Consider the following 121,896-nt stretch of genomic DNA (forward strand, 5'->3'; position numbering starts at 1 on the left):
GGACTGAAATCACAGAAGAAGTGGTCCATTATATTTGGTCCACAGAAGACTAACCGTGACATCATAGCAGCTGGCAATGAAATGGATAACCAACCTGCAATCCAAGATGCTGCTGCAAGCTTCCCACAGGTGGACCTGCACATGAGATTGGTATATCTCAAAGGAAAGCAAATAGCCAAGAAACGATCATAAGCCATTATAGCTAATAAAAAATGTTGTGTGGCTCCAAGAGAGAAGAGAAAATAAAATTGGGAAATACACCCAATGGAGGAGATTGTTTTATTTCCGGTTCCTAAATCTTTAAGCATCCTGGGAACAGTGACAGTAGTATACCACATTTCTAAGAAAGAAAAGTTTCCAATGAAGAAGTACATGGGTTTGTGAAGTGATCTCTGAAATGTCACTAAGGTGATGACAAGAAGGTTGGACATCAGAGTCATGGAGTAGATAATTAGGAACAATATAAATAAAAATAGCTGAGTTTGCTTGCTAAGGGAGAAACCCAGGAGAATAAAATGTGTTACAGAGCTGTGGTTAGTACTCATTTTGTCCACCAGGCATTTTAATGCTAAAGTCCTGAAAGGGCATAAAAATATTAAATAAATAACTTCTGAGCTTGAACAAATTGTAAAATTTGTGAATTGATGCATGCCATAATACAGTGTTTTTTTGCATGAAAGATTGAATAAGATGCTAGATACAGGGTGGCCAACGAAAAAGTAGTCCGCCTCCAGCGATAGTATGACAAGATAAACGAGCAAGTGGATTTTTTATTTTTATTTTTAATTACCCACAAGTCACAAAAGATGATGAAAGTGGTCCCTGTTCACGTATATGCATCTTTGGGCTGATGGGCTGATACTGCTTGCAGCTCTTTAACAGTGATGTTGCAGAAGATAAAATGTCCTGCTTTTTCCAACAAGATGGGGCATGAACTGTTTATGGTCACCACATTCCCCAGACTTGTCCATATGCGATTTGTTATCTGTGGGGAAATTTAAAACAGAAAGCGTCCGCTAACAATCCACATCCCCTGGATGAACTAAGGAAAATATCACAAACACTATCCGCGCCATCACTGTTGAAGAGCTGCAAGCAGTATCACCCAACATAATTAGATGTGCCCAAAGATGCATAGATGTGAACGGGGACCACTTTCAGCATCTTTTGTGACTTGTGGGTAATTAAAAACAATACAATCTACTTGCTCGTTCATCTTGTCATACTATCACTAGAGACGGGCTACTTTTTCGTGGGCCACCCTGTATTTGTTACAAGACAACATTTTCCTCAAATGCTACATTTAGAGTTAAAGAGTTTTTTTGGAAGTTAAATATTGATGACCTAACTGATCGATGATCAGTGGGGAGCTCACTCCTAGTACTCTCTAACCTCCTCTGCTCTGAATGGCAGCTGTAGAATCCCACTAGGAGACCACTACAGTTATCACTTAAAGCAGAGGGGAGAGGCGGTAAAGCAGCTCAATGCAAAAAGCACTTTAAAGTGAAGCATCGTCTCCAGGGCACTTCCAGGAGCAGAACCTGGTAAAATAAAACATCATAACAACAATATTCATAATAAAGCTTCATGAAAGGTATGTTTGGCCTCCTCTCCCCAGCCCCTACCTAGTGCTGTCAACAGTTTTCCATGGTCAACACTGCCAACAGACTCCCTTTAAAGGGAATCCCATAATATCACAATACACTGAACCCTAAAAAACCCACATGCCTTATTGGAACTGTTACTTAGGATTAATTCCGATAGGAATCTTTGATACTTTATAGTTGTGTCACACGATTTGATTAACATTTGTGAAGTTTAAAGCTGACTATAAGGCCTCATGCACACGGACGTTTTTTTTGTGGTCCGCAAAAACGGTTTCCGTTGTTCCGTGATCCGTTTTTTTCATCCGTGGGTCTTCCTTGATTTTTGGAGGATCCACGGACATGAAAAGTGAAAAAAAAAAACTAAGTCAAGTTTGCATTGAAAATGATAGGAAAAACGGACACGGATCACGGATGCGGATGACTATCTTGTGTGCATCCGTGATTTTTCACGGACCCATTGACTTGAATGGGTCCGTGAACCGTTGTCCGTGAAAAAAATAGGACAGGTCATATTTTTTTCACGGACTGGAAAAACGGACCATGGACGCGGAAGCCAAACGGTGCTTTTTCCAATTTTTTTAAAGTCAATGGGTCCGCGAAAAAAAATGGAAAACAGAACAACGGCCGTGTGCATGAGGCCTAAGACGGATATATTTTCTATGGCCATTAAGATGCAATAAATATTTTTCCATACATAGGTAATGTGTGAACAATATAACAGTGATCTCTGCCGAGCCATTTATATAGTTAAAAGTGTGCATATCTCCTCATACATTCATAATAAATGAACACCTTTATAATTAACATAGTACAAGTTAGGGCAAAGCAGACCTAGTCAAAATGCCAACCCCACCTTTGTTAGATAATATAATACTGATAACCAAGAGAAATGTACTCTTCTACTGGATACATCATTCAGTACCCCAAAAACATATCTAGCAATATCAGCTTGTGAAACATATGCATCTAGAACAACTATACGATGGAAAACATGGAGCAAGTTTTAAAAAAAGTGGAAGCACTTAATCCCTACTGCTCACAAGCAAAGAAGGCTCAGTTAATGACACCTCAAACTCTTAATAACTTAATATTTGTAAGAGTGACTTAGGGACACCTTGGCTAGTTTAAAAATTATGTAAGCCTTCAATGATAATGTCATAATTCTTTCTGGACATGAAGGGAGACTGCAAGGGGACAATAAACATTTACATGTATTACATTTGTGCAAAAATTGTTCTTTATTTTAGTTTTCGCTTTTTAATGGAGAAAAAAAATGTAACTGAAAAGGATATTATTAAAAACAGTTATAGTTCAGCACAACTGCTCAGTAAAAAATGTTTATCACCTACATCTATTTGGAAAGTTTTCAGACCCTTTCACTTTTTTTCACATTCTGTTCTGTTGTGACCTTGTGCTAAATTAAATAAAAACAAAACAAGTTTTTCACATAACTTAATATGCACTTAATAGCCCAATGAGAAAATGAAAACAGAATTTTACAGTTTTTCCCCCCCAAATTTATTAAAAAGCAAAGACTAAAATTTTGCATGGGCATAAGTATTCAGACACTTTGATATGATACTTCATCTTTAAGATGTTTCTACAACTTAAGTGGAGTCCACCTGTGGTAAATTCATTTGATTGGACATGATTTGTAAAGACACAGCCCTGTGAATATAAGGTCTTACAGCTGACAATGCATATCAGGGCAAAAAACAAGCCCCGAGGAGCTCAGAGACAGGATTGTATGGAGGTACATATCTGGGGAGGGGTATAAAACATTTCTGCTTCACTTAAACTGTCCAAGAACACAGTGCCTGCAACATGGAGACCTCACTTGGAGTATTGTGCGCAGTACTGGAGGCCATATCTCCAGAAGGATATAGATACTCTAGAGAGAGTTCAGAGAAGAGCTACTAAACTAGTACATGGATTGCAGGATAAAACTTACCAGGAAAGGTTAAAGGACCTTAATATGTATAGCTTGGAAGAAAGAAGAGACAGAGGGGATATGATAGAAACTTTTAAATACATAAAGGGAATCAACTCGGTAAAGGAGGAGAGCATATTTAAAAGAAGAAAAACTACCACAAGAGGACACAGTTTTAAATTAGAGGGGCAAAGGTTTAAAAGTAATATAAGGAAGTATTACTTTACTGAGAGAGTAGTGGATGCATGGAATAGCCTTCCTGCAGAAGTGGTAGCTGCAAATACAGTGAAGGAGTTTAAGCATGCATGGGATAGGCATAAGGCTATCCTTCATATAAGATAGGGCCAGGGACTATTCATAGGATTCAGATATATTGGGCAGACTAGATGGGCCAAATGGTTCTTATCTGCCGACACATTCTATGTTTCCATGTTTCTATAACAAAATGTCAAAAAAGTGAAAGGGTCTGAAAACTTTCAAGGTGCATTGATGGTATATCACCTACACTCACCTAAAGAATTATTAGGAACACCATACTAATACAGTGTTGGACCCCCTTTTGCCTTCAGAACTGCCTTAATTCTACGTGGCATTGATTCAACAAGGTGCTGATAGCATTCTTTAGAAATGTTGGCCCATATTGATAGGATAGCATCTTGCAGTTGATGGAGATTTGAGGGATGCACATCCAGGGCACAAAGCTCCCGTTCCACCACATCCCAAAGATGCTCTATTGGGTTGAGATCTGGTGACTGTGGGGGCCATTTTAGTACAGTGAACTCATTGTCATGTTCAAGAAACCAATTTGAAATGTTTCGAGCTTTGTGACATGGTGCATTATCCTGCTGGAAGTAGCCATCAGAGGATGGGTACATGGTGGTCATGAAGGGATGGACATGGTCAGAAACAATGCTTAGGTAGCCTGTGGCATTTAAACGATGCCCAATTGGCACTAAGGGGCCTAAAGTGTGCCCAGAAAACATCCCCCACACCATTACACCACCACCACCAGCCTGCACAGTGGTAACAAGGCATGATGGATACATGTTCTCATTCTGTTTACGCCAAATTCGGACTCTACCATTTGAATGTCTCAACAGAAATCAAGACTCATCAGACCAGGCAACATTTTTCCAGTCTTCAACAGTCCAATTTTGGTGAGCTTGTGCAAATTGTAGCCTCTTTTTCCTATTTGTAGTGGAGATGAGTGGTACCCGGTGGGGTCTTCTGCTGTTGTAGCCCATCCGCCTCAAGGTTGTGCGTGTTGTGGCTTCACAAATGCTTTGCTGCATACCTCGGTTGTAACGAGTGGTTATTTCAGTCAACGTTGCTCTTCTATCAGCTTGAATCAGTCGGCCCATTCTCCTCTGACCTCTAGCATCCACAAGGCATTTTTGCCCACAGGACTGCCGCATACTGGATGTTTTTCCCTTTTCACACCATTCTTTGTAAACCCTAGAAATGGTTGTGCGTGAAAATCCCAGTAACTGAGCAGATTGTGAAATACTCAGACCGGCCCGTCTGGCACCAACAACCATGCCACGCTCAAAATTGCTTAAATCACCTTTCTTTCCCATTCTGACATTCAGTTTGGAGTTCAGGAGATTGTCTTGACCAGGACCACCCCCCTAAATGCATTGAAGCAACTGCCATGTGATTGGTTGACTAGATAATTGCATTAATGAGAAATAGAACAGGTGTTCCTAATAATTCTTTAGGTGAGTGTATGTACTGTATGTTGATATAATCGTGTATGAAATCTGCAGAACTGAAAGATCTGGCAAACTTGTAGTGATAAACCAAAAAGTTATATTGAAGTTGTAATTACTTGACCAGCTTTGTTATTTTCTATTAAAGTAGTTTCTAAAGTATTTTGGGAACCACAGAACTAACTGGACCAAGAAATTGCTAGTGAAGGTGGTGCTGGAGGTAACATAGTAACATAGTACATAAGGCCGAAAAAAGACATTTGTCCATCCAGTTCGGCCTGTCATCCTGCAAGTTGATCCAGAGGAAGGCAATAAAAAAACCTGTGAGGTAGAAGCCAATTTTCCCCACTTTAGGGGAATAAAAAATTCCTTCCCGACTCCAAACAGGCAATCAGAATAACTCCCTGGATCAACGACCCCTCTCTAGTAGCTATAGCCTGTAATATTATTACGCTCCAGAAACACATCCAGGCCCCTCTTGAATTCCTTTATTGTACTCACCATCACCACCTCCTCAGGCAGAGAGTTCCATAGTCTCACTGCTCTTACCGTAAAAAATCCTTTTCTATGTTTGTGTACAACCCTTCTTTCCTCCAGACGCAGAGGATGTCCCCTCGTCACAGTCACAGTCCTGGGGATAAATAGATGATGGGATAGATCTCTGTACTGACCCCTGATATATTTATACATATTAATTAGATCTCCCCTCAGTCGTCTTTTTTCTAAAGTGAATAACCTAATTTTGATAATCTTTCAGGGTACTGTAGTTGCCCCATTCCAGTTATTACTTTAGTTGCCCTCCTCTGGACTGGTGTTTAAACATGTCTTCCAGATAAAATATACGGGGTACAAAAGCATTAAATATATATGTGAGTGAAAGCAGGAATATAGAAGGATCTTTGAAAAAGCTCTAAACAGCCAGTCTCATTCATGATAAAACATGGAGTGTACTTTGAACAAAATTTGCAAAATGAATAATACAAGTAACTATAAGAAACTTTGTAATATACCTTATTAGAGGAAAGGGTCTCTTTCTCCACTACTTTTCCTCCCACTTCCTGAACTGGGTATCAACCTGCAATTCACAACTAAAAACTGTCTTGAGATGACTAGAGAGACAGACTGTTAACTAAATGGGGTAATGGAGGCCATGTAGAGAAACCATTGGGTTCCCTGATAATTGCAAAATTAAAAGTTTTTATTAGTATCTCTATGTATCCTGAATTTAACAAAAAACAGAATTGCCCAGGTCCCTCTCACCAATGTTTTTTTTGCTATTATGCCTGAATGATTCTATAATCCGGATTTATTTTGGGACTTCTATCTTAAAACAGCAATGCATATCAGAGCCAGGAAACATAGAATAATATTGGGTAAGAATTGTTGAGGTAAGAATATTGGGTAAGAATTGTTGAGAAACATTTTCTATAATCTACTTTGGGTGATAAGATGCACTAAATATCCCTCCATAAGTGGCTATTTTGTGTCCATCATAATAGTAATCTCTGTCAAGCTCTTTAAACAGTTGATGAGCGGCATAGACAAAATTTGTACACGCGATATTTCGCAAGTTTTTGCATAATAATCCAATAAATTTGCGAATGCTAGAATTCGTGATCTCCAGTCATTATTCTCGCAATTGCGCAAATCGGCACTAATGATGCACATATTTTTTGCGCAATACATGCAACTTTACATTTTATCAGGTCTGAGTAGATATTACTGATCGGTGCACTAAGTATTGTTGTGACATCACAGCACTATGTCTGTAGCTGCTAGGGAGGTTCTTATATAGTAAAGGGGTAGGAAACTTTCCTATTGGTTACTAGGGATGTTGCTAAGCTCTGACAAAGATATTGCAGCCTTCTCATTGGCCCACAAGCAAGAAGGGAGGTAACTGATGAAAAAAAAAACTAGAATATTCACGATTCCGAATATATAGCACTATATTCTACATCTTCGCAAATTCTCGAAGTGTCGATATTCGCAACAAAATTCACAATTAGAATATTCGCGATCAACACTCTTAGTAACGCCTCATACATGAATAATATCTGACCACTGTGGTGATGTATACAGTATAAGGGCTCACGCACATGAATGTATTATATTTCTCTTCCGTTTTTGCGCACTATATGCGGAACCATTCACTTCAATGGATCCGCAAAATACAGAAGGTATTCAGTGTGCATTCCGTTTCCGTATTTCCATTCCGCAGAAAAATAGAACCTGTCCTATTTATTGTCCGCAAATCACGTTCCGTGGCTCCATTCAAGTCAATGGCTCTGCAAAAAAAACGGAATGCATATGGAATGCAATCGTATGTCATCTGTTTTTGTGGAACCATCTGTTCTACATTTTATGCCCAGCCCACTTTTGCCATGTGCTTAGTATTTACGAATATTGGCTGAGCACATTTGCAGGAAAGTCCCTGAGGCCTAGATATGCTGCGGACCAAATCTTTCATGATGGATGTAGAGAGGTTTCATTTGTGTGATACAAGAAAGAGCCCAAATCTGGGACACCTGCAGTGAGGGCTACCATGATTGGGTAGCCAAGGAGCGTGCATGGGAGGAGGTTGCAAAAAGCACCGTGACCTAGGCAAGACCACCCATGCTGGGGGACACCCAGGTAGATTTAAACTAATTGCAAAGATGTACCTCCTCCTCGGTACTTGTTTTGACAGTTAACTCATAAAAATGCGTAATAGGTATGAAGTCTATGTTTTGTCTTCTACACTTTACACATTTTTGCGCTATGTTGAAGCATAGATGTAATTTCGCCAGTAAAGGCCCCAGTAATGCATGAGTTAGCAAAAACTACTGTGCCATACTAGTATTAGATAACAATAAATAATACAATTTTTATGGAAAGATGTACATTATACTTTTTTTTTTTTTTATGTGGTGTGTTAACAGTACACAAAGTCAAGACAAGATGGCAGTCCTGCCGTGACCAATATACAGGGAGTGCAGAATTATTAGGCAAATGAGTATTTTGACCACATCATCCTTTTTATGCATGTTGTCTTACTCCAAGCTGTATAGGCTCGAAAGCCTACTACCAATTAAGCATATTAGGTGATGTGCATCTCTGTAATGAGAAGGAGTGTGGTCTAATGACATCAACACCCTATATTAGGTGTGCATAATTATTAGGCAACTTCCTTTCCTTTGGCAAAATGGGTCAAAAGAAGGACTTGACAGGCTCAGAAAAGTCAAAAATAGTGAGATATCTTGCAGAGGGATGCAGCACTCTTAAAATTGCAAAGCTTCTGAAGCGTGATCATCGAACAATCAAGCGTTTCATTCAAAATAGTCAACAGGATCGCAAGAAGCGTGTGGAAAAACCAAGGCGCAAAATAACTGCCCATGAACTGAGAAAAGTCAAGCGTGCAGCTGCCAAGATGCCACTTGCCACCAGTTTGGCCATATTTCAGAGCTGCAAACTCACTGGAGTGCCCAAAAGCACAAGGTGTGCAATACTCAGAGACATGGCCAAGGTAAGAAAGGCTGAAAGACGACCACCACTGAACAAGACACACAAGCTGAAACGTCAAGACTGGGCCAAGAAATATCTCAAGACTGATTTTTCTAAGGTTTTATGGACTGATGAAATGAGAGTGAGTCTTGATGGGCCAGATGGATGGGCCCGTGGCTGGATTGGTAAAGGGCAGAGAGCTCCAGTCCGACTCAGACGCCAGCAAGGTGGAGGTGGAGTACTGGTTTGGGCTGGTATCATCAAAGATGAGCTTGTGGGGCCTTTTCGGGTTGAGGATGGAGTCAAGCTCAACTCCCAGTCATACTGCCAGTTTCTGGAAGACACCTTCTTCAAGCAGTGGTACAGGAAGAAGTCTGCATCCTTCAAGAAAAACATGATTTTCATGCAGGACAATGCTCCATCACACGCGTCCAAGTACTCCACAGCGTGGCTGGCAAGAAAGGGTATAAAAGAAGAAAATCTAATGACATGGCCTCCTTGTTCACCTGATCTGAACCCCATTGAGAACCTGTGGTCCATCATCAAATGTGAGATTTACAAGGAGGGAAAACAGTACACCTCTCTGAACAGTGTCTGGGAGGCTGTGGTTGCTGCTGCACGCAATGTTGATGGTGAACAGATCAAAACACTGACAGAATCCATGGATGGCAGGCTTTTGAGTGTCCTTGCAAAGAAAGGTGGCTATATTGGTCACTGATTTGTTTTTGTTTTGTTTTTGAATGTCAGAAATGTATATTTGTGAATGTTGAGATGTTATATTGGTTTCACTGGTAAAAATAAATAATTGAAATGGGTATATATTTGTTTTTTGTTAAGTTGCCTAATAATTATGCACAGTAATAGTCACCTGCACACACAGATATCCCCCTAAAATAGCTAAAACTAAAAACAAACTAAAAACTACTTCCAAAAATATTCAGCTTTGATATTAATGAGTTTTTTGGGTTCATTGAGAACATGGTTGTTGTTCAATAATAAAATTAATCCTCAAAAATACAACTTGCCTAATAATTCTGCACTCCCTGTATTTGGGGAGTTGGTATTGGCCAAGGGACATAGTGGGGATGGCGGCCTGAAAAAAAAAGCCCTATATGTGTATGCGCCAGCTGCAGTTTTTGTGGCCCATATTGGATTTAAGGCCGTAATTATATGCTACCTGGATTTGTTCTTCCACTGTTTCTTTATTAAGAGATAATGTGTGATGCTTCTAAAATATAATTTATTTAGAAATCCTGTTTCTTTCCATCTCGTTCCGTTCTCAGACCCCATTCACCATGTCCTGTGCTGGTGAGGAGGACTTCAGCACCCAGGAGCTGGCCACTCATCAACCACGCCAGGAGGAATCGTCTGCTGTGGAAGTAGGAGGAGCACCGGCTTCCAGTCCTGACCCACAGCTCAGGCAGTGTCAGCGGAGAAGGGGGGCTAGGCCCAATCCTTTATCTCGCTCAGATACTCGAGCTCTGCTTGATAGTCAGGTGCTCGAGTATTTGAGCGAGAGAAGGAAGGAAGGGAACGAGGAGCGGATGATGAGTGGCCTAGCTCCTCTTATCCAAGACTGGCCCCAAGAAAAAACCCAGCTATTTGTAAATGTAATGACTTCAGTGGCCACAATAATGGATTCCAATCCGGATACCATGGAGCTCATTCGTATTGTGGACAGCATGAAGCAGCGGGTTTATGCAAGGTCTTTAGAGCCTCAACCAGGACCAAGTATGGCCCCAACTCAGACAGGCCAAAACTAGTTTATCACAGCCCCTGGACCGGCAAACTGCTTGGCGCCTGCAATACCCAGGACAAACCTCATTTCCCCCCACAGTACCATGCACCTGGTGATGTGGGTGTGGATCCAGCTCATGAACATGAGTAGTAAGGGGGTATATGTTTTGTCAAACTGCAAAGTGACCGGTACCACGCCCCCTTTTATACAGATACCCCCGCCCCTTTTATATTGCTTGATATTAAATTTATAGTGCTTGATATTAATTTAATATAATAATAGCATTAAAAATCAAACGATGACAAATTGAATTCGTTTTAAAAAGCTTTATTAATTTTCCTTATTTACAACAGTCCCGTAGGGACAGACACGTTTGATTGTAATTACAGCATCGTATACATAAGCGTTTCATGCGTTTTGTTACAAATGAACGCACAATACAGTCATTTTTTCTAAAATCGTTATTGAACATTTTTAACACATTTTCAAAAGACATTCCTTTAGCGAGACATTGTAAGATATAGATACAGTAATGGGCGCAGACCGTACTAACAGCGTTTTGTATTTGTCTGTTTTGATACCTTATAGTCTTAGAATTTTTATATAAAAACTGCATAAAGTCGCCAGGAAATATTTCATTTACAGGTGATAAACAATAACTATCAAAAAAAATAGATACATCATTCGGGTATAATATAATTAAAATCCAATGCTTCCCCCGCTGATACGAATTATCCGTATTTACAATGTATGCCGCGGGCCTGTCGATGATTTTACCCCCCGGTAATAAATCGCACGGAAATACACCTTTAAATATGCGCCTGGCGTTAATATCAGCTTTAATAACACAGGCAATTTCATAATTATTCATGTTTATTGAAAATCATATAATACCTCCCGCAGATTATTTATTTCAATAATATTTTCATGAACTGAATATACAATCATGTTAATTGTGTTCGCAATCAGTTCGGCAAATCAAATTTCAGATCTCAGATTGCCAGTTTTTACTAGAGAGAAATGACCGCCGGGCTCCTGATCCGGCGATAAATCAAACGCGAACAAAGTGAAACCGTTCAAAAACTCGTGCTGATTCACGGATAAAGCGTTGTCGGCCTTGTGTTTCCCCGAAATATGTACTAGGGCCATATATTCACGAACAGCTGATTCGTCTTGGAAGTTAGGTTGAAAAGGTTTTGCCGATATCTGTTGACCATCCAAATATAAGGCTGCATAATTCACATTATAGTGGTTGAAGCACAAAGGATTTCTTTGGTAACTCCCGGAAAATGATTCGTTATCCACAAACGCTAGTATTACTGTTTTTGGTAGGGTTTCCGAGAAAAAGATTCTCGTGGTTAGATATGCGAGTACCGGAGGGTACGCTATACACTTTAAGCGACGCCCGATCGATCGAGTACCTTGCATTAGCTGTTAACAGAGCGCGACTGTGACCGATTCTTACAGCGGGCGATACTTTTTTGACAAACAGGGAAGCGTGCTGTATTTGGACTTTAAAATGGGGCGCCTCGGCCGACATAAGGCAGAAAGTGTCTTTGTTTCTGGTCAATTTTATCTTTAGATCTAAACCGTTCAGTACTAACTTTGGTTGATTAAATATATGGGCGTAAATGGGTCCCATTAATTCCACACTTCTAGAGCGTGCGGAATACTGTGCTCTCTTGCTGAAACCGACATTACGCCCGTCGAGAACCTGGTCATCATGATGTCCCGCTGTGTCTTCATAGAATAAACCGGCTGTAAATTGGGACGCTAAAGTTTGTGAATTATAATTTATTAGGGCCTATAAAGGTTGTCGCTTCTTGAAATCAACGTGTCGCCGAGCGTTATATCCAGTTGATTAAAAAGACTTGCTATAGGGTAGTTAATAAGTGCAACTTCGGGTATGGGTGTGTTCTCAGGACTAGCGATTCTGCAAACGACGTGTAACAATGTGTTATTAAGGTCGTAATAATATTCACCGCTGCCCGTGATACAGAATTCCAAAGGTGCATTGTCAGTGATTGCAGCGATTGGTTGCACCTCTACATAAAGCGATTTTTCAATGCTTGTTTGTGTAGGCGGTATTTGAAAGATGTCCAACTCTGATTTGGCGTACTCGGCGGATGAGTCATGCACGAAAGCCATAGCGTCTGACTAGAAGATGTCACTCGGTGAACGACTTCTTGTTTTCTGGCAGCGACGTCCCTTAGGTTGTGATACTTTATTCATAAAAGTTGGTAAGACAATGGCAGCGCGTTCACGTTTTCTTTTACACGTTTTTTTTACATATTTGTACGACACCAGAGCCCTCCTGACCTTGCGTCGACCTATTTATACGATCCATAAAGGCTGTCGACGCCGTAGTGACAACGCCTTTAGCGATGTTACGGGTGTCTGTTTTCACGGGCGGCTTTACAAGCTCCACGCCTTTCTTAAATAGGGGAACGACACGCCGGAACAGACCCCAAAATAACCCGGTGAGGCCAGAACCATGCATGAATTCTGTACCGTGAAATCCGTCCAAACCATGACTGGCTTGTATTGCTTGTATTAATGCGTATATGCGTCCGGGTCACCGTACACTCTCTGGGACAACATTTTAGTGCGTCGTCACAGCGGGCAGTCTAAAGTTTAATCGCACAATAATTTTTGTTAGCGTCACTGGTGCTGTAAAGATGTCGAACAGGATCCGGCGTAATTGGGATCTTTTAAAAGCATTAGTCAAAACAAATCTGAAGGCCCGAAAATCAATATATTTGATATCGGCTATTGGCGAGATCGCTCTCAATATCCTTAAAGGAAAGATCCCTCTTAAAGAGCGCCAAAAACATATATTGAAAAAATGGCGTAGGGCTATAAAGAAATTAAGCGATAAAAAGTACTCCATTAAAGGAAAGAAGCGCATTGTGAACCAGAGCGGCGGTTTTATAGGTGCTTTGCTCGGCTTTGCAATACCTTTAATCACTAGCCTGATAGCTAATACAGCCGGTGGTTCATAATGCAGTATGCCGAGAAAATGTTCCTGGTTTCCAAAAATGAATTGGATAGGCTTAAAAAACATCCGTAGATGCAATAGATATACGCGAAACCGCCATACGACAATTAGATGATGAGATTAGCAAAATACTACACAGAAATGACCTTTCAGATGATGAAAAAATTAAGAGATACACAGCAGTTTTACAGAGGTACTTAATGCTCAACAAACAGTCCGGTAAAGAAATGTCGACTCTAACCCTAATTACACAGCCGCAAACCGATCAACAACAATTGTCAAATGCCGCCTCAATCAGCACAGATACTAAAGAGATACTTGACAATATTAATACACGTTATAGAAAAAATGCGGAACTATTCTTAAGTAAACTGTACCGCTCAGGTAATAAGCTGTACTGGAACGCTATGGGTGAATTCATTTACAAAGAACAAACTGTACCCGGATCCAACATTATTGACCTGATTCGAACTGCTACCCAGAGTCACGGCTTGCCTAAGATTAACGCCCCGTCAACGGTTATCGGTAATACAAGAACAAGAGAACTTTTCAATAATTTGAAAAAGCGGTCGCTGAGTGAGCCCTTTGACGAGGCTCGAAGCCCTTTTACACCGCCGGTGTTATTAACATCGCCTACTGTGTCGACGCGTGGCTCATTACTACCTAAAAGGAGGCTCCCGCCTTTGTTGCAAGCGGCTTGGTTAACGTTGTAAATTTTCCTACTTTGGCGATTGTATATAAACTTTCTTTGTATTAAAAATCTTATAATGTTTTTATTTGTTTTACATACATTTTTACTTTGCATGTGTATAAAATTTCTTTGTGTATAATGTCGTATAATGTTTTATTTACTATACATAAACTGTTTTAAATAAAATGTTGTCTGTTTTTCTTTTTACAATAAATATAATATCTTGATTATTTAAAATTGTATAAACAGTTAGGTCACGTTGTTGAGTAGACGCTGCTTAAAAACGCTGCTAAAATGACGGCAAATGCCGAAATATTGAGAAAACAGTACTACACGCCAAAAGCTGTCGGCTCTTATGGGGGCGTGGAATGCTTATTCAGAGCAGTCCGGAAATTTGGAATAAGAAAAGACTCTGTAAAAAACTGGTTGAGCAACGATGATACTTACACATTGTACAAACCTGTTAAAAAATAATTTACAACAAACAAGGTTATGGTGTCTGATATAGATGATCAATGGCAGGCAGATCTTGTGTTGATGATGGATTTTTCTAAAGAAAATAATGGTGTAAAATACCTGCTGACGGTCGTTGATATTCTATCTAAATATGCTTGGGTGTCGGGCCTTTCAAATAAGTTTGGCGCTACAGTGTCTTCTGCTTTTGATCAGATATTTAAGTTAAGCGGACGAACCCCCAGAAAGCTCCAGACTGATCGGGGCCGTGAGTTTATAAACAAACCTATGAGAATTCCTGGAGGGGTTTCCGCTCTCAAGAATGAAAAAATGGGAGGTTGACGTGGGGGTTATGTCTAAAGATAAGTGGGAAGATATATTGGAAGGGGTCCCCAAAGTGTCCTTGAGCGAACAGGGCAAACTGTCCCAACGATTTATTATACATAGAGTATACAAAACACTGGTGTCTCTAAAAAAGGTTGGAGTAAGAATCGATGACAAGTGTCCAAAGTGTACGGAAGAGGGTGCGGATTTGTTACATATGCTGTAGTCTTGTCCAGTAATTGGTAATTATTGGGAGGATGTAAGAAATATGATTAATAGCAGAATGACATTGAGAATTCAAAAAGACCCTAAGGTGTGTATATTGGGATATGTGTCTGAGATTGGAGGGACTGAATCGGTCAGGGTAGCTGTGGAGAGGTTGCTTTATGTGGCCAGGAAGCTGGTGGCTATGAGGTGAATCCAGGGAAGTCCGCCTACACTGGATGAGTTTGAACGGAAGGTGCATGACATGATGATACTTGAAAAAGGGGTGTATGTGAAGAGAGGGTGTCCTCAAAAGTTTGATAAAATGTGGAGTGATTGGTTATCTCATACCCATGTGGTTATATAGGCTCGTGAAGGTCAAGACTAGTTGATAGGGAGGGGGGTGTTAGGGTAAGGTGGGGGGGGAGGGGTTTTGGGGGGGTTATGATATTTATAATTCTTTGTTTCAATATTTGTTTTAACATGTGTACACGTTATGTACAGATACTGGATAAAACTGTGTGTTGATATTTTTACGGTTACTGTTGTACTCTGACTCCACATGGTGGATAAAGAAAGAAAAAACAACGTATTGATTTTTGTAATACTCTGTATTTATTGATTCAATAAAAACGATTTGATTTAAAAAATAAACAAACCTATGAAGCGTCTTTGTGAAACCTTTAAAATACATCATTTTTTAACTACAAATGCTGTTAAGGCATCGTTGGTCGAACGTTTTAAATACTACGTTGAAAACTAAAATGTGGCGCTATCTTAGAGAACAAAACACGTACAGGTACATCGACAAGTTACAAGACCTGGTGTATAGTTATAACCGCACATACCACAGAACTATAAGGCCGCGCTGTCGATGTGACAAAAGAGAACTCTTTAGCCGTTTGGAAAAATATCTACGGTTATTACGCTACTATAAAAAAAGTTAAACCGATAATAAATATAGGTGATCACGTCAGAATTGTGCGCTATAAGGGGGCTTTCACAAAGGGGTATGAACAAACCTATATGGACGAGATATTTAAAATTTACGCTGTAAACACTAGGGGCCTCAGACCCCTTTATAAGTTGAAAGACCTGTCCGACGAGTTCATTGAAGGCTCGTTCTACCCGGAGGAAGTCCAAAAAGTAACCCTCGACAAGCTACGGGTTTACAGGATAGAAAAAATACTGAAAAAGTAGAAAGTTCGGGGAAAAACGTTGTGTTTTGTAAAGTGGATAGGATACCCTGACAAGTTTAACTCTTGGGTGCCTGAAAAACAGTTGAGGAGTCTGTAAACTATGGAGGACGGATTGTTTTTTTATCACGGTACCCTGCAACGCATCCGCCAAACTTTATCCTGAAAACAGCATCGCCGATTACACCACTAAGTTAGCAAAAGCGGTCCATCTTCGCGGTCCTTACGAAGTGGCTTTAGTAGAGATTCAGTATCCACCTACGTGGGAAACCTTGGGCCCCGGAGATGGTGTATTCTACATCGCGCAACACGACGAGCCGATCAGCGAGCTTTTTGTTAAATCGTGTTAATAATCCAATATGCACGAGCTCATCAAAGACATTAATAGCAAACTTGAATCTATAAAAATACCTCCCGATCAACTGCGTCTAAGATACGACGATATTGACAGAACCGTTTATGTAATGAATTCACCATTTTACAAGTTCATGCCTTGTGTGAAGTTGGGGAATATTTTGGGGCTGCCAGGGTATTCGCAAGCTCCGTCGCTCAAGAATGTAGACACCGAGCATATCGCTCTCCGCTACAAAGGACCCGGCTTACCTGTTTTAGAACATCATGCTGGTGGTATAAAAGGGATTGCTCTAGTTTCATCAAAATCGAAAAAAAATTAATCCGGATATTAAAGCATCAACTTGTTGGCGATAGTTACGTACAACTTTTAAGAACTGTAGAGTAAGGCGGTAAAAATGGTGAGATAGTCACGCAAAAGTATCTCCGGCCGGACTATATACCTGTTTGTAAACATCATTTTGATACGGTTACAATATCGATACTCACGGATCAGGCTAAACCTGTTAAATTCAAATACGGTAAGACTATTGTGCGATTACACTTTAGACCGCGCGCTGTGACGACGCACTAAAATGTTGTCCCAGAGAGTGTACGGTGACCCGGACGAATATACGCATTATTACATAACGCAAGCCGGTCATGGTTTGGACGGATTTCACGGTACAGAATTCATGCATGGTTCTGGCCTGGCCGGGTTATTTCGGGGTCTGTTCCGGCGTGTTGTTCCCCTATTTAAGAAAGGCATGGAGCTTGTAAAGCCGCACATGAAAACAGCTGCCCGTAACATCGCTAAAGACGTTGTCACTACGGCGTCGACAGCCTTTATGGATCGTATAAATAGGTTGACGCAAGGCCAGGAGGGCTCTGGTGTCGTACAAATATGTAACAAATCGCGTAAAAGAAAACGTGAACGCGCTGCCATTGTCTTACCAACTTTTATGAATAAAGTATCACAACCTAAGAGACGTCGCCGCCAGAAAACAAGAAGTCGTTCACCGAGCGACATCTTCTAGTCAGACGCTATGGCTTTAGTGCATGACGCATCCGCCGAGTACGCCAAATCAGAGTTGGACATCTTTCAAATACTGCCTACACAAACAAGCATTGAAAAATCGCTTTGTGTAGAGGTGCAACCAATCGCCGCAATCACTGACAATGCACCTTTGGAATTCTACATCACAGGCAGCTGTGAATATTATTACGACCTTGAAGGATAACATTTAGACCCTAATTTCAATTTTCTAATAACATGATATTCCAGAATCAGTTACTGTTACTGACTTTCCTCATATTTAATAAGATTCAGCCCTTAACAACCAGTCTGCATAAAACTGCAATTTCACTATTCAGTTAAGATGGCCGCCACTGCCCTCACCCTGAGGCTTATCCCGCCTGCCCTCACTAGCCAGTAACAATAGCCCCCCAAAAGTGTCAGTAACCAGAGCTCTCCCCCCTAAAGGGTTAATCTCCTGCAGCACAAAGGGGTCCTCTTACCACATGTTGCTTTCATTTATACACTGAGCAGATGGCAGATCTCCCTTCCCTGGTCTGCGCTGCATCAACTCTGCATTCTCCAGCTCTGCTGAGGGAGGGAGGGTCTGCCAAGTGCAGTGACAGGGAGAAGTGCACACAGCCCAGGCACTGTTATCAGCTGCTGGGGAGGACCTGGCTTTAATCATTTACTTACAGTCCCTGGCTGTCAGTAATCTGACCTTGCACGCAGCCTGCTTCTGCGTGCTCCGTCCTTCAACAGATAGACAGACCATGCCTAGCAACCCTATTTTAAGCACAGGTAAAAGTAGGAAGTACAGGGAACTAAAATGTGGAATTAAGGGGTAATGGAATACACAGTGAAAAGTTGAAATAGGGCCACCAAGGTGATATTAATCACCACAATCCAATACTCCCAAAAAAAGAATACGACAGTTATACTTTAATAACACATTGTTACACGTCGTTTGCAGAATCGTTAGTCCTGATAACACACCCATAACAGAAGGATCCCGCGTTGCACTTATTAACTACCCTATAGCAAGTCTTTTTAATCAACTGGATATAACGCTCAACGACACGTTGATTTCAAGAAGCGACAACCTTTATACGTATAGAGCGTATATAGAGGCCCTAATAAATTATAATTCACAAACTTTAGCGTCCCAATTTACAGCCGGTTTATTCTATAAAGACACAGCGGGACATCATGATGACCGGGTTCTCGACGGGCGTAATGTCTGTTTCAGCAAGAGAGCACAGTATACCGCGCGTTCTAGAAGTGTGGAATTAATGGGACCCATTTATGCCCATATATTTAATCAACTGAAGTTAATACTGAATGGTTTAGATCTAAAGATAAAATTGACCAGAAACAAAGACACTTTCTGCCTTATGTCGGCCGAGGCGCCCCATTTTAAAGTCCAAATACAGCACGCTTCCCTGTTTGTCAAAAGAGTACAAGTATCGCCCGCTGTAAGAATCGGTCACAGTCGCGCTCTGTTAATAGCTAACGCAAAGTACTCGATCGATCGGGCGTCGCTTAAAGTGTATAGCGTACCCGCCGGTACTCGCATATCTAACCACGAGAATCTTTTTCTCGGAAACCTACCAAAAACAGTAATACTAGCGTTTGTGGATAACGAATCATTTTCCGGGAGTTACCAAAGAAATCCTTTGTGCTTCAACCACTATAATGTGAATTATGCAGCCTTATATTTGGATGGTCAACAGATACCGGCAAAACCTTTTCAACCTAACTTCCAAGACGAATCAGCTGTTCGTGAATATATGGCCCTAGTACATATTTCGGGGAAACACAAGGCCGACAACGCTTTATCCGTGGAGCGGCACGAGTTTTTGAACGGTTTCACTTTGTTCACGTTTGATTTATCGCCGGATCAGGAGCCCGGCGGTCATTTCTCTCTAGTAAAAACTGGCAATCTGAGAGCTGAAATTAGATTTGCCGAACCGATTGCGAACACAATTAACATGATTGAATATTCAGTTCATGAAAATATTATTGAAATAAATAATCTGCGGGAGGTATTATATGATTTTCAATAAACATGAATAATTATGAAATTGCCTGTGTTATTAAAGCTGATATTAACGCCAGGCGCATATTTAAAGGTGTATTTCCGTGCGATTTATTACCGGGAGTGAAATCATCGATAGGCCCGCGGCATACATTGTAAATACGGATAATTCGTATCAGCGGGGGAAGCATTGGATTTTAATTATATTATACCCGAATGATGTATCTATTTTTTTTTTATAGTTATGGTTTATCACCTGCAAATGAAATATTTCCTGGTGACTTTATGCAGTTCTTATATAACAATTCTAAGACTATAAGGTATCAAAACAGACAAATACAAGACGCCGTTAGTACGGTCTGCGGCCATTACTGTATCTATATCTTACAATGTCTCGCTAAAGGAATGTCTTTTGAAAATGTGTTAAAAATGTTCACTAACGATTTTAGAAAAAATTACCGTATTGTGCGTTCATTTGTAACAAAACGCATGAAACACTTATGTATACGATGCTGTAATTACAATCAAACGTGTCTGTCCCTACGGGACTGTTGTAAATAAGGAAAATTAATAAAGCTTTTTAAAACGAATTCAATTTGTCATCGTTTGATTTTTAATGCTATTATTATATTAATATCACACAATATAAATTTAATATCAAGCAATATAAATTTTAATATTAAGCATTATAAATTTTATATCAAGCAATATAAATTTAATATCAAGCACTATAAATTTAATATCAAGCAATATAAAAGGGGAGGGGGTATCTGTATAAAAGGGGGCATGGTACCTGTCACTTTGCAGTTTGACGAAACATATACCCCCTTACTACTAACATGGACCATTTACCCGAGAGCTTTTTGATTTCTTATTTATTTTAATTTATGTAATGGCTGAACATTAAGCCCAAATAATATTTTATTTTTAGTAAATATACTTTAGAAAATCTAATCTTGTGTTGACCTCTTTATTAAATATTGTCAACATCTTGATATATTACAATATTTTTATTGAAAAGTCAATGCTAACATGTGTAAATGCAAACACATAGTGATATTTTATTGGAAAACACATTATTTTCAAAATGTATTGTATGTAGTGAAAAATCTTTATTCAAACATAAATAGATAGGTGACATCTTCATCATTGTGTGAACATCCCAACCAGTAAGCTTCTACACCATCTTAACGTCTCATCCTGTAAAACCTTAGAGAAGACAAGGGCAGATAATGGAAAAATTTATTAAAACATTTAAAATTACACACATATAAACATTTATTAACAGAAATCCAAAATAAATATACTTTTTTTTTTTTAAAGAGGTATTAGAAGGTTTATGTAGTCAAAAAATTAGATACTTTGGCTGGTAACATACTGATCTACATTTTCATTGTACAAAAAGTATTTGGAAAATTTGGTCTAAGTGTTTTGACTACAATACACCCCAGCCTGCAAGCCCACGTCAAGGCTCCTCTTTGTTTTGCGAGTCCCTTACACTATCTACAATAAAAAAAAAATGCTACAATGACCAGAGTCCAGATCACATCATTGTCTGCCAATAACTACGTCTACCACGGTAATGCACCCTCAGGGCTGTTAATGTAATTGGCATAGAGGTCTCGAAATGCGTCCTGCAGATCCAGGCCGTCCATGAGGAGTCTGGTCCAATCCTGTGTATAAAGAAGAGGTACCAGACTCCTGTAAACCAGCATTTAAGGGAGCATCATGAATCCTGACGAAGTTGTGCAGGATCACCATGCTTTAATAACCAGGGTGGCTTTGTCCGACACCATCTGTAAGGGTGACATGAATACTCTCCACTTGTTGGTAAGTATTCCAAACGCACACTCTACATACCGACGGGCTCTAGTCAGCCGATAGTTAAATATACGTCGCCTGTCATCCATATTGCATCTGGGGAAGGGTTGCATGACATGTGGGGCCAAAGCAAAACCTATTACAAATGGAGCCGGTGGACCCGCAGAACCTGGCAGCATTCTGGGCTCTGGGAGGGCTAGTTGGTTGGCTTGAAGTCTCTCACTCAATCTAGAAGTACTGAAAATGCGCACATCTTCAGTGCTCCCATAGGCCCCGATACCAACAATTATAAACTTATATGTAGTGTCAGCTAAAGCCAACAGCACAATTGAAAAGTATTGCTTATAATTGTAGTACTGGGATCCTGAGTGAGGCGGCTTCTTAACACGAATGTGTTTTCCATCCAGTGCCCCCCAAGATGAAAGCCGTCAGCAATTCTGATCCAATCCTCTGCTTTGGGCTCGGGCATCACCGCATCCCAGAGTCGCTGCCAAATCACTTAACATGTTTGACGAACAATCCAAGAACTAGTTGAGACGACTCCCAGCAGGAACTCAATATGCAGAGATGCAAATGAATTACCAGTTGCTTTACCAGTCAATTAATATACAAAATAATATGAACACATTATTTAGATAAACATAGTAATAAATATACATACCTCAGCGTAATGATGAGCAGTTCTTCTGGAGAAATGCAGCACCTCATATTTGTGTCCTGGTAGGTGAGGCCAGAGCAAAGAGACACTAACAAAATGTCAAAACTGCTCACAGCCATATGACAAAACCCATGAAATTTCTCAGGATGCTGTTGCAAATCCATGTACAGCATGTGGAAGTGGCCCTTTCTGCTCCGCTGAGAGACAATTGGGTGAACCCACTGCCTCTTCCTCCTCGGTTCGTTGGTCAGCATAGTTGGCTGCTGTACATCGTGCCGAGAAAGCAGCCAGCACAGGAAAAACTCTTACTTGAAGTTGTCAGCCACGATACAACAGATAGCCAGTCAGAAATCAATGCCAGCAAAACACTGACTTCTAACAAAGCTCTCAATGCTGCAAAAAGCTGAATAAAATGGAGTATGGACAATCACAAGACCAACTTATATTGGGGGTGTGAAAAAGGGGAAGAGTCCAAAGTTTTGACTAGTTCCTGCTTTCGTTTACAATCCACATAAACGGATGACATACGGAAACAATACGGACATGTTTTGCGGAAAAACGAAACGGGAACGGAGTATATAAGGAAACAAAAAAACGGAACAACTGTTAAGCACAATGTTCGTGTCTATGAGGTGTAAGTGCTAGGAGGCGTGTATATCCCACCCAGATACCTCAGCTGGGTGAGATAACTGAAATACAGACTAGCTGCAGTCGTTTCAGCAAAGTGTAGTTTGCAGAGACAGTTTTGTCTAGATGTTGTTCTGGGCTATATTTCATGTGGACTGGGGGATAGGTTTGGTAGTGGGATCTGCACACCCTTCCACTACATGTATTGTCTTTTGACGGAGGTGATCGCAGGTGAGGCCTGCTGCTGTAATCAAGGAGGGATAAAACAACCCTCTGTGTATGACTTGGAGGAGGAAAGGCTGAGGAAGCCTGGGAGGCTCTGTGTGGTCTCAGCCAGGAGGGCTGAGGGGCCACAAGGCTTTATAAAGCCTGAAGTTTGGAGGGCCCAGCGATGCCTATGGAAAGAGGGTCACAAGGTCCGAGTCGGGAGGAATTCTGGACCATCTCCCCCCAACTGTGCTGGTGTGGTCACAGCCTGGAGGCTGCTGGACTGTATATGGCTGAGGAAGCCGGATCTAATCCCGTGTGTGAACGGCACTCTATAGGTGTGGTAGAAACAACACGTGTATTAGGTAGAGCCCAGACAGGCAGGTGTTTATTTTCAATGTTTATGTGTGTGATGGTGCTGAAGTGCCAAAATAAGGCACCTTTTGGACTTGAACCCCGTTGTCAGAGGAGAAGTCTGTGATTGTGACCCCCTTAGAGAGAGTGATTCCTTACACCACTTTAATAATAACTAATATTGCAATAGGCATTGATATTGTTATATGTCAGTGGACTTCATGGTAAAGTACAAAAAAATCTCAAAATAAGGCCTCATGCACACGACCGTTGTGTGCATCCGCAGCCGTTGTTCCGTTTTCCGTTTTTTTTTCGCGGACCCATTGACTTTCAATGGGTCCGTGGAAAAATCGGAAAATGCACTGTTTGGCTTCCGCATCCGTGATCCGTTTTTCCAGTCCGTGAAAAAAATAAGACCTGCCCTATTTTTTTCACGGACAACGGTTCACGGACCCATTCAAGTCAATGGGTCCGTGAAAAATCACGGATGCACACAAGATAGTCATCCGCATCCGTGATCCGTGTCCGTTTTTCCTATCATTTTCAATGCAAACTTGACTTTTTTTCACTTTTCATGTCCGTGGATCCTCCAAAAATCAAGGAAGACCCACGGAAGAAAAAACGGTCACAGATCACGGAACAACGGAAATCCGTTTTGCGGACCGCAAAAAAAAACGGTCGTGTGCATGAGGCCTAACTAATAGAAAATGTTCTGCTGATGAATTTCATAAGTAAGAGGCAATATTGCTGGGCTTTTGTTAATTATCTACAGATAAGAATGGGTTTTAGCTTTGGATCAAGTGATGACTCTGGAATCAAAACAATCAATACTAAAGCTGCTATAGATATTTATAACTAATTTAGTTTGAAATACACTTTGATGTTTATAGAAATTTGTCTAGCATAAGCCTTGAAAAGCTTTGAATTTGGAGATATGATTTGTTTTAGAGAGACTATACAAGTTCTCTTTTTTTCTACAGGTTAATAACTGATATTGTAATAGGCACTGATGTAATATGTCAGTGGACTTCATGCTACAGTACAAAAAAAATCTCAAAAAGACTAATAGAAAATGTTGTGCTGATAAATTTCATAAGTAATAGGCAATATTGCTGGGTTACTTTTACTTATCTATGGATAGGAATGGGTCTTAGCTTTAGATCAAGTGATGAGTCTGGAATCAAAGTAATCAATAGTAAACCTGCTATAGATATAAATAATTTAGTTTGCAATATTTACATGTCTGGAGAAATAGGACTCTAAAAACTTTGAATTTGGAGACATGATTTGTTTTAGAGAGACATATACAATTTCTCTTTTTCTTTTTTTCTCCAGGTTAATAGGTAATGGATCTTCTGAATGCACATTATACTATCATACAGACATAAATTATTGGAAAACTAAAAAATAAACAAAAAAACCCCCCCTAAAACATAGCTATTAAAGCGGGAAAATAAAAATAATAGCTAGATAAAGCTTTAATACCTGGCTTTCTCAGTTGCTACTGGAACAAGATGGCGGTGTACACAGTTTATATTCTTTCTCAGGGTCTGGGGAACCAATTATGACTAATTGATTCTATCCAGGGATAGTAAATTGAACAAAAATAAACTATCCAACAAGTCTTGTATAACATAGAGGGGTTAGAATGAACACACCAGAAATAGATGTATTTGCATTAACCTTTTTCATCATTTCAAGTCTTAAAAGATTATTTTTTTAAAGTTGGAGTTTGGTAGCAGGCATCAAGGTTTCTACAGTGCAATCAAATCCTACACAATTGGTCGGTTGATCATTGGCATGTTAACATGCACCAATGATCAAGAGAATGGATGCTTGTTTTTGATCATGGGCCCTTGTAAAAGAACAGGCAAAAAAAGACAATAGTTAGTCACATTGTATAATTAAAGGGAATCTGTCACCAGTTTTATAGTGTCCTAACTAAGCACAACATAAAATAGTGACAAATTCCCATAGCAAAATGCTGGGTCACTTTCTTTAAAGGAGTTTTCCGAGATTTTCTTACTGATGACTAGAGATGGCCTTGCGGTTTGCCCCGCGTTTGTTTTGTGGTGAACTTTGCGCGTTTGCGATCCGCCGGCGCCATATTCTTTTGCATTGCGCCGAACTTTGACCCATGACACATCCATCAGGTGGGACTGGACAGCCAATTGAGACGTTTCAGCGCATGGACACACCCCCACCCTATCAAAGAACCCGATCTGGCAGCCATTTTACATTCTGTGTTTTGCCAGTGTAGGGAGTGGTTGCTTTGTGGAGCAGGGACAGGCTGTTAGGGACACCAAACACTAGATAATAGGGTCACAAAAGTCCTTTTAAGGACTGGTATAGGTGTGCTATCGATAGGTGTGATATACTGAGGGGTGTGATATACTTATAATATACTTTCTAACATAGAAAGTATATTATAGTGAATTTGTATTATTAGTCTGTTAGTCTGCCCTGGAGGCTGGTTTTAAAGTCAGTATAAAACTGAGTCTGCTTTTACAGCGCCTACCAGTTGCCATTTGGCTCCAGTATATAGTGGGCTCAGCATGCATGTTGGTACTTGCATCCCTGGATCCGATGAAAGCTGTCACGGCACCGGACGGGGTTAAAAGCAGAGTGTGTCTGGCGTGCATGCTGTACCTGCGCTCCCTGGAATTTGTGTGGCTATCATGGCCCATAACAGGTAGGTACTAGTGTTAGGGACCACTCATAGAGGCGACCTTGACGTGGTGAGTGGCTTATTACGCTTTGGCCAAAATGTACACCAATGCCTCATTCAACATCCAGCATAGAGGCAGGGCAGAGTGCTGGTTGCAGAGTGCTATTGCATTTGTGTTTTTGCATTTGTATGTGTATTTCGCCATAGTGATGTGCACCTGCATACAGGGTTGTGCTGACTGAACCCCCCACATTTTTTCTTTGTAGTATATATTGGAGGCGTGGCGATCTCCATGCAGTCATGCACACCTGACCAGTTAGTCTGCCCTGGAGGCTGGTTTTAAAGTCAGTATACGGCCGGGTTCACACGAACGTGTGTGACCCGTGCCTGTGCAGCGGCCCGCAAATAGCGGGCCGTAATGCACGATCGCCGGCCGTAGGTCAGCCGCATCGGATCGCGGACCTATTCACTTTAATGGGTCTGCGATCCAGCCGTTCCGCTAAAAGATAGGACTTGTTCTATCTTTTAGCGGAACGGAAGTACGGGACGTAACCCCACGGAGGCACTCCGTAGTGCTTCCGAGGGGTCCCGTCCCGTGCGGCCGTTCCGCGATTCCGGATTAGCGGACCCATTGAAGTGAATGGGTCCGCATCCGTGATGCGGAATTCACACGGAACTGTGGCCGTGTATTGCGGCCCGCGATTTGCGGGCCGCAATACGGCCACAGATCACACACGTTCGTGTGAACTTAGCCTAAAACTGAGTCTGCTTTTACAGCGCCTACCAGTAGCCATTTGGCTCCAGGAGAAGTATATAGTGGGCTCAGCATGCATGTTGGTACTTGCATCCCTGGATCCGATGAAAGCTGTCACGGCACCGGACGGGGTTAAAAGCAGAGTGTGCCTGGCGTGCATGCTGTACCTGCGCTCCCTGGAATTTGTGTGGCTATCATGGCCCATAACAGGTAGGTACTAGTGTTAGGGACCTCTCATAGAGGCGACCTTGACGTGGTGAGTGGCTTATTACGCTTTGGCCAAAATGTACACCAATGCCTCATTCAACATCCAGCATAGAGGCAGGGCAGAGTGCTGGTTGCAGAGTGCTATTGCATTTGTGTTTTTGCGTTTGTATTTGCAATGAGTGTGATATACCTTTTGCCCCACAAAATACTGATTGAGGGCTGTGATATACCTGTTGCCCCAAATAAACAGGGTGGTGTGATATAACTGTTGTGGCAAAAAAAATAATTGAGGGGTGTGATATGCCTGTTTCCACAAAATACTGATTAGGGGTTTGATATACCTGTTTCCACAAAATACTGATTGAGGGCTGCGATATACCTGCTTCCACAAAATTCCACAAAAGGCACAGGGTCATTTTGAAAATGAGACGCAGAGGAAGAGGCTCAGGGGTGGTAGGGCAGGTGCACCAGGCAGGAGCCTAAGTTGGTAAGTTAGAGAAGGCGCGTGGGATTACTTCAAAGGGCGCACCAGAGTTGGTTGAGTGGCTTACTCACCCTTCCGCTTCTGCACCCTCCTCATCCTCTGTATCTGCCCCCGTCTCACTCTCTGCTGTATGCACCCCCAAATACACCACCACCACCACCATAGCCCCTCCACTCGAGTCAGAGGAATTATTTTTCCATCCATTCCCAGACCTTGCCATTGCGCAGCCATTCTTGACATCGGATGAGGAAGAGGTAGCAACGGCCACCACCTAGCGGTCTGATGACAGTACCCAGATCATCCCAAGGAGGGAGGTCCCCGCTGTTGCTGCCTACTCCGAGACCTCAAATGTTAGTGGTGGTGAAGGTGACGATGATGACGTGTCGATGGATGTCACGTGGATGCCCACAAGAGAGGAAGAGGAGGGGAGTTCAGAGGGAGAGACTGAGTAGCAGAGAGGGAGGAGAAGGAGGAGAAGCAGGCAGAGCTCACAGGGCATAGGAGGCAAAAAGCAGACTGCAAATGTATCTGGAGCGAGCCATCCACAATTCACGGTCACTTCTGGTGCTCTCAAGATATCGGCACATGGCTCCACAGTGTGGGCTTTTTTTAATGTGTCAGCTGCTGACAATAGTATTGCCATCTGCAGCCTGTGCTGTCAACGCATAAGTAGCGGTAAGCCCAACACTAACCTAGGGACAACCGCCTTAAGAAGGCACCTGGCCTCCCATCACCAAGCCCAGTGGGAGCGACGCCGTCAGAAGCCACAAAGTCACACTCCCGGCGCTCCACGTCCTGCCTCTTCTACTTCTCCTCCCATTTCTCCTCCACTCCACCTTCCACCATGCCGTCGTTGCGTTCATCTGGCAGAAGGCAGGCTTCCTTGGCCCAAATGTTCGAGCGTAAAAAGTTGATGACACCGGATAACCCTCTTGCCCAACAGCTTACCGCTGGCTTGTCAGAACTGCTAGCCCACCAACTACTGCCATATAAACTGGTGGACTCGGAGGCCTTTAGAAAATTTGTGGCCATTGGCACACTGCAATGGAAGGTCGCCGGAAGGAAATATTTCTCCCAGAAGGGCATCCCAGAACTATATGGCCACGTTCAGCGGCAATTGAATATATCTCTGGCACACAGTGTCGGTGCCAAGATACATCTGACCACATGGTCTAGCAAACACAGGCAGGGAAGGTACATAACTTTTACTGCCCACTGGGTGAACCCTCTTACGGCCGTCAGGCACATACCCGTGGCTCCCGTGTGGATTTGATGTTACCGCCCTTGATTGCATGCAGGCCTGCCTCTTCTCCTCCTCCACCTCCTCCAAGGCTGACTCCTCCTTTTCCACTGCTACAGCCTCTTAGCCTCTTCCGCTGCGCCCCACAAACTCCCCAGAACCTATTCGACATCCCAGGTGAGACATTGACATGCTGTGCTGTGGCTGTTGTGCCTGGAAGCCAAGAGCCACAACGGTGGTGTGCGACAACGGTGCCAATCTGCTGAGCGCGCTGAAATAGCGCAATATGACACACATGCCGTGCATGGCACACATCCTGAACTTAGTCATGCAGGGATTCGTTGCCAAATACCCCAGGTCCACAACGTCGGATTTGTGACAGCCTGATGCGCTGGAACTCCACCTTGTATATGCTTGATAGGCTGCCCCAGCAGCAACGTGCCGTTAATGACTACCTGTACGAACTCTGCAGCAGGACAGAGTCTGGGAAGCTTGGTTTCTTTTCACTGCGCCAGTGGCTGCTCATGCGCAACGCATGCAGACTTCTGCGACCATTTAATGAGATCACCTAACTGGTCAGTCTCAGCCAGGGCGCCATCAGTGACATCATACCTTACGCCTTCTTTCTGGAGCATGCATTGCGTCGTGTCATTGATCAAGTGTAAAGGTCGCGTACACACACACGGGGGAGAAAAGTGACCACTGCCCTCCACCCTCACCCCTGGCCCTGCCTACTTGCCAAGTCCAAATGACAGGGGACAACTGGACGGCAATCCCTAGCTTGGAATAAGTGCTGGGAGGACAGACCAGACAAACATCAGAACATGAACGGACCGAGTCAATACCAGGAGAGCAACAAAGTACAAATAGAGCAAGCAGAGAATAGTCAGGAGAAGCCGGGGTCATAAATACCAGGAGAGTCGAGAAGTACCAAAGGAGTCAGCAGAGGATCGTCAGGAGGAAGCTGGGGTCAGAATTCCAGGAGAGCAGCAAAGTACACAAGGAGTAGGCAGAGGATCGTCAGGAAATACCAGAAGGTAAGTACGCTAGGTAATGCAAATTCACAGCAGGAACCTAAATAAAAGGCAACCTGTGGCCAGCAGACTGCCTGTTTAAATACTGCGCAACAGGGGTCATGTGACGTGGCCAGCATCATATGACTCAGGGCGACACCGAGTGCCCAGCTTGGTGCTCAGGTTTCATCTGGTTGCTGGGGGGACCGAGGACACCAGCCGGGTCCGTCCCGCCCCCCATTACCTAGGAGACGAGGATGCTGCATGCGTCCTCGCTCCTGTACAGAGGCGGGGCCCGTCTGCGCTGCAGAGCGCATCACCGGCGCCCCGTGACATCAAGCCGTCAAGGAGCAGGAGCTGAAAGATGAGGAAGTCGCAATACTGAAAGAATTCCCAGGGGGGGCTACTCCATCTGAGACAAGTTAGCAGGAGTGTGAAGAGAAGTCAGAGGAGGATGGTGGCTGGGGAGAGGAGGAGGAGGAGGAGCAAGAAGAGCAGGCTTTGAGGGGAGAGGAGACTGAGGACGACATTCTCCTGGGCGATGAGCAGGAGCCAGGGTGCTCTACCGCTTCCAATTTAGTGCAAATGGGGGCCTTCATGCTCCAGTGTTTCAAGAGGGACCCCCGTATAAAACGCATAAAGGGCAAGGACCAGTACTGGGTGGCAACGTACTTAGACCCCCGGTACAAACACAAAATGGAGGACATGTTACCAGCATTACAGACGGCTGTCAGAATGCAGCATTTCCAGGCCTTGCTGCGAGAGATGCTGCATTCTGCTGTTGCGGGTGCTGGCAGAGGGATTTACACCCACAGCGAAACAGGTGTGGGTACCAATCCTACCATGCCTGCAAGAAAAGGGCGGTTTGAAGATGTGTTGGTCACTTAGGATATGAGATTATTCTTGCAGCCAACCCATCGACAGCTGCCCTCCAGATCCAGCCTCAGGGAACGCCTAGACCGTCAAGTGTCCGACTACATCGGGTTAACGGCCGATGTGGACGCTCTGAGAAGTGAGGAACACCTGGACTACTGGGTGTGCAGGCTTGATCTGTGGCCAGAGCTGGCACAATTTGCCATGAAACTCTTGGCTTGCCCCTCGTCGAGTGTCCTGTTCGAAAGGACGTCCAGCGCAGCAGGGGGGGCATCGTGACCAATAAGCGCACTCGCCTAGCTCACGACACTGTGGACTACCTCACATTTCTAAAAATGAGTGAGGCATGGATCTCGGAGGAATTTAACACCTGTGACGACCACGTGTAATTGAATTTCCTCATGCCAGCCCACACATATCCGCCCCCACCCAGAACAAAGAATGGTCCTTGTCTTATGTATATACAGCGGCATAAAAGTGACCGCCTAATGTACCACCAGACACATAATCACTAGTTCTTTTCTGTCAGGTGAATGCCTAATTTTTGGGGCCTGTACTGGCCTACAGTAAAATTGTTATCCACTGACCATTTAATATACGTCCAGCCACATAATCACTTGTTCTTTTCTGTCCAGTAAATGCAAAATTTTAGGGCCTGTACTCCACTGGCCTACAGTAGAATTGTTATCCACTGACCGCCTAACATACCTCCAGCCACATAATCACTTGTTCTTTTCTGTCCAGTAAATGCATAATGTTTTGGGCCTGTACTCCACTGGCCTACAGTAAAATTGTTATCCACTGACCGCCTAACATACTTCCAGCCACATAATCACTTGTTCTTTTCTGTCCAGTGAATGCTTAATATTTAGGGCCTGTACTCAACTGGCCAGCAGTAAAATTGTGATCCACTGACCGTCTAATATACCTCCATCCACATATTCACTTGTTCTTTCTGCTACAGATGGATCTGGATATTGGAGGCTTGGGCAGAGAAGTGGCAGATGAGGTTTAAAACTGACAAATGTAAGGTTATGCACATGGGAAGGAATAATGCAAGTCACCAGTACATGCCAAATCTGGCCACCAGCACCATACATCCAGGATGTGACCAGGGATCTAATAATGTATGGTGCTGGTATCCAGATTTGGCACATAAAACAATAGCGCTTGCATATGAATGAGTGTTCCTGGGACAACATCCCATTGTATCTTATAGACACCACTTTAACCACTTAAGGACCACAGGTTTATACCCCCCTAAAGACCAGGCCCTTTTTTACAAATCGGCACTCCACAACTTTAGCGGTTTATTGCTCGGTCATGCAACTTACCACCCAAATGAATTTTACCTCCTTTTCTTCTCACTAATAGAGCTTTCATTTGGTGGTATTTCATTGCTGCTGACATTTTGACTTTTTTTGTTATTAATCGAAATTTAACGATTTTTTTGCAAAAAAATGACATTTTTCACTTTCAGTTGTAAAATTTTGCAAAAAAAAACGAGATCCATATATAAATTTTTCTCTAAATTTATTGTTCTACATGTCTTTGATAAAAAAAAAATGTTTGGGTAAAAAAAAAATGGTTTGGGTAAAAGTTATAGCGTTTAAAAACTATGGTACAAAAATGTGAATTTCCGCTTTTTGAAGCAGCTCTGACTTTCTGAGCACCTGTCATGTTTCCTGAGGTTCTACAATGGCCAGACAGTACAAACACCCCACAAATGACCCCATTTCGGAAAGTAGACACCCTAAGGTATTCGCTGATGGGCATAGTGAGTTCATAGAACTTTTTATTTTTTGTCACAAGTTAGCGGAAAATGATGATTTTTTTTTTTTTTTCTTACAAAGTCTCATATTCCACTAACTTGTGACAAAAAATATAAAGTTCTATGAACTCACTATGCCCATCACGAAATACCTTGGGGTCTCTTCTTTCCAAAATGGGGTCACTTGTGGGGTAGTTCTACTGCCCTGGCATTCTAGGGGCCCAAATGTGTGGTAAGGAGTTTGAAATCAAATTCTGTAAAAAATGACCAGTGAAATCCGAAAGGTGCTCTTTGGAATATGGGCCCCTTTGCCCACCTAGGCTGCAAAAAAGTGTCACACATCTGGTATCTCTGTATTCAGGAGAAGTTGAGGAATGTGTTTTGGGGTGTCTTTTTACATATACCCATGCTGGGTGAGATAAATATCTTGGTCAAAAGACAACTTTGTATAAAAAAATGGGAAAAGTTGTCATTTGCCAAGATATTTCTCTCACCCAGCATGGGTATATGTAAAATGACACCCCAAAACACATTCCCCAACTTCTCCTGAGTACGGAGATACCAGATGTGTGACACTTTTTTGCAGCCTAGGTGGGCAAAGGGGCCCACATTCCAAAGAGCACCTTTCGGATTTCACTGGTTATTTTTTACAGAATTTGATTTCAAACTCCTTACCACACATTTGGGCCCCTAGAATGCCAGGGCAGTATAACTACCCCACAAGTGACCCCATTTTGGAAAGAAGAGACCCCAAGGTATTCGCTGATGGGCATAGTGAGTTCATGGAAGTTTTTATTTTTTGTCACAAGTTAGTGGAATATGAGACTTTGTATGAAAAAAAATAAAATAAAAAAAAAATCATCATTTTCCACTAACTTGTGACAAAAAATAAAAAATTCTAGGAACTCGCCATGCCCCTCACGGAATACCTTGGGGTGTCTTCTTTCCAAAATGGGGTCACTTGTGGGGTAGTTATACTGCCCTGGCATTTTCAAGGGGCCCTAATGTGTGGTAAGTAGGTAAATGACCTGTGAAATCCGAAAGGTGCTCTTTGGAATATGGGCCCCTTTGCCCACCTAGGCTGCAAAAAAGTGTCACACATCTGGTATCTCCGTACTCAGGAGAAGGTGGGGAATGTGTTTTGGGCTGTCATTTTACATATACCCATGCTGGGTGAGAGAAATATCTTGGCAAAAGACAACTTTTCCCATTTTTTTATACAAAGTTGGCATTTGACCAAGATATTTATCTCACCCAGCATGGGTATATGTAAAAAGACACCCCAAAACACATTCCTCAACTTCTCCTGAATACAGAGATACCAGATGTGTGACACTTTTTTGCAGCCTAGGTGGGCAAAGGGGCCCATATTCCAAAGAGCACCTTTCGGATTTCACTGGTCATTTTTTACAGAATTTGATTTCAAACTCCTTACCACACATTTGGGCCCCTAGAATGCCAGGGCAGTAGAACTACCCCACAAGTGACCCCATTTTGGAAAGAAGAGACCCCAAGGTATTCGCTGATGGGCATAGTGAGTTCATGGAAGTTTTTATTTTTTGTCACAAGTTAGTGGAATATGAGACTTTGTATGAAAAAAAAATAAAAAATAAAAATCATCATTTTCCACTAACTTGTGACAAAAAATAAAAAATTCTAGGAACTCGCCATGCCCCTCACGGAATACCTTGGGGTGTCTTCTTTCCAAAATGGGGTCACTTGTGGGGTAGTTATACTGCCCTGGCATTTTCCAGGGGCCCTAATGTGTGGTAAGTAGGTAAATGACCTGTGAAATCCGAAAGGTGCTCTTTGGAATATGGGCCCCTTTGCCCACCTAGGCTGCAAAAAAGTGTCACACATGTGGTATCTCCGTACTCGGGAGAAGTTGGGGAATGTGTTTTGCGGTGTCATTTTACATATACCCATGCTGGGTGAGAGAAATATCTTGGCAAAAGACAACTTTTCCCATTTTTTTATACAAAGTTGGCATTTGACCAAGATATTTCTCTCACCCAGCATGGGTATATGTAAAATGACACCCCAAAACACATTCCCCAACTTCTCCTGAGTACGGCGATACCAGATGTGTGACACTTTTTTGCAGCCTAGATGCGCAAAGGTGCCCAAATTCCTTTTAGGAGGGCATTTTTAGACATTTGGATACCAGACTTCTTCTCATGCTTTGGGGCCCCTAGAATGCCAGGGCAGTATAAATACCCCACATGTGACCCCATTTTGGAAAGAAGACACCCCAAGGTATTCAATGAGGGGGATGGCGAGTTCATAGAAATTTTGTTTTTTGGCACAAGTTAGCGGAAATTGATATTTTTTATTTTTTTCTCACAAAGTCTCCCTTTCCGCTAACTTGGGACAAAAATTGCAATCTTTCATGGACTCAATATGCCCCTCACGGAATACCTGGGGGTGTCTTCTTTCCGAAATGGGGTCACATGTGGGGTATTTATACTGCCCTGGCATTCTAGGGGCCCTAAAGCGTGAGAAGAAGTCTGGAATATAAATGTCTAAAAAATTTTACGCATTTGGATTCCGTGAGGGGTATGGTGAGTTCATGTGAGATTTTATTTTTTGACACAAGTTAGTGGAATATGAGACTTTGTAAGAAAAAAAAAAAAAAATTCCGCTAACTTGGGCCAAAAAAATGTCTGAATGGAGCCTTACAGAGGGGTGATCAATGACAGGGGGGTGATCAGGGAGTCTATATGGGGTGATCACCCCCCTGTCATTGATCACCCCCCTATAAGGCTCCATTCAGATGTCCGTATGTGTTTTGCGGATCCGATCCATGTATCCGTGGATCCGTAAAAATCATACAGACATCTGAATGCAGCCTGACAGGGGGGGTGATCAATGACAGGGGGGTGATCAGGGAGTCTATATGGGGTGATCACCCCCCCTGGAAGGCTCCAGGGAGACGCCTGTATGTGTTTTGCGGATCCGATCCATCTATCAGTGGATCCGTAAAAATCATGCGGACGTCTGAATAGAGCTTTACAGGGGGGTGATCAATGACAGGGGGGTAATCAATGACAGGGGGGTGATCAGGGAGTCTATATGGGGTGATCACCACAGTCATTGATCATGCCCCTGTAAGGCTCCATTCAGATGTCCGTATGTGTTTTGCGGATCTGATCCATGTATCCGTGGATCCGTAAAAATCATACGGACATCTGAATGCAGCCTGACAGGGGGGGTGATCAATGACAGGGGGGTGATCAGGGAGTCTATATGGGGTGATCACCCCCCCTGGAAGGCTCCAGGGAGACGCCTGTATGTGTTTTGCGGATCCGATCCATCTATCAGTGGATCCGTAAAAATCATGCGGACGTCTGAATGGAGCTTTACAGGGGTGTGATCAATGACAGGGGTGTAATCAATGACAGGGGGTGATCAGGGAGTCTATATGGGGTGATCACCACAGTCATTGATCACGCCCCTGTAAGGCTCCATTCAGACGTCCGTGTGCGTTTTGCGGATCCGATCCATCTATCAGTGGATCCGTAAAAATCATACGGACATCTGAATGCAGCCTGACAGGGGGGGTGATCAATGACAGGGGGGTGATCAGGGAGTCTATATGGGGTGATCACCCCCCCTGGAAGGCTCCAGGGAGACGCCTCTATGTGTTTTGCGGATCCGATCCATCTATCAGTGGATCCGTAAAAATCATGCGGACATCTGAATGGAGCTTTACAGGGGGTTGATCAATGACAGGGGGGTAATCAATGACAGGGGGGTGATCAGGGAGTCTATATGGGGTGATCACCACAGTCATTGATCACGCCCCTGTAAGGCTCCATTCAGACGTCCGTATGCGTTTTGCGGATCCGATCCATCTATCAGTGGATCCGTAAAAATCATGCGGACATCTGAATGGAGCTTTACAGGGGTGTGATCAATGACAGGGGAGTGATCAGGGAGTCTATATGGGGTGATCAGGGGCTAATAAGGGGTTAATAAGTGACGGGGGGGGGGGGGTGTAGTGTAGTGTAGTGGTGCTTGGTGCTACTTTACTGAGCTACCTGTGTCCTCTGGTGGTCGATCCAAACAAAGGGGACCACCAGAGGACCAGGTAGCAGGTATATTAGACGCTGTTATCAAAACAGCGTCTAATATACCTGTTAGGGGTTAAAAAAAACACATCTCCAGCCTGCCAGCGAACGATCGCCGCTGGCAGGCTGGAGATCAACTCTCTTACCTTCCGTTCCTGTGAGCGCGCGCGCCTGTGTGCGCGCGTTCACAGGAAATCTCGGCTCACGCGAGATGACGCCAATCGGCGTTAGTGTGACCTGGGAGCGCCGCAGAAATGACGCCTTTGGGCGTTAGCGTGACGGTAAGTGGTTAAAGGGAAAGACGGAAAAAACTGAACAACAAAATGCAATCGCAGACAAAACTGACTGAAATTGCGTGCGCGTGTGTTGTGGTGGAGGGCGTGATTGCATGTTATTATTACTATGTATTATTCTACACATCAGGGAGTTGCTATGTATTATCCTACACGTCAGGGAGTTGCTATGTATTATTCTACACGTCAGGGAGTTGCTATGTATTATTCTACACGTCAGGGAGTTGCTATGTATTATCCTACACGTCAGGAAGTTGCTATGTATGTATTATCCTACATGTCAGAGAGTTGCTATGTATGTATTATCCTACATGTCAGAGAGCTGCTATGTATGTATTATCCTACATGTCAGAGAGCTGCTATGTATGTATTATCCTACATGTCAGGGAGTTGCTATGTATGTATTATCATACACGTCAGAGAGCTGCTATGTATGTATTATCCTACACGTCAGGGAGTTGCTATGTATGTATTATCCTACATGTCAGAGAGTTGCTATGTACGTATTATTCTACATGTCAGGGAGTTGCTATGTATGTATTATCCTACACGTCAGGGAGTTGCTATGTATTATCCTACACGTCAGGGAGTTGCTATGTATGTATTATCCTACACGTCAGGGAGTTGCTATGTATTATCCTACACGTCAGGGAGTTGCTATGTATTATCCTACACGTCAGGGAGTTGCTATGTATTGTCCTACACGTCAGGGAGTTGCTATGTATTATCCTACACGTCAGGGAGTTGCTATGTATTGTCCTACACGTCAGGGAGTTGCTATGTATTGTCCTACACGTCAGGGAGTTGCTATGTATTATCCTACACGTCAGGGAGTTGCTATGTATTATTCTACACGTCAGGGAGTTGCTATGTATTATTCTACACGTCAGGGAGTTGCTATGTATTATTCTACACGTCAGGGAGTTGCTATGTATTATCCTACACGTCAGGGAGTTGCTATGTATTGTTCTACACGTCAGGGAGTTGCTATGTATTATCCTACACGTCAGGGAGTTGCTATGTATTATCATACACGTCAGGGAGTTGCTATGTATTATCCTACACGTCAGGGAGTTGCTATGTATTATCCTACACGTCAGGGAGTTGCTATGTATTGTCCTACACGTCAGGGAGTTGCTATGTATTATTCTACACGTCAGGGAGTTGCTATGTATTATTCTACACGTCAGGGAGTTGCTATGTATTATTCTACACGTCAGGGAGTTGCTATGTATTATTCTACACGTCAGGGAGTTGCTATGTATTGTCCTACATGTCAGGGAGTTGCTATGTATTATTCTACACGTCAGGGAGTTGCTATGTATTATCCTACACGTCAGGGAGTTGCTATGTATTGTTCTACACGTCAGGGAGTTGCTATGTATTATCCTACACGTCAGGGAGTTGCTATGTATTATCCTACACGTCAGGGAGTTGCTATGTATTGTCCTACACGTCAGGGAGTTGCTATGTATTATCCTACACGTCAGGGAGTTGCAATGTATGTATTATCCTACACGTCAGGGAGTTGCTATGTATGTATTTTTCTACACGTCAGGGAGTTGCTATGTATTGTCCTACACGTCAGGGAGTTGCTATGTATTATTCTACACGTCAGGGAGTTGCTATGTATTATTCTACACGTCAGGGAGTTGCTATGTATTATCCTACACGTCAGGGAGTTGCTATGTATTATCCTACACGTCAGGGAGTTGCTATGTATTGTTCTACACGTCAGGGAGTTGCTATGTATTATTGTACACGTCAGGGAGCTGCTATGTATTATCCTACACGTCAGGGAGTTGCTATGTATTATCCTACACTTCAGGGAGTTGCTATGTATTATCCTACAAGTCAGGGAGTTGCTATGTATTGTCCTACACGTCAGGGAGTTGCTATGTATTATTCTACACGTCAGGGAGTTGCTATGTATTGTCATACACGTCAGGGAGTTGCTATGTATTATCCTACACGTCAGGGAGTTGCTATGTATTATCCTACACGTCAGGGAGTTGCTATGTATTATCCTACACGTCAGGGAGTTGCTATGTATTGTTCTACACGTCAGGGAGTTGCTATGTATTATTGTACACGTCAGGGAGCTGCTATGTATTATCCTACACGTCAGAGAGTTGCTATGTATTATCCTACACGTCAGGGAGTTGCTATGTATTATCCTACACGTCAGGGAGTTGCTATGTATTGTCCTACACGTCAGGGAGTTGCTATGTATTATTCTACACGTCAGGGAGTTGCTATGTATTATTCTACACGTCAGGGAGTTGCTATGTATTATCCTACTAGACGTCAGGGAGTTGCTATGTATTATCCTACACGTCAGGGAGTTGCTATGTATTATCCTACACGTCAGGGAGTTGCTATGTATTATCCTACACGTCAGGGAGTTGCTGTGTATTATCCTACACGTCAGGGAGTTGCTATGTATTATCCTACTAGACGTCAGGGAGTTGCTATGTATTATCCTACACGTCAGGGAGTTGCTATGTGTTATCCTACATGTCAGGGAGTTGCTATGTATTATCCTACACGTCAGGGAGTTGCTATGTATTATCCTACACGTCAGGGAGTTGCTATGTATTATCCTACTAGACGTCAGGGAGTTGCTATGTATTATCCTACACGTCAGGGAGTTGCTATGTATTGTCCTACACGTCAGGGAGTTGCTATGTATTGTCCTACACGTCAGGGAGTTGCTATGTATTATCCTACACGTCAGGGAGTTGCTATGTATTATTCTACACGTCAGGGAGTTGCTATGTATTATTCTACACGTCAGGGAGTTGCTATGTATTGTCCTACACGTCAGGGAGTTGCTATGTATTGTCCTACACGTCAGGCAGTTGCTATGTATTATCCTACACGTCAGGGAGTTGCTATGTATTGTCCTACACGTCAGGGAGTTTCTATGTAATGTCCCACACGTCAGGGAGTTGCTATGTATTGTCCTACACGTCAGGGAGCTGCTATGTATTATCCTACACGTCAGGGAGTTGCTATGTATTATTCTACACGTTAGGGAGTTGCTATGTATTATCCTACACGTCAGGGAGTTGCTATGTATTATCCTACACGTCAGGGAGTTGCTATGTATTATTCTACACGTCAGGGAGTTGCTATGTATTATCCTACACGTCAGGGAGTTGCTATGTATTATCCTACACGTCAGGGAGTTGCTATGTATTATTCTACACGTCAGGGAGTTGCTATGTATTGTCCTACACGTCAGGGAGTTGCTATGTATTGTCCTACACGTCAGGGAGTTGCTATGTATTATCCTACACGTCAGGGAGTTGCTATGTATTATCCTACACGTCAGGGAGTTGCTATGTATTATTCTACACGTCAGGGAGTTGCTATGTTTTATTCTACACGTCAGGGAGTTGCTATGTATTGTCCTACACGTCAGGGAGTTGCTATGTATTGTCCTACACGTCAGGGAGTTGCTATGTATTGTCCTAAACGTCAGGGAGTTGCTATGTATTATCCTACACGTCAGGGAGTTGCTATGTATTATTCTACACGTCAGGGAGTTGCTATGTATTATCCTACACGTCAGGGAGTTGCTATGTATTATTCTACACGTCAGGGAGTTGCTATGTATTATCCTACACGTCAGGGAGTTGCTATGTATTATCCTACACGTCAGGGAGTTGCTATGTATTATTCGACACGTCAGGGAGTTGCTATGTATTGTCCTACACGTCAGGGAGTTTCTATGTATTATCCTACACGTCAGGGAGTTGCTATGTATTATCCTACACGTCAGGGAGTTGCTATGTATTATCCTACACGTCAGGGAGTTGCTATGTATTATTCTACACGTCAGGGAGTTGCTATGTATTGTCCTACACGTCAGGGAGTTGCTATGTATTGTCCTACACGTCAGGGAGTTGCTATGTATTATTCTACACGTCAGGGAGTTGCTATGTATTATTCTACACGTCAGGGAGCTGCTATGTATTATCCTACACGTCAGGGAGTTGCTATGTATTATTCTACACTCAGGGAGTTGCTATGTATTATTCTACACGTCAGGGAGTTGCTATGTATTATCCTACATGTCAGGGAGTTGCTATGTATTATCCTACACGTCAGGGAGTTGCTATGTATTATCCTACACGTCAGGGAGTTGCTATGTATTATCCTACACGTCAGGGAGTTGCTATGTATTATCCTACACATCAGGGAGTTGCTATGTATTATCCTACACGTCAGGGAGTTGCTATGTATTGTCCTAAACGTCAGGGAGTTGCTATGTATTATCCTACATGTCAGGGAGTTGCTATGTATTATCCTACATGTCAGTGAGTTGCTATGTATTATCCTACATGTCAGTGAGTTGCTATGTATTGTCCTACACGTCAGGGAGTTGCTATGTATTATCCTACACATCAGGGAGTTGCTATGTATTATCCTACACGTCAGGGAGTTGCTATGTATTATTCTACACGTCAGGGAGTTGCTATGTATTATCCTACATGTCAGGGAGTTGCTATGTATTATCCTACATGTCAGGGAGTTGCTATGTATTATCCTACATGTCAGGGAGTTGCTATGTATTATCCTACACGTCAGGGAGTTGCTATGTATTGTCCTACACGTCAGGGAGTTGCTATGTATTGTCCTACACGTCAGGGAGTTGCTATGTATTGTCCTACACGTCAGGGAGTTGCTATGTATTATTCTACACGTCAGGGAGTTGCTATGTATTGTCCTACATGTCAGGGAGTTGCTATGTATTATCCTACATGTCAGGGAGTTGCTATGTATTGTCCTACACGTCAGGGAGTTGCTATGTATTATTCTACACGTCAGGGAGTTGCTATGTATTGTCCTACATGTCAGGGAGTTGCTATGTATTATCCTACATGTCAGGGAGTTGCTATGTATTATCCTACACGTCAGGGAGTTGCTATGTATTGTCCTACACGTCAGGGAGTTGCTATGTATTGTCCTACACGTCAGGGAGTTGCTATGTATTGTCCTACACGTCAGGGAGTTGCTATGTATTATTCTACACGTCAGGGAGTTGCTATGTATTGTCCTACATGTCAGGGAGTTGCTATGTATGTATTATCCTACACGTCAGGGAGTTGCTATGTATTGTCCTACACGTCAGGGAGTTGCTATGTATTGTCCTACATGTCAGGGAGTTGCTATGTATTATCCTACATGTCAGTGAGTTGCTATGTATTGTCCTACATGTCAGGGAGTTGCTATGTATTATCCTACATGTCAGTGAGTTGCTATGTATTATCCTACATGTCAGTGAGTTGCTATGTATTATCCTACACGTCAGGGAGTTGCTATGTATTATCCTACACGTCAGTGAGTTGCTATGTATTATCCTACATGTCAGTGAGTTGCTATGTATTATCCTACATGTCAGGGAGTTGCTATGTATTGTCCTACACGTCAGGGAGTTGCTATGTATTATTCTACACGTCAGGGAGTTGCTATGTATTGTCCTACATGTCAGGGAGTTGCTATGTATTATCCTACATGTCAGGGAGTTGCTATGTATGTATTATCCTACACGTCAGGGAGTTGCTATGTATTGTCCTACACGTCAGGGAGTTGCTATGTATTGTCCTACATGTCAGGGAGTTGCTATGTATTATCCTACATGTCAGTGAGTTGCTATGTATTGTCCTACATGTCAGGGAGTTGCTATGTATTATCCTACATGTCAGTGAGTTGCTATGTATTATCCTACATGTCAGTGAGTTGCTATGTATTGTCCTACACGTCAGGGAGTTGCTATGTATTATCCTACACGTCAGGGAGTTGCTATGTATTATCCTACACGTCAGGGAGTTGCTATGTATTGTCCTAAACGTCAGGGAGTTGCTATGTATTGTCCTACATGTCAGGGAGTTGCTATGTATTATTCTACACGTCAGGGAGTTGCTATGTATTGTCCTACACGTCAGGGAGTTGCTATGTATTATTCTACACGTCAGGGAGTTGCTATGTATTATCCTACATGTCAGGGAGTTGCTATGTATTATCCTACATGTCAGGGAGTTGCTATGTATTGTCCTACATGTCAGGGAGTTGCTATGTATTATTCTACACGTCAGGGAGTTGCTATGTATTGTCATACATGTCAGTGAGTTGCTATGTATTATCCTACATGTCAGGGAGTTGCTATGTATTATCCTACATGTCAGTGAGTTGCTATGTATTGTCCTAAACGTCAGGGAGTTGCTACCTTAGTGCATACTTTACAGCAGAAGAAAGGTGCGGTTCACATAACACAGAATATGTGACCTCCGCTCCACAATGTGTGGGCGGCTCGGGATGGGATTGGTTGAGGGGTAGCAGGAAGCAGGAAATAACGAGTGACGAGAACGGCTCCCGGATCAGCGGCCGGTGTACGTTCTGGAGCGCGAGTATCGGAGGCGGCGGTTGTAGGTATTGTCCTGCATGACGGCAGCAGAAGGGACCACCCTGCACTGTGAATTGTGCAGAGACCTCAGGGAAGCTGCGGCCGGAATAGTCCCCCTGCCGCCCTCTAGTGGCTGTGCTGTTTATGGTCATAGGCTGCAGCTACATACAGGGCCCTGTCCTAATCGAGCGCTCGTGGAAAACCATATATATTCCAAAATAATATGCACCATTTTTGTTTTGTGGTAAGAGTTCTTATGTCCTCCGTCATGGCTGCAAGAGTGTAGGACTAACAACCAATGCAGGTCATTCAGTCCCAGTCATATGCTCCACTTGGCATGTTTGGAAAATGTGTTTGCCGATATTTCTGTGACTGTTCCATTCACTTGAATAAGGATTTAAAAAAAGAACTTAATTGAATTGGAAATGATTATTAGTTGCAGAAATACCCTCAGGCCACAAGCACATGGGGGCAGATCTACCAAGCTCGCCTTTAGGCGTAAAATTAGACCGGCGTACCTGTCTCTTGACCAGTATTTCCTAGAAGTCGCACAGCATCTCGTGAATTAGACTGTGTATTGCTATTAGGGCTCATGCACACGATCGTATCTATTTTGTGGTCCGCAAAAAATACGGATGACGTCCGTATGCATTCTGGCCCCTAATAGAACAGTACTATACTTGTCTGTTGTGCGGACAATAATAGGACATGTTCTATTTTTTGCGGAACGGACATATGGACATACAGAATGAATGGTTCCACATGCAGTCCACAAAAAAAAACTTAACGGACACGGAAAGAAAATAAGTTTGTGTGTATGAGCCCTTAGTCTGACCTCTGGTGGTTCCTTTTCAGTTAAAGGGGTTATCCAATCCCTATAATGACCCCAGAATGCCCGGTCACCCGCGTCCCTCCGGATCCCTGAACAGCTGCCACTGCATCTCCCCGTGACCCCGTCACATAGATCAAAACATCCGGTGACGTGGGGAGCAGCCAATACCAGGCCGCAACGGGGACCAGCCTCCCTAGTGTCACCCGCGAGGGACCAGGCATTCTGGTGGTCATTATAGCGATTGGATAACCCCTTTAAGGCTGTATTACACTTACACATTTTTTTTTTAGCCGATAATCGCTAACGAGCGTTCGTATGAACGCTTGTTATCGATCATCTTGTAGCGTAAGGCTAGGTCTACACAACGACATATGTCGCGCGACAATTTTTATAATGATAGTCTATGTTGTCACACTGCGACATGCTGCGACGCGACAGTTGCAAAAAATCCATTTGAGATGGATTTTTCTGCGACAGTCGCAGCATGTTGTACGTCGCAGTGCGACACCATAGACTATCATTATAAAAATTGTCGCGCGACTTTGGTGCGACAAATGTTGCAGTGTAGTTGTGCCCTATCTGTCGCACGACTTATTGTCGTCGTGTAGACCTAGCCTAATACTGCCGTCAATTGCCCGATGAATGAGCAAACACTTGTTCATCGGGCAATTCAACATTTTTAAGCATGCTTAAAATTCAGCGCTTGCAGGCGGCAGATTGTGCTGCCCAATAGTAATCTGTTGCCGGTGTTCCGGAATTTTCTGCTACCCGGAATTTTTTGCTACCCACGTCACTTCCGGTAGTAACGTGGGAGGTGTGTCTCTCACCTCGGCTCCTCATTGGCTCTGCCGGGGGTTTGTCGGCGCAGGCTCGGAGGATTCACCCGTAGCGTGAACGTGCCGAAGGTAGCAGAAAATTCCGGGCCACTGCGCATGCGCGAAGAAGACTGCCCAAGGTAGCAGAAAATTCTGGCTTCGCGCATGCGCAGTGGGCCGGAATTTTCTGCTACCTTCGGCTCCTACTGCGCCTGCGCCGAGCCGTCTTTTTTGAGCCGAAGGTAGCAGAAAATTCCGGTCTACTGCCGAGACCTGTGGCAGCACACTGTATTAGGGGGGCAGTATGTGGCAGCACACTGTATTAGGGGGGCAGTATGTGGCAGCACACTGTATTGGGGAACAGTATGTGGCAGCACACTGTATTGGGGGTGCAGTATGTGGCAGCACACTGTATTGGGGAGCAGTATGTGGCAGAAAAAAAAAAAAATCATCTTTTTCCGCTAACTTGTGACAAAAAATATAAAAATTCTAGGAACTCGCCATGCCCCTCACGGAATACCTTGGGGTGTCTTCTTTCCGAAATGGGGTCACATGTGGGGTATTTATACTGCCCTGGCATTTTAGGGGCCCTAAAGCGTGAGAAGAAGTCTGGAATATAAATATCTTAAAAATTTTACGCATTTGGATTCCGTGAGGGGTATGGTGAGTTCATGTGAGATTTAATTTTTTGACACAAGTTAGTGGAATATGAGACTTTGTAAGAAAAGAAAAAAAATATATAATAATTTCCGCTAACTTGGGCCAAAAAAAATGTCTGAATGGAGCCTTACAGGGGGGTGATCGGGGAGTCTATATGGGGTGATCACCCCCCTGTAAGGCTCCATTCAGACGTCCGTATGTGTTTTGCGGATCCGATCCATGTATCCGTAAAAAACATACGGATGTCTGAATGGAGCCTTACAGGGGGGTGATCAATGACAGGGGGTGATCAGGGAGTCTATATGGGGTGATCACCCCCCTGTCATTGATCACCCCCCTGTAAGGCTCCATTCAGACGTCCGTATGTGTTTTGCGGATCCGATCCATGTATTCGTGGATCCGTAAAAAACATACGGACGTCTGAATGGAGTCTTACCGGGGGGTGATCAGGGAGTCTATCTTGGGTGATCAGGGGTTAATAAGAGGTTAATAAGTGACAGGGGGGGTGTAGTGTAGTGGTGTTTGGTGCTACTTATTACTGAGCTGCCTGTGTCCTCTGGTGGTCGATCCAAGCAAAAGGGACCACCAGAGGACCAGGTAGCAGGTATATCAGACGCTGTTATCAAAAGTGACTGAGCGGTGACATCCCTGACTCCATAGAAAGGTGTAAGAGCGGTGGGTACAACTCCTTCAAAACCCTTCCGTGCGGCTACCTCACAACAGGAAGTGACAAGGATAGCAAAATTTTACAGTTAGCATAAAATAACGGAACAGGTAGCAACAAATTACGGAACACTGTGCACTGACCTGTAAAAATGTGCTACCCTACCCTAGGTGCGCATGCGCTGTAACCCTTTTCTTGTTAACTGGACTCGGCGCGATTTCATACTGCGCCAAGCCGTCTTTTTTCACGCATGCACAGTGGGCCGGAATGTTCTGGTACCTTCGGTTCGCTAAATAACGGCTCGGCGCAGGTGCAGTAGGAGCCGAAGGTAGCAGAAAATTCCGGCCCACTGCACATGTGCTGAAAAAGACGGCTCGGCGCAGGCGCAGTAGCAAAATGCGCTGAGCCGAAGGTAGCATTAAATTCCGGGCCACTGCACATGCGCTATTATCTTGGGGTTGGTCATATCTGTGTGGAGATATAATTTTTTGCGTGACTATGGTGATATAACTCTAATCTTTGCAGGACAGCGGGCACGATACAGTTATGGCACCAAGATGAGGCGAGAGCAAGAAGGAAAAAATCTATGTCTGCTCCCCTAATACTGCTCCCCCAATACAGTGTGCTGCCACATACTGCTCCCCCAATACAGTGTGCTGCCACATACTGCTCCCCCAATACAGTGTGCTGCCACATACTGCTCCCCCAATACAGTGTGCTGCCACATACTGCTCCCCCAATACAGTGTGCTGCCACATACTGCTCCCCCAATACAGTGTGCTGCCACAGGTCTCGGTGCAGGCGCAGTAGGAGCCGAAGGTAGCAGAAAATTCCAGCTTCGCGCATGCGCAGTAGACCGGAATTTTCTGCTACCTTCGGCTCAAAAAAGACGGCTCGGTGCAGACGCAGTAGGAGCCGAAGGTAGCAGAAAATTCCGGCCCACTGGGCATGCGCGAAGCCGGAATTTTCTGCTACCTTGGGCAGTCTTCTTCGCGCATGCGCAGTGGCCCGGAATTTTCTGCTACCTTCGGCACGTTCACGCTACAGGTGAATCCTCCGAGCCTGCGCCGACAAACCCCCGGCAGAGCCAATGAGGAGCCAAGGTGAGAGACACACCTCCCACGTCACTACCGGAAGTGACGTGGGTAGCAAAAAATTCCGGGTAGCAGAAAATTCCAGAACACCGGCAAACCACTACCAGGCATGCTCAACCAGCGGCCCTCCAGCTGTTGTAAAACTACAACTCCCATAATGCCCTGCTGTAGGCTGATAGCTGTAGGCTGTTCGGGCATGCTGGGAGTTGTAGTTTCGTAATAGCTGGAGGGCCGCAGGTTGAGCATGACTGCCCTACTAGACAGTATGGGGACCAGCGATGGTATAGTGATCACTCCTCCACATGCTGCAGAGAAATTCGCTGCATGTAATAGCACCGGTCTCCTCCTCTAGCTAGCAAGCGATTGCCGGGAGAGAACACTTCCCTCCCGACAAACGCTTGCTCATTCGGCCTGTCTAATACAGGCTTTAGACAGGTTCAAATACATGAAGACTGGTGTAATTAGTATGCGCATGAAAATGTGGCGCAAGTGAGCTGAAAACGGACACATGTCTTGATGAAAGTGCAACAAAACTTGGCGCAACTCACCACTCACAAGTGACAAAGAAAGTATGCCAGCCTTGGAGTGGAGTAGAAATGAGACTGGTTTTGCATCTAAGTCAGGCGCAAAAAAGGCGCAAACATAAATAGGTCAGAAAAAAGGCTCAAAAGTTAAGAACCTCGGAATTAGTCTTAAAAGTCAAAATAGGGGCAAAATGGCACAAATGCCTCCAAAACAGGCCCCTTTTCAGTAGTAAATGCAACTACAAAAAATAAGTTTAAAACAGAATTTTTAAACCTAAAAAGAGGCGCACACTATTATAAATGTAGCCCATGGTCCGTAGATTTTCCATGTATTACAGTACCAGCTAAGGTCTCGGGCACACGACCGTAGCCACTATTGCGGTCTGCAAATTGCAGATTTGCAAAACACGGATACTGGCCGTGTGCATTCCGCATTTTGCGGAATAGAAGTTCCAGTCCATAATAGAGCAATCCTATCCTTGTCTGTAACGCACAACAATAAAATGATGGGTTTTCTAATAAAAACCATACCCCATTATAGTTATTGGGGTCCGCTTCCATTATTTATTTATTTTTCTCTTAAAATGGAGCTGAATGGGTGCGGACCCATTAATTTCAATGGGGCCGCAAAAGATGCAGACAGCACACAGCTGTTCGCATCCATAGTTCGTTCCGTGGCCCTGCAAAAATACAGAGTATGCCCTATTCTTATCTGCAATTGCGGACAAGAATAGGCATTTTCTATATAGCGCTGGCCATGTGCACATGGCCGGTATCTGTCTTTTGCGGACTGAAAAACACATACAGTCATGTGAATGTAGCCTAAGGCCTCATGCACACGACCGTTATTTTGGTCCGCATCCGAGCCGTAGTTTTTGCTGCTCGGATGCGGACCCATTCACTTCAATGGGGCCGCAAAAGATGCGGACAGCACTCCGTGTGTTGTCCGCATCCGTTGCTCCGTTCCGTGGTCTTGTCACAATTGAAGGTGCTGCGCGGCCATTAATCATGCAGACTGACTAAATTGTTCACTCTCAGTGGTTTAACAAGAGCCAGCTGAGGCCTCTACAAGCGCATGGTACTCATCCGCAACATGGCTGCATCACAAGCGCAATATGACCGCACCGTGGGTATGGGTGCAACTACACGACGCGGTTGTGAAACGGTCATGATGCAGTTAACAGCAGCATCTCATTTCCCAATATAAGTCAATGGGGAAATCGGTTCCTGAGACAGACCTGGCACTTTCCTATTCTACGTGCGATTTACTGCACGTAAAACATGCCCATCTGCTCGCGGCTGCTGACCACATTGGCTATAGAGTTGATCAACTACTTGCGGCAAATGTTTAACATATTTTTCCACAGGTATCACTGTTAGCAGTTAATCAGAATGCTAAAGAACTACATAACTTCACAACAGGTCAGACAACAGTCCATAAACGATCACGGGCAAAAAACACAACTTAAAGAGGACCTTTCACTTGTATACAAACTAAAAACCATCTATATCAGTGGGCAGAGCGGCGCCCAGGGGTCCCCCTGCACTTACTAGTATGTCTGGGCGCAGCTCCGTTCGCCCGGTATAGGCTCCGGTGTCTGCGCTCACTCTGTTGTACTGGACGGATTTCTTTGTATGAGGTGTGTCCCTTGCTGCAGCGCTGGCCAATCACAGCGCACAGCTCATAGCCTGGCTATGAGCTGTGCGCTGCGATTGGCCAGCGCTGCAGCAAGGGACACGCCTCATACAAAGAAATCACTCCAGTACAACAGAGGGAGCTGCAGACACCGGAGCCTATACCGGGCGAACGGAGCTGCGCCCAGACATACTAGTAAGTGCAGGGGGACCCCTGGGCGCCGCTCTGCCCACTGATATATCATTAGAAAAAGACATTGTGCGACTTTTCTGCGACAAGAAGGCGCAGTGTAACCCTAGCCTTAATGCCTTATTCACACAGTCAGTGTTTGGTCAGTTATTCCCATCAGTGATTTTGAGCCAAAACCAGGTGTGGCTCTAACCACAGAACAGGCGCAGATAAGTGTTGAGCAAACTTGTGTTTTCAAGTTTGGCGTACAAGGTTCGGGTTATCTAAGAATCCCGTTATGGAGCATAACTTACAGTCCGTGGTAGCAGAATGCATAACTGAATTCTTGGATAACCCGAACCTTGTACGCCGAACTTGAAAACACAAGTTCGCTCAACACTAGTGCAGATCTTTCCCTTACACCTTATGTCTGTGGAGGCTCCAATCCTGGTTTTGGCTCACAATCACTGATGGAAATCGCTGACGTGTGAATGAGGCTTACGAAGCAGTTGTTGTGGTTCCTTGTCTAAGGCAGTAGGTAGTTCAGTACCCAACCAGAAAAGCCTTAAACATTAATGAAGAGGATTATAGCTACAATAATTATTTTGCTATAATTTACTATTTTCTGAAAAATGCACTGGGAGGAAGGAAAACATGATCTTTCCTATAATAATCCTAATAGTGTGAAAATTAAATTCCCATCAGAATACAGATCAAGACAACACCTACAACGAGAACGAAGCAGGGAGCTCTGTGGCTGGAGGACCCCAGATTTCCCAGGGTCCGTCCATAACCAAGCGCTGCTCCCCTAGAAGTGAATGGGAAAGCACCGCGCATGCGCGGCCCATGCTCCCATTCATTTCTATAGTGCAGCGCTCGGCTATTTTTGGCGGCCCCATTGAAATTAATAGAGGGCAGCTGTGCATGCGCAGTGCGCCCTCAGTGCATTTCCAGTAGGGATCGACCGATTATCGGTTTGGCCGATATTATCGGCCGATATTGAGGATTTTGAACGTTATCGGCATCTATTTTGCCGATATACCGATAACGTATGGGGAACACAGAACGCGCTGCTCTCAGCGCGTTCTGTGTTCCCTCCGCAGCACAGGGGAGAAGGAAGCAGTGTCTCCTCCCCCTGTGCTGCTGCTGCTGCTGCCGCCGCCAATGACAGAAGAGAACATAAGAGGAGGGGAGGGGCTGTGGCCACTGCGCCACCAATGAAGATAAGCCTTTCATTCATTCATATACAGGAGGCGGGACCTGGCTGCAGAATCACATAGCCGGCTCCCGGCCTCTATGAGCGATAGCTGCGATCCGCGGTAGTTAACTCCTCAGGTGCCGCGGATCGCAGCTACCGCTCATAGAGGTCGGGAGCCGGCTATGTGATTCTGCAGCCAGGTCCCGCCTCCTGTATATGAATGAATGAAAGGCTTATCTTCATTGGTGGCGCAGTGCGCCCCCCCCCAAGCCCCCCAGTATTAATCATTGGTGGCGCAGTGCGCCCCCACCCCAATCCCGGCCAATAGTAAAAACATTGGTGGCGCAGTGCGCCCCCCCCACCCAGTATTACTCATTGGTGGCAGTGGCCACAGGATCCCCTCTCCCCTGCTCCTCCGATCGGAGCCCCAGCTGTGTAAGCCTGGGGCTCCGATCGGTTACCATGGCAGCCAGGACACTATTGAAGCCCTGGCTGCCATGGTAAGCTCCATGCTGCTGTGTGCACAAAGCACAGAGCAGCAGGGACAGTGTGAGCTCCTATTCACCCTGATAGAGATCTATCATGGGAAATAGGACAAGGGTTCTAGTCCCTAATGGGGCTAAAAGTTAGTAAAAAAAAAAAACACAAAAATATTAAGTATAAATGAAAAAGACTTATAAAAAAAAAATACACATTAACAATAAACAAAAAATACACATTAACAATAAACATATTAATTTTCAGCAGATTTGTGTAGGAATTATTTTTTTTTTCTCAAAAATGAAAATTCCCAGAATATCGGTATAAATTATCGGCTATCGGCCTGAAAGTTCACAAATTATCGGTATCGGTATCGGCCCTAAAAAATCAATATCGGTCGATCCCTAATTTCCAGGCTCCGTTCTGATTGTAGGTGCGGGTCCCAGCAGTGGGATCCGCACCTATTAGACAATGGGGGCATATCCTAGCTATATGCCCCCATTGTCTGAGATGGGGAAAACCCCTTTAATATTCGGTGAATATCACTTATCTGAATGAAAGGGGGGTTGTCCGGCTTTATAAGCCCTTTCTAGATTTGTCCAGTACTGCACTGTACCAAAGCTGCAACAGTGAACATGACTCTGTCTGGATATTTCCGCCTTGGGGACCATTGTGGATCGGGCCCCAGTGCTGGAACGGAGTGACTGGAAGCAGATGAGTGTATTTTTTTGGTTTAGGTACAGTGCTGTATTGGCCAAATCTAAAAGGTGTTATAAAGCCGGACAACCCATTTAAAGTGATTTTCCAGGAATTTGAAAGGCCATCATCCGAAGTCTGACCTCAGGGACCACAGAAATGGTTACAGAAAGGGCTGAGCAATCGGTGCTTGGCTATTTCTTTAACTTCTATAGTCTGATAGATTGTTCTGTAGGTTCCAATGGAACGGCTGTGCTCTAGATGTTGGACATTTATGCTGTATCTTTTTGGATATGCCGTAAGTGCTTCAGACTGTAATATCCCTTTAAAGTGAACCTATCACATACGTGCCTGCAGACCTCTATACCCCTGTATGCCCCCCCATACAGAGTGGTGAATTGTGCAGATATATCATTGTGTATAAAATACATGACTACAGCCATATTACAGTAAATAGACATTTTTATGTGATTGTCCACTGATATAACTATAATATTTAAATTTTAGGATACTAGACTAAAGAAATTGCACCATGCCATCTAGTGACTTTCCTCTGGAGAATACTGGCCTGCGAGGGACAAGGCAGATATCGCAGCCTCGACGAAGACTTGCTTTAACCTTGCCTGGTTCTGATCAGTTGAGAACAGCTATTCCTTCTAAGATGGAGTTCAGTGCGCCTACAAATGAGTTGCTGTCCTGGGAAAAAGGGTCCCTTCGTCCTCTGAGGACCACTAATTCTGTTTTAGCCAGCGGTCTTGAGCTGTCCCCTCAATCCCTGTTATCCTCAAGCCTCTCTTCTACCTCTAACTCTATTCTGGATAGTGGCTCTTTTATAACATCTCAGTCATCTCTAGACAATAAATCTTTATCTTCATCATTTTCTGGCCTACTAAGTTCACCGCTGGCTTCTAAATCCTTGCTGACGACGAATAGCTGTCTAACATCTGAGGGTTCTTGTTCTGTCCTTACCTCCAATATTTTGTTGTCCCCTAAATATGCAGTAACCTCTGTTTCGTTCTTGTCTGCTGAGATGGCTGTAAATCTTAATTCTTCTTCTACTCCGCTTGATACCTCAAATATCCCATTGTCCACTAAGCAAACTGACATCACTGTCTCACCCTTACCATCGGATGTGAGCAGGAAACTCAATTCTACTTTGATTCCAAATGTTGAAACATCTAATCTTTCTCTGCATTACTCAAGCAATACTGTGCTACCTACTATGATTTTACAACAGGAGTCCAGTAAGAACATTGAGACCAAGTCCACCAGTCATGGTAGAATTGCTTCAGAACTGCCATCCACTTTGGTAGCTGACCAGACAAAAGAGCTTGAATTGCAAGATGTTACATTTTTACCTGTAACTCTTGAACAAGAGGAAGAATCCAGTGAGATATCCATGTCACCAGCTGAGGTACAGTAAAGCGAATCACCTGGTGATACGTGAGCTAGTTAAAATGTTGAAAAACTTATAGATTGTGTGCTTCCACATCCTAGGCTATGATGGAGAATTGGCCATCACAATCTTCTCAAGCTTCTGAAAGTGAATTCATTACCCAAGAACAAGTAAAACCTATGCAGAAAGAACCTGACGTTATTGATATTGAGAAACCAGACAACCTGCTAAAGCAGAAGAAGGTCAGTCAGATAATTTTGTTTATCATGATATATCTTCATGGAGGTTGGCGCTCTATATTTCTGTTACAGAGCTCCATACTCCGCTTCCCTTCACACACCGTCAGACCCCGCCGATATTGATGACCTGTGCTGAGGCAGACTATCCCTTTAGGGCTCATGCACACAAACATATATTTTTTTCCGTGTCTGTTCCGTCTTTCTTTTTTTCTTGCAAAAAAAAATGAAAATGACTCGGCGCGCAATTCCATTTCCATTTGTCTGCACGGCCATCCTGACTGCTCTTCCTGTCTTGGTTCGACAAGCTAGAACTGCCAGGAAAGGCCTACTCAAGCAACCGCCTGCCTTAGTAGTGACCTGCCTCAGTTAGTGATTGGTTGAACATGCTTTTCCTGGTTTTTCTGATGTGTCAAGCTGGGAGAAGAAATATAGAGCAGCAGAGTGTGAAGGACCGTCAGTTGGAAGCAGCAGCAATTGGTGGAGGCAAATAATGCTTAAAGTAGAAATCCCGCAAGAATTTCTTATTCTCTGACCTGCTAGAAAGTGATGTCATGTGACCAATTCTCTCATCTCCAACTGACACAGGAGGAGAGGAATTCAGTTACTTCTCTATTCATTCCTATGAGACCGACATTGCAGCTCCCATAGGAATACATGGAGAAACTGACTTCCTGTCCACACATAAGATGCTGTGTCAGTTGGAGAGTCTGATTGCCGGTCACACGACACAGCTGAGAAGCAGAAGGGAGGGGATAACTCACAAATACAGACACTGGTCAGAAGATTACATTCACTACAGATTACATCATGTACCTTTTTAACAGGTCAGAGAATAAAATTTGTGGCGGGAGTTCTTCTTTAAAGGGGTTCCCTGCTTTTGCTATATTGCTAAGCTATCCATAGAATAGGTTATCAGTATCCTTTTCAAATGAATTGGACAAAGCCATCCCATTGAAGTGAATGGGACGCAGGAGTTGTAATTATGCTGCATTAGTAATCTGTAGCCTTTCAGTGTTACAGACCTGTAATAATAACGCCAACCTACACTGGCTCCTATAGGTAACCACTGTGTATGCCCAATTAGAATCTCCACACCAAAATTATAAATACACAGCATATGAATGAGCAAATTATTCTTTATTAATTTCTAACCAAACAATAATAAACAAAAAATAAATAAATAAAAATCAGCAGCATATACAAAGAAAAGAGCCACAATACATATCATACAGTTCTGCCCATAATTATCCATACCCCTGGCAAATTTTGACTTAAAGTTACTTTTATTCAACCAGCAAGTAATTTTTTGACAAGTTGGTGAGTGCCTGTTTTTATTTTCTTCTTATTTGTTACATTGGATGAGCAGGTGAATCATCCAAAAACAGAGCACCTTAACCGTATTAGCAGATACGGGTGAGCCACGATATAAATATACTCAATTTAAGAAATGACATAGGTGTCTCCCAAAAGACAATAAAACAATGTACAAGAGGCATTATTGTGGAAAAAAACATTTCTCAGCTTTTATTTACATTTGGGCAAAAAGTGTCCAGTCCAAAATTATTCATACACTTCTCAATAATCCAATAGAAAAGCCTTTATTGACTATTACAGCAATCAAACGCTTCCTATAATTGTAGACCAGCTTTTTGCATGTCTCCACAGGTATTTTTGCCTATTCATCTTTAGCAATGAGCTCCAAATCTTTCAGGTTGGAGTGTCTTCTTGCCATCACCCTGATCTTTAGCTCCCTTCACAGATTCTAAATTGGATTCAAGTGTGGACTCTGGCTGGGCCACTCGAAAACATTAATGTTGTCTGCTAACCATTTCTTCACCACTTTTGCAGTGTGTTTGGGTCATTGTCATGCTGAAATGTCCACTGGTGCCCAAGGCCAAGTTTCTCTGCAGACTGCCTGATGTTGTCGTTGAGAATCCTCATGTATTGCTCTTTTTTCATGGTGCTGTTTACTGTGATTAGGTTCCCTGGTCCATTGGCTGAAAAACACCCCCAAAGTATTAGGTTCCCACCACCATGTTTGACAGTGGGGATGGTGTTCTTTGGGTTGAAAGCTTCTCCTTTTTTATGCCAAATGAAGGAAACATCATTGTGACCAAACAATTCAATTTTTGTTTCATCTGACCATAACACACTTCTTTGTCCAGATGAGCTTTTGCAAAGGCCAAGCAAACTTTTGTGTGCCTCAGGCCTCCATGCACACGACCATTTTTTTGGGGTCCGCAAAAACTGGTTCCGTAGATCCGTGTCCGTTTTTTCTTCCGTGGGTCTTCCTTGATTTTTGGAGAATCCACGGACATGAAGGAAAAAGTCGTTTTGGTGTCCGCCTGGCCGTGCGGAGCCAAACGGATCCGTCCTGACTTATAATGCAAGTCAATGGGGACGGATCTGTTTGACGTTGACACAATATGGTGCAATTGCAAACTGATCCGTCCCCCATTGAGTTTCAATGTAAAGTCAGGAGTCCCTATTATACCATCGGATCGGAGTTTTCTCCAATCCGATGGTATATTTTAACTTGAAGCGTCCCCATCTCCATGGGAACGCCTCTATGTTAAAATATACCATCGGATTTGAGTTATATCGTGAAAACTCAGATCCGACAGTATATTCTAACACAGAGGCGTTCCCATAGTGATGGGGACGCTTCAAGTTAGAATATAATAAGAACTGTGTACATAACTGCCCCCTGCTGCCTGGCAGCACCCGATCTCTTACAGCGGGCTGTGATCCGCACAATTAACCCCTCAGGTGCCGCTGGGGCTACGATCGGTTACCATGGCAACCAGGATGCTACTGCAGTCCTTGCTGCCATGATTACTTAGCAATTTTAGAAGCATTATACTTACCTTTGCTGTCTGTGGCCGGCCGGGCGCTCCTCCTACTGGTAAGTGAAAGGTCTGTGCGGCGCATTGCTTATAGCACAGACCTGTCACTTACCAGTAGGAGGAGCGCCCGGCCGGTCACAGACAGCGCAGGTAAGTATAATGCTTCTAAAATTGCTAAGTAACCATGGCAGCCAGGAGTGCAGTAGCATCCTGGTTGCCATGGTTACCGATCGGAGTCCCAGCGATTAAACTGGGACTCCGATCGGAACTCTCCGCTGCCACCAATGATGGGGGAAGGGGGGGGGGAAATTTTAATTAGGAGGGGGGGGGAGAGGGGAGGCCGCACTGGCCACCAATGAATTTAATACAGGGGAGGGAGGGGGGGTCTGCCCCCTCCTGCCTGGCAGCACCCGATCTCTCACAGGGGGCTATGATACGCACAATTAACCCCTCAGGTGCGGCACCTGAGAGGTTAATTGTGCGGATCACAGCCCCCTGTAAGAGATCGGGTGCTGCCAGGCAGCAGGGGGCAGTCATGTACACAGTTCTTAGTATATTCTAACTTGAAGTGTCCCCATCACTATGGGAACGCCTCTGTGTTAGAATATACTGTCGGATCTGAGTTTTCACAAAGTGAAAACTCTGATTTGAAAAAGCTGCGGATCCGTCTGTGTGAAAGTAGCCTACGGACACGGATGACGGACGCGGATGACAATCTTGTGTGCATCCGTGTTTTTTCACGGACCCATTGACTTGAATGGGTCCGTGAACCGTTGTCCGTCAAAAAAATAGGACAGGTCATATTTTTTTTGACGGACAGGAAACACGGATCACGGACGCGGATGAACAACGGTGCATTTTCCGAGTTTTAAACGGACCCATTGAAAGTCAATGGGTCCGCAGAAAATCACGGAAAACGGAACAACGGACACAGATGCACACAACGGTCGTGTGCATGAGGCCTTATCTGGAGAATTGGAACCCAGCAGTGTGCAGTGTCCGTTGGATTGTCTGCCTTGAGACATTGCCACCAGAAGAGCCCAGATTCAGCAGGATGGCCTTGGTGGGGATCTTTGGATTCTTTTTTACCTCTCTAACTATCCTCCTGGCCAGCACAGGTGTCACTTTTGGCTTCCGACCACGTCCTCTGAGATTTTCCACATTGCGGAACTTCTTGTATTTTTTGCTCAAATGTAAATAAAAGCTGAGAAATGTTTTTTTTCCCACTATAATGCCTCTTGTACATCGTCTTATTATCTTTTGGGAGACACCTATGTCATTTCCCGTCAAAAAATTACTTGCTGGTTGAATAAAAGTAACTAAGTCAAAATTTGCCAGGCGTATGAATAATTATGGGCAGCACTGTATATCGTTAAAAAGAAATCCCAATAATGAACCTGATATTATAGTATAGTTCGCACCCTTAAAAGGGATTAGGAAACAATAATTCATTCCTGCATAGTGCAAGCCCATCTATATACCCATAAATACAATGGGGCAAAAGTGCGAAGTGCAATAAATAACATCTAAAGTTCATCAGGGAAAGAAATTCATACAGACCAATGTGGCTCAGACCCCAAAGCACGTTTCGTAAGCCGCTTTCTCAGGGGATGACTGGACAGTGCGCTCAATGGCTATATATACCCAATCACTTATCACTAAGTTAAAAAAACCTGAGGGGGTATACTAACTAAAAAGCCCATGTGCTCCATTGAAGTTTATGGCGTGTGTTCCACGGTGGAACGCATGACATCACTTCCTTTTGTTGACTAAAGACCTCCCACCTCATGGCTGTTTATTTTATTAATAAAATATCAATCAATAAACTGAGTATAGAATACATGCTGCATATTATTGGAAAGGTAGATCAGAAGAGATGGTTTTATTTCTGTCTATACTCTCAGTATCGGTGGTAGGCGATGTGCTCTCCACATTGGAACGCATCACGTGACCACCGAACTTCCGGTATGCGTTCCACGCTGGAGCGCATCGCAGCTTCACAATATCCAGCCAGACCATACAATCGACTTTCATGTGAGTATTTTATTTTAACCTGTACCTATTTATTCAAGGATATTAAATCTTAACCCCTTAAGGACTTAGGACGTACCGGTACGGCATGGTTCCCGAATCCTTAAGGACCCATGACGTACCGGTACGTCATGGCTTTAATTTGCTATTCCGTCGCCGCGGGGGTTAATCGGAACGGGATTTCGGCTGAAATCATTCAGCCGGCATCCCGTAACAATGCAGGGGGGGGTCATTTGACCCCCCCGTATCGACGATCGCAGAAAACCGCAGGTCAATTCAGACCTGCGGTTTTCTGCGTTTCCGGTCCATTCGGGTGTCCTGTGACCCGATGAACCGGAAAAAGACTGCGATCGGTGGCGTAATTATACACCACCTATCGCAGTCCGAGGATTTGGAGAGGCGGCGCTGGCCCTGGTGCTGAACGCTGCTGTCCAGGGTGCTGATTGGTGCAGGGGAGAGAGGCGCGAGATTCAAACTTCCTGCGCTCCTCTCTCCCCTCCTCTTCCTGTCCAGCACCCTGACCGTGCAGCACCGTCCAGCGTCCAGCTCCTGAGTCCCCCTAATCGTAGTCCATCACCCTCCTGCACCCATCGCCACCCAGGTAGGTTAGGGTCAGTGAGGGAGAGGCACCGTTAGGAAGGGAATGAAGGGAAAAGTTAGGGAAAAAAAAAAAACTTTTACTAAACTTTCTTTTCTTTCTTTCTTTCTGATCCATCTAATCCCCAGACCCCCCCCTGCCACTTGCCCCCCCCCACCACCACCAGCGCCCCCACCCCCCACCCTTCCCCCCACCAGCCCCCACCTCACCACCCCCCCCCCCCCCCCCCCCCCCCCCCCTTACCACCACTTTTTTTTTTATTTTTTTTTTCTGCGTGCGCTGACTGTCCGGCACTTTTCTTTTTTTGCCCGCCTCACCGCCCCACCGCTGATCAGCATTGTACCGCTGATCAGCAACTTTGAACTTTTTGCCCCTTTTTTTTCCTTATTTAGTACGCGAACACCCGTTGCCCCCACACACACGCACATATAATAAAGTTTGCCACACACGCACACATACACGCACACACACCCATGGCCCGCCGGATGTTCTCGGCCGAGGAGGCATACGCCCAGATTGCCTCCGACTCCGAGAGCCCCAGTGAGGATGAGGATGACCCCACGTTCCTTTTGTCATCCGCATCCTCCTCATCATCATCGGATGACGATGAGCCACCAAGGCGGCGGAGACGCCGCCAGGCGGAGCCAGGGGCCCCACATGCTAGGGATCCTGTGGCCCACCCTAGTACGAGCCGCCCTGGGGTTCGTACTGGTTTCCCGGCCCACCAAATAAGTCCACCGGAGCCCCCTGCCGATGAACTTAGCTGGTGTCCCCCAGTGGACTTTGAGCCTGAGATTCCGGATTTTGCTGGCAATCCTGGAATCCAGATTCCCACAGTGGGGTTTACTGAAATTGACTATTTTAGTTTTTTTTTCAGTAACCCACTGGTGAATCTGATGGTGGAGCAGACGAATCTGTATGCCCAACAGTTCGTCGCTCAAAACCCAGGCTCATTTTTGGCTAGACCCGGTGGCTGGACGCCGGTCAGTGCAGCCGAGATGAGGACATTTTGGGGCCTCGTGCTGCATATGGGTCTAGTCCAAAAACCCAGTGTCAGACAATACTGGAGTGGGGACGTCCTATACCAGACCCCACTGTACAGTATGGTTATGACACGTCCCCGGTTTGAGGCCATCCGGAAATGTCTGCATTATTCCGATAATGCAGCATGTCCACCCCGAGGTGATCCTGCCTATGACCGGCTGTATAAGATACGGCCGGTCATCGATCACTTTGGGGCCACATTTCAGCAGGCCTACGTACCTGGAAGGGAGGTCGCGGTTGATGAGTCTCTCGTTGCGTTCAAGGGGAGACTCAGTTTCCGCCAATATATTCCCACAAAGCGGGCGAGGTATGGCGTGAAGCTATACAAAATTTGTGAGAGTACCTCAGGGTACACTTACAAATTTCGTGTGTACGAGGGGCGAGATTCCCGGATTCAACCCCCAGAATGTCCCCCCACTCTGGGTGTTACCGGGAAACTCGTGTGGGACCTTATGTACCCACTGCTGGATAACGGTTACCACTTGTACGTGGACAACTTTTATACCAGCATTCCCTTGTTCAGGTCCCTTGCCGCCAGATCCACGTTCGCTTGTGGGACCGTGCGGAAAAATCAACGCGGCCTCCCTGCCCACCCCCTCCAGGTACCTATCCCCAGGGGTGAGACCCGTGCACTTACCAGTGGAAACCTGTTGCTGGTCAGATATAAGGACAAGAGGGATGTCCTTATGCTGTCCACAATCCACGGTAACAGCACCACCCCAGTCCCTGTGCGAGGTACCGCGGCAACGGTCCTCAAGCCCGATTGTATCGTCGACTACAATCGGTATATGGGAGGAGTTGATCTCTCTGATCAAGTCCTCAAGCCATATAATGCCATGCGCAAAACCCGGGCATGGTACAAAAAAGTTGCGGTCTACTTGGTGCAGGTTGCCATGTACAACTCTTTTGTACTATCCCGAAGCGCTGGCAGCACAGGGACATTTCTCCAATTCTATGAGGCAGTCCTCAAAGACCTGATCTTTTCGGACCGGGAAAGAGCAGGCCGGAGTACCTCGGGAATTGGAGGCGCCCGGATCGTCCCTGGCCAACACTTTCCAGGTGTGGTCCCCCATACTGGAAAGAAGGGACGAACCCAAAAAAGATGCAGAGTGTGTCACAAGAGGGGGATACGGAAGGACACCACTACTCAATGTGACACGTGCCCCGATCATCCGGGCCTCTGCATTATCAATTGCTTCAGGGAGTATCACACTTCCATGGAGTACTAAATTTTTATAATCCCCAACAGTCCACTAGAGAACATAAAAAACTATGGCTCTCAGACTTTGGAGACACGGAAACAATTTTTTTCCCCCAAAAAAATATTAGTTTTAGAGCAGGCATCCTCAAACTGCGGCCCTCCAGATGTTGTAAAACTATAACTCCCAGCATGCCCAGACAACCTACAGCCATCAGCAGGGCATGGTGGGAATTGTAGTTTTACAACATCTGGAGGGCCGCAGTTTTTAGGATGCCTGCTTAGTGTCTCCAAAGTCTGAGAGCCATACATATTGGGCATCGTCGCGTGCGTAAAAGTCGTCGCTATAAAAATAACTTTTGACCAAACGCCTCGGATGAACGGTGTTAAAAATATAAAATAAAAACGGTGCCAAAACACCCATTTTTGGGCAAAATTTCCATTTGAATCCTTTTTGCCGGTAATAAAGCAAGGGTTAACAGCCAAACAAAACTCAATATTTATGGCCCTGATTCTGTAGTTTGCAGAAACACCCCATATGTGGTCGTAAATGGCTATATAGCCGCACGGCATGGCATAGAACGAAGGGAACTCCATACGGTTTCTGGAAGGCAGATTTTGATGGACAGTTTTTTTTTTGACACCATGTTCCATTAGAAGCCCCCCCTGATGTAGCCTAGACTAGAAACTCCAAAAAAGTGACCCCATCTAAGAAACTACACCCCTCAAGGTATTCAAAAGTTACTTTACAAACTATGTTAACCCTTTAGGTGTTCCACAAAACTAAATAGCGAATGTAGAAACAATTTTTAATTTTTTTTTTTGTTACATTGCCTCAAAAAAGCGTAATGAAGAGCAACTAAAAATCATATTTACCCCTAAAATAGTCCCAAAACAACAACCACCTGATCCCGTAGTTTCCTAGATGGGGTCACTTTTATGGAGTTTCTACTCTAGGGGTGCATCAGGGGGCTTGAAAGGGTACATGATGTAAATAAACCAGTCCAGCAAAATCTGCCTTCCAAAAACCATATGACGTTCCCCTTCTTCTATGTCCTGCCGTTTAGCCAAATAGTAGTTTACGACCACATATGGGGTGTTTCTGCAAACTACAGAATCAGGGCAACCCATTTTAAGTTTTGTTTGGCAGTTAACTCTTGTTTTACTCCTGGAATAAATTGATTATATTGGAAAATTTTCCAAAAAATAGAAATTTCTAAATTGTTTCTCCATCTGTCAATAACTCTTGTGGAACACCTAAAGGGTTAACAAAGTTTGTAAACCCAGTTTTGAATACCTTGAGGGGTGTACTTTCTTAGATGGAGTCACTTTTTTGAAATTTCTATTCTAGGGGTGCAACAGGGGGCTTCAAATGGGACATGGTATAAACAAAACCAGTCCTGCAAAATCTGCCTTCCAAAACCCATATGGTGTTCCCCTCCTTCTATGTGCTCCCGTTTGGCCAAACAGTAGTTTACGACCACATATGGGGTGTTTTTGCAAACTACAGAATCAGGGCAACCCATTTTGAGTTTTGTTTGGCAGTTAACCCCTGTTTTACTCCTGGAAAAAATTGATTATATTGGAAAATTTTCCAAAAAATTGAAATTTCTAAATTGTTTCTCCATCTGCCAATAACTCTTGTGGAGCACCTAAAGGGTTAACAAAGTTTGTAAACCCAGTTTTGAATACCTTGAGGGGTGTACTTTCTTAGATGGAGTCACTTTTTTGAAATTTCTATTCTAGGGGTGCAACAGGGGGCTTCAAATGGGACATGGTATAAACAAAACCAGTCCTGCCAAATCTGCCTTCCAAAACCCATATGGTGTTCCCCTCCTTCTATGTGCTCCCGTTTGGCCAAACAGTAGTTTACGACCACATATGGGGTGTTTTTGCAAACTACAGAATCAGGGCAACCCATTTTGAGTTTTGTTTGGCAGTTAACCCCTGTTTTACTCCTGGAAAAAATTGATTATATTGAAAAATTTTCCAAAAAATTGAAATTTCTAAATTGTTTCTCCATCTGCCATTAACTCTTGTGGAAGACCTAAAGGGTTAATAAAGTTTGAAAAAACAGTTTTGAATACCTTGAGGGGTGTAGTTTCTAGAATGGGGTCATTTTTGGGAGGTTTCTATTATCTAAGCCTCACAATATGACTTCAAACCTGAACTGGTCCATAAAAAGTGGGATTTTGAAGATTTCTGAAAATTTCAAAATTTGCTTCTAAACTTCTAAGCCTTGTAACATCCCCAAAAAATAAAATATCATTCCCAAAATGCTGCAAACATGAAGTAGACATATGGGGAATGTAAAGTCATCACAATTTTTGGGGGTATTACTATGTATTACAGAGGTAGAGAAACTGAAACTTTGAAATTTGCTAATTTTTCAAAATTTTCGGTAAAAATTGTATTTTTTTATGCAAAAAAATTAACTTTTTTGACCCAATTTTAGCAGTGTCATGAAGTACAATATGTGACGAAAAAACAATCTCAGAACGGCCTGGGTAAGTCAAAGCGTTTTAAAGTTATGAGCACTTAAAGTGACACTGGTCAGATTTGCAAAAAATGGCCAAGTCCTTAAGGTGAAATAGGGCCGAGTCCTTAAGGGGTTAAAGGGACCTAATTACCTCAGTGCATACAAAAATTATTCAGTATAATACAATTAATGAATCCTAATTAAGTAGTGTAATTCATCCAATCATGATTATAAAAGTAAAAAATAAATGTCAAACCAATCAGTAATTATAATATATATTAAGAAAAGCTCTACCAGCAAACTACTGGAGCCCAGCCTGTCAGTAACCAACTGAAGAAAGAGCAATTATAGTAATAATATAGGCTGTATCACAGTATTTTTGCATATAAATTTATTAATACACTTAATAACACACAAACCAACTTAGTGTCGACATATCAGCATAAATACATTAAATAGGTTTATAAAGTGCGGAGCTCGCGCACAAAACCTAAACAGCTGGAGTACTCCAATCAGTAATTATACCTCAATGCATGATTCATATAGTGTAAATAAATATCAATTGTATCAAACCAATCAATTCATATATAAAAAAAATTACAACCAATTAAATCCACTCTTAATTATGTTAAATACAATAGCCTAAATTTAATAAATAATTCATATAGTGATAAAGTGCTTAGTGCAATGATGGTAAAGAGAAAAGGGGGGGGGGAAGGGGAGGAAGAATGAAAGTGACAAAGTGAAAGTGTGAAGTGCGCTGTGAATTAGTGAAACAGTGAAAGTGTGAAACTGGGAACCCTACCACTTTAATATAATGATAAAATTGAAAAACAGAAATCAAGTCCTAATACAAAAAACCCAATGGGAACGTGCCATATAAATACTTAAAGGGAACCTGTCACCGGGATTTTGTGTATAGAGCTGAGGACATGGGTTGCTAGATGGCCGCTAGCACATCCGCAATACCCAGTCCCCATAGCTCTGTGTGCTTTTATTGTGTAAAAAAACCCGATTTGATACATATGCAAATGAACCTGAGATGAGTCCTTTCCCTGACTCGCCTCATCTCAGGTTAATTTGCATATGTATCAAATCTCGTGATGTCATACCTACATATAAAAGATTACATGGGCAGCTGGTCACGTATATAACACGCCAATCGTATTGCATGATATGGTGTGTATGATTTGGTAAGTCTTATGGCCCGTGCTGCCCATAAATGAAGTCGTTCTCAAGATGTTGGGACAGGCCACATGGACGACATCCCCATTTGGGACCTCTAGAGTCAAACTGTTTGTTAGGGTTCGTACCTATTAAATTAGAATTGATTTAATTGTATTATATTGAATAATTTTAGTTTGCACTGATGTATTTAGGTCTCTTTTAAGATTTAATATCCTTGAATAAATAGGTACAGGTTAAAATAAAATACTCACATGAAAGTCGATTTTATGGTCTGGCTGGATATCATGCTGTATTTAATTGTGAAGCTGCGATGCGCTCCAGCGTGGAACGCATACCGGAAGTTCGGTGGTCACGTGATGCGTTCCAATGTGGAGAGCACATCGCCTACCACCGATACTGAGAGTATAGACAGAAATAAAACCATCTCTTCTGATCTACCTTTCCAATAATATGCAGCATGTATTCTATACTCAGTTTATTGATATGTTATTAATAAAATAAACGGCCATGAGGTGGGAGGTCTTTAGTCAACAAAAGGAAGTGATGTCATGCGTTCCACCGTGGAACACGCGCCATGAACTTCAATGGAGCACATGTGCTTTTTAGTGAGTATATCCCCTCAGGTTTTTTAACTTAGTGATAAGTGATTGGGTATATATAGCCATTGAGCGCACTGTCCAGTCATCCCCTGAGAAAGCGGCTTGCGAAATGTGCTTTGGGGTCTGAGCCACATTGGTCTGTATGAATTTCTTTCCCTGATGAACTTTAGATGTTATTTATTGCACTTAGCACTTTTGCCCCCATTGTATTTATGGATATATAGATGGGCTTGCACTATGCAGGAATGAATTATTGTTTCCTAATCCCTTTTAATATCAGGTTCATTATTGGGATTTCTTTTTACCGATATATGACATGTATTGTGGCTCTTTTTTTTGTATATGCTGCTGCTTTTTTTTTTATTCTTTATTCTGGTTTGGTTAGAAATTAATAAAGAATAATTTAAACATTCATATGCTGTGTATTTATAGTTTTGGTGTGGAGACCTGTAATAATAAAAACCAAAAGTTAGTCAGCACATCCTGTAAAATGAAGTGAATGCCCAGGTATGGATCGCCATGGTTAAAATTATAGAAGCAAACGCAATCTGCAAACATAGATCATATGGACTAATACTACACTGCTCAAAAAAAATAAAGGGAACACTTAAACAACACAATGTAACTCCAAGTCAATCACACTTCTGTGAAATCAAACTGTCCACTTAGGAAGCAACACTGAGTGACAATCAATTTCACATGCTGTTGTGCAAATGGGATAGACAACAGGTGGAAATTATAGGGAATTAGCAAGACACCCCAAATAAAGGAGTGGTTCTGCAGGTGGTGACCACAGACCACTTCTTAGTTCCTATGCTTCCTGGCTGATGTTTTGGTCATTTTTGAATGCTGGCTTTCACTCTAGTGGTAGCATGAGACGGAGTCTACAACCCACACAAGTGGCTCAGGTAGTGCAGCTTATCCAGGATGGCACATCAATGCGAGCTGTGGCAAGAAGGTTTGCTGTGTCTGTCAGCGTAGTGTCCAGAGCATGGAGGCGCTACCAGGAGACAGGCCAGTACATCAGGAGACGTGGAGGAGGCCGTAGGAGGGCAACAACCCAGCAGCAGGACTGCTACCTCCGCCTTTGTGCAAGGAGGAACAGGAGGAGCACTGCCAGATCCCTGCAAAATGACCTCAAGCAAATGTGCATGTGTCTGCTCAAACGGTCAGAAACAGACTCCATGAGGGTGATATGAGGGCCCGACGTCCACAGGTGGGGGTTGTGCTTACAGCCCAACACCGTGCAGGACGTTTGGCATTTGCCAGAGAACACCAAGATATGCAAATTCACCACTGGCGCCCTGTGCTCTTCACAGATGAAAGCAGGTTCACACTGAGCACATGTGACAGACGTGACAGAGTCTTGAGACGCCGTGGAGAACGTTCTGCTGCCTGCATGCAACGTTCTGCTGCCAGCATGACCGGTTTGGCATTGGGTCAGTAATGGTGTGGGGTGGCATTTCTTTGGAGGGCCGCACAGCCCTCCATGTGCTCGCCAGAGGTAGCCTGACCTGACTGCCATTAGGTACCGAGATGAGATCCTCAGACCCCTTGTGAGACCATATGCTGATGCGGTTGGCCCTTGGTTCCTCCTAATGCAAGACAATGCTAGACCTCATGTGGCTGGAGTGTGTCAGCAGTTCCTGCAAGACGAAGGCATTGATGCTATGGACTGGCCCGCCCGTTCCCCAGACCTGAATCCAATTGAGCACATCTGAGACATCATGTCTCGCTCTATCCACCACCGTCACGTTGCACCACAGACTGTCCAGGAGTTGGCAGATGCTTTAGTCCAGGTCTGGGAGGAGATCCCTCAGGAGACCGTCCGCCACCTCATCAGGAGCATGCACAGGCGTTGTAGGGAGGTCATACAGGCACGTGGAGGCCACACACACTACTGAGCCTCATTTTGACTTGTTTTAAGGACATTACATCAAAGTTGGATCAGCCTGTAGTGTGTTTTTCCACTTTAATTTTGAGTGTGACTCCAAATCCAGACCTCCATGGGTTGAAAAATTAGATTTCCATTTTTTTTTTATTTTTGTGTGATTTTGTTGTCAGCACATTCAACTATGTAAAGAACAAAGTATTTCAGAAGAATATTTAATTAATTCAGATCTAGGATGTGTTATTTTTGTGTTCCCTTTATTTTTTTGAGCAGTGTATATTCACCATATAAAAAATGTTTAAGATACTTAGCAAATACATTTTGATCAAAATCATTTGTGCCTGTCCACCACAGCAAAGTCATCTCATTCTGGGACAGAAGGCGCCACATGTATACTATGTCCACCTCTCTTTCTGCAAACAGGCCTCCAATGAATTCAGGAGCTATATATTGCACTAATTAGTTAGGTTAGTTAGGAGTGCACGACCAAGATGGAGGCAGCCACACCTCAAAGTACACATTGCAAAAACAAAAGACAAAGTATTCATTGTAAAATAATAATAATTTTGATGAAAATATACTTGCTAAGTACCTCATTAGTGAGCATAGTATAAGTTCATATATTCCATGTTTGCAGAATGCTGTTGCATTTTGTTTGCTTCCACCTGTACTAATGGGTCAGATTTGAAGGGGTGGTTTAATACCTTTTTACACTTTGTGTGTGATGGGCTATACCATCAAAGCTTCAGAAGGCGTTTACAGTCATCATTTGTATTTTGTTGCATTTTTAGCTATACTTTTATATTTTACAGATGGCTTTAATTTCTGCCGTATGCTGCTCATTGGTGAATTCACCCAAGTTCACAGATTCATCAGACACTACCCGGGCTAATATTATGGATTTGTGTGAAGATATTGCACAGTTTGATCCAGAGTTTATATTGAAGGTGAGAACATTTTGATTAGTTTGTTGTATCGGCTAATATTTACCGATGAAGCATCATGTGGGAAATTAGAGGGAAGTAGTAACGTGTAAGAAATAGGTGATGAGTATGTTTTTTTTTTTTTAGCTCACATGACAATTGTTTGGTCCCTGCAGGTTGCTCTTTATACACGACAGGAGCTCAATATACGTACCACAGCAAATTTCCTACTTGCCCTGTCTGCCCTATTTCCTTCTTGTCGACCACACCTACGTCGGTATCTGTGCTCTTCTGTGCAGCTACCAAGTGACTGGATGGATGTACCGCGGATGTACCAGGTTTGACTTTATACATATGAGCTTGATACTCTGTCTGTCGCACTATCACTTGGTCGCTGGCTCTGGCTCTCTCTGTCTGGACTGTTTAACATCTTAGATATAGATATTTTTTTATTTCCTATACAGAGCTTAGCAGGGAAAGGAGATAAGCTGGCTCCACTGCCTTCTTGCCTTCGTAGAGCATTGACCCTCAAGTTCCAAAAGTTCAGTGAATATCAGCTGGCAAAGTACAATACCCGTAAGCAGCGTGGGAAACATGATTCCCAGAAAAAGAAGGAAAAGAAAACTAGTGTAAGAGTGTTTTATTTATTTTTTGCTTGTACAGTGTTTTGTACTTGTACATGTATATTGCAAAAGCGTATCTTTTTGACATATATTTGGCTAGTAAATGTTAGTCTTTTTTAGCCTGAATTGAAGTGTTGCCGATTGAGCCTGATGTATGTAGTAAAGAATTGAATGGGGGACACTCTATATTTGGCCGCACGTGGATATAGTATTAAAATAGTTTATTATATATCAGCAGGTAAAAATAGATAAGCAATAATATACCATAAATGCAATATAAACAACAATATCAATAAAATATCGAAAAAATGTCAATAGTGGCAGATTGTCTCCCTTTTTGGTATATCTTTAGTAGATACCTAGTATAAACTTTCACATTCGAATTGTGACCCTATAAGCATAAAATCCAAAGAATCGAAAAAAATATTGAAAAAAAATATTGAAAAAATTGAAGTATATCGAAAAATATCTCCTCAGGGTTTGCTGTAATGGTATCTTTACTGTGCAAAGTCCCAATAAACATATAAATCGCAGTGCTTTTGCTATACACAGTTCCAGTATAACATGTAAATCGTAGTAGATGACTGGTAGTATAAGTTATTTCTTACCCCCCCTGGCTGATTGTAATCTTACTCACGGTAGGTGGGTGGATGTCCTGTATATTCGATCCTCTTGTATGAAAATAGACTCGCACATTTAGTGCGGTTTTCACCGCGGTGTCTCGACTATCCGGGTATGTTGTTGCAGGACCTGTGGCGTCCCACGTGGTCTGCGATAACCCTGGTGATCGATCACCTGATTGTCATATGACTCCGATTATAGGCGTATCGTCAATGTCGAATCAAACGTCCGATGTTTCAGCTAAAAATAAGGAGTCTTTTGCTATTTTTCACTCAGATTCTCCTTATAGCTGTATATTCTTTTCTTCTCTCTCTGTATTTTTGACCCTCACTAATCAATACCATACGCGTTTCGGGGTTAGAGATACCCCTTCCTCAGTGGCTCATTGGTATCGAACAGTGAGGGTCAAAAAGACAGAGAGAGAAGAAAAGAATATACAGCTATAAGGAGAATCTGAGTGAAAAATAGCAAAAGACTCCTTATTTTTAGCTGAAACATCGGACGTTTGATTCGACATTGACGATACGCCTATAATCGGAGTCATATGACAATCAGGTGATCGATCACCAGGGTTATCGCAGACCACGTGGGACGCCACAGGTCCTGCAACAACATACCCGGATAGTCGAGACACCGCGGTGAAAACCGCACTAAATGTGCGAGTCTATTTTCGTACAAGAGGGTCGAATATACAGGACATCCACCCACCTACCGTGAGTAAGATTATAATCAGCCAGGAGGGGTAAGAAATAACTTATACTACCAGTCATCTACTACGATTTACATGTTATACTGGAACTGTGTATAGCAAAAGCACTGCGATTTATATGTTTATTGGGACTTTGCACAGTAAAGATACCATTACAGCAAACCCTGAGGAGATATTTTTCGATATACTTAAATTTTTTCAATATTTTTTTCGATTCTTTGGATTTTATGCTTATAGAGTCACGATTCGAATGTGAAAGTTTAATACTAGGTATCTACTAAAGATATACCAAAAAGGGAGACAATATGAAACTATTGACATTTTTTCGATATTTTATTGATATTGTTGTTTGTTTATATTGCTTTTATTGATATTGTTGTATATATTGCATTTATGGTATATTATTTCTTATCTATTTTTACCTGCTGATATATAATAAACTATTTTAATACTATATCCACGTGCGGCCAAATATAGAGTGCCCCCCATTCAATTCTTTACTACATACATCAAACATAGACACCAAATATGGCATGAACAGACCATAAAGTTTAAATGACTGAACACACACTTATTTGGCCGTCAGTCTGTCCTCCATATTCAACCATAGACTGCTCCACCTTATTTATTTAGTGTGAGAAGGAAATAAACTACTACTAGAGCCTCCTGGTGGAGGCCTAGATCCTGAAAGGACAAAAGATTGGTCATGGTGAAAACTAGATTTTTGTACTTGCCGTAAAATCTGTTTCTCTTCCGTTCATTGGGGGACACAGGCTTGACCATGGTAACAGCTATACCCATGGTCAAGCCTGTGTCCCCCAATGATACCAATGAGAAATCCAACTTGCCCAGTGCTTCCTTCCCCTGACACCCATCCTCCATTTTGAGGAACAGTGGGGACCCTGACAAGTCGGACTCTAATGATATATTAAATGGCTTCTAATTGCATAAAAATGCCTTTATTGAGCAAAACTGCTGTATATGAAAGAATAATAATTTTGCATACATACATTTATGAGCACTTTTCTCTGTATTTATTTTTTTATTTTAGAATTTTAGCGCATTGAAGTGTGGCAGAAATATGCGAAAACTGGAAGGTTTATGTAAACTTCTAGATAAGCAGGTGAGTTCCTCCACCACGGAGAGATTTTAGCAGGTTGACTACACATGAGGTTGTGATATTGTTATAAAATATCTTCTCACAGGTTGAACCTGCTTCTGCTAGTGCTGGAAAGAAAACGAAAGACAAGTTCTCTATGAAGAGTCTGATTCAGAGACTACATATTTCTAAGCCAGTGAATCATGTCATGAGTCTGCTTGGATGCAGGTCCATATGTCTCCCTATGTCCTTTTTTCAGATCTTTTCACTTTTCTACTTTCTCTGTCCTTATTTGTATATTTTGTGCAGCTTGGACCATGATCCTTAACTGATCCTATTTTTACGGTTTATCATACAGATATCCAAAAGACCTGAACGCCTTCTCCCGCAGTGGTCTTGAAGGTCCTTGGCAGTCCCATCTATCAGGCCAGAGAATGAAATTAAAGCAGCCTGAAACATGGGAAAGGGAGTTGAGTCAGAAAGGGAACACAGGCCCAGTATGGGAGGGCTTGCTTGGTGAGTGTCAACAAGTATGAGGTCCTCCTATGATCACAAATTGTCATTGCACCAAAAATATTGGCTTTTTTTTTTTTTTTGTGTTTCTCAGACAATCGTAAAGTACCCTTCATGGCATTATTAAGGAATCTGAGGAATATGATCAGAGCAGGTATCGGTGAAAAGCATCATAGGGAAGTAACTGCATATTTGTCCAACCAGGTATGACCTGTTTGTAACAGAAGCTTGCTTGATGTGTCAGTGATTGTCATTGTTTGACATGCACTTTTTATTTTTGTAGAATGCGGTCATCAAAAGCCGTCTTTTCCCATTTCGCTTTCTCTCTGCTTACAAAGTCATTCATGACCTAGAGTGTCAGCTAAGTAGGGCAGGTGAGTTGTCTTTGAAATATGCAGATTGTAATATAAATAATCTTAGGGTGCCTTCACATGTGGCGGATTGTTTTGCCAATCAATTCTATTTATTTGTATGAGGCTTGCAGGAATCCAATACCACCAAAAAATCCCATTCACATAAGGGCTCTTTCACACTTGCGTTATTGTCTTCCGGCATAGAGTTCCGTCGTCGGGACTCTATGCCGGAAGAATACTGATCAGGATTATCCTAATGCATTCTGAATGGAGAGTAATCCGTTCAGGATGCATCAGGATGTCTTCAGTTCCGGTACGGAACGTTTTTTGGCCGGAGAAAATACCGCAGCATGCTGCGCTTTTTGCTCCGGCCAAAAATCCTGAAGACTTGCCGCAAGGCCGGATCCGGGATCAATGCCCATTGAAAGGCATTGATCCGGATCCGGCCTTAAGCTAAACGTCGTTTCGGCGCATTGCCGGACCCGACGTTTAGCTTTTTCTGAATAGTTACCATGGCTGCCGGGACGCTAAAGTCCTGACAGCCATGGTAAGTGTAGCGGGGAGCAGGGGAGCAGCATACTTACCGTCCGTGCGGCTCCCCGGGCGCTCCAGAGTGACGTCAGGGCGCCCCAAGCGCATGGATCACGTGATCACATGGATCACGTCATCCATGCGCATGGGGCGCTCTGACGTCATTCTGGAGCGCCCGGGGAGCCGCACGGACTGTAAGTATACCGCTCCCCCGCTCCCCGCTCCTACTATGGCAACCAGGACTTTAATAGCGTCCTGGGTGCCATAGTAACACTGAAAGCATTTGGAAGACGGTTCCGTCTTCAAATGCTTTCAGTACACTTGCGTTGTTACGGATCCGGCAGGCACCTCCGGCAACGGAAGTGCATGCCGGATCCCAACAACGCAAGTGTGAAAGAGGCCTTAGTGAAACTGATTGTGACGCGTATGAAGGCAACCTAAGGCTACCGGCACAGGGGTGCGGGCTTCTAAACAGAATTTCATGTGCATTTCTCTGGACCAAATCCGCACCAAAACATGCATGGGTTACTTGCGAATTTTGATGCGGTTTTCTTTGCAAAGGGTGAAATCTGCAGAAACAATTGACATGCTGCAGATTTCAAAATCCACACACAAAAAAATTATAAAAAGTGCCCGTGCCCTGCAAAATGTACAGGTATCCTAAAGAGTACCTGCCCTGTCTCCCAACACAAAGATGGCACAGCACTCCACTCCATATTACTTCTATCAGACAATCCCACACTCTTTGGGTCTATTCACATGTCCGTAAGTGTTCTGTGAGTCCGCAAAACACGGACACTGGCAATGTGCGTTCCGCAATTTGCGGACCGCAGATCATCGGCACTATAATAGAAAATGCCTAATCTTGTCCACAATTGCGGACAAGAATAGGACATGTTCTATTTTTTTGGTGGAAACGGAAGCACGGATGTGGAAGTGCGGATCCGCAAATGCGGATGCGGACAGCACATTCCGGCCCCATTGAAAATGAATGGGTCTGCACCCGTTCCGCAAAATTGCGGAATGGATGCGGACCCATTTTGCAGACGTGTGAATGGACCCTTTAGCTGATTTTCAAGATATGTTTCTATTTATAAGGAATCCAATTATATTACAAGTGATGTTTCAGTCATATAGACCTTTATCAAATGTAGCTTGCCTGGGCAATACTGCAGGAATCGTGCAGGGAGATGCAGCTGCTAGTGAATTTCGCCCAACATGGTTATTTTAGTAAATACTTGTATTCTTGATGAAATAACTAAAGAACTCTGTAAGCCCCCTCCCCAGACATGTATAACTAAATTGATAACAGGGTGTTACAATTCCCTTTGTCAAAAGGGTGTCTCATGTTGTTAGACCAAAGCTGACCCATTGCATTGACAATAGGGGCATGGTAAAGCACAGAAAAGGTGCTCCACATTTTTATTTTATGGTGATAACTAAGTATTGACTAAAACAGACATGTCAGGTGAGCTGATAGATGGTCTTCAACAATCTGTTCACAGCAACGACAATATAAATAATAGTATGCATTACTCTAAAAAAGTTATATATAATGTATTAATTTATTGCCACTAAACACTCAAGTGGCTGTATGAAAGGCTCCAATCTTGCCTGTGGATTGTGTCTGGCTTTGCAGCTCAACCCCATTCAAGTAAATGAGCTGCAATACCAGACACAGCCACTAGACAAGAGTGGCGCTGTTTCTGAGGGAAGAAAGCGGATCCTTTTTTCTAATCTCGCACAACCACTTTACGTGCAATTGTTAAATATAAGCTAAACCTAAATGATATTCCACACAGATAGAACAAGGTGCACACTGTATTGTAACAAGGTAATATCTACGCTTTTTCATCTCCTTCTTGTACAGAGGAGCCATTCCCCACCAATAGTGACCTCCTCCAACGAATCTTTCGCAGAGAAAAGAAGAATATTCCACAGCTATCTCGCAAGCGTTTCTCTCGATCTGAACTGAGAGCATGTTTGGCTTTTCCAGTTATCCATCGCCTTCTTAAAAGAGAGAAAGAAGCCCTTAGGAAAGCCAGGTAAGGACTTTACGCCAGAAGACTAGAGCTGAGAAATGGAATGGCTTTCTATTGATCACTTTTCTTTTATCTATCTTAAGGACGATAAAATTTACTGAAGGTGTTGTGGTGAGGTATAAGAAATCACTGGAGCAGGCCATTCAGATATCGGCACGTCACAATATCCCACCGATACCTGGACGTACAGTGATACTCATGTGTGTGGAGTCCTCAATGTATGCATCGTGCCATGGAGCCAAAGAGCTAGCTGTTAGAAGTTATGACCCCTCTGAGAGAAGAGAACCACCCTCAGTGAGTAATATCACCACAAACTGATGTAATTACTATTGATGACCTCTCCTCTGGATAGGTATTCAATATCAAACCGGTGGGGATCCAAATCCCAGGGCCCCAGCTGATCAGCTGTTAAAAGAGGCTGGGCGCTCCATGTCACGTGGCCCAGTTGCAGCTTAGCCTCATTCAAGTCAATGGGGTTGAGCTGCAATACTAAGCACAGCCACTATACCATGTAGGGCGCTGTGCTTGGAAATCTCCTGGGAGCCTGCAGCACTCGCCATAGCTCCTTGAGAACAAAAGGATTGAGCATGTAGAAATCCAACATGCCTAACCCTTTTCGCATCCAAGGTCTGCTCTCAGAGGACCTATCTGGTTTTTTTTTTTAGTAAATTCTTGTATATCCTGGATCATTATTATTTTTTAGAACACATTCCTGTGTTATTCCTCCTGGAAATCCATTAAAAAGACATAATTTTTCTTGTCAATAAAGTGTTGCAGCACAGTCAATCAGTGTTTGCATTGAAGAGTATCAATGTGTAGGGACGCAACCCCATAAAGGTTGTAGGTGTCTATTTAGGGTCCATTCACATGTCTGTATGTGTTTTGCGAATCCGTATAACATGGACACCGCCAATGTGTGTTCCGCATTTTGCGGACCGCACATCGCCGGCACTCTCATAGAAAATGCCTTTTATTGTCCACAATTGCGGACAAGAATAGGACATGTTCTATTTTTTTGCGGATCCGCAAATGCGGATGCGGACAGCACATTCCGGCCCAATTGAAGATGAATGGGTCCGAACCTGTTCCGCAAAATTGCGGAACAGATGCGGACCAATTTTGCAGACGTGTGAATGGACCCTTAGTCATATGTTGCCAAGAGCAATACTTGAGGAATGGCACAACACAGAGTTTTTTAAAGGGGTTTTTCTGTGGAAAGCATGTATTTCCTATCCATGGTATAAGTGATAAATGTTGGATAGTTATCAGTCTGACTGCTAGGATGCCCAATGATCCCGAGAGCAGAGGGTCCGCTGCTTTGTTCGATTCAGTTCTAAAATTGTTAATATATGAGATATACAAGTGCTTTTTAAAACCTTCATGCTTGGGAAGCTGACAGCTCTTCATTAAGCCCATATGTAGCACATATTAGGATGATTTCCATTGTTGTGTGCAGTATTACAGCATTGAACGTCACCGTCAGAATATGTCCCCTGCCCTCACGTAGGTATGACAGGCCACTCTTCTTTCTCAATTACCTCTGGCCACTGCATTGAGGCAGGAGGAGCTCAGGGCCATCCTAAGATGAATATTTCAGAAAGTAACTTTATTAGGGTACTTTCACACTAGCGTTAGAGAAATCCGGCCGGCAGTTCCGTTGCCGGAACTGCCTGCCGGATCCGGAAATCTGTGTGCAAACGGATATCATTTGTTTCCGGATCCGGATGCGGATCCGTCTGACAAATGCATTGAAATACCGGATCAGTCTCCCTGGTGTTATCTGGAAAAAACGGATCTGGTATTTTATTTTTATTTTTTTACTTTTTTAAAGGTCTGCCCATGCGCGGACTGGGAAACCGGATCAGTTTTTCCAGAACACTTGGTACCGGATCCGGCATTAATACCTTTCAATGGAAATTGTGTTCCGGAATTGTGGCCGGAGAAAATACAGCAGCATGCTGCAGTATTTTCTCCGGCCAAATACCGTAAAAGTGACTGAACTGAAGACATCCTGATGCATACTGAACGGATTGCTCTCCATTCAGAATGCATTAGGCATTTTGTTTCTAGTATTGAGCCCCTAGGACGGAACTCAATACCGGAAAACTTTAATGCAAGTGTGAAAGTACCTTTAGCTAAAAATGTTGACATAACTTTGTCAGTATTTAGTGTGTCCTGATGCTACACATCTAACTGGACAAATGGTAGGCCCTACTATCGTGCACACTGTATCAGTACCATCATGGGACAATGTTTGCACATTTACAGTGTGTGCTAGAATATGTAATGTGTGATACTTGACTCCGTATGTTTGATCTTACAGACATATAGGCTTCTTTAAGTGTATTCTCCTCTTCCTAGCTCATAGATGTGGGTTTACTGTTGAGCCTGATGGTGAAGAACACAGCAGAAAACGTTCAGCTTATCCTGTACAATCAAAACCACTATGCCAAGGTTGACCACTCTTCAAGTCCCCTCCTGGAACGTGTGAGCGAGGTTAAGCAGCAAGCTGAGGTAAAACAAGACTGAGATTTAAACGTGTAGGATGTAAAGCCATGTCTTTAGTACTTTAGCAATGTATAGATCATCTTGTGTGAAATAAGCTAGAAGGTGGTTTTGGTCACCACGTACTTATTTCAGTAACACAAATACTGAAAACATGTACGGTAATAAAAGTATTAGAATTCCAGAGACTATATAACCTACAGAACTGTATATTCCCTCTAATCAATCCTCTAACTGTTTATCAGACTGCGCAGCTTTGTTTGTAGTCTGTAACCATGGAAACACCGGTCTGCATGGGTTCTGTATGGATATTATTAATCGTCTCTATTTGCAGCATTTGTTTTTTTGTTTTGTTTTTTAGATGTATTGGAGCAATACAAAATTGTTTGAAAAAGTGAACATAACTTTTAGATTTAAAGAGGTTTTTACGGAAACTACATATCCCCTGTCCACAGGATGAGGGAAAAGTGTCTGGAGGGTGTCCAACTGCTGGGACTCCCACCGATTTCCCCACTTGAATAAAGCGGTGGTCATGCATGTCTGCTGCTGCTCCATTCATCTTTATGGGACTCCTGAAGATACTGGAGTATGGTGCTCAGCTATCTCTGACAGTCCCTGGAGATGCTGCAAAATCACAGCAACTCACAGTAAACTGCTGAGGTTTTGGCGGTTCCCTCACGATATGCATTTTTTTTTCAGAGGATGTTTCTAGTTAGTTCTGTAAATTTAAAATGTTTCTTTGCTCTGGACATTTAGGGCATTGTATAACACGGGTTGTTTGCAAGTTTGTGGCTTTCAGAAATTGACGTTTGGAAGCCAAAAGTTGCAAAAACTGAGACTTTTCCCTGGCCACAGCAGCCTGGCATATTTACTATAATTAATGGCAGAAAACTGTCATACATTTTAGGTCAAATCTATTCCAACTCCAAACTGGTATATTTCAAAGTCTGATCTGTGATGGGGAGAGAGCTGCAGCAGAAAAGACGCTCCTCCTGAGCTGCCAGCAGAAAAGACGCTCCCCCTGAGCTGCCAGCAGAAAAGACGCTCCCCCTGAGCTGCCAGCAGAAAAGACGCTCCCCCTGAGCTGCCAGCAGAAAAGACGCTCCCCCTGAGCTGCCAGCAGAAAAGACGCTCTCCCTGAGCTGCCAGCAGAAAAGACGCTCCCCCTGAGCTGCCAGCAGAAAAGACGCTCCCCCTGAGCTGCCAGCAGAAAAGACGCTCCCCCTGAGCTGCCAGCAGAAAAGACGCTCCCCCTGAGCTGCCAGCAGAAAAGACGCTCCCCCTGAGCTGCCAGCAGAAAAGACGCTCCCCCTGAGCTGCCAGCAGAAAAGACGCTCCCCCTGAGCTGCCAGCAGAAAAGACGCTCCCCCTGAGCTGCCAGCTTGAAATGAATCTTGGCAGAGTAATTGAAGCAATGAATGTGGAGATATCTGGATCCATGTGAAGTATAGCGCTGGTTCTAGCTTTCTTAGAAAGAGATTGTCATGTACTATATGATGTCTGGTTTTCATAGTCATGGGATAACCCTTTAAGTGGCTCTTTAAGTCGCCTTTTCCTGGCATTTCTGGTGAGTTTAGCCAGGACCAGGAAGTTGAGAACAGCAGGAATGGATCAGCATGAGAATGGCAGTGGTGGGGGATGGGTAAGGGATGAGTATGGTTTATGTTTTTATTTTAATTTTTATTTTTTAAAGGAATTATCCCATAATTATTGTTAAAAATGTAAATCGAACATCATATAGTACATGACAATCTCTTTCTAACAAAGCTAGAACCAGCCCTGTACCGAACAGGGGTCCAGAGATCTCCCCATCCATTGCTCTACTAGATTTATATCAAGCTGGCAGCTCAAGGGGAGTGTCTTTTCTGCTGCAGCTCAGGGGGCGTGTCCATGCTCTTCCTATCACTGGTCAGGAGGCAGTTGGAGGATGATACTGAGCATGTGCGACCACCTTAGTGAGCAGGACAAGGAAATAAGAAAAAGAACAAACTTCAGGTGGCACTATACAGATATATTTTATTGAATAACTTAGTGGCTATACAATTTTTTTTTTATTACATACAATTACAAAAGTATTTAGATCCAGGTGCTGGTTTGAAAACTGTATAATATTTTTTTGTGGGACAACCCATTTTAAATATATTTTTTCCCCTGGAAAACCCCTTTTAAACAACATGATGTTAAAAGCTGGACATTCAAGATTGCCATTAACACTACTTAAAACAAATGGTCCCTGAGCTGAGGGTTTTGGGACTGGCAATGTTTGCGCAGCATGTGTAATGAACACTAAATGTTCAGAGAATAGAGCCCCTTTTCATTTCTGCTACCACTCTTCTGATACTCTGTTATTTTAGAAAGGATAAAATAATTTTACTCTATCACTATATACTGGATATGATCACTGATGATGCATGCCCACATTGTTGAAGTCTGTTGGAAAATTTTCCATCTCTGGGCTAATCGTGGTATAATTTCCTTTAAGAAAATGCAAAATCATACAGTCCTGCCCTGTGAAGAAAGAAACCCCTTGGCAGAATACCTCTCAGAACTCCTTATGGAACGCACTAAGGTAAGTTGCTAGTCTTAAACTGGCTGTACACATTAGACGTGTATATACAGTAGGCTGTACCTACCGATTTTGGGGGGTTAGGCCGACCATCTAGAGTATATGGTGGCCAGCTGATGTCCGGAGAGATAAGAATCAGGCATGTTGGATTTATTTGCCCTATCCTTTTATTCGCGGGCGAGATAAGCTTTCTGGCAGCAGATTTGTCGTCTCTTCCCGGTTTATTACATATGCATGCTTAGCCGAGCATACATATACATGGGATCAGGAGAGAGTGTTGTCGGATGAACGAGTGTTTGGCCGACAGCTATCTCTTGTATGGCCAGCTTAACAAACTTCTGTATGATTAAAGCTGCCATATTAGATATAGCGCTGGGAAGTATTGTTTTATATTTCTAGAAGCACATTATATTACTATGACGTGTTCCTTTAAACAGGTAGATACTCTACTAGTTTTTGGAGAGAGTCCACTAAATGAAGAATTTAGGACTGTGCTGAAGCATTATCGACGAGTAGTGAATGCCGACTGTCTCTGTGTGACTGTGCTGCCTAATGGATTCCAAAGGTACATTTACTTATTCTCTTACCACTGTATTTTTCTTTTTATATGATTTTATTTTGAGTATCATAGGAATTTGTATAGAATTTATGCACTCAAATTCCAATATGGATAATATGTAACCTATCACATTCCAGTATATACAAGTTTGGATAAAGGCGGCAAATAACTAATAACATTGCCGACAATACCAGATATATGAATAAAGAACACGAATGAGACGTTATAATATAAAATATAATATTATATATTACAACATATAATATTCACGAGAGTATACTAAATTCAGTGTTTAAGGGGTTGTCCAAGATAATAGACTCTCTATTGAGCTTGTCTCCTGCAGTGTGGAGAAACAGCATGCTATGTGAGTGCTTCTCTCTACTCATTCTGGTGATTGGTGGTGGTCTCCGCACTCGGACCCCCACCAATCAAAACCGTTGAGATGTCATTGACAGTTGTTGTGTGTTTTTTTATTTTTTATAAAGAGGACCTGTCATCGCTCCTGACCTGCCTGTTTTAATGGCTTCATGCATCCCCCATGTAATAACAATTCTGGAGCATCTGTTCTTATGTCTGTATGTTGTACCATTCCTTTATTATTTCTACTAGAAGTTATGAATGAATTGCTAGCAGTCTGCAGTAAGGGTACAGAGGGGAGGTAACCAGTTGGGCATGTGTCCCTGCACAGTCTTAGGCTGAATTCACACGTCCGTGGAACACAGTCCGTGAGATACCGGACTGGCATCCTGTTTAGTGCAGGAGCGCACGGCGTCATTGTTTGCTATGACACCGTGCGCTTTGTGCAGCCGCTGCTGTACAGTAATACATTCGTATAGAATAGATCATATGAGTGTATTACTGTAAAGCAGCGGCTGCACAAAGCGCACAGTGTCATAGCAAACAATGATGCCCAGCGCTCCTGCACTAAACAGGATGCCAGTCCGGTATCTTACGAACCATGTTCCACGGACGTGTGAATCCAGCCTTAACATGACCGCACTGATTGGATAGAGTCAGTCTGTGCACCCCCTCCCCCCCAACTGGTAACACCCCTCTGTACCCTTACTGAGGGCTCATAGCAATTCATTCATAACTTCTAGTAGGAATAATAAAGGAATGGTACAACATATAGACATAAGACTAGATGCTCCAGAATTGCTATTACATGGGGAATGCATGGAGCTATTAAAACGGGCAGGTCAGGAGAGGTGACAGGTCCTCTTCTTCTTTTTTTTTTTTTTTTTTTTTTTAAGTACAAGTTCACTTTCAAGGTTTTGGCGACACATCTGTATGCACTTTAGGATTTTATGCAATCCAGTGTGGTGCAAACCGTTTTCGTATGTCCTTGTATTTGCAGTGCTACGTCTTTCAGAATCCCTTCCACTTAGATCTGTGTACTGTATACTGCAGGTCATCTTGCATTTTAATACAGAGTTCTTATTTATTTTCGCAGTGAGGACTCCCTTGATCAGTGTAATGATGTGACGCTATGCGGTTTTACAGAGCAAGTGTTGAAGTGAGTAAACTCAGCTAGAGTAGATGTGCATTTCTTAAAGTTTTAAATTTTTTTAAATAAAAAACAACTCCTTGGGGTGCTGTAGATGTATAGCAGCCAGAAATGTTTTTGTGTAAATGGGATATATATATATATTTTTTTTCATGTCCGTTGGTTTCTGAATGGGTGTTTACTCAGCTTTTTTTTTTAAATATAAAAAACGCATTTAAGTGACAGTTTTTGAAGTCGTAAAATATAAAGGATGGACTTTATACTCCTGGGTTTGACAAAACAAAAAACTGCTTCTAAGCCTACATGCACATGAACATGGTTTGGGTCCGCTTCTGAGTCACATTTTTAGCGGCTCGGGTGTGGACCCATTCACTTCAATGGGGCCGCAAAAGATGTGGACAGCACTCCGTGTGCTGTCCGCATCCGTTGCTCCGTTCCGTACCTCCGCCAAAAAAAAATAGAACATGTCCTATTCTTGTCCGTTTTGCAGAGAAGGATAGGCATTTTTACACAAACGGACCGCAAAACACAAACGTTCGTGTGCATGTAGGCTAAAAATGCCACAAAAGTGGTGTTTTTTCCTAATAAAGATGTGTGTGAAACCTCCCTAAGGGCCCTTTCACACAATGTTTTTTGGCATTGTTTTTCCACACGGAATCCTTGCAACAAAAAAAAAAAAGCCTATAAAAAGCCTCTCATTCATTTCAATGGGAAGCAGGACTTACTTTTTTTTCCATGCCGAAAAAAACACAATGAAAATTGAAGCAGCATGCTCTATCTTGGAGCAGAATCTGTGTGGATTCTCCCCTTGAAGTAAATGGAGAGCTGAAAAAAAAAAAAAAAAAGCATGAAGACCGCGCAGAAAATCGTCATGTTTTCAAAATCCATTGTGTAAACATTTTCTTAATGTACTACTACTTCTCTCTCCATTCTTGCTGAGTGGGCAGTCTCTTCCTGGTGTAGTCTTAGGCCTCTTTCACACTTGCGTTGTCCGGATCCGGAAAAACGCAAGTGTACTGAAAGCATTTGAAGACGGAACCGTCTTCCAAATGCGTTCAGTGTTACTATGGCACCCAGGACGCTATTAAAGTCCTGGTTGCCATAGTAGGAGCGGGGAGCGGGGGAGCAGTATACTTACAGTCCGTGCGGCTCCCGGGGCGCTCCAGAGTGACGTCAGAGCGCCCCATGCGCATGGATGACGTGATCCATGTGATCACATGATCCATGCGCTTGGGGCGCCCTGACGTCACTCTGGAGCGCCCGGGGAGCCGCACGAACGGTAAGTACACTGCTCCCCCGCTCCCCGCTACACTTTACCATGGCTGCCAGGACTTTAGCGTCTTGGCAGCCATGGTAACCACTCTGAAAAAGCTAAATGTCGGCTCCGGCAATGCGCCGAAACGACGTTTAGCTTAAGGCCGGATCCGGATCAATGCCTTTCAATGGGCATTAATTCCGGATCCGGCCTTGCGGCAAGTGTTCCGGATTTTTGGCCGGAGCAAAAAGCGCAGCATGCTGCGGTATTTTCTCCGGCCAAAAAACGTTCCGTTCCGGAACTGAAGACATCCTGATGCATCCTGAACGGATTTCTCTCCATTCAGAATGCATTAGGATAATCCTGATCAGGATTCTTCCGGCATAGAGCCCCGACGACGGAACTCTATGCCGGAAGACAAGAACGCAAGTGTGAAAGAGCCCTTACCATACATATGTCTCACATCTGATCCTGCGCTTCTCTTCTCAACCTCTTGCTGTACCATTGAGAAGCTGCAACTGCATCCCCCTCCTCCCCCTTCTTCTCTTCTATTTGCTGTTTTATACTAGACAGATTTGTTGGTTATTAGGGCAATTTCTGAATATCAACAGAGAGTCTGCTGGCGGGGAAGAAGAGGCAGATGCCTATTCCCCATAGTGAGCCATATGTTACAAAGTTTTATTAATATGTGCTACTGGCACCATGGCTGATCAGCAGTTTGGGCGCCGTAGTCTCTTCCTAGGCCAGTGACATTTATCGATCACTTGGCCCATTTGCAGCTCAGTTCCATTCAAGTGAATGGGCCAGGGCTGCAATACCAAGCACTTTCACTATACAATAAATGGCGCTGTGCTTGGTATGCTGTGAGGGAGGAGGGTGCAGATTTTTTTTTTTAGAACATTTAAAAAAAATTTTTAGAAAAGTTTAGCTATCCTTTAATATGATATATACATTTACTTTTTGTATATGTATTATACTTTTTTTTAATTATTTTTTTTATTGGCATCCTGTTTAGTGCAGGAGCGCTCGGCGTCATTGTTTGCTATGACACCGTGCGCTTTGTGCAGCCGCTGCTGTACAGTAATACATTCGTATAGAATAGATCATATGAGTGTATTACTGTAAAGCAGCGGCTGCACAAAGCGCACGGTGTCATAGCAAACAATGATGCCAAGCGCTCCTGCACTAAACATGATGCCAGTCCGGTATCTTACGAACCATGTTCCACGGACGTGTGAATTCAGCCTTAACATGACCGCACTGATTGGATACAGTGAGACTGTGCAGGGACACCCCCCCCCCCCCCCCAACTTCCACTATACAATGAATGGCGCTGTGCTTGGTATGCTGTGAGGGAGGAGGGTGCAGAAAAATGTTTTTTAGAACATTTAAAAAAAAAAATTGGAAAAGTTTAGCTATCCTTTAATATGATATATACATTTACTTTTTGTATATGTATTATACTTTATTATTATTATTTTTTTTTTTTTAGATATGTATCAGAGAGGGGAACTTCCCGACTATTGGATCATGTGGAGAAAGTCAATGAAAGATTCAATATTCCAGAAGACCCAGAGAATATCAAAAAGAGACGCATGGCAGTTAGCGGTCTACTTACTTCTATTCCCAAGCAGAAGTAAGTGATTTTGTCACAATCCAAATCATCCTTCCTTTTAAGTACCATTTATCCCTTAGGCCTCATGCACACGGACATTTTTTTTTTGCGGTCCACAAAAACGGTTTCCGTTGTTCCGTGATCCGTGTCCGTTTTTTCATCCGTGGGTCATCCTTGATTTTTGGAGGATCCACGGACATGAAAAGTGAAAAAAAAAAACGAAGTCGAGTTTGCATTGAAAATGATAGGAAAAAACCGACACGGATCACGGACGTGGATGACTATCTTGTGTGCATTCGTGATTCTTCACAGACCCATTGACTTGAATGGGTCCGTGAACCGTTTTCCGTGAAAAAAATAGGACAGGTCATATTTTTTTCACGGACTGGAAAAACGGATCACGGACGCGGAAGCCAAACGGTGCATTTTATGATTTTTCCACAGACCCATTGAAAGTCAATGGGTCCGCGAAAAAAAACGGAACAACGGCCGCGGATGCACACAACGGTCGTGTGCATGAGGCCTTAATTGCACATGTTTTTTACAGAAACTACAAGTCTACAAGAGCTTTTTCATCAGGGAAAATTCCCTTCAAAGAAGACCTATCACCAGGAACATGATCTGTGTTTTACTTGAAAACGTTAATTTTTGTAAATGCATGTCAGTAAAAAGATTTTGTATAAGATGTGCTTTGTGCCTGCAAATGACTTGTTTCCCCGCATTAGTTAGATCTGAACTTCTTTCGGGATTGTCAGCATGCTCAATAGCTTCCCATATTACCCTTAAAGGGTTTCTACCACCAGATTTGGTCCTATTTAGCTGACTGACACTAGCGATGTGCTAGTGTCAGCAGTCCATAACAGTGTTCTTACTTATCATCTGTCTGCTGCCGTTCACCTTAAAAACTTACTTTTATAGATATGCTAATGAGCCTCTAGGTGCTATGTGGGCGTCATTAGCCCCTAGAGGGCTCCGTCCACTAACCATTTCAGCCGCCCATCGCGTCCCTCCAGCCCACCCCGCTCCTGTTGATTGACGTGAAACTTCTCAGTATCTCGTACCAATTCCCGCGCCTGCGCCGTACACTTCTGTATTCTCCCGGCGCCGGCTTCCTCACTGCGCCTGCGCCAACTACGTTACAGTGAAGAAGCCGGCACCAGGAGCGCGGCATTCACTCACTGCGCTTGCGCCGAATACAGAAGCGCACAGGGCAGGCGTGGGAATTGAGATGCTGAGAAGTTTCACGTCAATCAACAGGAGCGGGGCGGGCTGGAGGGACGCGATGGGCGGCTGAAATGGTTAGTGGACGGAGCCCTCTAGGTGCTAATCACGCCCACATAGCACCTAGAGGCTCATTAGCATATCTATAAAAGTACGTTTTTAAGGTGAACGGTAGTTTTATTGCTGATAATGTAATGGTAGTATTGGTTTGCTGTAGTCACATTTCCTGTGTGTTTTCTAGGTGGCGCAGTGTCCGTATATTTATCTCCTCCACTTTCCGTGATATGCACTCAGAAAGAGATCTGTTGATTGGACAGGTGATGCCACAACTGCGCCAGCGTGCTGCGTGTCACTTCCTGTCCCTGGAGGAAGTTGATCTCCGGTGGGGAATTACAGAAGAAGAAACAAAGAAAGACAGGTTAGATAAAAGATATGAGTGAGGAAAATGGGTGGCTACAAGAATAGTGAAAACATTAGATTAGTTCTCCACCACAACCTGTTTGTTTTTTGACATTAGGCAGTTGTCTCTGTGTCTGTCTGAAGTTGTTCGGAGCCAAATCTTCATTGGTATACTGGGAGAGAGATACGGCCATGTCCCCATAACTTATTCTGTTCCACTCCTGCCTGAGTATCATTGGGTAAGATCCTCATTTTTTATTTTTTTTTAACAGATCCAGAATATGCAAATGGATTAAAAAATAGACGGTGAAAATGTTTTCCTCTCTTTAAAAATCTTGATCAGTTCCAGTTAAAGGGGTTCTCCAGGACTACAAAAAGATGTCTGCTTTCTCCCAAAAACAGCACTGCACCTGTCTGCAGGTTGTGTATGGTATGGCAGTGAATGGAGTGAAAGGAAAAAAGCAGCCATCTTTTTGTAGTCCTGGAGAACCCTTTTAAACACAATAGAGGACTTGTTGGTTTTTACTTTTTTCCTAGCCATTGTACAGTTCTTTGGTCCAGTGTTTATTGTCTTATATCTTTGGCAGATTCAGTCGTATCCTCCAGGACGATCCGTCACAGAGTTGGAGTCTATGCAGTTTTTGCAGAGTTGTAAGACCTATAAATCAGGCCACCCAAAGGCTTTCTTCTACTTTAGGACTCCTGAAGTTATTAGGTAAAAACACATATGAATCATTGTATATATGAATATTCTGCATTTGTCATAGCAGATTCCAATATAAGGATTCAGGGGAAATAATGTTATATGTATATGCACTCAAGCTTTTTTTTATCTTTTGTTTAGATGTCATTAAAAATTATTACTTTTGTAACTTTTTGCTTTCCTGAAGAGTATGAGCAAGGCTGTGTGCACCTACCTACTGACACTTGTGTAAGGAAAAGGCAAACGCATTGATAATGAGGATGAGTTGAACATGTTACTTGAGTGGAAAAATGTCTAATGGAAATAAGGGTATCTTCTTACTACAGTGTGGAAACATTGCACAATGTACAGTTGGAGTGGTTGAAATATGGCTTACATACCACATATTTTTATACCATTTGTAAGATAATCAAATCTAAAATGTGTTAAGCGGGTTTACACTGCCCGACTGTTGGACAGATTATTGGGGACGAACGTTCCTCTGAACACTTGTTCCGGATAATCTGCCCGTCTGAAGGAGCAGCCGATTACATTTCATTGAGTGAAAGAGTTGTTCACTCTGCTGCCCAGAAACAATGCAGCTGTATGAGGATGCGTAATTGCAGTAGCGATCGCTTTTTCTTATACTGTGGAGGTGATCACTGCATGTAAATACAGCTCTTCACCCCCACTGAATGAGCAGCCAGTTGTCAGGAAGGAATGCTTCCTTAGCCTTCGCCTCCATAAATCCACAAAGATTTTTTTCTCTTAAGGCTAATTCAGACAAACCTGTGCAGTCTGGAAATCACACTCCATGATCCTCCGCTCTGGACGATGCTCGTCTTGCATGAGCACACGGCATTACACAGATTTATAATGCTGTGTGCCTCTGCTTGACCTTATCGCTACAGAATCATAGAGACAGCTTTGTCACTATGATTCTGTAGAAGTAAGGTCAAGCAGAGGCACGTAGCATTATAAATCATGATAATGCCTTACATAAATGCAAGACGAGCAGTGTCCAGAGCGGAGGATCACGCTCACACACTGAGCATGATTTCCGGGCTGCACACGCTCGTGTGAAACAGCCCTTATCCTTCTTATTCTGTGTACTGTACTCTTGCCATTTAGGTCGGTGCCCAGCCACTGGCTTTCGGATTTTGTGTCTGAATCTCAAGAAGCGGAAAAACGTATGCTGGACCTAAAGAAAAGAGTAGTCAAACATCCTGCTGCTATAAGTTACACGTAAGTTTTCTTCTCATCATATGTACCTAGGCTCTTTATTAGTGTCTCTGGCTTACAGGCTAGTTGTCATTTTATTTTCTTGTGTAGGTACTCCTGTCAGTGGGGTGGTGAAAATGATGGAAAACCACACCTGACAGCACTAGAGGACTTTGGAGCTAGAGTTTTAAATGATGTATGGCAAGTGATTGAGAGGGACTATCTTAAGGTATGTATCAATCATAGAATATACAATGTAGCCAAGATGCTCACCAGTCTATGGACTGGAGCACAGCCCACCAACTACCAATTGATGTTAAAATATATAAAACAAGAAACAAAAAATGGCCGTCTCACAGTCAATTTGCGTACACTTTACTAAACCAATTCATACATATATATTCTAAAAACATAAAAACAATATCCCCATACTTAGATTCAAAAACACATTCCTGGTCCCTTTAAGTGTTTAAATGCGGAGCTCTCGCATAAAACCTTTGATTAATATAAATGTGGCCTTGTGAGTCTTCTAGTTCTTTGAATCAATATAGCTAATGCGCAACTGATTGCAACTTTGCTTGTATAAATATCCTGATATCCACAATGTTTAATAGTCTAGCGCTCCTGCGCTTATACTAGTGCTTATAGTACTATTGAATTATAAATAAAATATCCTGCTATAGATAAATGTTCAATAATCTTAGCGCTCCTGCGCTTAGGCTGGGACTTATAGTACTATTACATTATAGATGCGATGTCCCGCTGTGGATAAATATTCAGTAGTATAGTGCTCCTGCGCTTATACTGGGACTTGTAGTACTAAACAACTGTATATGAGCTATCTCGCTATGGTCCGCTTTATCCACTTAGTTGATTGTACAGTCGTGGCCAAAAGTTTTGAGAATTAGATAAATATTGGAAATTGGAAAAGTTGCTGCTTAAGTTTTTATAATAGCAATTTGCATATACTTCAGAATGTTATGAAGAGTGATCAGATGAATTGCATAGTCCTTCTTTGCCATGAAAATTAACTTAATCCCAAAAAAAACCTTTCCACTGCATTTCTTTGCTGTCATTAAAGGACCTGCTGAGACCATTTCAGTAATCGTCTTGTTAACTCAGGTGAGAACAAGGCTGGAGATCATTATGTCAGGCTGATTGGGTTAAAATGGCAGACTTGACATGTTAAAAGGAGGGTGATGCTTGAAATCATTGTTCTTCCATTGTTAACCATGGTGACCTGCAAAGAAACGCGTGCAGCCATCATTGCGTTGCATAAAAATGGCTTCACAGGCAAGGATATTGTGGCTACTAAGATTGCACCTCAATCAACAATTTATGGGATCATCAAGAACTTCAAGGAAAGAGGTTCAATTCTTGTTAAGAAGGCTTCAGGGCGTCCAAGAAAGTCCAGCAAGCGCCAGTATCGTCTCCTAAAGAGGATTCAGCTGCGGGATCAGAGTGCCACCAGTGCAGAGCTTGCTCAGGAATGGCAGCAGGCAGGTGTGAGCGCATCTGCACGCACAGTGAGGCAAAGACTTTTGGAAGATGGCCTGGTGTCAAGAAGGGCAGCAAAGAAGCCACTTCTCTCCAAAAAAAACATCAGGGACAGATTGATCTTCTGAATGGACTGCTGAGGACTGGGGTAAAGTCATATTCTCCGATGAAGCCTCTTTCCGATTGTTTGGGGCATCTGGAAAAAGGCTTGTCCGGAGAAGAAAAGGTGAGCGCTACCATCAGTCCTGTGTCATGCCAACAGTAAAGCATCCTGAGACCATTCATGTGTGGGGTTGCTTCTCATCCAAGGGAGTGGGCTCACTCACAATTTTGCGCAAAAACACAGCCATGAATAAAGAATGGTACCAAAACACCCTCCAACAGCAACTTCTTCCAACAATCCAACAACAGTTTGGTGAAGAACAATGCATTTTCCAGCACGATGGAGCACCGTGCCATAAGGCAAAAGTGATAACTAAGTGGCTCGGGGACCAAAACGTTGACATTTTGGGTCCATGGCCTGGAAATTCCCCAGATCTTAATCCCATTGAGAACTTGTGGTCAATCCTCAAGAGGCGGGTGGACAAACAAAAACCCACTAATTCTGACAAACTCTAAGAAGTGATTATGAAAGAATGGGTTGCTATCAGTCAGGAATTGGCCCAGAAGTTGATTGAGAGCATGCCCAGTCGAATTGCAGAGGTCCTGAAAAAGAAGGGCCAACACTGCAAATACTGAGTCTTTGCATAAATGTCATGTAATTGTTGATAAAAGCCTTTGAAACGTATGAAGTGCGTGTAATTATATTTCACTACATCACAGAAACAACTGAAACAAAGATCTAAAAGCAGGTTAGCAGCAAACTTTGTGAAAACTAATATTTGTGTCATTCTCAAAACTTTTGGCCACGACTGTACAGTATAATATATTAGTTTGTTTGTGTTTAGTAATGGTTGGTTTACTCACAGAGCCACAGCGTATTGCTGTCTCGTGTCGGCTGTATGCTCCTCTGTATGCCGGCTCCGGCAAACTTCTTGCGCATGCGCCCTTTTGTTACAGCGACGCTGAAGATTCTTTGGAGCTCCTCATGTGGATTAGTCTGTTACTGTGCGACTTGAATTTTTCACAGGCTGTATGTACCAGTGTACCAGACGCATTTTGGAACAAAACCGTTCCTTCCTTAGTGGTAACTTAAAATGTTACAAAGCAAAGTTACAATCAAGTGCGCATGAGCTATATTGATTCAAAGAACTAGAAGGCTCACAAGGCCACATTTATATTAATCAAAGGTTTTATGCGAGAGCTCTGCATTTAAACACTTAAAGGGACCAGGAATGTGTTTTTAAATCTATGTATGGGTATATTGTTTTTATGTTTTTATAATATATATGTTTGAATTAGTTTAGTAAAGTGTACGCAAATTAACTGTGAGCCGGCCATTTTTTGATTCTTGTTTTATGTATCAAACATATTTCCATCATATTTAGTCTTTTGCCACAAAAATCAACCAATGCCTACTTTTCTTAGGAAGAGTCAAATGTATCTGAAGATGAAGAAGATCAGCTAACACAGGAAGGCTTTCAAGAATGGCACGAACGTCATTCTTTTGCTAGAAGCAAGCAAGTTATGCAAGTGTGTGAACAGATCTTGGAGAAGAGACGAGCATCTCCGTCGTCTGGGAGAGTGTTTCTAGTGGTCGGAGAGCCGAGTCAAGGCAAAACTGTGTTTATGGTAATTTATTTTTTGTCACGTGTTGAAATACAGGAAGGATTAGTAGTGTGAGGTTGACACTGGACAATGTGATGATGCTTCTGCATGAGCATAATAAGTGCCTTGGTGTGTATCCATTGCAGGCCGACCTTGTGAAAGAACTAAGACTTGTTAGTTCAGCATCAGTCATCTATCATTTTACCGGGGCAAATCCTAGGTCAAAAGATGTAGAGACCATGTTAAAAAGTTTCTGCAAGCAACTGAATAGGCGTCTGCAAAGAGAAAGCAAGAGTCTCAATTCATACAGGTTTGTGTTTCCATATGTTGACTGGATTTTACCAAGGCTGAGAGATGCAGTGAATACACTGAAACTAATTCTCCATGAAATGCATATATATAAGTCATCACACCGAATCGGTCTCTTTTTTTTTTTTTGTTACTGCTTTAGTCAGCACCAAAGGCTGGATGCAGTCACATGAACTACACACAGCAAACTGTTATATAACTCCACATACTGAATAGGGTTTTCTGACTTTTTTGAGACATGTCTGTGCTGTGCTCGGGTTTGTTGGAAACCTGGATGGGAAGTTGGGGACACTGAAATTTTCCTTTAGATTTTTCCACATACATTTTGCTCTGTTTTAGCCTTAGAAGAAAACGTTACTACAGTGCAAGGCAGCTGACTATTTTGCTGGTCTTACAGAGCTGTCTGTCATTAAGGGCTCATACCCACAACCGTGTTTTTTGTCCGCATGCAATCTGCATTTTTTGTGGGTTGAATGCGGACCCATTCACTTCAATGGGGCCGCAAAAGATGCTGACCGCAGACCACGTGCTGTCCGCATCCGTATGTCCGTTCTGTGGCAACTGATTGACCATGTGACCTTGCAATCCACTGAGCTACACTCAATGTGATTGGTTAAATCTTTCAGTGTTGCTCCAGCTTTTAGACTTTATTCACTTTGTATTAAAAGGTACTGACAAATGGCACAAAGACACAAAAAGTTAAATTTAATTTGCCTGAATAAGGAATATATTAGACACTTATTCTGTCAAAACCCCAAAGATCAGTGACGGATTCACATTAAAAGCTATGTACACCTTCGGAGGCAATTTTTGTTTGATTGCATTTTACTAATTTTTGGCTAAAAATTTTATTTTCAGTTGGCCTTTGTTAAAAATATTGAGCCATTCTGTCACAAAGGGTTAACTGTGTGACTGGTACTTTCACTTTCACTTTGTGCCAATTAACCTGATCTCTAAACTACTAAGAGAGAAACCATTATTTAAGCCACATTCTTATCAGTAAGATAAGAACTGAGCTATAATGAGTGTTTATAATGTCACAGAGTAGAGATGAGGAGTCCATCAGCTCCCCAAATGACGGAAAAGTCAGAAAATCCACAGGCATCTACTACAGAATCTCAGCTAGGTACACAAAAAAGGAGTCGATAATTTTAATAAAGACCAATTGAAAAAAAGATTTTTAGCTTAAAATAAGTACAGTGTAATAATGATAAAAAAGAATGCCCCCAAAGGTGTTCAAACTAAAAAAAAAAATTCTCAAAGTTAAGCGTAAGTTCATTGCTCATGCCAAACTTTGCTATTGACAAATTGACTGCGAAAACGGCAATCATACTAAAGTCAGGTTGCGGACCATTGACTCCTTTTGGCTCACTATGACTGTCAGACGTACAGGTATACATCATTATAATATACAGTTGTTGCTTACATACTAGTTTTAAAAGAAAGATGGAAATGTTCACGGCACCAGACATTTCGGGAACATGTTGTACACATTGAAGATTTTCTGTAAAAGCAAATACCTCAACACTAAGTGAAAAACTCTCCTCTTTGCTGTCTTACTACAGGGATGCTTTAGCTGAATTTCAGGCTCTGCTTCTCTTAATTCCTCACTCTTTGAAACGGAATGACACGTTGACGCTACTCGTAGACGGGGCCGATGTCCTGTGTGGATGTGCCGGGGAGCTCACTTCTGACTGGATCCCAGATTTCCTCCCTCAGGTACTTAACTTCTTATATCCATTCTGTAACCAGGCAAACTTAAGTCTAGTCTAAAGGTGGCCATACACATTCAATAGCTGTCGGCTGATCAATTGTTCGGATGATAGCTATCTCTCCCAACTCCCTCCCGGCTCCCTGTGTATATGTATTCAATGAGGACAGAGGAGAAAAACACTGCCAGGCACCTCTGTCCAGCAGCTTCCATAGGACAAAAGGATCGGGTGAAAATATTGAGTTCCTCAGACACATTAAGGCCCCATTCACACAACCGTATTTCTGGTGTGCATCCGATTCGGATTGGATGCAGATCCATTCGTTTCAGTGGGGCTGCAAAAAATCCATATGTCTGTTCTGCGGCATTGTTACAATGGGTCCGCAAAAAAAAGGATGCAATACAGATGTCACGCGAAAATCATCAATTTATTTTTTTGCGGACCGCAAAATACGGTAGTGTGAATGCACCCTAAGTTGTCGGCGGGTTCGGCCAACAATACACTAATGTGTTTGGAGACCTTTTAAGCTGGCAATTCACATTAGATGCATGTCAGCTGAACCTACCAATTTCATTGGGACTGGCTGACCATCTAATGTGTAAGGAGGGTGTCCATTCTCCCCAGATGTCAGATTTTAGAGGAGAGAAGGATAGGGTTGTTGGATTTTAACATGCCCAAATCTGGGAGAGATAAACCACCTGCTTAGAGGTGACTGGCGGCGCCTACTGTGAGCATGCTACGCTAAGCCAAGTGCACATGTGTATGAGAAGATCAGGAGCAATAGCTTTTGGCTAAATGTGCGTTGCCAGACAAAATTATAGGTGGAAATATCATAACTTACATTGTAAAGTGCTTGCTTTCTGTTGATTGTACTCTTCCATACTAGTTGTCTTTTGCTTTTGCAGAGAGTTAACATGGTTCTGAGTGTAACTGATGGATCCTCTTTATGCGGCACCCTTAGAAAGTGCAAGGGCATCACTGTCATTCCCCTAGGAAGACTGGAACCAAGTGAGCGGGCTGAGCTGGTCAGAGGAAAGCTTGCCGTCTATGGAAAAAAGCTGGAAGAATCTGCCTTTAATAACCAGGTCAGGTGTTGGTGCTCAGTCTTCTGTCTTCTATCTTCTTATGTGGACTATGTACACTTCTTTAAAGGGGTTTATATTGATGACCCATCTTCAGGATAGGTCATCAGTATGAGATCGATGGGGGTCCAGTGCCAGGCACCCCCACCAATTAGCTGTTTCGGGCAGCCATGGCTTCGGGAACTATACAGTGTACAGAGCTGAAGGCAGACATCTCTGTACACTGTGTAGTGCCTGTGATTGGCTACTACAGCTCAGCTTCCATCCAAGTGAATGAGAGCTGAGCCTGCATTATGCCTGTGCTGAAAAGTACACAATGTATGGAGCCTTCTGCTTCCATCTGTACACTGCATATTTTCCAGCCCTGGCAGCTGCCTGAAACAACTGATCGGGGAGGGTGCTGGACCCCCTGTCAGTCTGATATTGATGACCAGTGGGATAAAATCCTGGAATACCCCTTTAACCTACCAAGTAACTCAATTTCTTAAAAGAATAATACAATAATAATGCACTGGCAAGTTCCTTTTTATTCTTTTTGTTGTATCTTTTTATAATAGCTTGCACTGGTAGTTTACTGAAACCCATTGACTTTGTTATGAACAAGATTCTTCTCTACACTGGAAAAGGAACCGTCATTCACTTACGACTTTAATGTCATTCATTTCATGCAGATGCGTCTCTTGATGATTAAGAAGGGGACACGTGACCCTCTGTATCTAACTCTTGCCTGCGAGGAGCTGCGAGCTAATGCTGTCTTCGAGAAGGTCAGTTTCTACTTCATACATACTCCCACCATTGCATGTACGCAGTGAGGTCATAGCATTATCTGTCCTTAACTGACCACATACTTACGCAGCTCTCTGAGGATATACAGAAGTTGCCAGCCAGCCTTCCACAATTACTTCAGAAGAGACTAAATACCTTAGAAGAAGAACATGGAACTGACAATGTCACGGTTGCTTTGACTGCCATTTGCATTTCACAGAAGGGTATGACTACAGCCACCTTTGGAATTTAAGGTAAACCAGCATGTGGTGCCAAAAGTAACGTATATGCTGTTTCAGGACTTTTGGAGAGAGACTTGCTCAGGATCCTAAGTTCACTGCAGTGGGTTAAATCTATATACACCGCCAGCTGGAGTGAAATGCTGGCTGCTGCCACTCATACAGACAGTCTTCCCATGGCTACTTTTTCACTGCTCCTCGGGGGACTGAGAAGGTGAGGCCCCTAAGGTTTTGTCATGTACGAACTCTTTTATTGTTGAAGTGGCCTTGACTGCTCTACCAAACAGGGTGCATGTTTTCTTAAAATTCTGCATTGTGCCATGCGTCTGCCTGGAAATTGATGGATGAATAACTGGCTGTTAGCATTCCTCTTGTCAATGGGATGTGCCCCTATACAGTCTGACACTAGTACTGATTGGACAGTGTTATTGAGGGCAGACCCCATTGACAAGGGAAACGGTAACACCCAAGTGTCAATTTATTTATACATTTCAAGGATGAATAATGCAGAGTTGATGTTCCAAAATGATTTTATAGGGTATGCAAATATTTACTGAACTAGAAATGTCAGGTCAACTTTAACTTCATATTTATCCTATATAAAATATTGTCCTCACCTATAGTAATCATTCACTAAACCATTCATGAATTCAATCAGGTCCGTCAGTCAGTTGGTGTTACTCATGGTATTCTTACCACTTGCTTGTTTTACAGTGTTCTTGATCTCTGGAGCCATAATTCGACATCTGAGCCCAGGCTGCATCTTTCTAGTTGTCTTCTACGAGAAGCTGTGGAGAAACGTTATTTTGGAAAACCAGAAGTTGTGCGTGCAGTGCATCTTCTTATGGCTGGTAAGAAAGTTTCTGACTTTTTCCTAATCACATTTGTTTCGGACGTCATTCTCATTCATGTATTTTCTTTCTTATAGCATACTTCTGGACAGTGTCCTCCCCTAAAGATCCAGACTCCTCTCCTGTTCTCCATGCTGAATGCCTGAGTGAGCTGTCCCATCATCTGGTAAGTAACCTTTGTGAAAACATCTTTGGACAGATATGTTTATATACATAAGTGAAGAATTAAGTCATTGTATTTCATTTCTTAGCTCTGTGGAATTCAGTTACACACTCTTGGTCAGCTTCTTGTACACCTTCCTTTCCTGCGGGCACATGCCAGCTTGGGTCTTTTACCACACTTATGCCAGGTCTATAGCAACTATGGTGAGTTTTTGCAGTTATCTCTCAGCCATCTATGCTGTACATAGAGTTAGGCTAGTACCAGCCTATGATAGGTAATGTGTCTTTGGATTTATACATGTTAACCCATTATATTTTTCTACAAGGGATTGCACTTTCAAAAAGACCTTCATCATGGGAACACATGGAGACTGATCCATCAGCACCTGAACCTGCTGTGAGGGTATTCAGGGAATTCATTGAGCGATCCTTACACATTCTCTCCCAGAACCCTTCTCTGTTTTATCAGTTGGCTCTGAATGAGCCCCACTGTTCCCCAGTTTGCATCCAGGCTCAAGAGATTTTGGCCGAGTGGAGTTCAGAAAGCCAGTTTATTACAGTTTGGGAAAATAAGCCCAAATCTGTAAATTTCTGCAGCAGGTAAGGGATTGTGCGATGACTTGGATTCTTGAGTTATTATTATTTTGTACCAGCAACTGAAGTGTTTTTCTCTCACACAGCAAATCTTTGGATGTTCCTTCTACACCGGGTTGTGTTGGACTGAGTTGCAAAGGAAACTTTGCAGTTGTGGGCACCAGTGATGGCTCGTTGCATATTCTACATACAGACAGTGGCGAGGTGACTACTACCATTCACCCCGGAGTCTGCTATAGGTTAAAAAGAGGGTAGATGTACCAGATCTGCAACTATGGGTACTCTTGATAAATTCCAAAATTTGCATTTAACCAATTCAATACCTCAACAAGAATTAAGACCTGATTGAGATATTTTTTTTCTTTGTGTCACCTTCAGTGGTAGAACTTACAAGAAATAAAATGGTGAACGAATATTGACACTGTACAATATTAACGAAGCATAAAATGCTTCAACGTTTGTCCATATCTGATATTGGAACCGTGAACTTGTACTTCAACAGGCATGCATTTACGAGACCTTGACCTAGAGTACACTAATCCATTTATGTTTAGGCTAGATGCTAGTTGTAGCATTTGTATCTGTGTAGTTTAAGTGAAATTTCTTTGTGTATGTTCCAGGAAATCAGAACATTGTATAGTGGCTGTGATGGCGTCTCCTGCTGTGCATTTATTTCTGATGCATTACTCTGTGTTGGATCCTATGATGGAACATTGGAGATATGGAACATAACAGACGGCTGTCGGTAAGATGCTCATAATCTGACTCTGTGACTCTGCAAGACAAAGAAAGGGGCCTTAGTATGTGACCTCTGTCCAAGCATGTAATACATGTTTTAGTATTAATATATAGAATTACAGTTTTAATAATCTGAGGTTATAATTGCTCAGCCAGAAAATGAAGTCTGATTCAAGTTGCATGCATGTTTTTGCCATGATTTTCCCAGATTGTGGTAAAAAGCAAAACATGACCACGATGTGTGAATAGGCACTTGGTTTTGGCCAGCTTCTTTAACACATACACAGTCTACATACTCCATAACCCAGTGGAGGACAAGCCTTAAAGGGGTTGTGCAGTCCATTTGTATTGATGACCTATCCTCAAGATAGGTCATCCATATCTGATCGACTGGGTCCAGCTCCCGGCAACCCCACCAATCTGCTGTTTGAAGATGAGGTGGCGCTCCCTGGAGCGCTACTACTTCTTCATTACACTACTTGTCGTCTCGGAAGTGCAGTGTAATTGCAAGAACTTGTAATTACACTAAGCCTCCGTTGCAAAGGAGATGATGCGCAGTGCAATGAAGAGGAAGCAGCTCTCACATGGAGCGTTGCCTCCTCTCCAAACAGCTGATCGGCGGGGGTGTCAGACCCCTGCCGAACAGATATTAATGACCTAACCTGAGGATAGGTCATTAAGATAAACAGGCTGCACAACCCCTTTAAAAGTGCCAGTTTGGCCACTCCAGAAGGCATAAGAACATGGACATAAATGAGCATTACTTGGAGAGGACTACACATACTGTCATTTTACTCATTGCTTTAATAAATCCTCTTTTCCGATGCTCAGAATACACAGAATTGAAGCCCACAGACGACAGGTCACAGGTTGTTGTGTTAGTGCAGATCGTAGACAGATGCTCACCTGCTCTCTGGACTCTGATGTCAAGGTGACTCCTCATTTTCAATATATTGTTTGTTTTCTTACTTTTACATCCATAGTCCCTTTTCATTTATTCTGAACCCCTTTGTTTCTAGGTATGGGACACCAGCCGTTGCACCCTCACAAGCTCCAACTCATTCCCCAGCCCTCTCAACTGTGCAGCATTTCACCCTAATCGTTATGTGGCTTCTGTGGGATCTTGGGATGGCAAAGTATTTGTTGTTCAACTGGACAATTGGAATCGAAGTGCTGTAAGTTATGTTTTCCCATTGTAATTCATTGTACATTCATACGGATGAAGCCAGGGCCGGTGTTTGGCGCCCTAGGCGGAGAAGGCAAATTGCAACCGCCTCCCTAATCAATTTAAAGTGACATTATAACCTAATAAAGAGATTAAAACACATTTAAAAGAAGCAGTCAGGGGCAGATTCAGTGACCTACAGATGATATGTCTATGGATGTTCACTTTCCCTTTTTTCTCCATTTAGTCCAGACCATCATGTGCAGATGTCTTTGGTCAGTTGTGTGCAGCCACATAAGACACCAGTATCACTATATGGCATATGAGGCACTGTTACAGATTCTGAAAATCAGTCCCCAAATTTATACAGGCCACTGTCATCCTGCTACTACTCCCAATATTGTGCCCGTTGTGTTCCCCCATGCCCATAAACACTATAATGTCAGAAATAACAGTGCCATACATGTAGTCCCCATACAAATATTGCTCCCAGACTCTCATTAGTAATAGAGCCATCCATAGTGATAATACTCCCCAAGTATGTAAGAATGCTTACATATTGTGTCCAATAATAATAATGCCCCTACAGTAACCCTAGTAGTATTAATGTAACCATAGTGCCCCAATATTTATAATGCCCCTCCTGCAGTCAGTCAGTCAGTGCCCCTTGTAGCTCTAATGCTCCCTTGCAGTTAAAGATGCCCTGTAGTGTGTGTGTGTGTGTGTGTGTGTGTGTATATATATATATATATATATATATATATATATATATATGAAATATATATTGCTCCCGCCATAATTACAGTATATAATGCTCCTCCGCCCCCCTCTCTGTAGTGCCAGTATATATGGCAAATCACAAAAATAAAGTGGCCTAAATGCGAGGAAATGCTCAAAAACCCCAAACACTGTAGCGTGTTTATAACCGAGAGAGCAATTCCTCCACATATGATCCGCTGCTAATGGCAATCCCCAGCAAGAATGCATACAATGGAGGATGTTGGCAGCGGACCACATGTACCACAAGGCATCCTACACAAGATGGGATAATGTGTGGATGAAAATATACAAATACATAAATCACTGCAAAATGATATGCAACTGACAACACTGGCTAATCCCTCAGACTGATGTTAAAAACTGGGACTTTAGCCAATGTATTCCAGTCAGGAACACAACGGAGCCCTTTTTCACCACCGTCAAGGTATCTCAGTGTGGCATGGGTCCTACCACTAGACTACCTATGGTGTGTGAACACGGTATCATTCTGGTGCACCTTTTGCAGTGATTCCAGTATATATGGCCCCTGTAGTACCATTATATAATGCTCCAACTTCCCTCATAGTGGCAGTATATATATGCCCCTGATAGTGCCAGTATATAGATAATGTCCCCCTGTAGTATCAGTACATAATGCTCCTCCATAACCCCTGTAGTGCCAGTATATAATGCTCCGTCCTTGGGGCAAATATATAATGCTGACCCCACTAGTGCCAGTATATAATGCTCCTTCCCCTTAGTGCCAGTATAAATTGCTGCTCCCCCTCACTGCCAGTATACAATGCTCCCTCCACTTAGTGCCAGTATACAGTGCTGCCCCCCAGTTCCAGTATATAGTGCCCACCCTTAGTACCAGTATATAATGCTCTTCCCCTTAGTGCCAGTATTTAATATTCACCATCTTAGTTTCAGTATTTAATGTCCGCCCTCTTTGTTTCAGTATATAATGCCCCCCCCTTAATTTCAGTATATAATGCTCCCCCACCCAGTGCCAGTATTTAATGCTCTCACCCCTTAGAGCCAGTAGATAATGCTCACCCACTACACTGTCAGTATATAATGCCCCCCCCCCCCCCCCCCCCAGTGCCAGTACATAGTGCCACTGCTTAGTTTAAAAAAACAATCACTTAACTCACTCCCATTCCTCACCACCCTCTGAGCTGCAGGCCACAGACCTTTTCCAATCTGTGGCCTGTGTTGCCGCGTCCCAGGGCAGGCGGCCTATATGACATCACCGCTCCTGCATCGGCTTGAAGCCTATAAGGCTGAATGGCCGCAAATGCAGCCATAATTGCGCTGGCGCTTACCCCTCGCCTACCTGTCGTCTCGCCCCTGGGTAAGGGTTCTAGTAAAGTTTCACAAAACATATTCTTTCTTGCAGGTCCTGTGTGGTTCTTCATCAGTGAAAACAGTGTCATTCTCCTTAGATGGCAGTGTTGTGGTCTCAGGGAGTCTTGATGGCTGGGTGTCCCTGTGGTCTTGGGAAGCACAAGTTCTCCTGTCTCGTTTCAGAGCTCATAGTGGTTATACGCTGACTTCTAACTTTCTGCAGCATGGGGAATATCTGTTGACTGGTGGAGAAGATGGCAAGGTAATAACCACATTGAGTGTAATAGTGTCTTTAAAGGGGTTGTCTCATAACATACAAACCATCTCAGATAGCAGCTTTTGGCACCCTCCACAAACTAGTAATCTTGCTTGGGGAATCTGCAAGCAGCCAGACATTTCCCCTGCAGGGAAATCTAGAATTAAATGTCGGCCATTCAGATAAATGATTGCCGGTGTACTACAAGGATAGGCTTAAAGAGGCCCTTTCATGGGTCCAGACATTGTGAAATAACTAGCAGGTATGTAAATACCTGCAGGGATGTATTATCGCTTACTAGTTTGTCTGGGCGCCGCTCCGTTCGCCCGCTGTGCCCCCTGTTCACTTTTCCCGCCTGGTATGCTAATGAATAGCATCGGTACAGGGAGGAAGAGACTACCCTGTTTCTCAATGGGTGTTTTTCTCCCTGGCTGTAGCGCGGTCCAATCACAGCGGAGAGCGTCAAAGGGAGAAGGTGAGCTTTTTTTTGTCCCTGGCTGTGACGTTCACCGATGTTATAGAAGAAGGGAAAGAGGGGTCCTAAGCAAGAAATGTCTGTGTGCCCTAACCAATTACATGTTTGATGAGACAACTTGTTTGTATCTGTGCCGGGATCAAATCTTCTTCTCCTTACAGGTGCAAGTATCATCTGGAGGACTGGGGAGGCTACATGCTCATGGCTGTGTGAAGACTGCCTTATCTCCTGCACTTTCTGTAGCCATCTCTCCTAACAGGCAGCTGTTTGCGGTTGGCTATCATTCGGATTCTGTTTATATCTACAAAGTTGATAACGGTAAGGACAGCCATACCATGTCCAGTATTTGTCAGCTGAACAATCATTCGGCTGACAACTTTCTCTCCTGAACCCCCCCCCCCCCCCCCCCAACTCCAACATACACATTTGGTTTGACCAAACTTGTATGTGTATTCGATGGAGAGAGAGGAGAAAGCCAATGACAGACACCTCTAGTGGTGGCTAATCTCCTGGTGGAACAAAAGGATTGGTCAAAAAAAAATCTGTTTGCCCAGGGGCGGATTGGCCATAGACCTTACTGGGAAATCCCCTGGTGGGCCGATGCCCAGAGAGCTGCCTGAGTCCTCCTCATGCCTGGCCGTTGGAGTTTTTGGGGATGTAGTTTGTGATGGACTGTGGTATTTGGCTCTGTTGGGGTGGTATAATATGGTATATTGCCCTCTTCCATCAGTTTGGACCCAACTACAGAACTGGGCCACTTTTAGTTTTTAGTTTTTTTCCAGGTTCCCAGTCCCCCCCCTGAGTTTGCCCAATCCTTCTATCCCCTGACATCATCTGTTCGTTAGACTCGGATCTCCTCATGCACATTAGATTGTGGGCTGCACCATCTGTTATATGTGTGGATGGAGGCCACATATTATATTGCTCCTTTCTTTGTGCAGCCTGAAAGGAGGGGGGGGTCTTAAGAGTCTGGTAAGGGTTTCATGGCTTGTATAAAATGTTCGGCCTGATCAATCACGTAAGGTATTTTGTTTTCTTTCCAGGGGAGCTTGTGTCGCAGTGTCCATTTGAGAATGTAGCAGTGGACAGTCTTGTATGGCTCTCTGATAACACGCTGGTTACTGGCAGCTCGGATAGTTTAATTCGTGTCTGGGATGTATCACCAGAACAGTCATCTTGTCGGCTCACTCTGTGTGGGCATCAACGATCTGTTCAGGCCTTGGCACTATCCTGCCAGTTTCTAGCTTCCGCTTCTGGTGAGAATGTCTCATATCTATTTAACACATTACTATGATCTATATTGTTTTTGCCATGTAGTTGAACCTTCCTGTGATTAATTATCCATACATATCCATCAAAAAGATCCATGTATTGGCATCCTGAAAAAACAAAATGTGAAGTAATTATACTGTATGATAGAGGCTATTACACTTGGCATATTTCACTTGCTCCACAGTCATGCCTTCTTCACACATGGATAGAATGGACGTGTTATCACTGATGTCAATCATAAAGTTGACTTTGAATACTGATTAGTGAAAGAAAAATATCAGTTTATATGCATTTTATTTATTTATTTATTTTATGCACTTATATAGCGCTACTATATTCCGCAGCGCTTTACAGACATTAGCACCGCATTGTCCCCAGTGGGGCTCACAATCTACGTTCCCTATCTTTGGAGTGTGGGAGGAAACCGGAGAACCCAGAGAAAACCCAGGACCCCAGTGCTAACCACTGAGCCACCGTGCTGACATATTTGTCATAGTTAATTCAGTATAGAATGAAGGAATTGCCTCCTTAGATATTAATGACTTTTTTTTCTTTATTCCAGAGGATGTTTCCATCGGCCTGTGGTCAGTGGATAATCTCCTAATGGCTAATCCATCAGTTTCTCCTGTCTCAGTTCTTCGGAGTCACACTGCAGCAGTTACATGCTGTGCTTTTAGCCCAGATGGGAACCTGCTGGCTACTGGTGGGAAAGACCGGGTAAGAATACAAATGCAAGTGGTAGATGTGGTTTGTGGAAGGTGTGAGAAGTGTGAAGAGGGTTGGAGCTTGTGTCAAAAACAATACAATCATGATCAGCTATATCTTTCTCTTTGTCCTGAGAGTCGCGTCCCAGTAATGGCCATCCCGGACGTGACTCTCAGGACAAATAGAAGGATAAAGCCGTTTGTGATTGTAATGTTTTATACACAAGCTCCAAACTTCTTGTTTATATCTATGTATGTATGGTCTGTATAGTAGTGTAACAGTGACGGGATATAAATATCTAAAGATATACTCTGCAACATACAACACTGGGAAATGTGCAGTAATTGACTTTTACTTTAACACAGTCTCTGCTCTGTTGGGACGTCTCGGTGAATCCCCCTGTTCTTGCGCACACCCTGCTGTCATGTCACAAGGACTGGATAACTTGCTGTTCATGGACGGACGACAGCATGTTGGTAAGAGTGGAATATTTTAGTACTATGCGATTTAAAGAGGAACGGTCAGCTCTTCTGACATGTCTGTTTTAGTAGATAATACTTTGTTATTTATCCTAGAAATTTGTGAATAAATTGAGAACTAGTTATCAGTTGGGGAGGTGCCTCTACACTGTTTGACATTGTGCAGCCAGCGCTGATAGTGTCAGACTGTGTAGGAACACTGAATATATATGGAAGTATGGTGGGCACTCAATATTGGGACCACCATATACATAAATATTTAATAAAACCCTTTAATGAAAAACCACTATACCTATAAAAAAAAATATATATATATATATATATATATATATATATATATATAGTACAGACCAAAAGTTTGGACACACCTTCTCATTCAAAGAGTTTTCTTTATTTTCATGACTATGAAGGCATCAAAACTATGAATTAACACATGTGGAATTATATACATAACAAACAAGTGTGAAAAAACTGAAAATATTCTAGGTTCTTCAAAGTAGCCACCTTTTGCTTTGATTACTGCTTTGCACACTCTTGGCATTCTCTTGATTGAGCTTCAAGAGGTAGTCCCCTGAAATGGTCTTCCAACAGTCTTGAAGGAGTTCCCAGAGATGCCTAGCACTTGTTGGCCCTTTTGCCTTCACTCTGCGGTCCAGCTCACCCCAAACCATCTCGATTGGGTTCAGGTCCGGTGACTGTGGAGGCCAGGTCATCTGGCGCAGCACCCCATCACTCTCCTTCATGGTCAAATAGCCCTTACTTTCAAAGTTTTCCCAATTTTTCGGCTGACTGACTGACCTTCATTTCTTAAAGTAATGATGGCCACTCGTTTTTCTTTACTTAGCTGCTTTTTTCTTGCCATAATACAAATTCTAACAGTCTATTCAGTAGGACTATCAGCTGTGTATCCATCTCACTTCTCCTCAACGCAACTAATGGTCCCAACCCCATTTATAAGACAAGAAATCCCACTTATTAAACCTGACAGGGCACACCTGTGAAGTGAAAACCATTTCAGGGGACTACCTCTTGAAGCTCATCAAGAGAATGCCAAGAGTGTGCAAAGCAGTAATCAAAGCAAAAGGTGGCTACTTTGAAGAACCTAGAATATGACATATTTTCAGTTGTTTCTCACTTGTTTGTTATGTATATAATTCCACATGTGTTAATTCATAGTTTTGATGCCTTCAGTGTGAATCTACAATTTTCATAGTCATGAAAATAAAGAAGACTCTTTGAATGAAAAGGTGTGTCCAAACTTTTGGTCTGTACTGTGTGTATGTGTGTGTATGTATGTATGTGTATATATATAATATATATATAAAATATATACATACGCACATAAATAACAAGCAAAAGAAACCTTCTTTCTGGGATATTAGGTTATCAACGGCAGTATATGCCCATAAATAGTGTTCATCTATAGATAGATCCAAATGTGATGTGGTAACACCCAGTTCCGCTCAATAACCTGTATGTGTCTCTATTTTAGTCCTCTTTGTTTGGATTCCTCCCCCTTAGGTTTACAACCTCTATTAGCAATCACCGATATTCAATTCATACTGTATCCACAGTCTCTAAAAGTCAATTCCTGTGTTAGACCCTGCGCTCACCGGCTTGCTGGCAATGTACAGTTTAGCTGTATGCATCACATAAAGCCTCAGGTTGAGTGTTCTTACTTTACCACTCTACGCCGTGTTCGCGCTTGGTCTTGTACCGTCTTCGGGGTACTTCCTCCTCTTCAGCCTGCCAGGACCTACGCGGCGTCCCACGTGATCCAGCCGTCTCCTCGTGGCGTCCCACATGACGGCGGCAGGAAGCAGAGCGTGTTTTCTGGGTCCTAAAGTTTCTCCTCTCCACTACAATAGAAGATACAGTCGGTATTGCCAATGTCCTTAAACTCCAGATTGCCACTTGATGCCCTTATATTCGAGCCGCATAAGTGGGGTATAGGTTCCTTTGCTGTCCTTTTACCAAACGCGTTTCGGGGCTACAACACGCCCCTTCCTCAGTGTAGGAACACTCAAAAACAAAAACGCAGCCAAATCACAGGCCGGTAGCAGTTGCCCAGGACCTGCATTGTGGTCTGCGATGTTAAAGCTGCATGTGACTTGCAAGCAAACATCCAGCAGTGTTGGAGTTCTTGTAACTGTCTTTTGTCACTTTGCAACCACATTGACAGTCATTAGATCTTCATGTCATACAACACTTGTTGCTGTGTAGCCCCATAAACTTCCAGGAGGAATATATGAGGAATGGCACAGGGCAGAGTTCCTCCAGCACTGCCATTTCATTACTAAAACCATGTTAAGAGAACTGATAGGTCTTGCTTAAATGTATTTATGTATTATTAAATGTATAGATCTTGAATTTTGTAACCTCTTCTAACAGGTCTCGTCTTCAGGAGATGGATCTGTGTGCCTGTGGGATATTCAGAATGAGAAGCAGCTCCTGACATTTGCTGGACATCTAAGTGCAGTCAGCAGTGCTCTGTGCATGGTGTGTATGGCTTTCTCTTTCCGTATTCACTAATCTGCTATAGCACGTTTTGACTTTTATCTGTTGTCTTCTCTAATAAGGGGGAACGTGTTATCACCAGTGGCCGAGATGGTTTCCTAAAAGTCTGGAGTCTTACTGGCACTGAGATCGCTAGTATTCCTACTCACCACAGTCAGATAAATCAGAGCACCGCATACTGGGAGCCAGAACATAGTCAAGGTACAGTTTTGCAAATTATATAAAGATGGCAGGAGAAATAATAAAGTTGGTGCCATGTTTTTTGCTTCTTTTATGTTAGAGCTATTGTACTTGGTGCCTCAGGGTTGTGGCCACAACTTCTAGTATTGCCTATCGTAAAAGAAAAAAAAAAGTAGCAAATGATTTGCAATTATCAAATAAGTCCTATTTTTAATTAATATTGCAAAAGGGCATTTCCAAAAATATGCAAAGGCACTGTGCACAACCAGTTTTATTTGTATTATTAAAATTTCAGGAGAAATCCAGAAAAGTTGAAGTCACAGTTAATAAATGGCTTCTGGGATTCTTTGACAAATGCTGAAAACGTGTTCAATTGCATATGATAGTATGCACATTTCTCATTTCAGACGATACTAATTTAGTGGTTTATACGGCTGGTTCCGATGCCATGGTATTAAAGTGGAGTCCCCTGCAGGTGAGACGGATGTATACAGTGCTTCCTAGACAGCCGTGTACCAATGTCTCAACAGACTTAGGATGCTTATCAACATATACTGCAGTAGGGATGACGCTCCCTGTCATATGTCTTCTAGATGGAGCAGATACAAACTCTTAATGGTCATGGAGCAGCTGTAGTATCGTCAGTGGCAGACCCTCAGCTTCAGGTGACTGTGACAGCAGGCCAAGATGGCTCTATACGGCTATGGGGAGCCCCATGCAGGGATGGTAAGAAATAGTGGTGTGGGCACCATAAAGATCTAAGGAAGCCATTGTGTGATCACTTTTCTGATTAATATTTTCACAGACTCTCTGTTGGCAACTAGTCACAAGGGAATAATTACTGCTGTTGCATGGTCCCCTGATGGTGAACTGGTTGTGTCAGGTGGAGAGTGCGGAGATCTGATTGTGTGGCACCAGCACAAAGCTCTGCTGACACTGCAAGTAAGTACAAGATCTTTAAGGGTTATTCCCATTTAATTTTAAATTCCAAATGGGCGGCACCTTTACATTGGCTGATTATCGGGAATGAGCATTCATTCATTATAATAGTCCCGTGTTAATGCCTAATGCAAGATCTGCGGGGGCGGTGCATGACACATGGATTCTCATGTTCCTCAGGCTCTGCAATAGGCATAACACAGTGTTTACATTTCCCTAGAGTGTTCCTTCAAAGGGGTTGTCCCATCTTGTACACTGGGGGCATATCACTAGGCTATGCCCCCAATGTCTGATAGGTGTGGGTCCCGCACCTATACTTAGAAAGGAGCCCACAAAGTCCTGGAGGGTGCACCGCGCATGCGCGGCTGTCCTCCTATTATTTCTATGGGACTACCGAAAATAGACGAGCTCTGACTTGGCTATTTACATCAGCCCCGTAGAAGTGAATGGAGAAGTGGCTGCGCTTGCGCAGTGCGCTTCCCATTAATGTCAGTGGGACTTCTGAAAATAGCCGAGCGTGCTGCTCAGCTATTTTTCAACACTTCCATATAAAGGAATCAATGGTTGGCACGCATGCGTGATGTGCCCTCCGGCACTTTGTGTGCTCTGTTCTAAGTATAGGTGTGGGTCCCACCTCTATCCGACATTGGGGGCATCTGCTAGCGATATGCCCCCAATGTTCAAGATGGGAATAACCCTTTGAAGTAACCCTCTAGGAAAATGTAAACACTGTGTTATGCCTATTGCAGAGTCTAAGGAGCCTGAGAATACATGTGTCATGCACCGCCCCTGCAAATTTTGCATTAGGAATAATTTAAAGGGGTTGTCTGGGTTCAGAGCTGAACCCGGACATACCCTTATTTTCACCCAGGCAGCCCCCCTGAGGCTAGCATCGGAGCATCTCATGCTGGGCGGAAACTTACGCCCGGCAGTGTGTTCGGTGACGTCACCGGCTCTGAGGGGCGGGCTTTAGCTCTGCTAAATCCCGCCCATCAGTGCCGGTGACGTCACCGGGGTTCCTGGCAGCCCCATGGAGATCCCCGGTACGTCACCGGATCTCCAAAAAAATGCCTTTGCCCTGCGCAATTTAGCGCAGGGCAAAGGAGAGCATCGGAGCATGAACTGCTCCGATGCTCATGTCAGGGGGGCTGCCGGGGTGAAAATGGAGGGAAGTCCGGGTTCAGCTCTGAACCCGGAGAATCCCTTTAAGGTGCATTTACATCTAATATTATCGGGAATGAGTATTCATATAAAGGTGCCGCACATTAAATCATTGTTTCCGGGCAGCAGATCGTGCTGTGAATTTGAGGATAAATGATTGCAGTTTTCATCACTCATCCCCAGATAGTGGAGGTGATTGCTGCAAGTAAATGCAGCTCTTACCTCCACTGATGATTAGTTATCGTAAAGATACTGCAAATTTAAATGTGTCCTAATTTATTTTGCCTAGTTTCCTTTTTATGGAAATTACATGGGTTATTTTGACCTGGTCGATCCCTATGTGTCTATTGCAGTGTGGCGAGCTCTGCATTTCTTCAATTATTTTTACAACCAAGCGTTCTTTCTGCTGTGTGTCCAGTGATCTTACAGTTTCCCGCTGGCTTTTGTTTCCTTGTAAAGAAGGTGCCTTAAGGTGAGTTAAGGTTTGTAATAACATATGAGATTCTCCATATCATACCTTATGTTTTACCCAATAACGCTTGTTTTGTTGTTGCAGGGGGAAGAAGGCTTACAGTGTTGCGATCGAGTCCCTGGTATTGTCTGCTGTTCTCACCACCTCGCAGAAGGTGCAGCTGCACATGTTGTCTGGAAAAGATTTTCTCTTGGATCCCAAGACTGGATCTCTTCAGGTATCATAGTTGTATGGCCACTTGCACACGGGTGTATGCCAGTCAGCATTCTGCTTCAGTAATGGAAACATTTGCATGTCTTTTATGTATTTTGGATCTACTCTTAGTTTGGGCTTACAAACAGTGATGCAAAATACTGACCCGAACACTGTCATGTGAAAGGGACCTAAGAATGCCAGGGAAAAATTGCTTAATTTTATACTTAAAAGGGGACCAACTCCTTTGCATATGCCCTATTAGCCTCTTTGAGCAACTGTTGCTTTGGCGGACCCGGTCTATCTATATGGTGTTACATTATTGATTATTAATTTGAACGGCTGGCATACACTACGCCACTTACTTTGCAAACCAATTAGATACTATGTATCGACTGAACAAAGATCTTTCAGTCTGGAGCCATGTTTAGCTCTTCTATTCTATTACACAGAAGTAAGAAATAATATATGGGTACGTATGTTTAATATTTCTACAGAAGGGTCAGAAAGCCTACATCTTGTGTATGGTGGCAAATTGTAATCTAGAGTATTTTAAAAAGATACTTAGAATTTTTTTTATATACAGAAGACTGAATAGCCCTTCTGATAATATCCATGCAACATAGGACATGTGAACAACTTAACCACTTCCCTACCGCCATACAACTGTATATGTAGCAGGCAGCTGAGGCTAATGTCTGCAGTCTGTGGTAGAAAAAAACCCAGAAGCAAGTGTTTCCCAGGCAGGAATGCCTTCCCCTCACTGTGGTTGGGCAAGGCGTTCCTTAGTAGTGATAGGCCAGAGCCTGTACAAGGCTTCTAGGCCTATTACTGGTATATTCCAATGCAGGCCTGCAGTTCGCAACACTGCATTGGAATATGCTGAATTTTGTATTAAGAAATTGATAAAATTCCATTACTAAATTTGAAATAATTGCATAAAAAAATTAAAAAAAATATTTAAATCGCCTCCCTTTCCTCAAAATTTAAATAAAGAAAATAAACATAATAGGCATCACCATGTCCAAAAATGCATTACTATTTAAAATATAAATATATATTTATATATTATATAAATATTTATCCAATACGGCGAATGGAGTTTTTTTGTTGCTTCACCTCCCCCAAAAAATGTAATAAAAAGTGATCAAAAAGTCATAAACACCCCAGAATGGTATAGCCTCGCAAAAAATGAGCCCCCACACAACTCCGTAAATGTAACTGTAAAAAGTTATGGGAGCTAAAATATCGAGATGAAAAGAAAACGATATAAATGTGGTATTGTTGTAATTGTACTGACCCAGAGAATAAAGGTAACAGTCAGTTTTACTATGTAGTAAATGCTGTAAAAACAAAACGCAAAAAACTGTGGCGGAATTGTGTTTTATTCCACTTCCACTACATTTTGAATTTTTTTCCAGCTTCCCACTGCCTCATATGCAATATTAAATGGTGCCATTACAAAGTACAACTTAGACCACAAAAAACAAGCCCTCATGCAGCTCTGCAAACGGAAAAATAAAAAGTTATGGCACAGAAAGTCAGGGAGTGAAAAAACCCGAAAACTGAAAATCGCTTGGCAATGAAGTGGTTAAAGGGAAACTGTGAACATGAAAATAGAGTCCAATTCTGCAGGCAGCTTGTTATAAAGAAGGGGAAGCTGAGACTGATATTTAGCTTTGTGGGAAAACATTCAGTATAATTTGTTTATTCATGTAAATCTTTTTCTATGCTGAGGCGTCCAGTCAGTGTTCCTATTCAGCTACCTTTATAGGCACACAGGGAAGACTGTCAATCATTGATAGGACTGCCCACTATATATCAGTCTGCTCATCTCCTCCTGCTCTCTAACATACTGCTTGCATATTGCACTGCAATTTTAATGTTACAGTCTTTAAAGAATTACAGACATGTCTGTTTTAGTAAATTTTTGTATTTCACATTAAATGACTATTCTGGAGCATCTATTCTTATGACTTTATGTTGTACCATTCCTTTGTTATTACTACTAGAAGTTTATGATTGAGTTGCCAACTGGTGGTGTGTCCCTGCACATGACATAACGTAGTGTTATATGAAAAGCTGCTCAGAGATGTTTATTACATGGGGAATGCAAGTACTTACTAAAAGAGACATGTCAGGAGAGGTGACAGGTCCTCTTTACCAGCACAAACTTACTAAGAATTCTTCCTCCTGGGGCAGAACGTGGATGATGCTAACGCTTCCCTGCCAGATTCTCATGTCCACCCTCCTCAAGAGATGCTACATCCTGGCAGCATTATCACTGCATCCCATCCACATTTTGGTAAGTACAGATGTGTTTTCACATGAATCAATCTTGTTTTACTAATTAAAATAGATATGTAAATTTAATGTGCAGCTTGCTTGTACAGAAATACATGTATTTATAGTTATATCAGTGTTAGGCTCCATTCACACATCCGCAATTCCATTCTGCATTTTGCGGAACGGAATTGTGGACCCATACATTTCTATGGGGCCGCACGACGTGCGGCCTCGATCCGGAATTGCAGACCCGCACTTCCGGGTCCGCAATTCCGATCCTGAATAAAATAGAACATGTCCTATTCTTGTCCGCAATAGCGGACAAGAATAGGCATATTCTCTTAGTGCCGGCAATGTGCGGTCCGCAAAATGCGGAACGCACATTGCCGCTGTCCGTGTTTTGCAGATCCGCAAAACACAGACGGATGTGTGAATGGGCCCTTATTCAATACATTCCAGAACTCTAAGGGTTACATAGCATCATTAATCAGTATAATGCTATGCAATCCTATCGGTCCTACATAGATCAGGATGGGATCTTTCGCAGACACACGCTGTGAGTTCAATGCATTGAAGTCGCTAGTGTGAAACCATCCTTACAGTCCATTTGATATTCAGTATAAGGAGTCTGCATTCAGGAAATTCACTATCAAACCAGACACACGGACATTTATCAAAGCGTATCCTTACACCAGTCTTATAATCTCCCTGCACTGGTGTGAAATGCTCCTAATTGATTAAGAGGCAGATGCCAGGGGCTGGCGAACACTTCAGCTATAACTTATGCCACTTTCTGGCGAAAATGATAGTAAGTCCAGCAGGCCGTGCAAAGCCCTGCCCCTCCTCCTAAGCCCACCCTTTTTTGCAGCACTTCGGAAAAGTGCAGAGAAGCTTAAAAAATCGCAAATTATGTGTGCGATAAATTGCAACTTTTTTAATGCTGTGGCGTAAAGACATTGATAAATGTTCCCCAATGCCTTGTAGGGCTAGCTCAGCTGAATGAAATACTGTTCATTTGTGCATGCGTTACAGTACTTTTATCACATATACAAATGAGCAGTAAGGGGAACCGAGGGCAGTGCCTTTCCATGATTGACAGGGCTAGGTTCATGCATAGTCATCTTGCATGAAGAGAGGGAGGGACTTGCAAAGAGAACAAGAGGAGCAAAGGTGCACGGACTGGCTTGGACCTTTCATTTGTGCAACTGCATATTTACATGTGGATTTCAAAGGCTTTTTCTCCAGAATGAAGCAATGGATCACCAAGTTAAATGTATCATTACATTCAGCTGAACTACAAGGCATTGTGTCTGGTTTAACTGAATCTCCTGGTTCACCCCCTTTCCCTTTTCATTCTTCCCCCAATAACTGCCTGCTAATAAGTGGACGTATAGAGCCGCTTTTACAGGCAGCAATCACCTCCACTGTATGGGGACGAGTGATGGCTACTGCAATTGCTCATCCTCATACAGATTCATTGTTTCTGGTCAGTAGATTGCTGTTTACGCACCATGATATACTGCCCAGAAATAATTATTTAAAGAGGATCTTTCACTAGTTTAAAAACTAAAAACTAACTATATCAGTGGGCAGAGCGGCGCCCAGGGGTCCCCCTGCACTTACTAGTATGTCTGGGCGCCGCTCCGTTCGCCCGGGATAGGCTCCGGTGTCTGCAGCTCCCTCTGTTGTACGGGGCGGAGTTTTTGTATTAGGGTTGTCCCTTGCTGCAGCGCTGGCCAATCGTAGCGCACAGCTCATAGCCTGGGACTCCCAGGCTATGAGCATGAGCTGTGCGCGCCTGGGAGTCCCAGGCTATGTGCTGTGCGCTACGATTGGCCAGCGCTGCAGCAAGGGACAACCCTAATACAAAAACTCCGCCCCGTACAACAGAGGGAGCTGCACACACCGGAGCCTATACCGGGCGAACGGAGCGGCGCCCAGACATACTAGTAAGTGCAGGGGGACCCCTGGGCCCCGCTCTGCCCACTGATATAGTTAGTTTTTAAACTAGTGAAAGGTCCTCTTTAAGTGCCGCATAAACAATAATTTTAGATTATTATTATTAATTAAACAAAATAAAGACTATACAAGTTTGGTATTGCCGTAATAGTATTCAGCTGCAGAATAAGGATGCAGTGAATGCTGTGATGTCAAAACCCCTAAAAAAAAAATTCACGTTTTTCAATACAAGCCATGGTAAAATAAATGGTAGTAAAAAATGCATCTTGCCCAGCAAAAACCAAGCCCTTATATGACTATGTGAACAGAAAAAAAAAAAAAAAAAAAGTTATGGCTATTGAGATTTGGGTAGGAAAAATAAAAAATGCAAAAATGAAAATAGGCCTGGTCTTTAAGGGGTTAATGTTTGTTCCCGATAATTGGCCTGGCAGTTGCCCTGTGTAAATCCAGCTTTAGTCAGCTCTCCTGACAGGTCTGTTTTAGTAAATATTTGCATTCCCCATAGAATAAGTACCGCATGTTGGAGCATCTTTTCTGCTTTATACCATTACTCTTATCTCACCTGGAAATGTGATGATCCATGATGAAATTATTATTATTATTATTATTATTATTTATTTTTTCCTTATAGGTGTAGGGGATTCTGTTGGGGCCTTATGGCTTAAAACCTCACAAACTTCCAGTCATAGTACAGCTGACATGTGGGAGAAGAAACAGGTAAAGTTCATTATAAATATGTCTATTATTTCTTTGATATTGGATGAGCAAACGTCAAGACAGAAAAAAGGTCTGCTTATTGTCACATCATATAGCATCCTGTATGGAAACAAGCCCTGAAGTGTGTCTAATAGAAACGCAAGGCCGACTGACGGACATATAATTTAGATTTGCCTTTTCAAGCCAAGTACTCCCTAATGACAAAAGCTCCAACCAAGCACCCCCAAGGAAGTGTTCAGATCTTTGGTCGGCTGTTCTGTCAGATTTGATGGGAAGAAAAGTGCAGCGCTATTCTTCCTGTAAAATTGGTGAACACCACAATGGAACCCAGACATACTCCCTTTACAGGAAGTGTTGCTTGGGGAATGCAGCGATCTCCTCCACAGTATGTTTAGACAGTCCGATCTGCTGCCGGCAAACGATGATTTAGGTGATTGCATTAACAATCCTATTACCCATGGACAAGTGTTTTTTTCTTGTTTATTGGCTGATTAGAGACACCTTTACACAGCAGGATATTGCTACCGAGCGTTTATGAGGCGCTTATTAGCGGTAATCTGCCCGATGTTCAGGCAGTGTTATGGGGCCTTAAGTAATTGAGATCCATCCAGGGGTGGGGGCTGTTGGAGTTAGTCATCTTACTGAGCCAGCTTTGTCTCATTGTTTCTGCTCTGAAGCGGGAAACAAAAAGTGATGTGCATAAAGCCTATTTATATAGGGCATATCCCCAATCTATAGGATTCGATTGACAAATAATACATATGACCTCCTTCAAGCGCACCTCAAAATGAATACAGAGCACATAAATATATGGGGGAGAATTCTATGATATCCCGTGTGCTGCTGGAGGCTGCGCATAATTTATGACGTGCCTCATCATCCATTAGGCACAGGGCTGACAATCCATGTAAACTGATATCTATACCAGCCTCCGGCTGGTGTAGATTTCAGTCTTCTTTTATGCCAGAAAAATGACGTTAATGAAGATAACTATACCGGGGCCAGTCTTTTCAGGGAAGTGGCAAGGGTGTTGGAGAAACATCGTGCTGCCCCATAGAAATGAATGGGTCCGCAATTCCGTTCCGCAAGATGCGGAACGAAATTGCGGACGTGTGAATGGAGCCTTAGAAGCAGAATCCTGTGGAACAGCCTATTACCAGCTGGCTGTGCTTCTCTATTTCAGATTCACGCAGCTGCTGTCTCTTGCCTCAGTGTGACGGATAATCTTGTTATCACAGCATCCGTTGACCACAGTGTGAAGATTTGGAAACGCAGTCCTTTTACACAGGTGGGTGGGTGTTACTGTGAGTAAAATCTTTGCACATTATCGTACTGTGAATAATTTATATGTATACTTCCAGGTGGGCGTTTTCTACTGTGAAGGAGCAGTTACTTGTCTCTCACCCTGTCCTATCCCAGAACGCGATACCTCATCGGTGCTGTGTCAGATAGCTTGCGGTGATCAGTATGGAAAGCTGTATATGCTGACCTGTGTTAAGACGAGGAACTAAGTAATGATGTCACACACATAAATGTATCTGGATCTCTACATGAAGATGATTACTTACATGAAGTGCTGTCGATATACAATAAATATAGTTCAGGAATGCCCACAAATGGACGTTCAAAATTTGTGAAAGAAATCTTTTGAATTGAAGCAATGAAACCTCAAAAATGTGTTTTGGTTAAGTGTACCTAGCCCAGCAGAAGTCAAATTTGGATTGTGGGCAGGATGTGGGTAGAAGTAGGAATTTGTAGCTGCTAGCTCTATATGTTCCTGTGTTCTACATGACTGAGGTGGTAGACGCCAGAGGATCGCACAGAGATATAGTAACAGCAATAAAAAATAAAAAAAATAGAGAAAGAACATATGTACACACATCTGTAGTCAAATACATTTTACATTGATGTGGAGACAGAACTTGGCAGACATAGATCAGACATTCCACTGTGATACCTCTCGAGCCCATGGGGCATTCAGAACTTTAAAGCATACCTCCAGTTATATTAAAGGGTATCTGTCAGCGGTTTTGTACCTATGAAACTAGCTGACCTGTTGCATGTGTGCTTGACAGCTGAAGACATCTGTGTGGGTCTCATGTTCAAATGTGCCCGGATTGTCGAGAAAAATGATGTTTTAATATGTGCAAATGAGCCTCTAGGAGCAACCTAGCGATATGCCCCCATTGTCTGAGATGGAAATACTCCTTTTAAAGGCATTGTCCATTGCTGTAAATGATATAAAGAAAAAAGGGGTCTCCGCTGCAGAGGAGATACTATGAGCAACTGAATATAATTATGTAGAATGGCTTTGGATTATAAATGAGCGAAATCTTTGAGATTCAGGTTCGTCAAATTTTTCAAAAAGTTAGGTTCGGACCCGAATTGATTTTACGTGAACTAAAGTTTCCCAAATTGCCCTGAAAATTGGTATACAACACCCTCTAGTCTTCTAGAAGTCTTAAACACAATAGCAAATCACGTCAGATTGACAATACATCAGTATGGGTAAATGCATGTTTGACGGTGTTAACAAACAGTGTGTAAAAACACTGTGCCGTTGCATGTGTTATGCTTTTTCATATTCCAAAGCTTCCAAAAATTGTCCCTTATTGAGGGCAGATAATGTTTAAACACACACAATGTTAAGGGATAAAAAACTGTGCCTTTTTGACAGCCAAGGGTCCAAAAATGATGACTCAAAGGGGTCAGAATACCTACCCATCTAATACACATGCGTCAGGAAGGGGGGGGGGGGGGCAGGCCCGTGGGTATAGCTGCTACCACTAGTAGTCAACACTAAGCTAGAAAAGGGTTAGCTCCTCCTGCCAGCTATACCCCTTCCAGTCTGGAGAGAGCTAACTAGTTTGTGCACTAGCAGTAGAAGCAGTAACCTAAACAAAAAGAACTACACAAGGGTCGGAAGTAGGGATGAGCGAACCCGAACTGTATAGTTCGGGTTCGTACCGAATTTTGGGGTGTCCGTGACACGGACCCGAACCCGAACATTTTCGTAAAAGTCCGGGTTCGGTGTTCGGCGCTTTCTTGGCGCTTTTTGAAAGGCTGCAAAGCAGCCAATCAACAAGCGTCATACTACTTGCCCCAAGAGGCCATCACAGCCTTGCCTACTATTGGCATGGCTGTGATTGGCCAGTGCAGCATGTGACCCAGCCTCTATATAAGCTTGGGTCACGTAGCGCTGCACGTCACTCTGCTGATTCAAGCATAGGGAGAGGTTGCAGCTGCGACGTTAGGGCGAGATTAGGCAGATTAACTCCTCCAAAAGACTTCATTCTGTGATCGATCTGCAGCTGTGGATCATTGAAGTGCTATTATTGACATGCTCACTTTTTTGAGGCTGCCCAGAGCGTTTTTAGATCACTTTTTTTCTGGGGTGATCGGCGGCCATTTCGTGACTTGTGGTGCGCCAGCACGAGCTATCACCAAGTGTATTTAACCATCGATAGTGTGGTTATTTTGTGCTATATCCTACATCAGCTGCAGGCTGAGCCTGTGTCACCGAAGTGCATTTAACCATCAACAGTCTGGTTATTTTTTGGCCATATACTACATCAGCTGCAGGCTGAGCCTGTGTCACCCAAGTGCATTTAACCATCAACAGTCTGATTATTTTTTGGCCATATACTACATCAGCTGCAGGCTGAGCCTGTGTCACCCAAGTGCATTTAACCATCAACAGTGTGGTTATTTTTTGGCCATATATTACATCAGGGGCAAGTTGAGCCTGTCACCCAGCGCCTAAAAAATAGACCTGACATTTCTATTCAACCAAATCTGCACAGTTTTAGCTGGTCAAGTTATTTGTAGTGACCGTAAAAGCAGACTTTTTGTTCTGGGTTGAAAAAGCATTCCCAAATTTGCCATTCTGAAAATAACTAGTTTGTGGTATTTGAGGCCTACTTGAAATCTATCCCAAAAAGAAAATCTTACATTGAAGTTATTGATAGTGTCATTCAGAAAAACCTAAGACACACGCTAGCGTGCTGATAGAAGTGTCATTCTGTGATTAAACCTATAACTGTCACACAGCGCAAAAAAAAACAGGTCTCACATCTCTATTCAACCAAATCTGCACAGTTTTAGCTGGTCAAGTTATTTGTAGTGACCGTAAAAGCAGACTTTTTGTTCTGGGTTGAAAAAGCATTCCCAAATTTGCCATTCTCAAAATTGTGGTGAACGGGAACAATGAGGAAAACATCTAATAAGGGACGCTGACGTGGACATGGTCGTGGTGGTGTTAGTGGACCCTCTGGTGCTGGGAGAGGACGTGGCCGTTCTGCCACAGCCACACGTCCTAGTGAACCAACTACCTCAGGTCCCAGTAGCCAGCAGAATTTACAGCGATATTTGGTGGGGCCCAATGCCGTTCTAAGGATGGTAAGGCCTGAGCAGGTACAGGCATTAGTCAATTGGGTGGCCGACAGTGGATCCAGCACGTTCACATTATGTCCCACCCAGTCTTCTGCAGAAAGCGCACAGATGGCGCATGAAAACCAAGCCCATCGGTCTGTCACATCACCCCCATGCATATCAGGGAAACTGTCTGAGCCTCAAGTTATGCAGCAGTCTCTTATGCTGTTTGAAGACTCTGCTGCCAGGGTTTCCCAAGGGCATCCACCTAGCCCTTCCCCAGGGGTGGAAGAGATAGAATGCACTAACGCACAACCACTTATTTTTCCTGATGATGAGGACATGGGAATACCACCTCAGCACGTCTCTGATGATGACGAAACACAGGTGCCAACTGCTGCGTCTTTCTGCAGTGTGCAGACTGAACAGGAGGTCAGGGATCAAGACTGGGTGGAAGACGATGCAGGGGACGATGAGGTCCTAGACCCCACATGGAATGAACGTCGTGCCACTGACTTTCACAGTTCGGAGGAAGAGGCAGTGGTGAGACCGAGCCAACAGCGTAGCAAAAGAGGGAGCAGTGGGCAAAATCAGAACACCCGCCGCCAAGAGACTCCGCCTGCTACTGACCGCCGCCATCTGGGACCGAGCACCCCAAAGGCAGCTTCAAGGAGTTCCCTGGCATGGCACTTCTTCAAACAATGTGCTGACGACAAGACCCGAGTGGTTTGCACGCTGTGCCATCAGAGCCTGAAGCGAGGCATTAACGTTCTGAACCTTAGCACAACCTGCATGACCAGGCACCTGCATGCAAAGCATGAACTGCAGTGGAGTAAACACCTTAAAAACAAGGAAGTCACTCAGGCTCCCCCTGCTACCTCTTCTGCTGCTGCCGCCTCGGCCTCTTCTGCTGCTGCTGCTGCTGCCGCCGCCTCGGCCTCTTCCTCCGCCTCTGGAGGAACGTTGGCACCTGCCGCCCAGCAAACATGGGATGTACCACAAACACCACCACCTGCGTCACCAAGCATCTCAACCATGTCACACGGCAGCGTTCAGCTTTCCATCTCACAAACATTTGAGAGAAAGCGTAAATTCTCACCTAGCCACCCTCGATCCCTGGCCCTGAATGCCAGCATTTCTAAACTACTGGCCTATGAAATGCTGTCATTTAGGCTGGTGGACACACACAGCTTCAAACAGCTCATGTCACTTGCTGTCCCACAGTATGTTGTTCCCAGCCGCCACTACTTCTCCAAGAGAGCCGTGCCTTCCCTGCACAAACAAGTGTCCGATAAAATCAAGTGTGCACTGCGCAACGCCATCTGTGGCAAGGTCCACCTAACCACAGATACGTGGACCAGTAAGCACGGCCAGGGACGCTATATCTCTCTAACTGCACACTGGGTAAATGTAGTGGCGGCTGGGCCCCAGGCGGAGAGCTATTTGGCGCACGTCCTTCCGCCGCCAAGGATCGCAGGGCAACATTCTTTGCCTCCTGTCTCCTCCTCCTCCTACTTAGCTTCTTCCTCCTCTTCTTCCACCTGCTCATCCAGTCAGCCACACACCTTCACCACCAACTTCAGCACAGCACGGGGTAAACGTCAGCAGGCCATTCTGAAACTCATATGTTTGGGGGACAGGCCCCACACCGCACAGGAGTTGTGGCGGGGTATAGAACAACAGACCGACGAGTGGTTGCTGCCGGTGAGCCTCAAACCCGGCCTGGTGGTGTGCGATAATGGGCGAAATCTCGTTGCAGCTCTGGGACTAGCCGGTTTGACGCCCATCCCTTGCCTGGCGCATGTGCTGAATTTGGTGGTGCAGAAGTTCATTCGCAACTACCCCGACATGTCAGAGCTGCTGCATAAAGTGCGGGCCGTCTGTTCACGCTTCCGGCGTTCACACCCTGCCGCTGCTCGCCTGTCTGCGCTACAGCGTAACTTCGGCCTTCCCGCTCACCGCCTCATATGCGACGTGCCCACCAGGTGGAACTCCACCTTGCATATGCTGGACAGACTGTGCGAGCAGCAGCAGGCTATAGTGGAGTTTCAGCTGCAGCACGCACGGGTCAGTCGCACTGCGGATCAGACCCACTTCACCACCAATGACTGGGCCTCCATGCGAGACCTGTGTGCCCTGTTGCGCTGTTTCGAGTACTCCACCAACATGGCCAGTGGCGATGACGCCGTTATCAGCGTTACAATACCACTTCTATGTCTCCTTGAGAAAACACTTAGGGCGATGATGGAAGAGGAGGTGGCCCAGGAGGAAGAGGGGTCATTTTTAGCACTTTCAGGCCAGTCGCTTCGAAGTGACTCAGAGGGAGGTTTTTTGCAACACCAGAGGCCAGGTACAAATGTGGCCAGACAGGGCCCACTACTGGAGGACGAGGATGAGGAGGAGGTGGAGGAGGATGAGGATGAGGATGAAGCATGTTCACAGCGGGGTGGCACCCAAAGCAGCTCGGGCCCATCACTGGTGCGTGGCTGGGGGGAAACACAGGACGATGACGATACGCCTCCCACAGAGGACAGCTTGTCCTTACCTCTGGGCAGCCTGGCACACATGAGCGACTACATGCTGCAGTGCCTGTGCAACGA

General features: G+C 43.4%; 2 protein-coding genes across 4 annotated transcripts in view; one reads left to right on the forward strand and one right to left on the reverse strand.

The window, feature by feature from the left end:
- LOC120990792 (olfactory receptor 11L1-like) overlaps positions 1-545 on the reverse strand; it is a 933-nt gene extending 388 nt beyond the window's left edge. Inside the window, exon 1 of the mRNA XM_040419695.1 lies at positions 1-545. This exon is cut by the window's left edge and continues 388 nt beyond it. Within this exon, the coding sequence (XP_040275629.1) occupies positions 1-545 (545 nt within the window).
- A 42,540-nt stretch (positions 546-43,085) lies between these two features.
- Positions 43,086-116,536, forward strand: LOC120988948 (telomerase protein component 1-like). 3 transcript variants are annotated; one of them, XM_040416752.1, is made up of 54 exons: positions 43,086-43,191; positions 52,440-53,346; positions 53,430-53,570; positions 68,254-68,388; positions 68,541-68,702; positions 68,829-68,993; positions 71,369-71,440; positions 71,523-71,644; positions 71,775-71,932; positions 72,024-72,133; positions 72,213-72,303; positions 74,684-74,858; positions 74,939-75,149; positions 77,217-77,369; positions 79,843-79,929; positions 80,364-80,491; positions 81,939-82,001; positions 84,740-84,883; positions 86,325-86,501; positions 86,601-86,721; positions 87,070-87,197; positions 88,296-88,409; positions 88,497-88,614; positions 91,410-91,613; positions 91,736-91,899; positions 93,464-93,617; positions 94,516-94,695; positions 95,364-95,456; positions 95,549-95,681; positions 95,757-95,910; positions 96,411-96,547; positions 96,625-96,713; positions 96,799-96,913; positions 97,036-97,309; positions 97,390-97,507; positions 97,924-98,048; positions 98,873-98,972; positions 99,061-99,216; positions 101,368-101,577; positions 102,208-102,364; positions 103,090-103,302; positions 103,881-104,035; positions 104,389-104,499; positions 106,894-107,001; positions 107,082-107,220; positions 107,607-107,674; positions 107,793-107,925; positions 108,005-108,141; positions 109,653-109,771; positions 109,856-109,988; positions 112,166-112,268; positions 114,840-114,925; positions 116,109-116,213; positions 116,287-116,536. In XM_040416752.1, the coding sequence occupies exons 2-54, from the start codon at positions 52,465-52,467 to the stop codon at positions 116,434-116,436; spliced, it is 7,980 nt and encodes a 2,659-aa protein (XP_040272686.1). In that variant the 5' UTR covers positions 43,086-43,191; positions 52,440-52,464; the 3' UTR covers positions 116,437-116,536. The 3 variants fall into 3 exon arrangements, with proteins under 3 accessions (XP_040272686.1, XP_040272687.1, XP_040272688.1); XM_040416753.1 differs by having other exon boundaries at positions 43,086-43,187; XM_040416754.1 differs by lacking the exon at positions 43,086-43,191 and adding an exon at positions 43,258-43,409.
- The last annotated feature ends 5,360 nt before the right edge of the window (positions 116,537-121,896 follow it).

The sequence above is a fragment of the Bufo bufo genome, chromosome 2 (assembly GCF_905171765.1).
Source record: "Bufo bufo chromosome 2, aBufBuf1.1, whole genome shotgun sequence".
NCBI lineage: Eukaryota > Metazoa > Chordata > Amphibia > Anura > Bufonidae > Bufo > Bufo bufo.

Coding starts and splice junctions, on each gene's coding strand:
- LOC120988948 (XM_040416752.1), top strand. CDS start 52,465: ATGCCATCTAGTGACTTTCCTCTGGAGAATACTGGCCTGCGAGGGACA. Junction 75,150..77,216: donor AGAGAAGAGAACCACCCTCA/GTGAGTAATATC, acceptor TCCTCTTCCTAG/CTCATAGATGTGGGTTTACT. Junction 103,303..103,880: donor GTTTCTAGCTTCCGCTTCTG/GTGAGAATGTCT, acceptor TCTTTATTCCAG/AGGATGTTTCCATCGGCCTG.